The 144,179-nt window shown below is 45.6% G+C and overlaps 2 protein-coding genes across 2 annotated transcripts; one reads left to right on the top strand and one right to left on the bottom strand.

The window, feature by feature from the left end:
• Window positions 1-2,212: 2,212 nt before the first annotated feature.
• Window positions 2,213-62,816, bottom strand: LOC132807084 (zinc finger protein 345-like). The gene is made up of 5 exons (XM_060821386.1): window positions 62,573-62,816; window positions 59,582-59,761; window positions 55,041-56,436; window positions 8,626-8,697; window positions 2,213-6,530 (listed from the first exon to the last, which is right to left on the bottom strand). Exons 3-5 carry the CDS (start codon window positions 56,041-56,043, stop codon window positions 5,818-5,820), a joined length of 1,788 nt encoding a protein of 595 aa, XP_060677369.1. The 5' UTR covers window positions 56,044-56,436; window positions 59,582-59,761; window positions 62,573-62,816; the 3' UTR covers window positions 2,213-5,817.
• Window positions 62,817-68,361: 5,545 nt separating this feature from the next.
• LOC132807008 (zinc finger protein 239-like) lies at window positions 68,362-79,279 on the top strand. Its single transcript, XM_060821289.1, has 2 exons — window positions 68,362-68,452; window positions 74,588-79,279. Exon 2 carries the CDS (start codon window positions 74,965-74,967, stop codon window positions 75,940-75,942), a length of 978 nt encoding a protein of 325 aa, XP_060677272.1. The 5' UTR covers window positions 68,362-68,452; window positions 74,588-74,964; the 3' UTR covers window positions 75,943-79,279.
• Window positions 79,280-144,179: the final 64,900 nt, after the last annotated feature.

Genomic DNA, 144,179 nt, shown 5'->3' on the forward strand with positions numbered 1-144,179 from the left:
CCAGCATTTATACTGGTTTGAATCTGCCGCTTCCGGTTGTCAGTTGCTGTCCGTCGCAGTGGCCGGTATATAGGGTCTAGGTCAATGTGTCTGTTGATAGAATTCGTGGATGAGTGCCATGCTTCTAGGAATTCCCTGACTGTTCTCTGTTTGGCCTGCCCTATAATAGTGGTGTTGTCCCAATCGAATTCATGTTGTTTGTCATCTGAGTGTATGGCTACTAGGGACAGTTGGTCGTGTCGTTTCGTGGCTAGTTGATGTTCGTGGATGCAGGTTGTTAGCTGTCTTCCTGTTTGTCCTATATAGTGTTTTATGCAGTCCTTGCATGGGATTTTGTACACTACATTGGTTTTGCTCCTGCTGGGTATCGGGTCCTTTGTCCTGGTGAGTTGTTGTCTGAGGGTGGCTGTTGGTTTGTGTGCTGTTATGAGTCCTAGTGGTCGCAGCAGTCTGCCTGTCAGTTCAGAAATGCTCCTGATGTATGGGAGTGTGGCCAGTCCTTTGAGTTGTGGCATGTCCTCATTTCATTGTCTTTCCCTGCGGCATCTGTTGATGAAATTGCGCGGGTATCCGTTTTTGTTGAATACCTTGTATAGGTGTTCTTCTTCCTCTTTTTGTAGTTCAGGTGTGCTGCAGTGTGTTGTGGCCCTTTTGAATAATGTCCTGATGCACACCCCCATACATCAGGAGCATTTAAATAAGTTAATAGATACAAGCCTTGAGTAAATCCAGCCTCCAGCCGGACCCCCCGCTTCTTGGAGCTCGGACCTTCCTCCAGCTCCGGGGGGTTGTTGAGCTCCTGGGCTCCGGCCGCCGCCGAAGAAGCCGCGGGCGCCGGCTCTCTCTCCTCCACCGCCGACAGTTTTAATTTGTTTTCCCGTTCACCCGGTAACCGTCACCTCCCCCTTCCCGGGCCCCGGGAATTATACACAAATAAACAATAAACACCACCGGGGACTCTCTCCTTTTCCTCACAAGTTTTGTTTGAAAAGTTCCGGCTTTAATGTGAAATGTATTTTAAAGGTATTTTCTGAGGTAAACGATGCCTGTCTGCCCCCCGCCCTCCGTCAGAAACCGCAGCCTCGCGCCGCCATCTTTGTTTTTCTTCTTCATTCCGTCTCCTCCTTCAGTGACGCGCGTCATCCGCGCCCCCTCCAATCAGAGCGCACCTTACTCCGCCTGACCAATAGCGGCTGGCGTTCGCAGACACGCCCCGTGAATGCCTCTCTCCAATTCGTCCGCACCGACGGCAGGTTTTGTGATTGGTGGAGAGGTGTCTCCGCCCCTTTCCTCTGAGGGTCTGTCCCTTGGCGGTCCAAAAATTACCACATTGAGTCTCAGAGTTGGGTTGAGGCAATGTTACTGATAGTTTCTTTGTGCGCGGAGAGATGCACAGCATCAAAGGCGGCACAGTGGTTAGCACTGTTGCCTCAGAGCACCAGAGATCCGGGTTCTGTGTGGAGTTTGCACATTCTCCCCGTGTCTGCGTGGGTTACCTCCGGGTGCTCCGGTTTGCTCGCACAATCCAAAGCTGTGCAGGTCAGGTGAATTGGCCAGGATAAATTGCCCATAGTGTTAGGTGCAGGGGTAAATGAAGAATGGGTTGCACTTCGGCGTGCGCTTGTTGGGCCGAAGGGCTTGTTTCCACGCTGTCAGTAATCTAATCTAATCGTTATAATTGTACCAGCTTCCAACACTTCCTCTGGACACATCCTGTGCACACACTACCCTCTATGAGAAACTTACCACTTTAAGATCCCTTTTACACTTTCCCCCCCCTCACCCTAAAACTGCGCCTTCTAGTTCAAAACTCTCCCACCTTGAGGAAACTACCTTGCCTATTTACGCTATCGATGCCCCTCTGGATTTTATAAACCAAGAGGTTAGCCCTCAGCCACCAATGTTCTGGGGAAAATAGTTCCAGCGTATTCAGCGTCTCCCTCTAACCCTGCAACACTGGCAACATCATTGTAAATGTTTTTTAAACCCTTTCAAGTTTCACAATTTGTTGCAAACACGTTGAGTTTGCTCAGCTGATGGGGGAGAATTTTCTGCTTGAAGTATTGTCTGAAAGAGCCCTCCCCTGTGCTGTGACAGAGCCACAGTGACTCTCAAAATCCTGACAAACTCCATTATAAGTCAAATATTTATTTCGGAGAAGCATCTCAATCACATCTGTAAATGGAGAGTGTGTTCAATAATGCGTCATGAATAAATGTTCCATCCATCTTTTATTATGAAGTTTTACTCATACATCTCAAAACAGAGCATACGACCCAGTCACAAGTAGCCTATGGGAATATAAGACACCACTGGCAATTTACCAACCAGGACTGACTTTGCACAGAAAACAGACATTTTATCTGAATAGGGTGCCTTTCATTTTAAGATCAGGTAAACTTAAGAAGCATGGTGTTGGCTTAGAATTGAGAGATCCTTGACAAAGAAAGAGCCAAAATCTTCACTGTGCCACTATTATCAAATTGGAATGAAGGCTGGATAGGCTGGGATGTCTTTCCGCTAGAGCAGAGGAGCTTGAAAGGCGATGTTTATAAAACCATGAGGGGTGTAGATAGGGTTAATGGTAGTTGTCTCTTCCCGAGGATGGGAGATTTCAAGTCTAGGGGACACATTTTTACAGTGAGATTACAACATTAAAAAGACATTTGGATAAGTACATGAATAGGAAAGGTTTGGAGGGAAAAGGAGAGACTGAATAGGCTGGGGTTGTTTACCCTGGGGTGTCAGTTGCCTTATAGAAGTCTATAAAACCATGAGGGGTATGGATAGGGTAAACAGTCAACGACTTTAAGTGGGGGAAAAAAAAAGAAGAGTCCAGAACAAGAGGGAACAGGTTTTAAGTGAGAGGAGAAAGTCTTAAAAGGGACCTGAGGAGCAATCTTTTCATGCAGAGGGTGGTGTGTGTATGGAATGAGCTCCCAGCAAAAGCAGTGGAGGCTGGTACAAAGTCATGTAAAAGGCATCTTCATGTGTGTAAGTATAGAAAGAGTTTAGAGGGATATGAGCCAAGTGCTGGCAAATGGGATGAGATGAGGTTGGGCTATCTGGTCAGCATGGACAAGTTGGATTGAAGGGTCTGTTTCTGTACTGTGCATCTCTATGACTATTACTACTGGATCCAGACCTGGAGTAGGCAGATGGGACTAGTTTAGTGGGGCATCATGGACTGGTTGGACCGAAGGGTCTGTTTCCGGGCTGTATGACTCAATAGCATCAAATGAATGGGGATCAATCCCAAAGAGATGATAAAGGCTTCCACCTTAGGCTGGACCCCTTCCAGCTAACTAAGAGCAGTGGGGACTGTGAGGTTCAGTACATCAGTCAGCCAGCAAACTCTCTCTGGGAGACTAATCTCGAGAAAGGTAGCAGTATCCTGTTCCATTAGCTGGATTGTGCATCCAGTTTGGAGTAAGTCCTATATTTCTGACAACATAGATAGACAGGACAGTGAAGGCAGCTTTTGACACATTGGCCTTCATCAGTCAAGGCATTGATGATAACAATCAGGAAGTTACGTTGCAGTTTCAAGGACGTTGGTGAGGCCACACTTGGAGTATTGCGTTCAGTTTTGGTCACCTTGCTATAACAGGGATGGTATTAAACTGGAAAGAGTTCAGAAGAAATTTACAAGCATATTGCCAGGACTCAAGGGTCTGGAGTTATAGGGAGAGGTTTGACAAGTTAGGACTTTTCTTTAGAGCATAGGAGACTGAGGGGGGACCTTATAGAAGTATCCAAGATCACGAGAGGCATGGATAGTGTGTGTGCACTCCGTCTTTTCCTGGAGTTGGGGAATTGAGGACTAGAGGACATCAGTTTAAGGTTAGAGGGGAAAGAACATGAGGGGTAACTTTTTTTTAAAACACCGAGTGTCGTATTTGTATGGAATGAGCTGCCAGCGAAAAGTGGTTGAGGCAGGTACATTAACAACATTTAAAAGGCATTTGGACAAATACATGGAGAGGAAAGGTTTAGTAGGATACGGGCCAAGTGCAGGGAAATGGGGTTAGTGTTGATGGATATTTTGGTCAGCATGGATCGGTTTGGGTCAAAGAGCCTGTCTCTGTGTTGTAGGACTCTATGACCTCTTTGTCGCTCCGACAGTTTTGAGTTTCCAGGTGAGCATCTCACTAAATCATGCTGAAAAATATCCGTATGCTTTCCTTTATTGGTCAGAGTATTGAGTACAGGAGTTGGAAGGTCATGTTGCAGCTGTACAGGACATTGAGTTAGGCCACTGTTGGAATATTGCATGCAATTCTGGTCTCCTTCCTATCAGAAAGATGTTGTGAAACTTGAAAGGGTTCAGAAAAGATTTACAAGGATGTTGCCAGGGTTAGAGGATTTGCGCTACAGGGAGAGGCTGAACAGGCTGGGGCTGTTTTCCCTGGAGCGTCAGAGGCTGAGGGGAGACCTTAAGAGGTTTACAACATTATGAGGGGCATGGATTGGGTAAATAGACAAAGTCTTTTCCCTGGGATCAGGGAATCCAGAACCAGAGGGTATAGGTTTAGGGTGAGAGGGGAAAGATATAAAAGAGACCTAAGGGGTTACGTATTCATGCAGAGGGTGGTATGTGTATGGAATGAGCTGCCAGAAAATGTGGTGGAGGCTGGTACAATTGCAACATTTAAGAGGCATTTGGATGGATAAATGAATAGGCAGGGTTTGGAGGGATATGGGCCGGGTGCTGGCAGGTGGGACTAGATTGGGTTGGGATATCTGGTCGGCATGGACGGGTTGGACCGAAGGGTCTGTTTCCATGCTGTACACCTCTATGACTCTATAATTCTGACGCAGAGGTGTTGGTGTTGGATCGGGCTGGATCAAGGTCAGAAGTCACACGAAACCAGGTGAGAGTCCAACAGGTCTATTTGAACTCACGAGCTTTCAGAGTGCTGCTCCTTCCTCAGGTGAAGTGATGAAGGAACAATGCTCCTAAAGCTTGGGATTTCAACTAAACTTTGGACTGTAACCTGGTGGCATGTGACTTCTGACATCTTCAACTCTGGGTTTGTGTCGAACCTAATGGGATACTTTGTTTAACTCAGTATATTTAAACAGTATCACTTGGAGGGAAGCATTTGAAATCTTTCAGGACGTGAGCTCAACAAGATTGAACTTTTCAAGGTTACTTGGACTCAACGGTCCAACTCATCCATGCTGACCAGATATCCTAAATTAATCTATACTAATTTTCCAGCACTCAGCCCATATCCTCTAAACTCTTCCCATTCATGTCCCCACCCAGACGCCTTTTAAATATTGTAATTTTACCAACCTTCACCACTTCCTCTGGCAGCTCATGCACCACCCTGTGTGTGAAACTGTTGCTGCTTAGGCCCCTTTTAATTCTTTCCTCTCTCACCATAAACCTCTGCCCTCTAGCTCTGGACTCCCCCACCTCCAGGGAAAAGACATTTTCTATTTATCCTAACCATGACCCTCATGATTTGATAAACCTTTATAAAGGTCACCCCTCCACCTCCAATGCTCCCGGGAAAACAGCCCCAGGCTAATCAGCCTCTTCCTGCAGCTCAAATCCTCCAACCCCCAGCAACATCCTGGTAAATTATTTCTGATGGAGAAGTCAATGTTTTGGTAGATGAAGAAGGGTTAATACTCAAAATACTCATTACTCCATTTCCTGGTGCTGCCTGGCTTGCTGTGTTCTCCCAGCCTCCTGCTTGCTGAATTTGGATTCCAAAGTCCAAAAAAAGGGGGGGGGGCAGTCCAGCACAAAGAAAAAGCCCACCAACTCTACCACGGCGCCCACTGTCAGAGCGGGCAGGAGGTTCAGTCCTGGGGGTGGCCCACAGCAGCATCACCAGCAGAATCAGATTGTTGAGAACGCTGGTGCCCCCGCTGGTGCTTCCGCAAGTTGCAGGACACCGTGAACCTCCGCCCGCACTCAAGACAGGCGAACGGCCTCTCCCCAGTGTGGACACGCCGGTGTCCCAGCAGGGCAGAGGACTGGGTAAAGCCTTTCCCACACTCGGGGCAGCTGAAGGGCTTCTCACCTGTGTGAATCCGCCGGTGGGCCAGTAGGTCAGAGGAATAGCTGAAGGCCTTCTCACACTCAGGGCAGCTGAAGGGCCTTTCCCCTGTGTGGACCCGCCGGTGCTTTATGAGGGTGGAGGATTCGCTGAAGGCCTTCCCGCAATCGGGGCAGGGAAAGGGCCTCTCACCAGTGTGGATCCGCTGATGGGCCAGTAGGTGGGAGGAGCTAGTGAACCTCTTCCCACACTCAGGGCAGCTGAATGGCCTCTCCCCGGTGTGGACCCGCCAATGGACCAGCAGGTTGCAGAAGCGGGTGAAGCCGTTCCCGCATTCTGGGCAGCTGAAAGGCCTCTCCCCAGTGTGACTGCGTCGATGAGTCTCCAGGGCAGATGGGACACGGAAGCCTTTTCCGCAGTCGCCACACTTCCATGGTTTCTCCACGGGGCGGGATTCCTCAGGTTTCTCCATGGGCAAAGCTTCAGCCACACACAAACGTGTGTACAGCCCCCCTCACCACCGCAATTCCTCTTCCCAGGCCGTATAACTGTTTCAGACTCCACACTCAATGCGCTGCAACAGTAGGGTCTCTCATCCAGTCCCACAAATGCCGAAAATGTACTGAAACAAGAACAAAAAAGCTTTGCTCCTTCTCACAGAATCACAGTCGAAAATTGTTGCGATCCCAACGCACTGAGTGACTGTCAGACATTGATGTGAAAGTGAGGATGTAGACGCTGGAGAGTCAGATTCGAGAGTGCAGCACTGGAAAAGCTCAGCGGGTCACGCAGCATCCAAGGAGCAGGAGAGTCAACGTTTCAGGCATAAGCCCTTCATCTGCTTATTTTGAAACTTCCGCCTTCAGATCTTCAAATACTCTAAAAAAAGAGTTTACAAAAGTCATAACTGTCAATCTGGGATAGGGAGTTGGACCAGGGACGGGGTGGGGGGGTAGTTGAAATTAGACCTCAAGGTATTGACACCGACAACCAGAGAGAAACTGAATATACACACATGGCAAATGTTAGTGGCAAGCCAGAGTCAGCGTATACAGCACAGAAACAGCCCCTTCGGTCCAACTTGTCCATACCGACCAGATATCTAACCTAATCTAATCTCATTTGGTCAGCATTGGGCCCACATCCCTATCACCCTTCCTATTCACAGATCCATCCAGATGTCTTTTAAATGTCATAATTGGACCAGCATCCACCACTTCCTTTGCCATCTCTTTCCGTGCATGCACCACCTTCTGCATGAAAAAGTTGCCCCTTAAGTCCCTTTGTAACAATACCCTCTCCATCTAAACCCTTTACACAATGGCACTCCCAGTCTATGTTTAGAGTTAAAATCCCCTACCATAGCCACCCTATTATTCTTGCAGATAACTGAAATCTCTTTACAAATTTCTTCGTCTGTTCCTGCTGACTATTACATGGTCTATAATACAATCCCAATAAGGTGATCATCCCTTTCTTACCCCCTCAGTTCCACCCAAATCACCTTCCTGAATGTACTCCTAGGAATATCTTTCCAGAGTACAGCAGGAATACTATACCTTATCAAAAATGCAACTCCCCTTCCTCTCTTCCCTCACTTTCTATCCTTCCTATAGCATTTATATCCTGGAATGAAGAAGGGCTTGCTTCTGCCTGAAATGTCACTTCTCCCGCTCCTCGGATGCTGCCTGACCAACTGTGCAATGCAGCGTCACATTTTTCTGCTCTAATCTCCAGTATTTGCAGTTCTCACTTTCTCCATATGCCAATATAACACTTTAAATAGTGTGCCTTTCTGCTTTTTTTTTTCCACAGCAAAGAGTAGAATTCCTCATTGTGGTGCTGCATTTGGCACGTGTTTGCCGATTGAGGCACTGACCTGTACCAAATTTTCCAGAGTCTGTCCCCTCCCTGAATACACTACCTTTCCATGCAATTGCTGTAAATAAACAACTAAAGCCCAGAATGAAAAAGGGGTGAGAAAAGAGAGTGCTGTACTCACAGATGTTGGATAGAGGAAGGAATTTGCAGTCTGAGGTAAAGCTCATCTCCATTCAGAGAGAGAGGTGCAACAGTAACAAGTTCAGAACCTCATGGTCCAACTTCCGCATTTAGACAATAGCGGGGCTCTAATTGGCAGGAGGACCAGACTCCTTCCGGTCCTCCGGGATTCTCCATTGGTCCATCAAGAGGAAGTCGCGCGGCGCAGCCGCGGCTAGCGCTACGCATGCGCACTACTTGGCTAACACTAATGAACTTGCGCAGTGCTTGCTGACACCGAGGAGCATGCGTAGTAAAGCCTTTTGGAGATTTTACGCGGCCAAATCCCAGCTAATGGGACTTGATTGGGTTAGGATATCTGGTCAGTACGGATGAGTTGGACCGAAGGATCTGTTTCAGTGCTGTGCAACCCCATGTCTCTGTGGGACTAGGGCGTCACTGGTTAGACCAGCATTTATTGCCCGGAAGGAGCGGGGACTGTCAAGAGTCGAACTCACTGCTGCGGGTTTGGAGTCATAGAACATGACAGCAGCAGAGCGCGGCGGGAGTGAGGCGGGAGCGCAGAGGCTGTTGGGAAGGTGGGTGAACGTTCTATTTCAGTTCTTACCTCGAAGCCAGCGGGCTTCCGGCAGCAGAGCGCCAGCCGGAGCTGGGCGGAAGTGACGTCGGAGCGCAGAGGCTGTTGGGAAGGTTATTAAAGTGGGTGTGTTCCCTTATTCAACTGAAATATTGTCACTTCCGATTCTACCCTCTCCCTTTCAAACTGCAGCTTAAAGCTTATTTTGTTGTGGTCACTACCTCCTAATGGCTCATTTACTTTGGCCAAGATTCAATGGTGTGATACCCTAGCAGGGATAGCAACAATGGCAGGTATTTCTGGGTATAGTGCAGAAGATGCAGGATCAGGTCATTCCAAAAAGGAAGAAAGACCCTAAGGGGACGTCACGGTGGCACAGTTTGCAGTTAGCACTGCTGCCTCACAGCGCCAGAGACCCGGGTTCAACTCCCGCCTCAGGCGACTGTCTGTGCGGAGTTTGCACGTTCTCCCCGTGTCTGCGTGGGTTTCCTCCGGGTGCTCCGGTTTCCTCCCACGGTCCAAAGACCTGGGGGTCAGGTGAATTGGCCATGCTAAATTGCCCGTAGTGTTAGGTGAAGGGGTAAATGTAGGGGTATGGGTGGGTTGCGCTTCGGCGGGTCGGTGTGGACTTGTTGGGCCGAAGGGCCTGTTTCCACACTGTAAGTAATCTAATCTACTGTAAGTAATCTGTATGTAATCTAATCTAATCTACTGGGAGGCAGGGGTGGCTGTGGCTGACGAGGGAAGTTAAGGACCATATAAAGACAAAAGGGAAAAAGCATCACATAGCAAAGATGAGTGAGAAATCGGTGGATTGGGAAGCTTTTAAAGAACAAGAAGGAAATACACCAAGAAAAAATAAGGTACGAAGGTAAACTGGCCAAAAATATAAAGGAGGATAGTAAAAGCTTTTTTTTAGGTATGTGAAAAGAAAAAAAAGGTTAAGACTAAAATTGGGACCTTGAAGACAGAAACAGGTGAATTTATTACGGGGAACCAAGAAATGGCAGAAGAGTTGAGTTGATACTTTAGATCTGCCTTCACTGGGGAATTCACGATCAATCTCCCAGATGTAATAGTGGCTGAAGGACCTGAACTGAAGGGAATTTATATTAGGCAGGAAATGGTGTTGGAGAGACTGTTAGGTCTGAAGGCTGATAAGTCCCCATGACCTGATGGTCTGCATCCCAGGGTACTGAAGGAGGTGGCTCTAGAAATTGTGGATGCATTGGTGATCATTTTCCAATGTTCTATAGATTCAGGATCCGTTCCTGTGGATTGGAGGGTGGCTAATGTTGTCCCACTTTTTAAGAAAGGAGGAAGAGAGAAAACAGAATTATAGACCAGTTAGTCTGAACTCAGTGGTGGGACAAATGCTGGAGTCCATTATAAAGGACAAAATTACGACACATCTGGATAGTAGTAACAGGATAGGTCAGAGTCAGCATGCATTTATGAAGGGGAAATCATGCTTGACTAATCTTCTGGAATGTTTTGAGGATGTAACTCTGAAGATGGACAAGGAAGATCCCAGTGGATGTAGTATACCTGGACTTTCAGGTAAAGTCCCACATCGGAGGTTAGTGAGCAAAATTAGGGCACATGGTATTAAGGGCAAAATATTGACATGGATTGAAAATTGTTTGGCTGACAGGAAACAAAGAGTAGTGATAAACAGCTCCCTTTCCAAATGGCAAGTGGTGACAAGTGGTGTGCAGCAGGGATCGGTGCTGGGACCGCAGTTTTTTACAATGTACGTTAATGGTATAGATGAAGGTATTAAAAGTAATATTAGCAAATTTGCTGATGACACAAAGCTGGGTGGCAGCGTGAAATATGAGGAGGATGTTAGGAGAATACAGGGTGACCTGGACAGGCTCGGTGAGTGGGCGGATGTTTCTGCTGATGGGTGAGTCTGAACCAGAGGACACAGTTTAAAAATAGGCCACTTAGAACAGAGTTGAGGAGAAACCTCTTCATCCAGAGAGTGGTGGGTGTATGGAATGCTCTGCCCCAGAAGGCTGTGGAGGCCAAGTCTCTGGATACTTGCGAGAAAGAGTTGGATAGCGCTCTTAAGGATAGTGGAATCAAGGGTTATGGGGATAAGGCAGGAACAGCCATGATCATAATGAATGGTGGTGCTGGCTCGAAGAGCAGAATGGCCTACTCCTGCACCTATTGTCCATTACAGCGCAGTACAGGCCCTTCGGCGCTCGGTGTTGCGCCAACCTGTCATATCAATCTGAAGCCCAAATATGTGGGGCAGACCAGGCAAAGGATGACATTAATCTTCCCGATAAAAGACATTAGTGAATCGGATGGTCTTCCCCCTGAAAATGATTTCATAGTTAGATTCTAAGCTTCAGACCTCTGACCGGATGAAAATTCCACCATCTGCCACGGCGGGGATTTGAACCTGGTTTAAATCGTCCAGCCAATAATAGCATGAGACTGTCGCTACTTCAATCCCTCCGTGATGGCACATGAACTCACTGGTGCTTGCGCAGGTAGGAGGAGTCAATGAACCCTTTCCCACACTGAAAGCAGGTGAATAGCCTGTCCTTAGTTTGGACCTGCTGGTGGATCAGCAGATCAGCTAACTGAGCAAACCACCTCCCACACGCAGGGCTGTGAATGCACCCCCGCCCCGAGTGGATCCGCTGGAGTGTTCACAGGTTGCACATCAGACTGAAGCCTTTCCAGCACTCGGGGCAAGTGAACAGCCTCTCTCTGGTATGAACCCCCTGGTGTGTCAGTTGGGTGGAAGAATCGATGAATCTCTACCTGCACACAGAGCAGATGAACAGTCTCTTCCTGTTGTGAAAGCGTCTGTGGGTTTTAAGTGCCGAAAGCGAAGGGAATCTTTTCCTAGCGTCCCCACATTTCCATAGTTTTTTTTCATTTTTTGAGCTTTGGTTCTCCTGGTGTTGCTCTGGGTTTGCTGGCCAGCTGCAATTCAAACAGAACAGGTACACAGTCTCTAGTGGTGTGATTTTGATCCCCCAAGCTGAGTACTTCAGTAAAGTGCTTTTCAGTCAGTGCCTTGAATCTCCCTGACTTGGGTATCTATTTCACAATGTTCTTTCTGCCACACCAGTGTCCAAAATCTCTGGAGCACACAGAAACAAACATTTCTTCTTGATTTAAATGGCTGCTGATGTTCAAGTTCCAATAAGTCAAGTGGCTTTGTCAAAAGTTGATATTACACTTGGTTTCAGATTTCTTTCTGCATGTCTTCCTCTTGATATCCTGCAGAAAAATTAACAAAATAAGTACTGTTAAGTAACCATAGCATAGGCACCAAATTCCTGCAAACTGCCAGGTGCCTGCTGATCACATGTTATCCAGGGCACCAAAACCTGAAAACTGTCATGCAGCCGGCCAGCCTTAAGAATCACCTAAGTGAAGCTTTCCTCTGTACACAATGACCTGGAACCAGATGCTGTCAAAGATGCTGCAAATGGAGCTGAATCAAGGACATGAAAATGAAATATCAAGGCCGCTTGAGAAAAGAAAGCCATTTAAATTGCTGAATGACTTCCTTCTACCCTTGTTGTGGTTCTGCTCACCGAGCTGGAAGTTTTTGCTGCAAATGTTTCATTCCCTGGCTAGGGAACATCATCAGTGCTGTTGGAGCCTCGTGTGAAGCGCTGCTTTGATGTTTCTTCCGGTATTAAACATCAAAGCAGCGCTTCACACGAGGCTCCAACAGCACTGATGATGTTCCCTAGCCAGGGAATGAAACGTTGGCAGCAAAAACTTCCAGCTCGGCGAGCAGAACCACAACAACGGATACCCGAGCTACAAATCTTCAATCAGATTCCTTCTACCCTATTAATAAAAAAGATGACGAAGTATATAATGTTATTAGAAGGTGAAACATATTAGCCATGAAACTTTTACAACAGCAAATAATATTAGATTTGAAGCAACATATCAAGCAACATATATGTACTTTTTATATTAATGTGCTAATCCCTTAAATGCTGCTCAGTTCCATGAGAAACTACCCTTTTAATTGTGTATGTGAGGAAAGAAGCAATCCATTTCTCGGGTGCAAAATGTATTCAAATGAATGTGTCAAATTAAGGAAAAAAGTGAAAATACATTTGAGGGACAGAGAGCATCTGAGCACCTTTGCAGAGTCTAGTTTTTAAAATTGAGAATAGCTAAAATGATATATTCAGAAACATTATGAAAGATGTTCAACTTTATAGAAAAGCTGTAGACATCTTTCTGAAACTTGCACAGTTGAGGATAGGCTGTAAGTTGTGGATGGCCTATGTGAAATTGATTCTGACCATGCAGAAATAGAACCATAGAGTTGTAAAGTATGGAAACAAACCCATCGGTCCATGCTGACCAGGTATCCTAAATTAATCTTGGCCCATATACCCATCCAAATGCCTTTTAAATTTTGTAATTGTACCAGCCTTCACCACTTCTTCTGGCAGCTAATTCAATACATGCACCACCCTTTACATGAAAAATTTGCCCCTGAGGTCCTTTTTATATCTTTCCCCTCTCACCCAAAATGAATGCCCTCTAGTTCTGGACTCCCCCACCCCAGCAAAAAGACCTTGTGTATTTAACCTATCAATGCCTCTCATGATTTTATAAATCTCTAGTAAGGTTTTATAAACCCTCAGCATCCAATGCTACATGGAAAACAGCCCCAGCCTATTCAGCCTCTCCCTGCAGCTGAACCCCTCCAACCCTTGAAATATATTTATAAGTCGTTTTTGAACCCTTCCAAGTTTCACAACATCATTGCTACTCATGATTAATAGGCTGTGAACAATCTATTTTGTTCAGGGCATAAGAAGGGGCATTTGTTGAGGCGAATTAACGTTCATGCTTTTTTTTTCTGATCCTGAAATCCCTTTTAAATCTTTCCCCTCTCAACCGAAATCTAACTTGGGACTCCCCTATCCCCTGGGGAAAAGACATACAAAAGTTGAGTAGTCAGACAAAATGCAAACGCAATAAAATGTCGAGCTACAGGTTTTAAAAAAAAATGTGGCTTCAGCCTCCTATAGACATTCGGGTACAAAATCTTGTCAGCAACACCGGCATCTCCACAGACCACACTGCGCATACTCCTCGGTGTCAGTAAGTGTTTAGCGGGTGTCAACAAAAATTGCGCATGCTCATAGCTGTCCGCAATTACGGACTGCGACCTTCTTTTGATGGACCAATGGGGAGCTCTGGATGACCGGAAGGAGCCTGGTTCTTCTGTCAATCAGAGCCTTGCTATTGTCTGAATACGCGAGTTCGACGATGAGCTTCTGATGTTGTTCTTCTCTGAATAAAGATTGAGCTTCACCTCAGACTGCAACTTCTTTCCTCTGTCCAACGTCTTTGAGTACGGCACCTTCTTTTCTCACCTCCTTTTTAATTTTATTTTCATTCTGGGGTTCAATTTAGGTTTTGCAGCAATTTGAAAGGAAAGGGAGTGAATCCCGGCGAGGGGAGAGACTCTGGAAAAGTTGGTCCAAGATTGTGTCTCAATTAGCAAACACATGGCAAATGTAGTAGCACAATGTGCTGTTTAAAAAAAAGGCAGAAAGGAGACGCATTCCTTAAATGGTGATATTGGGATGTGAAGAAAGTGAGGACTGCACATGCTGGAGATCAGAGTCGAAAAGTGTAGAGCTGGAAAAGCACAGCAGGTTCAGGCAGCATCTGAGGAGCAGGAGATTCGACATTTCAGGCAGGAGCCCTTCATCAGGAATGATGAGTTGATGTACAAACAGGCCTCAGCGTCCTTCTATATCAGCAAGCAATGAGCAAGGCAAGTGATACATTAGCAAGAAGAATTGAGTTCAGAGGTGGAAATGTCTCCCTGCAGTTAGTGGGGGGGAGGGGGGGTCACTGAATATATTCAAGGCTGAGTTCATTTGAATTTTCGACAACAAGGAAGTGGATGGTTATGGGGGGAGGCAAGAAAATGGGTTTCAGACCAGTATAGAACAGTTAGACAATCAGACAGTGCAGAAACAGACCCATCAGTCCAACTAGTCCATGCTGACTATATTCTCAAACTAAACTAGTTGCGCTTGCCAGTGTTTGGCCCATTTCCCTCTGAACCATTCCTACTCATGTGCTGATCCAAATGCCTTTTAACTGGACATACATCCACCACTTGAATTTATTTATTGTCACATGTACTGAGGCACAGTGAAAAGTGTTGTCTTGCGATCAAAAAGGCAGATCACATAGTTAAGTAGCATAGATAGTAAATAATAGATAAACAGCAGCAAAAACAAAAACACAGGTTCAGGCGAATGCTGAGAGTTTGAGAGTCCATTCAGTGTTATAACAATAGTAGGGTAGGAACTGTTACAAAACTGGCTAGTGTTCAGGCTTCTGTACATTCTCCCCGATGGTAGAGGTTGTAGAAAAACATTGCTAGAATGGGATGGATATTTAAGAATGCTGGCGGCCTTCCCTTGACAGCAGGCCTGGTAGATGGATTTTATAGATGGGATGTTGGTCTTTGTGATTGTCCAGGCTGACTTCACCACTCTCTGTAACCGTCTCCAATCTTGAATGGTACAGTTGCCATACAGGTAGTGATACACCCAAGACAACTTGTTGTGGATGACCACTCCCAGGAGCTTGACACTCCTCACGTCCTCTGTGCTGTTAGTGTGTATGGGGGCATGAGTAACATCCTGCCAAAAGTCAATAATGAGTTTCTTGGTTTTGCTAGCATTGACATAGAGTTTGTTTTCAGTCCATCATTTTTCCAGGTCTTCCACCTCCCGTCTGTAGTCTGAGATTCGAACAACAATGGTGGTGCCAGTGAATATGTAAATGGCATTAGTCTGGTATTTGGTGACGCAGTCATGGGTATACAGTGAGTACAGTAGGGGGCTGAGTATGCACCCCTGGAGGGCTCCAGTGTTGTGTTAGTGAAGATCAAATGTTGTCCCCAGTCTTCACTGATTGTGGCCTGTGGGTCAGGAAACTGAGGATCCAGTTGCAGAAAATGGGGCTTAGTCCGTGATTCCAAATTTAGTGATCTTTCTCGAGGGGATAATAGTGTTGAAGCCTGAACTGTAGTCAATAAGTAGGATTCTTACATATCTGTTCTTGGTGTCAAGATGTTCTAGGGAGGAGGGAAGGGTAAATGATATGGCATCTGATGTGGATCCAATTTGCCAATAGTGGGGCAAGAGTAGTGGGGAGGCTGGAGTTGATTAATGCCATGACCAGCCTTTCAAAGCAATTCATGACTACCGAAGTTAGGGCAACTGGGCAGTAGTCATTGAGACGTGCTGCATGAGTCTTCTGAGGCACAGGGATGATGTTGGCCCTCTTGAAACTGGCAGGGACAATGGCCTGCTGCAGGGAGAGGTTGAAGATGCCCGAGAAGACCTCTGCCAGTTGATCTGCACATGCTTTGAGTGCACGGCCTGGTCCTACGTCTGATCCCATTGCTTTCCTTGGATTCACACGAAGAAAAACTGATCTGACCTCTGGACTTTCTCTGGACATTCATTCTATACACAAACCACTCCCTTAAAAAAAGGGTGCTTCTGATGTCATTTTAAAATCTTTCTCCTCTCACCTTAAAAATTTTCTCCCTAATCTTGAAACTCACATCTGCGGGAAAGGACATCTCTGTCCTTCGTGATTTTATAATCCTCTGTAAGGTCACCTCTCAATATCCTATGCTCCAGTGAAAAAAAAATTTCAGTTTATCCACCCAGATGTAGGTAGATTAATATCCAGTCATGATCTGTTGAATGTTGGTGCAGGCTCGAAAGATCAAATGGCCTACTTCTACTCTCAATTTTCTCACCGTGTCCAGGACAGCAAGAGACCATAAGACATAGGAGCAGAAATTAGGCCAATCAGCCCATTGGGTCTGCTCCACCATTCAATCATGGCTGATAAGTTTCTCAACCCCATTCTCCAGCTTTCTCCCCATGATACTCAAGAACCTATCTGTTTCCGTCTTAAATATACTCAGTGACTTGGCTACCGCAGCTTTCTGTGGCAGTGAATTTCATAGATTCGCCACTCTCTGGCTGAAGAAGTTTCTCCTTATCTCTGTTTGAAAAGATCTTCCGTTTACTCGAAGATTGTGCCCTCGAGTCCTCATCTCTCCTACCAATGGAAACATCTCCCCCAGCATGCACTCTGTCCAGGCCATTCAGCATTCTTATGTTTCAATTAAATCCCCCCTGTCTGTAGGCCTGTTAATCAGCATGAACCAGACTTTTCAGGATGAGGCAGAGAAGGGATCAGGTTCAGTAAAATGAGAATGAAAGGAGAGTGTGTGGAATGGAGATTTTCAGCTTTTAGGGAATAAGGGAGGAAAGACAGTTTGTAATAAATTATAACCGATTGGATGGGCTGATGGACCGAAGATTGGCAGATGGAGTTTAATTTAGACCAACGTGAGGTGTTGCATTTTAGAAAAGCAATCCAGGAGTTAACCAGTTAATGGGGAATGTTGCTAGTGAGGGTGAGAATAGGTGGCCAGAGCAGATGAATGCGTGGCTGAGGAACTGGTGCATGGGAGAAAGGATCCAAAAATGTGAATATTGGAATCTCTTCTGGGGTAGAAAAGACCTGCACAAGAAGGATGGATCACACCCGAATTGGAAAGGAAGGGGAATAATATATTGCTGGGAGATTTGTGAGAGCTGCTTGGGAGGATTTAAACTAGTCAGGTGGGGGTGGGTGGGGGGCAGGGGTTGCTGGGACCCAGAGAAATAGTGAGGAAAGAGACCAATCTGACTGGTCCAGTTGGGAAAAGGACTGAGTCAAACAATCAGAGCAGGAAGGAACAAAGCAGAGAACAAGGCAGGACTGGTAAATTAAACTGCATTTATTTCAATTGGAAGAGGCTGAACAGGGAAGGCAGATGATGGTTAGGAACTTGGGACTGAGATATCATGGCAGTTACAGAAACATGGCTCAAGGATGGACAGGGAGGAGAAAGTGAGGTCTGCAGATGCTGGAGATCAGAGCTGAAAATGTGTTGCTGGAAAAACGCAGCAGGTCAGACAGCATCCAAGGAGCAGGAAATTCGATGTTTCGGGCATAAGCCCTTCTTCCTGAAGAAGGGCTTATGCCCAAATTGTCGAATTTCCTGTTCCTTGGATGCTGTCTGACCTGCTGCGTTTTTCAAGGATGGACAGGACTAACAGCTTAATGTTCCAGAACACACATGCTATTGGAAGGATAGAAAGGGGGGCAGGAGAGGAGGGAGAGTGACTTTTTTGATAAGGGATATATTACTGTGCTTAGGTAGGATATTCCTAAGAATACATGCAGGAAGCTTCTTTGGGTGGAACTGAGAAATAAGAAAGGGATGATCACCTTATTGGGATTTTATTATAGACCCCTTAATAGTCAGAGGGAAATTAAGAAACAAATTTTGTAAGGAGATTTCAATTATCTGTAATAATAATACGGTGGTTATGGTCAGGGATTTTAACTTTCCAAACATAGACTGGGACTGCCATAGTGTTAAGGATTTAGATGAAGAGGAATTTAAGTGTGTACAAGAAAATTTTCTGATTCAGTATGTGGATGTACCTACTAGAGAAGGTGCAAAACTTGACCTACTCTTGGGAAATGAGGCAGGGCAGGTGACTGAGCTGTCAGTGGAGGAGCACTTTGGGGCCAGTGACCATAATTCTATGAGCTAAAAAAGTATATCCAAGATCTAAATTGGAGGATGGCCAACTTTGATGGTATTAGGCAAAATCTTTCAAAAGCTAACTGGGGGAAAAATGTTCACAGGTAAAGGATGGCTGGAAAATGGGAGAAACTGAGAGTCCAGAGACAGTATATTCCTGTTAGGGTGAAAGGGGAAAAACTAGGTAAAAACAAGGACTGCAGATGCTGGAAACCAGATTCTAGATTAGATTAAGGGCTTTTACCCGAAATGTCGATTTTCCTGCTCCTCGGATGCTGCCTGAACTGCTGTTATTTTCCAGCACCACTCTAATCTCGAACCTAGGGTGAAAGGGGAGGCGGGTAGGTGGAGTGAATACTGAATGACTCGAGGAATTGAGCTTTTGGTTCAGAAAAAGAAGGAAGCCTATGACAAGTATAGTCAGGAGAGATCGAGGGAATCCTGACAGTACAAAGGCAGTTGGAGAACACTTAACAATAAACTCAGGAGGGCAAAAAGGGAACATGAGATAGCTTCGAAAGTAGAGTTAAGGACAATCCAAAGGGTTTTTATAAATACATTAAGGAGAAAAGGGTAACTAGGCAGAGAATAGGGCGCCTCAAAGATCAGCAAGACAGCCTATGTGTGGAGCCGCAGGAGTTGGGGGGAGATAATAAACAAGTATTTTGCATCAGTGTTTACTGTAGAGAAGGTCATGGAAGAAATAGAATGTGGGGAAATAGATGATGATATCTTGACAAATGTAAAAATGTCCATACTACAAAGGAGGTGGTGCTGGATGTCTTGAAATGCATGCAAGTGGATAAATCCCCAGAACCTGACCATTTGTACCCTAGAACTCTGTGGGAAGCTAGAGAAGTGATTGTTGGGTCCCTTGCTGAGGTATTTGTACCATTGACAGTCACAAGTGAGGTGATGAAAGACTGGAGGTTGTCTAACGTGGTACCAGTATTTAAGAAAGATTGTAAGGAAAAGCCAGGGAACTATCAACCAGTGAGCCTGACATTGCCGGAGGGCAAGTTGTTGGAGGTAATCCTCAGGGACAGGATTTACATTGACAGGAAAGGCAAGGACTGATTAGGGATAGTCAGCATGGCTTTGTGTGTGAGAAATCATGTCTCACGAACTTGACTGTGTCCTTCCGGACATTTATTCTATCCATAATCCTCATGATTTTATAAACAGACAAGGTCTTTTCCCTGGGTTGTGGAGTCCAGAACTAGAGGGCATAGGTTTAGAGTGAGAGGGGAAAGATTTTAAAAGGGATCTCAGGGACAAGTGTTTCATGCAGAGGGTGGTGTGTGTATGGAATGAGTCAGAGGAAGTGATGGAGGATGGTACAATTACGGCATTTAAAAGGCATCTGGATGGGTATATGAATAGGAGGGGTTTAGAGTGATAGTGGCCAAGTCCTGGCAAATGGGACGAGATTAGGTTAGGGTAACTGGTCGGCATAGACGAGTTGGACTAAAGGGTCTGTTTCCATGCTGTACATCTCTACGACTTTACTTCAGGACTCTGAAATTGTTCATGAAAACCACTTCAGTAATCTGCCCAGTTTTGAGACTACAATATACAGGAGCAGAATGAGGCCATTTGGCCCACTGAGTCTGCTCCACCAGTCGATCATGGCCGATATGTTTCTCAACCCCATTCTGTTGCCTTCTCCTCGTAACCCTTGATCCCCTTACTTATCAAAGACCTATCTATCCCTGTCTTAAATGTCCTCAATGACCAGGCCTCCACAGCCCTCTGCAGCAATGAGATCCACAGATTCACCATCCTCTGGCTGAAGAAATTCCTCCTCATCTCAGTTCTGAAGGGCATTCCTTCACCCTGAGCCTGAGTCCACACCTCTCCTACTGGTGGAAACATCTTCTCCGCATCCACTCTATCCAGCCAGAGTCACACAGCACTGAAACAGATCCTTCAGTCCAACCAGTCCATGTCGACCATAATCCCAAACTAAACTACTCCCACCTATGTGTGCTGGGCCCAATATCCTCTAAACATTTTTTATTCATGTACTTATCCAAATTTGGTTTAAATGTTGTGACTGTAAGCGCATCTACTACTTCCTCTAGAAATTCATTCCACACATGAAGCACTCTCTGTGTAAAAATGTTGCCCTTTATTTTGTTTTTAAATCTTTCTGTTCTCACCTTAAAAATATATCCGCTAGTCTTAAAATCCCTCACTCCAGAGAAACGACTCCTGACATTCATCTTTTCTGTATCCATCAGGATTTTATAAATCTCTATGAAGAGTCATCTGAACCTGGAATGTTAGCTTGCTCTCTCTATGTGGACGCTGCCTGACCAGCTGTGACCTCCAGCATTTGTTGTTTTCAGGACAGATTCCAGCATCTGTCGCAATGTGCTCTTAAATGTTGGCTACCTCTTTCCAGATCCTTCAAGACTCGACCTTACTCAACAATCCACCGTGCGGTACAGTCAATAAAGTTCCACACTGCATCCCTTTCAGCACACATGAGCAGCACGGTGGCTCAGTGGTTAGCACTGCTGCCTCACAGCACCAGGGGCAAGGATTTGATTCCAGCTTCAGGTGACTCTGTCTGTGTGGAGTTTGCACATTGTTCATCCCGTGGCTGCGTGGGTTTCATCCAGGTGCTCCGGTTTCCTCCCACAGTCCAAAGCTGTGCAGGTTAGGGGGAATTGGCCATGCTAAATTGCCCCATAGTATTCAGGGATGTGTGAGTTAGGTATATTAGTCGAAGGTAAATGGAAAGTTATAGGAGTAGGGAAATGGGTGTGGGTGGGTTACTCTTCGGCGTGTTGGTATGTACTTGTTGGGCCAAATGGCCTCTTTCTGTACTTATAGGGATTCTACATGGCAACCCCGCGCTCCCCCCCCTCCCTCCCAGCGCTTTGCATTTCCTGTAGAGGAAGCGGGGACGGGACGAAAGCTCAGTGAGCGTGAAGCGAAAATTAAACGTAGTGCTTTGCTTGAGCTCAAGCTGAGTGACTTGGTGGTGGGACTGGGAAAGGAAGGTACGGTGTCTCAGTGGTTAGTGCTGCTGCCTCACGGCACCGGGACCCAGGTACAATTCCAGCCTCAGGGCCATTGTCTGTGTGGATATTGCACATTCTCCGACTGGTGTTTGCGGCGGGTTTCTTCCAGTGCACCTGTTTCTTCCCACTATCCAAAGATGTGCAGGTTTGGGTGAATTAGCCATGTTAAATTGTCCATAGTGTCCAGGATGTGTAGGTTAGATGCATTAATCAGGTGTAAATATAGAGCAATTGGAGTAGGGTAATGGTGCTTTCAATTGCATGGAATTACAGAAGAAAAGAATGTTCCGCATAAAGTAGAATTGCTTGTTCTGAATTTCTACCCTGACTGACAGTGATGACTTTCATAATCTTTTTTTCCAGTGCATTTGAAGATCTGTAGACTGAAGTTTCAAAATCAACAGATAAAGGGCTTATGCCCGAAATGGCAACTCTCCTGCTCCTTGAATGATGCCTGACCTGCTGTGTATTTCCAGCACCACACATTTTGACCTACTCCAGCGTCTGTAATCCTCATTTTCACGTCAATGACAGACAGTCAATCAATCCATTGGGACTGTAACAATTTTCGACTATGATTCTGTGAGAAGGAGCAAAACTCTTTGGTTTCTGTTTCAGTACGCTTTCAGCATCAGTGGAGCTGGATGAGAGATGCTACTGTGGCAGCGCATTGAGTGTGCAGCCTGTAACAATTATACAGCCTGGAAAGAGGAATTCACGGCAGGGAGGGGTTGTACATGTGTTTGTGTGCGGCTGAAGCTTTGGCCATGGAGAAACCAGAGGAATCTCACCCCATGGAGAAACCGTGGAAGTGTGGTGACTGCGGGAAAGGCTTCAGTGTCCCATCTGCCCTGGAAATTCATCAGCGCAGTCACACCAGGGAGAGGCCGTTCTCCTGCCCAGAGTGTGGGAAGGGATTTATCCGCTCTTCCCACCTGCTGGACCACCGCCGGGTCCACAGTGGGGAGAGACCATTCACCTGCCCTGAGTGCGGGAACAGCTTCACCCACTCCTCCCACTTGCTGGCACACCAGCGTGTCCACACCGGGGAGAGGCCCTTCCCCTGCTCTGATTGTGGGAGGGCCTTCAGCAAATCCTCCGACCCGCTGAAGCACTAGCAGGTCCACACGGGGGAGAGGCCATTCAGTTGCCCAGAGTGCGGGAAGGCCTTTAGCGATTCCTCCGCCCTGCTGAGGCACCAGTGGGTCCATACAGGCAAGAAGCCCTTCCCCTGCCCCGGATGCGGGAAGGACTTCAGCAGTTCCACCTCCCTGCTGACACACCAGCGGGTCCACACTGGGGAGAGGCCGTTTGCCTGCCCTGTGTGTGGGAAGGGCTTTGCGGTCTCCTCCAACCTCGTGGCCCACCAGCGGGTCCACACGGGGGAGAGGCCCTTCAGCTGTCCCGAGTGTGGGAAGGCTTTCAGCAATTCCTCCCACCTGCTGAGGCACCAGCGGGTCCACACGGGGGGAGAGGCCGTTCTCCTGCCCAGAGTGCGAGAAACGCTTTAACCACTCCTCCCACCTACTGACCCATCGACAGGTCCACGCAGGGGAGTGGCCGTTCTACTGCCCGGAGTGCAGGAAAGGCTTCAGTAATTCTTCTGCTCTGCTGACCCACCAGCGGATCCACACAGGGGAGAGGCCATTCCACTGCCCTGAGTGCGACAAGAGGTTCACATTTTCCAGCAACTTGCGAAGACACCAGCGGGGGCACCGGGGCTCCCAACAATTGGATCCCGCCAGTGACGCTACTGTGGACTAAACCTTCTGCCCCACTCTGATAATGGGTGCAGTGGGAAAGTTGGTGGGCTTTTTAAAAAGTTTTCTGGACTGCACATCGCCTCGCACCACCAAGTGCAACCCCACAGTAGCTTGGGGCAGCATGGTGGCTCAGTGGTTAGCCGAGCTGCCTCATAGAGCCATGGACCCGGGTTTGATTCTACTCTTGGGGTGGTTGTCTGTGTGGAGTTTGTATATTCTCCTGCTGTGTCTGCGTGGGTTTCTTCTGGGTGTTCCAGTTTGCTCCCACAATACAAAGGTGTACAAGTTAGGGTGAGTTAGCCTCGCTAAATTGTCCATAGTGGTCAGGGATGTGTAGGTATGGTGCATTAGTCATGGGTAAATATAGATTGGTCAAGAGTGTGGTGCTGGAAAAGCACAGCAGGTCAGGCAGTATTTGAGGCGCAGGAGAATCAACGTTTTGGGCATAAATCCTTCAGCAGGAATGATGCCTGAAACATTGACTCTCCTGCTCCTCGGAAGCTGCCTGATCTGCTGTGCTTTTCCAGCACCGCACTTTCGACTCTGATCTCCAGCATCTGCAGTCCTCACTTTCTCCAAGTAAATGTAAAGTAATAGGGTTAAGAGAATGGGTCTAGGTGGGTAACTCTACGGAGGGTTGGTGTTGCCTTGTTGGCCCAAAGGGCCTGTTTACATTCTGTAGGGATTCTGTGATTCCATAAACTTTGCTTCCAGTGGGCGATGCTACTCGGAGTCTGGGACTACACATTCCCACAGAAACAATCCACAGAAATCTAAGACCACAAGACCACTGGAGCAGACATTAGGCCATTCAGCCCATTGAGCCTGTTAGAAGCAAAACAAATTGCGGTTGCTGGAATCCAAAGTAGGCAGGCAGGAGGCTGGGAGAACGCAGCAAGCCAGGTAGCATTGGGAGGTGAAGTTAGCGTTTCAGGTATTAACCTTCCATCAGGACTGAAGAAGGGTTCTTCCTGAAACACTGACTTCTGTATCAGAAACAATTTACCAGGATGTTGCCGGGGGTTGGAAGGTTTGAGCTGCAGGGAGAGGCTATTTAGCTGGGTGAGAAGAGCAATGTTTTCATGCAGAGGGTAGTGCATGTATAGAATGAGCTGCCAGAGAAAGTGGAGGCTGGTACAATTCTACCATTTAGAAGGCATCTGGTTTCAGAAATGAACAGGAAGGGTTTAGAAGGATATGGGCCAGATACTGACAAATGGGACCAAATTAATTTAAGATGTCTTATCAGCATCGATGAGTTGGACCGAAGGGTCTGTTTCCGTGCTGTACATCTCTATGTCTACCTGTCCTGATGTAAGTTTTAAAATTGAGTCCAAGTAACTTTGAATAGTTCAGTCTTGTTGAACTCACCTCTTGAAAGGTTTCAAATGAATCCCTCCAAGTGATACTGTTTAAAAATGCCGAGTTGGACAAAATATCCCATTAAGTTCGACACAAACCCACAGCTGAAGACATCAGAAGTCACACAACACCAGCTTACCGACCAACAGGTTTATTTGAAATCAAAGGTTTTAGGAGCATTGCTCCTTCTTCAATGCTGCTTCTTCGTCACTTCACTGACAAAGGAGCAGTGCTCTGAAATCTCGTGAGTTCAAAGAAACCTGTTGGACTCTAACCTGGTGCCATTTGACTTCTGACCTTGTCCAGCCCAATCCAACACCAGCACTTCCACATTAGAGTGAACTAATGAGATCGGATTTTATTCAGTGTGATTAAGTGAGATGCTCATCTGAAAACTCAAAACTGTTGGAGCGACAAAGAGACACGAGTCAGAGTGCGACAGCACGGAGACAGGCCCATCGGCCCAAACTGGTCCATGCCGGGCAGCACGGTGGTTAGCACTGCTGCCTCACAGCACCAGAGACCTGGGTTCAATTCCCACGTCAGGCAACTATCCGTGTGGAGTTTGCACATTCTCTCCGTGTCCGCATGGGTTTCCTCTGGGTGCTCCGGTTTCCTCCCACAGTCCAAAAATGTGCAGGTTAGGTGGATTGGCCATGCCAAATTGCCCTGTGGTGTTAGGTGAAGGGGTAAGTGTAGGAGAATGGGTCTTGGTGGGTTGCTGTTCTGAGGGTCGGTGTGGACTTGTTGGGCCGAAGGGCCTGTTTCCACACTGTAAGTAATCTAATCTAATCTAATCTGTTCACTTGTAGCAACTGGAGTGAATCCAAAAAGGATTGAGATTGGGAAGGGGGAGGTGTGGATAACTTTTCTGTTTTTAATTTTAAAATGCACCTGATTTCCACAAATGAATGCCACAGGTACAAGTACAGTACATGCAATATTCCTCATTGCAGTATTAAGCCGGCTGCAATGATTTTGCATTCTCTTCTTCCTCCCCCTTTGTTCCAGGATTCGGCTTTCTTCCCCCATCCCCACCCCCTTACCCGAGGCGTTGATGCTTCCATTCTGACCCGCAACGTATCTGTTTGTTCCTCCATTTTTCCCAGTTGTCTTTTGTGGGTTTTGAAAGTTTTCCCAATACTCTGAATGTAGGAATTGGGAGGTAATGTTGTACAGGACATTGGTTAGGCCACTTTTGGAATATTGTGTGCAGTTCTGGGTTCCCTTCAATCTGAAAGGGTTCAGAAAAGATTTACAAGGATGTTTTCAGGGTTTGAGCTGCATCGGCTGTGGCTGCTTTCCCTAGCGTGCCGAGGCCGAGGGGTGGCCTTATAGACATTTATAAAGTCATAAGTGGCTTGGATAGAGTAAGTAGACAAGATATTTTCCCTAGGATAAGGTAGACCAGAATTAGAGGGTAATAGTTTAGGGTCAGGGGGAGATGATTAAAAAGGAACCTAAGGGGCAACATTTTCATGCATAGGGTGGTGTGTGCAAGGAATGAGTTGCCAGAGGGAGTGGTGGAGGCTGGTACAATTACGTTATTTAAAAAGCTGGGTATATGAATATGAAGGGTTAAGAGGGATATGGGTCGAGTGCTGCAAATGGGACTAGATTCGGTTAGAATATCTGGTCAGTATGGACGAATTAGACCAAGGGGTCTTTTTCTGTGCTGTGTATTTGTATGACTCTGGTTTGGCATTAACGTTTCCCACGTCTGTATGATGAGTTTCTCTCTGGTTGTGGGTGACAATGCCTTGAGGTTTCATTCCCATCACCAGATATACTCCCAGGCACGTTAACAATTTTGTGACTGGTTGTTTCGCAAGAAGCTGCATTGCAACTTCATCCTGGATTTACACACTTTTGCTTCCCAAAATCAGACCTGCTGACTCTCGGCAGTATCCCATTGTCATGAAAGATATTCTGGACGAAGGGACTGTGGCCATTCTAGCAAAGTTTGCCGATGATAAGAAGTTAGGTGGACAGACAGGTAGTTCTGAGGAGGTGGGGAGGCTACAGAAAGATTTAGACAGTTTAGACGAGTAGTCCAAGAAATGGCTGATGAAATTCAATGTGAGCAAATGCGAGGTCTTGCACTTTGGAAAAAAGAACACAGGCGTGGACTGTTCTCTAAACGGTGAGAAAATTCATAAAGCCAAAATATAAAGAGATCTCTGAGAGCTAGTACATGACTCTCTAAAGGTCGACTTGCAGGTTGAGTCCATGGCTAAGAAAGCGAATGTAATGTTGTCATTTATCTCAAGAGGGTTGGAATGTCAAAGCAGTGGCATGCTTCCAAGACTTTATAAAGCTCTGGTTGGGGCCCATTTAGAATACTGTGTCCAGATTTGGACCCCACACCTCAGGAAGGACATACTGGCACTAGAGCGTATCCAGTGGATGTTCACACGAATGGTAGGCCTAACATACAATGAACGGCTGAGGATCCTAGGATTGTATTTATTAAAAGGTTGAGGGGAGATCTAATGGAAACTTACAAGATAATGCATGGCTTGGAGAGGGTAGATGCTGGAAAGTTATTTCTGTTAGTCAGGGATACTATGACCTGTGGGCACAGCCTTAGAATTAGAGGGGCTCAATTTAAAATGGAAATGGGGAGACATTTCTTCAGCCAGAGAGTGGTGGGCCTGTGGAATTCATTGCCAGGGAGCGCAGTGCAGGCTGGGATATTAAATGTCTTCAAGGGAGAGATCGATAAATTCTTAACCTCACAAGGAATTAAGGGATATGGGGAGAGCACAGGGAAATGCCCTTTAGCCATGGTGAGTGGACTTGATTGGTTGAATGGCCTTAGTTCCACTCCTATCTCTTATGGTCTTAACTTTCAGGTGGAGTTATCCAAAATTCAAAGAGATGTCAGTCTTGACGTTTTTTACTTTTCTATCCCTGTAAGATCCTGAATCAGTACCTTCAGGAGAATTAGTTCGAGCGGAGTGAGAACAGAGAGAGAGAGTGTGTGGGATGGTGCTTTCAATCTTGTGGATTAACAAAAAAAATCAATGTCCCACAGAAAATAGAATTGCTTGTTCTGAATTTCTACTGACAGTGATGACGTTTGTAATCTCTTTAGAGTGTTTGAAGATCTGAAGACTGAAGTTTCAAAATCAACAGGTGAAGGGCTTATGATCGAAACATCAACTCTCCTGCTCCTTGGATGCTGCCTGACCTGCTGTGCTTTTCCAGTGCTGCACTTTTCGACTCTGACTCTGCAGTCCTCACTTTCACATCAATGTCTGACACCCAGTCCATCGGGACTGCAACGATTTTCAACTATGATTCTGTGAGAAGGAGCAAAGCTTTTTGGTTCTTGTTTCGGTATGTTTTCAGCGTCAGTGGGACTGGATGAGAGACCCTACTGTTGCAGCGCACTGTGTGTGAAGCCTGAAACAGTTATACGGCCTGGATAGACAAATTCACGGCGGGGAGGGGCTGTACACCTGTTTGTGTGCAGCTGAAGGTTCAGCCATGGAGAAACCCGAGGAATCCTGCCCCATGGCGAAACCATGGAAGTGTGGCGACTGTGGGAAAGGCTTCCGTGCCCCGTCTGACCTGGAGATTCATCGGTGCAGTCACAGTGGGGAGAGGCCGTTCTCCTGTCCTCTGAGTGCGGGAAGGGATTTACCTGCTGCTCCCACCTGCTGGCCCACCGGCGGGCCCACATGGGGGAGAGACTGTACACCTGCCCCAAGCGCAGGAAGGCCTTCAGTGATTCTTCTGACCTGCTGAGGCACCAGCAGATCCACACGGGCGAGACGCCGTTCACCCGCCCTGAGTGCGGGAAGAGCTTCGCCTGGGCCTCCCATGTGCTGGCCCACCGGCGAGTCCACACAAGGGACAGGCCCTTCAGCTATCGTGAGTGTAGAAAAGGCTTTAAGTAAAAAGTGAGGTCTGCAGATGCTGGAGATCAGAGCTGAAAATGTGTTGCTGGTTAAAGCGCAGCAGGTTAGGCAGCATCCAAGGAACGGGAAATTCGACATTTCGGGCAAAAGCCCTTCATCAGGAAGGCTTTACCCTCTTCTCCAACCTACTGAGGCAACAGCAGTTCCACACTGGAGAGAGGCCGTTCTCCTGCCCAGAGTACAGGAAGTGCTTTGCTCTCTCCACCCGCCTCCAGACGCACCGGCGGATCCACACGGTGAGAGACCTTTCTCCTGCGGTGTGGGGGGAAAGGCTTTACTCAGGCTGCTCCCTTATAGCCCATCAGCAGGTGCACACCGAAGAGAAGTCATTCGTCTGCCAAAAGTGCAGGAAGGGCTTTACCCGCTTCTCCAACCTGTTGGCCCACCAGTGGGTCCACACTGGGGAGAAGTGTTCGCCTGTCCTGAGTGTGGGCGGAGGTTCATGTTGGCCAGCAACTTGCGGAGGCACCAGCGGTCCAAACAATCAGATTCCATCAGTGACGCTGCAGTGGATCACTCCCAGGACTGAACCACCTGCCTGTTTTGGCAGTGGGTGTGGTGGGAGAGTTGGGTTTTTCTTTGTTGTTTTCTGCTGGACAGCACTCTCCCCACAACGCCCTCAACCCCACAGTGGCTCAGGGGTGACATGGTGGCTGGGTGATTAGCACTGCTATCTCTTGGCGACAGGGACCTGAGTTCAATTCCATCCTCAGGGCGATTGCATCTTCTCTCACTGTGGAGAAAGTGAGGACTGCAGATGCTGGAGATCAGAGCTGAAAATGTGTGACTGGAAAAGCGCAGCAGGTCAGGCAGCATCCAAGGAGCAGGAGCATCAACGTTTCGGGCATGAACCCTTCTTCAGGAATGGCTGAAGAAGGGCCCATGCCCGAAACGTCAATGCTCCTGCTCCTTGGATGCTGCCTGACCTGCTGCGCTTTTCCAGCCACACATTATCAGCTCTTCTCTCACTGTGGCTGCATGGGTGTCCTTCTGATACTCCAGACTTCTCCGACAATCCAAAGATGTATAGGTTGGGTGGATTGGCCAATCTAAATTGTCCCATGGTATTCAGAGACATGTAGGTATAGTGCATTAGTCAGGGATAAATGTAGAATAGTAGGTCAGGAAAACTGGTCTGGGTGGGTCGGTGTAGACTTGTTGGGCTGAAGGGCCTGTTTCCACATTTGAGTTTCTGTGATGCTTTGAACTTTGCTTCTAGTGGGCGCTGCTGCTCATTGAACCCGGGACTGCACATTCCCAATGAAATAATCTGCACAAACCTAAGACCGTAAGACCATTGGAGCAGAAGGTAGGCCACTCATTAGAAACAAAAAAAACCTCCAAATACAGGAATCCAAAGTAAGCCAAGCAGGAGGCTGGGAGAACACAGCAAACCAGGCAGCACCAGGTGGTGGAGAAGTCAGCGTATTAACACTTCTTCAGGACTGAAGAAGATTTACAAGAATGTTAGAATTAGAGTCCTTAAAGTGTGGAAATACGCTCGTCAGCCCAGTAAGTTTACGCTAACCCTCCGAACAGTATCCATCCAGACCCTATATTTACCCCTAACTAATATACTATGGGCAATTTAGCATGGCCAAACTGGAGCACCCAAAGGAAACCCACGCAAACATGGGGAGTATGTACAAACTCCACACATAGTTGTCCAAGGCTGGAATCGAACCTGGGTCCCTGGAGCTATCCACTGTGCTACCCTCACAGAGGGATGTTGCTAGAGTTTAGAGGGTTTGACCTCATGGAGAAGCTGAATAAGCTGGGGCAGTTTTCCCTGGACTATCTGAGGCTGAGGAGTGATTTTATAGAGGCTTATAAAATCGTGAGGGGCATGGTTAGGGTAAATAGACAAGGTCTTCTCCCTCTGATGGGGGAGTCCAGAATTTGAAGGCATAGGTTTAGGGTGAGGGGGGCAAGATTTAAAAGGAACCTAATGGTTCCTGTATTGTTTTCACACAGAGGGTGGTGTGTGTATGGAATGAATTGCCAGAGGAAGTGGTGGAGGTTGGTGCAATTACAACATTTAAAAGGCATCTGGATGTGGACATGAATAGGAAGGTTTTAGAGAGATATGGGCCACATGCTGGCAAATGGGACTAGATTAGTTTAGGATATCTGGCCAGCATGGATGAATTTGACCAAAGGGTCTGTTTCTGTGCTGTACATCTCTGACTAGTGATCCTGATGCAAGTTTTAAAATTCAGTCCAAGTAACTTCGAATAGTTCAATCTTGTTGCAATAACATCCTGAAAGGTTTCAAATGAATCCCTCCAAGCAATACTGTTTAAAAGCAGAGTTGGACAAGTTCAACGTGTACCCAGAATTGAAATTAGAAGTCACCTGACACTAGGTTACAGTCCAACAGGTGTATTTGAAATCCCAAGCTTGAGGAGCGTTGCTCCTTCGTCACTTCATCTGACGAAGAAGCAGCACTCCGAAAGCTGTTGGACCCTAACCTGCTGTCGTGTGACTTCTGATCTTGTCCCACCCCGATTCAACACCAGCACCTCCAACCAACACAAGACACCAGATATGGAGCAGCACAATAGTTAGCACTGCTGTCTCACAGTGTCAGAGACCTGGGTTCATTTCCTGCCTCAGCTACTGTCTGTGTGGAGTTTGCACATTCTCCCCATGTCTATGTGGGTTTCCTTCGGGTGCTCTGTTTTATCCCACAGTCCAAAAATGTGCAGGTTAGGTGAATTGGCCATGCCAAATTGCCCCATAGTGTTCGGTGAAGGGGTAAGTGTAGGGGAATGAGTTTCGGTGGGTTGCTCTTCTGAGGGTCGGTGTGGACTTTTGGGCCAAAGGGCCTGTTTCCACACTAAGTAATCGAATCTAATCTATTCACTTGTAGCAACTGGAGTGAATTCAAGAAGGATTGAGATTGGGAAGGGGGAGGTGTGGATAACCTTTGTTTTTAATTTTAAAATGCACCCGATTTTCACAAATGAATGTCACAGGTACACGTATAGTACATGCAATATTCCTCATTGCAGTATTAAGCCGGCTGCAATGATTTTGAAGGGGTAAATGTAGGGGATTGCGTCTGGGTGGGTTGTGCTTTGGAGGGTCGGTGTGGACTTGTTGGGCCGAAGGGCCTGTTTCCACACTGTAAGTAATCTAATCTAATCAGCGGATGAATGAGATTGGTTTTTATTTGGTGTGATTTAGTGAGACGCCCGAGGAGACAGGCCCTTGGCCCAAATTGGTCTTTACTGACCAAAATGTTCATCAACTCCAACCCTATTTCCCTGCACTTGGCCCGTTTTCTTCTAAACCTTTCCTATTTGCATATTTGTCCAAATGCTTTTTAAATGTTGTAATTGTACCCACGTCCACCATTTCCTCTGAAGGTTCATTCCACACGCCCCCTGTGTTGAAATACTCCATGCTAGGGAAGAGACAACTATCGTTAACCCTATCTATACCATTCATGGTTTTATAAATGTCACCTCTCAACCTCCTCTGCTCCAGCAGAAAAACATCCTAGGCTATCCAGCCTTAATTCCAATTTGCTAATAATGGTGCAGTGATGACTTTAACTGTGTGTGTGTGTCAAGGATCTCTCCTTTCTCAGCCAAGGCAGTGCCTCTTAAGTTCTCTTGATCTTAAAATGAATGCCCCCCCCCATGCATCTAAAATGTCTAGATTTTCCAGGCAAAGTCAGTTTTGGTTGGGAAATAGCCAGTGGCATCTTATTCCCGTAGACTGCTCCTGACAAGGCTTATAAGTTCTGATTTGAGATGTAGGAGTAAAACTGCACAATAAAAGATGAATGCAGCCTTTATTCCTGACTCATTATAAAAGACACTTTCTCCATTTACAGATCTGACTGAGAGGCTTCGCCGAATAAATCTGACTGATAACAGAGTTGTCGGGATTTTGAGAGTCACCATGGCTCTGTCATAGCATAGGGGAGGGCTCTTCCAGACAGAATGCTTCAAGCAGAAAATTCTCCCCCATCAGACGAGCAAAGTTGACGTGTTTGTAACAAGTTGTGAAATTTGAAAGGGCTCCCGAAAAGATTTACAAGGATGCTGCCAGGATTGGAGGGTTTGAGCTATTGGGAGGGGCTGTAATGGACTGAGGCTATTCTACCTGGACTGTCAGAGACTGAGGGGTGACCTTATAGAGGTTTATGAAGTCCATAAGGTAAATAGACAAGGACTTTTCCTAAGGTAGGGGAGTCTAGACCTAGAGGGCTTAGGTTTACACTGAGAGGGAGCAAAGTTTAAAAAGGACCTCTAAGTGGCAACTTTTTCACCCAGAGGGTGGTGCATGTATGGAATGAACTGCCAGAGGAAGGAGTGGAGGCTTTAAAACAAGACTCCCTTTTAATTTTTTTCCCCTCTCAGCATAAACCTCTGGTTTTGGATTCCTCCACCGGGGAAAAGATTTTGATTATATAATAGATCCGTGCCCCTTGCATAGTTATGTAAACCTCAATAGGGTCACCCCTCTGCCTCTGACACGCAAGTGAGAATACCTGCAATTCATTCAGCCTCTGCCGCAAGTTCAAACCCTCCAACCCTGGCAACATCCTTGTGAATCTTTTCTGAACCTTCCTGGAGACATAATTTGTAGGCATGCAGTGTTTATGGAACAGGCCAGACCGCCTCAAAACATTCTAAGGAAGTAGCCCAGACCCTAACTTCATTAGTTGTTTTAGGCAGAGGTATCCCAGCGACCATGCAACTTGACTTCCAGGAAAACAATTTATTTTCACATGGCCGAATGAAACACAAGCAAAAACAATTTAGAATAGCAGCCCTATGAAAACCCAATTTCTTGCAACATTCCCATAAACACACCCATTTGGCAAAAAAAAACGGTCAGTTCAAACACAGGTTCTTACAGGAGAGATATTAGAGAGAGAGAGAGTGAGAATCTGCTAGAAACATCTGTTGAATGAGGGAACCTTTCTTCCCCCAGCAGCTTCAGACAGACTGCTTGCTGAAACCCAAACTAAACCAGGGGACAATACGGGAGAACTGCACTATCATTGTACAAGTGTTTGACAGAAAATCTCAAATCCTTTTCCCTGATTGTTGCCTTAGCCAGTATCTGTTAACTATTAGCAAAGTCCCTAACTCAGACGAATTGGAACCTCTGTCATTTACAACATAATCTTCTTAAAGGAGCAGCATAACACCAGAAAGTACCTGAACGGAAACACTTGTACAATTAGCAAGCCAAGACAAGTTTTCGATTTAGTCAATCAATTTAAACCTTTGCCTACCAAAAACCTATTAAATTTAAATCTGATGGTTTTGACAATGGAGGACCAATCTGATTGTTAAAGAAAATGAGAGGTCCTCAAGGGTATAAAAGAAGGGAGCAGTTGGACAGAGCTAACTTCCCATTGTTAGAGTCCTCAACTTGAGAAAGAGAAATTGGCGCTCTCAGTCACCTGTGAAAAGAGAAAGCATAATTTTAAAAAAACAGAATGGCATTTCTGACAAAATATTCAACAGGTGGTACAGAATATTCCGGAAGACATGTAACCTGGCTGAATTCTATGGGACTAATTTCTATTTATTTCAGTGAGTGGGACTCATTTATTAGGGCATACTACAAGAATCTTGTTTTATTCCAGAATAGTCAGCGGTTGGAAGGGATTTATTCGATTTGATGATCATTCAATTCAGTTTTCCACAGTTACACAGCTGGATACAGACACGAAGGCAAAAAGAAGAGGAGGAAATGCAAAAATTATATGATAAATGGCAGAACTCTTAGAAGCACTGGCATACTGAGGGATCTGGACATACAGAACCCTGACAGTGGCAACGCAGGCAGTTTCGGTGGTCAAGCAGGCACACACTCAATGAAGGCAAGCGTGCTGTAAAAGTTGGCACATTATGGTATGGCTATTTTTTCCAGCCACATTCATGCCTCACAGTGCCAGGGACCTGAATTCGATTCCAGCCTCAAGGCAACTGTCTGTGTGGAGATTGCATATTCTTCCACGAAGTGTCTGGGTTTCCTTCGGGTGCTCTGGTTACCTCTCTCAGTCACAAAGATGTGCAAGTTAGGGTGGATTGGCCATGCTAAATTAACCCATTGTGTTCAGTAGTGTGTAAGTTATGTGCATTAGTCAGGGGTAAATGTAGAGTAATAGGGGTAGGGGAATGGGTCTGTGTGGGTTACTCTTCAGAGGGTTGATGTTGACTTGTTGGGCCGAATGGCCTGTTTTCACATTGTTGGAGTTCTACGATAGTCAGAGGCTGCAAGAGGTCACAGATTCAAGGCCAGAGGGGATGAGCCTAGGGGACACATGGAGGGGAAGGGTTTTCACACAGGGGGTGTTGGGTACCTGAAACGCACTGCCAATGGAAGTAGTACAAACAGGCACATTTGCACCATTTAAGGTGAATCTTGACAGAAACATGAACAGGAGGCTAACAGAGGGATAGAAACCACGCATGGGCAATAAATAGTGGGTCAAAGTCAGGATTAAGAATTGGCACAGGCTTGGTGCCTAAATTAAATAAGGGCCTGTGACTGTGCTGTATTGTATTGATGCAGCTTTCTCCCACTATCTAAAAGTACAGCGTTCCTATGAAACATTTCATAAGCCGAAATGGGATAAAGCGAAGAAGTAAGGACCATTAATTAATTTATATTAAGCATTTTCTCAAAAGCGAAAATCCTCTTTGGATTTTTTTTTTGGTTAGTGAAAATAAGTACGAATGCAGGTTTTTTTGTAAAAGGGAAGTTTAGATTATATTAGATTAGATTCCCTACAGTGTGGAAACAGGCCCTTTGGCCCAACCAGTCCACACCGACCCTCTGAAGAGTAACCCAACCAGACCCACTTCCCTCTGACTAATGCGCCTAGCACTATGGGCAATTTAGCATGGCCAATTCACCTGACTTGCACACCTTTTGACTGTGGGAGGAAACCAGAGCACCCGGAGGAAACCCACACAGACAGAATGTGCAAACTCTACAAAGACAGTCACTGGAGGCTGGAATCGAACCTGGGACCCTGGTGCCACGAGACAGCAGTACTAACCATGGAGGAAGTGTTGTAAAGCAAACTTTCAAAAAGCAGGAAATACCTGTATGCTAATGGGGGGCAATGAAGACGGGTGGGTGGAGCCTCAGGCGGAGCAAAAACACTGACAGAGCTGACCGGTCTAGCCCTGTGCTGGAAACTCAATGGGACAGAGACAAATGTGTCTATTTCAGATCTACCTGCAATGGTTGGACAAACATTATGCTCCATCCAGGATAAAAAAAATGTCCTTCATCTGCTTCTGCAGATCATTTCCAGAGATAACCTCCTCGTGGGAGCACGAGGTAGCACCAATACAATCATCGGTGTAGCGGAGGAAAAGGTGGGGGATGGTGCCAGTGTAGCTGCATAAGATGGACTGTTCCACATATCCGACGAAGAGGCAGGCATAGCTGAGGCCCATGGCTACTCCTTTGGTTTGGAGGAAGTGGGAGGATTGGAAGGAGAAGTTGTTAAGAGTGAGGACCAGTTCTCCAAGCCCTCCACTTCTTTTTCTCTCACCGACCCAACCAGTACCCTTCCACTGACACCCTCCTTTGACTGACTGAACTGGCCCTCACCCTTAACAACTTCTCCTTCCAATCCTCCCATTTCCTCCAAACCAAAGGAGTAGCCATGGGCCTCAGCTATGCCTGCCTCTTCATCGGATATGTGGAACAGTCCATGTTATGCAGCTACACTGGCACCACCCCCCACCTTTTCCTCCGCTACATTGATGATTGTATTGGCGCTGCCTCTTGCTCCCACGAGGAGGTTGAACAGTTCATCCACTTTACCAACACCTTCCACCCCGACCTCAAATTTACCTGGACCGTCTCAGACTCCTCCCTCCCCCTCCTAGACCTCTCCATTTCTATCTTGGGCGACCGACTCAACACAGACATTTACTACAAACTGACTGACTCCCACAGCTACCTAGACTACACCTCTTCCCACCCTGCCCCCTGATAAAATGCCATCCCATATTCCCAATTCCTTCACCTCCGCAGCATCTGCTCCCAGGAGGACCAATTCCAGTACCGATCAACCCAGATGGCCTCCTTCTTCAAAGACCACAATTTTCCCTCCGTGGTCGACAATGCTCTCCACCGCATTTCCTCCACTTCCCGCACCTCCGCCCTTAAACCCCGCCCCTCCAATCGCCACCAGGACAGAACCCCACTGGTCCTCACTTTCCACCCTACCAACCTCCGGATACATCGTATCATCCTCCATCATTTCCGCTGCCTCCAAACAGACCCCACCACCAGGGGTATATTTTCCTCTCTATCCCTATCAGAGTTTCAGAGAGACCACTCCCTCCGCGACTCCCTCGTCAGGTCCCCACCCCCCACCAACCCAACCTCGACTCCCAGCACCTTCCCCTGCAACTGCAAGAAGTGCAAAATTGTGTCCACACCTCCTTCCAAGGCCCCAATGGATCCTTCCATATCCATCGCAAATTCACCTGTACCTTCACACACCTCATTTACTGTATCCGTTGCACCCGATATGGTCTCCTCTACATTGGAGAGACAGGTCGCCTACTTGCGGAACGTTTCAGGTAACACCTCTGGGACACCCGCACCAACTAACCCAACTGCCTGTGGCTGAACACTTTAACTCCCCATCCCATTCCACCAAGGACATTCAGGTCCTTGGCCTCCTCCATCGCCAGACCCTGGCCACATGATGTCTGGAGGAAGAGCGCCTCATCTTCCGCCTAGGAACCCTCCAACCACACGGGATGAATGTAGATTTCTCCAGCTTCCTCATTTCCCCTCCCCCCACCTTATCTCAGTCCCAACCCCTGGATTCAGCACCGCCCTCTTGACTTGCAATCTTCTTCCCGACCTCACCGCCCCCACCCTCTCTCTGGCCTATCACCCTCACCCTCACCTCCTTCCACCTATCATATTCCCAGTGCCCCTCCCCCAAATTCCCTCCCCCCTACCTTTTATCTCAGCCCGCTTGGCACACTAGCCTCATTCCTGAAGAAGGGCTTATGCCCGAAACGTCAATTCTCCTGCTCCTCGGATACTGCCCGGCCTGCTGTGTTTTTCCAGCACCATACATTTCAACTCTGTACACTGTCTCCCCCCACCAGCAAATGAGCAGGGAGAAACTTACTTGGAGACAGGGTATGGGTTGAAATTGCTGAGTGAGGCAATACTTCCTATGGATTACGGCTGTACCAAGGATCCAATTACAAATGGAGCACTCGGTGCTGACCAATAGTAAAGAAAGTGAAGTGGTGGGTGGAAGGGGGCAGGAGTGTGTGCACTTTGACCTTGAGCTGTTTAAAAAGCAGCTACTTTTTCTAAAACCTTTTGCCGGGGGGATCTGAAGCTGTAAAAAAGTCGGGTCACAATAAAGGTTACCTGAACTTACTGCCGGGCTCAGACTCTCACTGAAAGCTTTGAGCTCCAAGAGGAATTTGTTTTAAAACTGCTCATTTCTTTCAGCCTCCTGCACTCAGTTTCTGATGTTGTGTATCAGATGGAGCAGTGAATGAGTAGCTGGTTTCATTAGAAATTGTAAGTTTTCAGGAGTGCAGATACTGCCTTGTTTAATCGGCAGTTTACTGGCAGCACAGGGAGGTGTGGGCTGTGTTCACTAGAAACGAGGTGGAGGTGGAGGTGCTGGTGTTGGGACTAGGTTGGACAAAGTTAAAAATCACACAACACCAGGTTATAGTCCAATAGGTTTATTTGGAAGCACTAGGTATCAGAACATTGTTCCTTCATTGGGTAGCTGTGGTGCAGGATCATGAGACAGATTTTATTGCAAAAGATCACAGTATTATGCAACTGCTATGATATATTGAACAACTGTCGATTGCTGTCAAGTCTTTCAGCTTTTAGAATGGGTTGCAGGTTTTAGTTCATTCATGTGTCCATCCCATAACTACGATTAAGTGACATTCTCAAGATGACTTCAGGTTTTTTAAAACAAGTGACATCTCAGCCCAGACAATGCATGAAAGGTGTGAGGTTAGAGTCTGTCAGTATTCCAATCTTAAATCAGACTGGTTCTGTTTCCAAAGTAGGAATTTATAAAATATTACATGGATTGGCTGACTACATATTGTGCATGTTTTGTGTAAAAGTGAACATACCTGCAAATGCAAATTCACCCCATCGTTATATGTATGCATGTATATGTGTGCGTGTGTGTGCGCGCGCATGCTTGGGAAAGGGAGTGTGATGGAGTATAAGCCTGGGAGAGCTTGAGTGTTGGGGATGTATGCGTGTGCATCTGAGAAACAGTGTGTGTAGGAGAGAGATATAGATAAAAGTGACGGGTTGCATTTTGCTAAAATAAGGAAGGGCAGGACTTGTACAGTTAATGGTAGGGCCCTGGGTTGTGTTGTAGAACAGAAGGATATGGGGGAGTTCAGGTACATAGTTCATTGAAAGTTGCAGCACTGGTTGGAAGGGTGGTTGAGAAGGCATTCAGCACACTTCCCTTAATTGTTCACACCATTGCATGAAGGAGTTGGGACATCATGTTGAGATTGTACAGGATGTTGGTGAGGCCACTTTCGGAGTACTGAGTACAGTTCTGGTGGCCCTGTAATAGAAATAATTCTATTAGAGGATTCAATAAAGATTTACCAGGACTTTGCCATGACTGGAGTGTTTGAGTTAGAAGGAGAGGCTGAGATTCTTTTCACTGGAGCACAGGAGGTTGAAGGATGACCTCATTGAGATTTATTAAATCACAAGGGGTGGAAGTAAGGTGAACATCAAAAATAGCAAGGAGCATGCGCGGTTATGTCGAGCCACAGGGGAAAAATTCGGACACTTCAAATCCGTCCGGAACAGCAGCTTCTCCACAAAGCGTACTGCGCGTGTCAGCAAAAGCGGCGCATGTTCTTCGTTGAATGCAGGAACGGCATGAATCATTCTTCAAATAGACCAATAAGATGCCAGGGAGGACCTCAAGGACCGTGGTCCTCCTGCCAATCAGAGACCCCGATTGTCCAAATACGGAAGGTGGAACATGAGTTTCTGAAGCTGCTGCTCCCCTCTCTCTAAATGAAGGTTGAGCTTCAGCCCAGACTGCAACTTCCTTCCTCTATCCACCATCTGTGAGTATGGTACTCTCTTTTCTCAACCCCTTTTCCATTTATGTTTCATTCTGGCGTTCAATTGTTGACTTGCAGCAACTGAAAAGAAAGAGTGAATGCAGGGAGGGGACAGAGTCAGGAAATGTTGGTCCAGGTCTGTTTCTCAATTGGTAAACACATGGTAAATGCAGTTATAGAAATGTACAGCATTTAAAGAGAGAGGAGCAGCAGCAGCATCTTCAGAAACTCATGGTCCACTTTCCGCATTCGGACAAATGGGAGGGTTCTGATTGGCAGGAGGACCAGGGTCCTTGAAGTCCTCCCTGGCTTCGGCCCAACCTGTCCATGCCGACCAGATATCCCAACCCAATCTAGTCCCACCCATATCCCTCTAAACCCTTTCTATTCATATATTCATCCAAATGCCTCTTAAATATTGAATTGTACCAGCCTCCACCACATCCTCCGGCAGCTCATTCCATACCTGTACCACCCTCTGTGTGAAAAAGTTGCCCCTTAGGTCTCTTATTTCTTTCCCCTCTCACCCTAAACCTATGCCCTCTAGTTCTGGACTCCCTGACCCTAAGAAAAATACTTTGTTTACCCTATCCATGCCCCTTATGATTTTGTAAACCACTATAAGGTCACCCCTCAGTCTCCGATGCTCCAGGGAAAACAGCTCCAGCCTGTTCAGCCTCTCAAATCCTCCAACCCTGGCAACATCCTTGGAAATCTTTTCTGAATCCTTTCAAGTTTCACAACATCTTTCCGATAAGAAGGAGACCAGAATTGCATGCAATTTTCCAACAGTGCCCTAACCAATGTCCTGTACAGCTGCAACATGACCTCCTGTACTCTACACTCTGACCAATAAAGGAAAGCATACCAAATCCCTTCTTCACTATCCTATCTACCTGCGACTCCACTTTCAAGGAGCTATGAACCTGCACTCCAAGGTCTCTTTGTTCAGCAACACTCCCTAGGACCTTACCATCAAGTGTATAAGTTCTGCTATGATTTGCTTTCCCAAAATACAGCATATTGCATTTATCTGAACTAAACTCAATCTGCCACTTCTCAGCCCATTGGCCCATCTGGTCAAGATCCTGTTGTAATCGAGGTAACCTCTTCGCTGTCCACTACACCTCCAATTTTGGTGTCATCTGCAAACTTACTAACCGTACCTCTTGTGCTCACATCCAAATCATTTATGTAAAGTACAAAAAGTAGAGGACCCAGCACCGATCCTTGTGGTACTCCACTGGTCACAGGCCTCCAGTCTGAAAAACAACCCTCCACCATCACCCTCTGTCTTCCACCCTTGAGCCGAGAGAGCAGGGTTTTGCACATTTCCAATTTTTCATATTGGAAATGAAACTGAAAAACTGTTTGTTGAGCTGGTGGATTCTTGGTTGGATGTAGAATGGTAGAAGTTGGGTGTGTAGTTGCACGGTGGTTCAGTGGTTAGCACTGTTGCTCACAGTGCCAGGGGCCCAGGGTCAATTCTAGCCTCAGGGTGAGTGTCTGTGTGGGCTTTGCACATCCCCACCTCCCATGGTGCTCTGATTTCCTCCCACAATCCAAAGATGTTCAGGTTGGGTGAATTTGCCATGCTCAATTGTCCATACTGTATTTGTGTTGGACAGGTGCATTAGGCTAGGGTAACTGTAGACAAATGGGTCCAGTTCGGTTACTCTTCAGAAGGCCCGCGTGGACTTGTTGGGTCGAGGGCTGTTTCCACACTGTAGGCATTCAGTCAACCTCCTGACTGTCAACCCTAGGGAAAAGACACCTTATCTATACTCCTCACGATTGTATAAACCACCCCTCAACTTCATCGGCTCCAGTGGAAAAACGTCCCAGCCTATCCAGCCTCTCCTCATAACCCAAACCCTCCATTTCTGGTTAAGTAGGGAAGAGGGAATTGTATTGAATCACATAAATGTACAGTCTGAAACAATTTGGCTGTGTGCTTGTTTGAGATAATGAGAGTCTCTGGTGTAAGTAATGACAAATCCAACTATTTTGGTCACAAAATTGAACAATCATTGTGTAACAAAGAGATGTACTCTGATAGGGAGGTAGTGATCATTTCTACAATAAGTGAATAGTTTGTAGATCAGGGAGAGGGGAGGGTAAGAAGTATCTGTGATAAATTAAACAAAGAACTGCGGGCGCTGTAAATCTAAAACAAAAACAGAAATCACTGGAGAAACTATAAGCATCTGTGGAGGGAAAGTAGAGCTAATGTTTTGAGTCCAACGACTCTTCTTTGGGATTCTGAAATTATTCATGAAAACCACTTTAGTAATCTGCCCACTTTTAAGACCATAATACACAGGAGCAGAATGAGGCCATTTGGCCCATTGAGTCTGCTCCACCAGTCAATCATGTCTGATATGTTTCTCAACCCCATTCTGCTGCCTTCTCCTCATAACCCTTACTAATCAAAACCTATCTATCCCTGTCTTAAATACCCTCAATGACTTGGCCTCCACAGCGCTCTGCAGCAACGAGATCCACAGGTTCACCACCCTCTATTTGAAGAAATTCCTCCTCATCTCAGTTCTGAAGGGCTTCCCTTCACCCTGAGCCTATGTCCTCTCGTCCTAGTCTCGCTTACTTGTGGAAAACTCTTCTACATTCACTGTATCTTAAAATTGCATAGAATAGAAACAGACCCTTCAGTCCAACCAATCTATGTCGACCATAATCCCAAACTAAACTAGTCCCACCTGCCAGCGCTTGGCCCGATATCATGTAAATGTTTCTGAAACACGTACTTATCCAAATTGTCTTTTCAATATTGTGACAGTACCCACATCCATCACTTCCTCTGCAAATTCATTCCAAACATGCACCATTCTTTGTGTTTAGTTTTTAAATCTTTCTGCTCTCACCTTAAAAATATGTCCCCTAGTCTTGAAATCCTTCAGCCCAGGAAAAAGACCCATGCCATTCATCTTATCTATACCCAGTCATGACTTTATGAATCTCTAAGATGAAGAGTCACCTTGACTCAACGTTAGCTTGCTCTCTCCGCATGGATGCGGCCTGACCCACTGTGATCTTCAGCTTTTGTTATTTTCAGGAGTGATTCCAGCACCTGCAGGAATGCGCTCCTAAATTTTGTACCCAGTCAGTTAGATCTCTCCAGACCCTGTGAGATTTAACCTTTCTCAATAATCCACCATGCCATACAAATCAATATAGTGTGCACTCTTTCAGCACACTGGTATGGTAAAGTGACTCACTGGTTCGCATTGCTGCCTCACATCACCAAGAGCTGAAAATGTGTTGCTGGAAAAGCGCAGCAGGTCAGGCAGCATCCAAAGAGCAGGAGAATCGACGTTTCGGGCATGAGCCCTTCTTCAGGAAGGCTCATGCCCGAAACGTCGATTCTCCTGCTCTTTGGATGCTGCCTGACCTACTGCGCTTGTCCAGCAACACATTTTCAGCTCTGATTTCCAGCATCTGCAGTCCTCACTTTCTCCTCACATCACCAGGAATCCAGGTTCGCTTCCAGCCTCAGGGTGACTGTTTGTGCGGAGTTTGGGTATTACCTTTCCGCATCCATGTGGGTTTCCTCCGGGTGTTCCGGTTTCTGCCCACAGTTCAAAGATATGTAGGTTAGCGTGAATTGGTCATGCTAAGTTTCCCCATAGCATGCAGGCTCAGTGCATTAGTCAGGGGTAAATGTAAAGTATAGGGGAATGGGTGTGGGTGGGTTATTCTTCAGAAGTTTGGTGTGGACCTTTTGGGTCAAATGGCCTGTTTCCACACTATAGGGATTCTATGGTATTCCCCAGTTCCAGAGTCTCAGAACTCTTTGCCTTTCCCATGGTCGGGGTTGGGGAGGAAAATCGAGTACTTTACTCAGGAGAAAGGTTTGAGGAGTGTGAAGCTAAAATTAAACATAGAACTTTGCTTGAACTCAAACTGAGTGACTTGGTGGGCAGTGGAAAAGGAAGGTACAGTGGCTCAGTGTTTAGCACTGCTGCCTCAGTGCCATGGGCCTCGGCGTGACTGCGTGGTGCTTGCACCATCTTCCTCCCATCCCGTGTCTGCATGTGTTTCCTCTGGGCGCTCCAATTTCCTCTCACAGATGTGCAGTTAGGGTGATGCTGCCAGGCTAAATTGCCCATACTGTCCAGGGATTTGCAGGTTGGAGTGGATTGGCCATGCTAAGTTGTCCCACAGTGCCCAGGCAAGTGTAGGTTTGGGTGCATTTGCTGTGCTAAATTACCCAGAGTGCCCAGGGATATGCAGATTAGGTGCATTAGTCAGGAGTAAATGTTGAGCAATAGGGATAGAGGAATGGATCTGGGTGGGTTAGAGAGAGAGAGAGAGAGATTTCAATCTTGTGGAATAACAAAAGAAAAGAATGTTCCACGGCAAGTAGAATTGCTTATTCTGAATTTGTATCCTGGATTGACATTGATGACTTTTGTGATCTCTTTACACAGAGTATTTGAAGATCTGAAGAATGAAGTTTCAAAATCAACAGATGAAGGGCTTATGCCCGAAATGTCGACTCTCCTGCTCCTTGTTGCTGCCTGACCTGCTGTGCTTTTCCAGCACTGCAATTTGACTCTGACGTGAAAGTGAGGACTGCAGACACTGGAGAGTCAATGTCTGACAGTCACTCAATCCATCAGGACCACAATAATTTTCAACTATGATTCTGAGAAGCAGCAAAGCTTTTAGATTCCTGTTTGTATGTTTTCAGGTCAGTGGAATTGGATGAGATGCCCTGTTGTTGCAGCACACTGAGTGTAGTCCTTCCATGCCCAGAGTGCGGGAAGGGTTTTACCCAGGCCTTGAACCAGCTTAGCGATACCTCTGACCTGCTGACCTACCGGTGGGTCCACGCAGGGGAAGAGTCCCTTCAGCTGCTCAGAGTGCAAGAAGACCTTCAGCAATTCCTCCAATCTACTAGCCCACTAGCAAGTCCACACGGGTGAGAGGCTGTTCCCTTTCCCAAGTACAGGAAGTCCTTTAGTCATTCCTCCGTCCTGCTGACCCACCAGTGGGTTTACACCAGTGAGAGGTCCTTCAGCTGCTCAGAGTGTGGGAAGGGCTTTACCCAGGCCTTGAACCTGCTGAGCCACTGGTAGATCCACACCCAGGAGAGGCCCTTCAGCTGCGCTGTGTGTGGCAAGGGCTTCGCGCACTCCTACTACCTGACCGAGCACCCGCAGGTTCACACAGGCATGAGACCGGTCTTCTCAGAGTATGGGAAGGCCTTCGTCGACTCATTCAAGCTGCTGAGGCCATTTGCCTGCCCCAAGTGCGGGCGGAGGTTCATGTCATCAATTTGCAGAGACGCCAGCATTTCCAACCAGATTCTGCCGGTGACACTGCTGTGGGAGAATCGGGGCCTTTTGTTTTCTCACCCCACACTCCTGAGGTTTCTCATGAAATACCCGTACAGACTTGGAAGGGAAAATGTTGGCAAGGGTAGAATATAGGGTGCTAACTGCAAAAAGCCAGGAAGACATTTGACAAAGTAAAACCTTGACAATGTAAGGACAAATAAGGAACTTTGACAACAATGAGGTGGTCACAAGTCCGTGTTCAAGAGAACGGTCGTGACTCTGTAGACATTGGATATTATAATCAAGCAAGTGTCTAGTTGCTGTAGTTGATCAAATACAACAAGGTAAGACAAATAAAATAACCAGAACCACTAATTGTAATGGGATGTGGGTAATCATAAAACAAGTTTATACTATTGATTGGGATATGTAGTGAAACTTGAAAGGGTTCAGAAAAGATTTGCAAGGATGGTGCCAGGGTTGGAGGATTTGAGCTACAGGCTGGGGCTGTTTTCCCTGGAGGGTTAACCTTAGAGGTTTACAAAATTGAGGGGAATGGATAGGATATAGAGGGCACAGGTTTAGGATGAGAGGGTAAAGATATAAAAGCGACCTAAGGGGCAACTTTTTCACGCAGAGGGTGGTACCTGTATGGAATGAGCAGCCAGAGTATATGGTGGAGACTGGTACAATTGCAACATTTAAGAGGCATTTGGATGGGTATATGAATAGGAAGGGTTTGGAGGGATATGGGCTGGGTGCTGGCAGGTGGGACTAGATTGGGTTGGGATATCTGGTTGGCAAGGACAGGTTGGACCGAAGGGTCTGTTTCCATGTGGTACATCTTTATGACTTTATGTAAACTGCTCTTAAAATAACACAATATATCAAGCTGATGTATTTGATTATTTGGGGATCTTGTTGCCGCCTTGTGGAAATGGCTCTGCAGCCCTTGAATAAAAGCAGTGTAAGAAAAGTGTCTATGGGTTATTTGGTCCGTTACAGGCTCCAGGCAGTTCTAGAAACCATACAGTATGCAAGCATGCCATTCAGCCCATTGAGTCGGCACTGACCATACTACCCAGCTACCCTGTAACCCTGCATTTCCCACCGCCGAACCATACATCTTTTGGACTGTGGGAGGAAGCCGGAACACCCAGATGAAACGCATGTAGATATGGGCAGAATGTACAACTCCACCCAAACAGTCACCCAAGGGTGGAATTGAACTGTGGTCACTGATGCTTTGAGGCAATGGTGCTAACCACTGTTCCATCTCATACTACTCTCTAAAGAGGTGAATTTCAAAGATTCGGGAACCCTTGAGAGAAAAACAAAACTCTATCTTAAATGAGAGGCCACCTATTTGTTAACTGTGTCCATTCATTTCTAGTCTCTGGCACAATGAGATTTATACATTCACATTAAGTGCTCACAGGATGTTATACATTTCCATCAGATCATCTGATTCTTCTAAGCTCTAACTGATAAGCCTGACAACCTCTTGACCCCAATTATAGGTTGAGTAAAACAGCTATAAACTGCTTTGAATATATTTACATACTCTCCTGAGTAAAGAGACCAAATCTGGTGGTCTTCCCTATACCACTGACAAACTGAGGAAAACACCCTGACTTTATATTCTACCCCCTTACCACAAATGACAATATTTCACTTAAGTTTGACAGGCTTCCTTCATTAAACTTGTTTCTCACATGTTCCCAACCCTGCAACCCTGTTCCCAAACCTGTCAACCATGCTTCACAGATATCTTGTGCCCTGTTTGTACTTAATTCCTTCACTGCTCAAAACATTATCGATCTGAGCTTTAAAAACATTTACTGAAGTAGCCTCAACTACCTCACTGGGCAGGGAATTCCACAGATTCACAACCCTATGGGTGAAGATGTTGCTGCGCAACTCAGTCCTAAATCGGGTCCCCCTAATTTTGATGCTCTGCCTTCTGGTCCTGGTTTCACCCGCCAGTGGAAACATCCTCTCTAGGTCTGTCTCATCTATTTCTTTCATCATTTTATATGTTTCTATAAGAGGGGTGGCACAGTGGTTAGCACTGCTGCCTCAAAAGCACCAGGGACCCGGGTTCAATTCCCACCTTGGGCAACTGCCTGTGTAGAGTTTGCACATTCTTCTCATGTCTGTGTGGATTTCCAAAGTCCAAAGAAGTGCAGGTTAGGTGAATTGGCCATACTAAATTGTCCATAGTGTTAGGTGCACTAGTTAGGAGAATGGGTCTGGGTGGATTGCTCTTCGGAGGGTCGCTGTGGACTTGTTGGGCCAAAGGGCCTATTTCCATACTGTAGGTAATCTAATCTAATCCTATCTCATTCTGCTCAATTCCAATGAACATAATCCCAGTCTACTCAGTCTCTCCTCACCTCCGGAATCAACTTAGTGAACCTCTTGTGCACCCACTCCAGTGCCAGTACATCCTTTCTCAAATGAGACTAAAACTGCGCATAGTACTCCAAGTGTGGCCTCACCAGTACCCTCTACAGCTGCAACATGATCTCCCTGCTTTTAAACTCATTCCCTTTAGCAATGAAGGACAAAATTCCATTTGCCTTAATTACCTGTCGCGCCTGCAGACTAACCTTCTGTGATTCATGCACATACACACCCAGGTCCCTCTGCACAGCAGCATGTTGCAATTATTTTTACCATTCAAGTAATAATCCTTTTTACTGTTATTCCAACAAAAATGGACGACTTCACATTAATAAACATTTTACTTCAACTGCCAGATTTTTGTGCACTCACTTAAACGATATTAGGAGGCTAAGGCAATTCAGCATATCTGTAAAGACTTACCAATGTTTATATGTTGGAAGCATTCTTTTTGGATGCATCGTGGCTTGGTACGGCAACTGCTGTGCCCAGGATCGTAAGAAACTACAGACCATTGCAACACAGCCCAGTCCATCACACAATCCAACCTTCCAACCATGTGTACTTCCTGCTGCCTCAGCAAGGCAGCCAACATCAAAGACACCCCCCACCCTGGTTTTAATCTTTCTTTTGGCATAAGATACAGAAGCTTAAATTTATTGACTAACAGAGTCAAGAACAGCTTCTTCCCTGCTGTTATTAGACCGCTGAATGGACCCTTCAAATTTCATATTTAATGTTGATGTCACTCTTTGTGCATCTTCTCTGCAGCTGTTACATTGTATTCTCGCTCTGTTCTGTAACTCTGATGCACTTTGTGTGGTATAATCTGCGTGTACTGCACACAAAACCTTTCACTGTACTTGGGTACATGTGATAATAATAAAGCAAAGAAAATAAAATTGAATGATCCACATTGCTTGTTATTTTCTTAAAATAGATCTCCCAATGATGAGTCAATTTCATAAATCTTTGTTGACTCTGCCTGATTGCAACAAGATTTTATAAATGTCACAATTTATCTTCCTTAATAACTGATTGCAGCATTTCTCCCTTTGACTGATGTTAAACCAAGCAGCCTCTCCACTCCTGCCTTTTGTATCCCTGCTTCCATGAAGAGAGGAATATCCTGCAGTCTGCTGTGGCTGTTTCAGGACCTAGGACATTTTGGAAGATTAAAAACGAAGTTCCGACACCTTCTTTGTTGAAGATGAGAGGATGAAGTCTCTTGTAGCTTTGTATGGATTGCAGAAAGACCATGCACATTTCAGGCAGTTGGATCACCTCACAATGAGGCATTCCACAACAAAGGCCATTCCCTCACCTCAGTAGTCACAGTGCAATATGTGGTCACTCAGCCACATGTTGTGTTCTAGTTATGTAATACATCAATAAGCACAGTGTCTCAGCCTGAGATTATGTAACAGTGTAAATAATGAGTGTTATTAATAAATGTCAAGCCATCTGCCTCCACAAGAACCCAGACCACATGGTATCAGGACGATTCTGCCTCTTTAACAAGGTTATATTGTCCATGGTTATTTTCAAGAGGGGTTTTAAAAGCAGTGGTGTCAAAATTGCTAACAGACACAGTTGCACAACGAAAGGGGAGCAGACAGTTCTCCCAGCTCAGTTTTGTTTTCCCAGTTTGGTTTACTTTTAGCAGGGTCAGAAAACTACTGGGGTCCAAGAGAAGCAGCTACAATGAAACACGCTTTAATAGATGTTTTCTTGCCTGACTCCACTCTCTGAAATCTCTCCTGCCTTTAAGAACCTGTGTTCAAATATCCCTTTTGCCAAGAAGTGTGTTCACAGGATGTTGCAGAATTGGAAAGCTTTATTAAGTTGCAATAATCAGTTTTCATACAAGTTACTCTCAATACTATTTTCTTCTGTTTGTGTTTCAGCTGGAGTGTGTAAATAAATTGTCTTGGCTGGAACGGAGTGGTTTGACCAGATGCATCATTCCGGGAATATCCACTTCACAAATGCTTAAAAAAAAAGTTAAAAAGTTAGGGTTTGGCCTACATTCTTCAAATGTTTTGAGAAGGTCAGGCCTGGTCCTTAACGGTTTGTGTTACAGGGACGCATTCAGACCATATCCTACTCTGTGGTGTTTGGGCCAAGAAACCACGTTACCGTTGGCAGCTACTGGGTACTATACACTGATGGTAGTGCTAGTGGGTAACAAGTTAGTGACAGCTGTTATGGACCAGACCCATGCCCACCCCCCTTCAAAAGGTTTTGAGAAAGCAGTCTAAACCCTATCTCTTTCTTTATTTAAAGGCAGATGTGAAGTGTCATCTTTCTGATGTGATGTGTTGTGAAGTTGGGTAGAGTACAGAGGAACCTCGCCTATCTGAATTTCAGATTATCCAAAGAAGATCTCAAGGTCCCGATAGAAACAGAGATGTTTTAAGATTGATTGCGTCTTTTGTTTATAATGATTAAAAACGCACTTGGCTTACTGAAATGCTGCCGAGAACAGTCCTGGACATCGATAGGAGCCCAGGCACAGTCTCCAAATGACTGACCGTCCACCCTCTCTCCCCACACTTCCCCTGGAGTTCTACACAGGGACATATCCTAAACCTCCCTTCTCCAGAAAATCTCTCCAACATTGTCCTGTACAGGTAAAAAGTTGCAATAAAACGTAGCGTGTATGCACACACGCACTATTTTAAGACTCATTCTCCCCCACCCCCAAAGGCAGGAGCAGTCTTACTGTTGCCGTCCAGTCCGACTGGCCCGGAGAGGGGGTGGGGGGTAGATGGGAGACTTAAGGGGGCTCACAGGAGCTGATGGGGACAGGGACACATGGGTGGGGGGGGGTGTGTGTGTGGCAGGGCAGCAGGGGTTTCAGCAATGTTGCAGGTCCCTAACAATGTGTGTCTGCTCAGAAACAAACCCTGAGACAGAGAGGGAGCAAGGCAGGCAGAGCGAGGAAGAAGGAAACTTCAGAAAACTCTGAGCCCCAGAGGACAGGCAGCGAATCAATTAACTGACTAATCAATTATCCGAACGAAATAGTGCTGACACATCTCATTCGAATAATCGAGGTTCCTCTGTAACTGTAGATTGGGAGGCAGGAAGGTCGAATTTGGTGATGTGTGTAAAATTGTAAAATGGGGAAAGCATTGCGTGGTCACTTTAAAAGATCATGTGTTTTTTCTGCACTTCACAATTTAAAACTGTTGTCTGTGAGCGGTAAGGTCGCAAGCAGACAGAGCGAGCACCTGAACAGAAACATTTCTTATGGAAAGGCTGTACAGTTAGTGTGTCAAACAGCAGTTTTTACTCAGACAACAGGCTTTTGAATTTAGCCAATCAATTTGAATCCTCAGACATGAAACACCTATTAAATTTAAATCTGATAGTTTTGGCAACACAGGAGCAATCCAATTGTAAGAAATATTGATAAGTCATCAAGGGTATAGGGGAAGGGTGCAGTTGGACAAAGAGCCCAGAGTTGTCATTCACCAGAGCTAACGGTCCTCAGCTCTTCAGAGAGAATCACTGGCTTTCACAAACACCTCTATGTCTTAGAGAAGGCACCATCTCAACAACAACAATGTCAACAACAGAGAAAGCATTCCTGAAGACATGTGACCTGGCTAAATTCTACATCGTTATTTTTTACAGAAGTGGCATTTGTATTTATTTGAACAGCATACAATGGGCTGAGGAGTGACTGATGTAGTTTACTTAAGTGCTGCATTTGGGAAAGGCAAATCAGGGCAGGATTTATACACTGACTGGTAAAATCCTGGGGAGTGTTGCTGAACAAAGAGACCTTGGGGGTGTAGGTTCATAGTTTCTTGAAAGTAGAGCCATAGGTAGATAGGATAGTGAAGGCGGCGTTTGGCATGCTTTCCTTTATTGGTCAGAGCATCAATAACGGAGATTGGAGGTCATGTTGCAGTTGTACAGGACATTGGTTAGACCACTTTTGAAATACTGTGCGCAATCTCCCTGCTATTGGACGAATGTTGTGAATCTTGAAACAGTTCAGAAAAGATTTACAAGGACATTACCAGGGTCAGAGGGTTTGAGCTGCAAGGAGATGAAGAGGCTGGGGCTGTTTTCCCTGGAAAATCAGAGGCTGAGGGGTGACCTTCTAGACAGACATGGATAGGGTAAATAGATTGGGTCTTTTCCGAAGATTGGGGGGTGAGTCCAGAACTAGAGGGCACAGATTTAGATTGGGGCAGGGGAAAGCAGTCAGACCCTTAATTGCTTTAAGGGTCTAAATTAAGGGATAGTGGATTAAGGAAAAATAAGAGGATTAATGAAGCTAAGAAAAGGTTTAGTAAAAGGAAAGGTAAATTTAAAGAATTGCAGATCCTATACAAAACAAAAAGACAATATTTGGCTAGAATCTTAATGGGGGCTCCTGTTAGGAGTAAATGCCCTCTGGATAAAGATGATCTAGAAGATCATTTTAAGAAAAGGTTAATGAATGTAAATGAGAAGAACAACCTAAGAGGGTTTGCTAAATATAGAAGGCAGGAAGAGGGGTCCCATTCCACTGCCCTAACCGGTCCCGTAGTGGCGGAGGACGTCGATCATGCCATTAAGGCGATGGATGCGAAAACCGCTGCGGGGCCGGATGGGGTGACGATGGGAGATATAATTAAAGTTTTTAATAAAGATAATTTGCTGCTGCCTAGGTTATATTCCATTTGAATTAAAAATGGTAGGATCCCAGACCAACTTAAAATCAGTAGGACGGTTCTTATCCCGAAAGTGAGCAAGGAGGAAGAATTAAAGGATATTAATAACTGGCGGCCAATCACAATCGGTCCGATATTGCTCAGGATTTTTATAAAAATTATGGCGAATAGGTTGAATAAAGTAATTAACTTAAACAAGTGACAAAAAGGGTTTATGACAGGTGTCTCAGGGTGTGAAGAAAATATTAAAATATTGGAAAATATTATTAATGGGGCGAAAAGGAATAGGAGGGACCTGGCTGTAGTCTTTATAGACTTAGCCAAGGCCTTTGATACTGTGGGACACAAACTAATTGTTGCAGCGTTAAGAAGACTCCAGCTTCCGGTGTTATTTATTCAGTTAATTAAGGATCTATATGAGAGGAACTTTACCCATATTGAAGGTTTTAATTGTAAAACCGAAAATATTCCAATTTTTTGTGGAGTAAAGCAGGGTGATGCTTTATCACCAATTTTGTTCAATATTATTATGGACCCTTTGATTTGTACCATTGAGGAAAGACAAAAGGGAATATTTTTAGGAGAGGAAGGGAATAGGTGTCATTATGCAACATTGGCGTTTGCAGATGACATCGCCCTGATTAGTCAGTCTTATGAAGGGATGGGGTTTAATTTAAAAATAGTTGAAAGATTTTGTAAAAATACGGGGCTGGAGGTTAATATTAAGAAGACTAAAGGATTTTATTTTACCTACAAGAATAAGACCGTTATATTTAATGATAGGTTAAATTGGGAATTTAAGGATGGGAGTATACAGTTTATAGAGCCAGGGACTACTGATAAATATTTAGGGGCTAAGAGTGACCCCTGGTTGGAGATCAGTAAGGCCGATTGGGAAAGCCAATTAGAGATATGGTTGGGGAACTCAAAGAGCTCTCCCCTAAAACCGGTTCAAAAGTTAGAACTTTTAAGAACGTATTTTATTCCTAGATTATTTTATTACCTGGTTCTATCGGAGGTTTCTTTGAATTACTTAAGTAGATTGGATAATATTATTAAGTGTGCGATTAAAAAGATTCTGCACCTTCCACAATCCATCACGGATGGTGTTTTATATGCCAAATTCCGTGATGGTGGCCTTGCCATAAGTCGGCTGTCAACGTTTATTCCGATATCGATAATGCGGAAGTATGGGACGCTACTGAAATCAGAAGATGAGGTGTTGCATGCGTCTTTTTGGTTCGATGGAAGTAGCGTGGCGGAGAGAATGTACAGACTGAGTAAGTTGAAAGTGATGGAAAATACTTGGGACCCAAACTGTATTCGAGGATTGGAGGAGATGGATACTATTATCGATAATAGTGAAGATGGCTTGGAGGAATATGCGAGTACGAACTACACAGATTGGAGGGTAATAGAGATGAGAAAATGGATGGCCCTTACCTGTCAAGGGGCAGGAATTCACTATTTTAAAAATGACTATTTCTAATAGTTGGCTGCAGAGAATACAATACATGAAATCGTCCAAAGTGATTAGTGCACTTTTGTTAAAGACTAATTTGTTTCCAACAAGGGCGTCATTATCTTATGGCAGGCCATTTAATGTTAAAAACTGCAGACGGTGTAATGAAGACTCAGAGACGGTAGCACATATCTCGGGATGGTGCCCCTATAGGAAGAACATGCGGATCAAGAGGCACAATAAAATTATAGATGAGTTAATTGGGTATGTGAAGAAGTTTGGATGGACAATTTTTGTTGAGCCACGGATCAAGGCTTGATCTGGGAAGCTCTGGATTCCAGATCTTATTTTGAAGAAGGATATGCAGATCGTGGTGGTTGATGTTACTGTAAGGTCGGACTTTCAGATTAACTCTCTCGAGGATGCTTGGGAGGAGAAGGTAAAGAAGTACAAACATCTGGTCAAAGAGATATTGGACCTCGTTGGAGGTGGAACCGTATCTTTTTATGGGTTTGTTATGGGAACCCGGGGAAAATGGTTCGAAAAGAACGCAGATTTGATGAAGAGCCTCGGGATTACAAGATTTAAATCGTTTGCACAAAACATTTCAAACCTGACTTTATCGTTGACTCTTGAGCTTTTAAGAATTTTTATGGACTCATAGGAACTCCTTGCGACATATTATGTTTTGTTTTTAGGAATTTTAAGTCTACGGTTTTAGTAGTTTTTGTGATATTTTATAGTTTTAAACGGGGGTTTTTTAAGTAGAATTTTTAGGTCTTATTAATAAAGTTGTTTGATTTTAGATCACTTAGATTAAAGGTGGTGGGTAAGTTAGGTATTAATTAATAAATTTCACGCTTCACACGACAAAGGATGAGCGGTTATCCTGTTGGAATGGTTAAGAACCTTAGCTCATCCTTGCCTTGCTGGAATTCTGCCGCACAATGTCATTTTAATTATTTTTTTGTTTTTACTGTCCCCCTTTTAGATCTTCTGGCTGTGGTTTCGCTGGATAGGGGTTTGTCATACGTCGACGAGCGACGTTAAAACTCGGAATGGACACTCCATCATGTATGATGAGTGCAATAAATAGCCAAATGCCTCGTCATCTAATTAGTGACGCGCATGAATGGGTGAATGAGATTCCCACTGTCCCTACCTACTATCTAGCGAAACCACAGCCAAGGGAACGGGCTTGGCAGAATTAGCGGGGAAAGAAGACCCTGTTGAGCTTGACTCTAGTCTGGCACTGTGAAGAGACATGAGAGGTGTAGAATAAGTGGGAGGCTTTGGCCGCCGGTAAAATACCACTACTCTTATCGTTTTTTCATTTACCCGGTGAGGCGGGGAGGTGAGCCCTGAGGGGCTCTCGCTTCTGGAAATTGCTTTTGGAAATAAATGATTAAGAAGAGTGAATTCCTTTGGTTTTTGTAATGATTTGGATAAGTACATGAATAGGAAAGGCTCAAAGGGATACAGGCTGAGAGCAGGCAGGTGGGACTAATTCAGTTTGGGGTTATGTTCAGCATAGTTGGACCGAAGGGTCTGTTTCCGTGCTGTTGGACTCTACAACCGTAAAGATCCTGGAAATTTATTTCCAGCTTTTTAGGAGACCAGTGTAAAGTTGACTCAATTTCAGGATTGAGTTCAGATCATACCAATAACTGCTGGGTGAACCAATTGACCATTTTGAAGGCAGATCATAATTTAAAAAGGTACACAATGTAACATATTCCCAAAACACTCATTAGTGAGGGTGACCCACAGCAGCATCACTGGTAGAATCCGATTGTTGAGAGCGCTGGTGCCCCCGCTGGTGCCTCTGCAAGTTACAGGACAACGTGAACCTCCGCCCACACTCAGTGCAGAGGAACGGCCTCTCTCCAGTGTGGACCCGCCGGTGCCTCCTCAGGTCCGACGAGTCAATAAAGGCCTTTCCACATTCTGAACAGGCAAACGGCCGTTCACCCGTGTGGACCCGCTGGTGGGTCAGTAGGTGGGAGGCCTGGGTAAAGCCCTTCCCACACTCAGGGCAGCTGAATGGCCTCTCCCCCGTGTGGATCCGCTGGTGCCTCAGTAGGACGGAGGAATTGCTGAAGGCCTTCCCACACTTCGGACAGCTGAAGGGCCTCTCCCCAGAGTGGAGTCCCCGGTGGGCCAGCAGGGTAGAAGAATCGCTGAAGGCCTTCCCACATTCAGAACAAGGGAAGGACCGCTTGCCAGTGTGGACCCGCTGGTGGGCCAGCAGGGCAGAGGAGCGGGTAAAGCCCTTCCCGCACTCAGGGCAGGAGAATGCCCTCTCTCCGGTGTGGACCCGCTGATGGGCCTGGAGGTGGGAGGAGTGGGTAAATCTCTTCCCGCACTCACAGCAGGAGAACGGCCTCTCCCCGGTATGGACCCGCCGGTGGGCCACAAGGTGGGAGGCCTGGGTAAAGCCCTTCCCGCACTCAGCGCAGGAGAATGGCCTCTCCCCGGTGTGACTGCGCTGGTGGGTCACAAGGTGGGAGGCCTGGGTAAAGCCCTTCCCACACACGGGGCAGGTGGACCGCCAGACCCTGGTATGGACCCGATGGTGGGACAGCAGGTGGGAGGCCTGAACAAACCCCTTCCCGCACTCAGGGCAGGAAAACGGTCTCTCCCCGGTGTGACTGCGCCGATGAGTCTCCAGGGCAGATGGGACACGGAAGCCTTTCCCGCAGTCACCACATTTCCACGGTTTCTCCACGGGGCGGGATTCCTCTGGTTTCTCCATGGCCGAATCTTCAGCCACACACAAATATGTATAGATCCTCTACCTGCCGTGAATTCCTCTTTCCAGGCCGTATAACTGTTTCAGGCTCCACACTCACTGTGCTGCAATAGTAGGGTCTCTCATCCAGTTCCACTAATGCTGAAAATATACTGAAACAGGAACCAAAGAGCTTTGCTCCTTCTCACAGAATCAGAGTCAAAACTGGACTCAGCGACGGTCAGTTATCGATGTGAAAGTGAGGATTGCGGAAGCTGGCGAGCCAGAGTCAAAATGTGGGGCGCTGGAAAGGCACAGCAGGTCAGGCAGCATCCGAGGAGCAAGAGAGTCACCGTTTCGGGTGTAAGCCTTTCATCTGTTGATTTTGGAACTTCAGTTGTCAGATCTTCAAATACTCTGAAAAGAGATTACAAATGTCATCACTGTCAGTCCAGGGGAGAAATTCAGAACAAGCAATTCTACTTTCTGCGGAACATTCTTTTCTTTTGTTATTCCACAAAATTGGAAGCACCATTCCAGTCTTTCTCCCCCTCTGTTCTCGCTCCGCTCTAACTAATTCTCCTGAAGGTACTGATTCAGGATCTTATGGGGCAGTAAAGAAAAACATCAAGACTGACATTTCTTTGAATTTTGGATCACTCTGCTGAAAAGTTAATATCTTTCACGACACTGGGATGCTGCTGAGAGTGAGCAGGTCTGATTTTGGGAAGCAAATGTATACAGTATTCCTTAGAAGCAACCAGTGACAAAATGGTTAACTTCCCAAGGAGGTTTGGAGTGGGGAGCGAAATGAGGCGAAGTATTGACACCAACACCAGAGACAAACTGAACATACAGACATGGCTAACATTATTGCCAAGCCAGATTCATAGAGGTACACAGTACAGAAACTGCCCCTTTGGTCTTATTTAATTCTTTGAAGAGGTAACAAGTAGGTTAGTCCAGGGAAACCCGGTGGATGTTATCCATCTAACCTTCCAAAAGGCCTTTGATAAGGTGCCTCACGGGAGACTGCTGAGTAAGGTGAGGGCCCATGGTGAAGCTACTGGCATGAATTAAGGACTGGCTGTCTGACAGAAGGCAGAGAGTTGGGATAAAAGGTTTTGTCGAATGGCAGATGGTGACAAGTGGTGTCCCGGAAGGTTCAGTGTTGGGGCCACAGCTGTTCACATTATATATTAATGATCTGGATGAAGAGACTGGGGGCATTCTGGCGAACTTTGCCAATGATACAAATGAGGTGGACAGGCAGGTCGTACCGACGAGGTGGGGAGGCTGCAGAAAGATTTAGTTTAGGAGAGTGGCCCAGGAAATGGCTGATGAAATTCAATGTGAGCAAATACGAAGTCTTGCACTTTGGGGAAAACAAAATACAGGCATAGACTATTTTCTAAACAGTGAGAAAATTCATAAAGCTAAAGTACAAAGGGATCTGGGAGCGCTAGTCCAGGATTCTCTCAAGGTTAACTTGCAGGTTGAGTCCATGATTAAGAAAGCGAATGTAATGTTGTCATTTATCTCAACGGGGTTGGAATTTAAAATCTGTGACGTGCTTCTGAGACTTTATAAAGCTCCAGTTAGGCCCCATTTCGAATACTGTGCCCACTTTTGGTCCCCACACCTCGGGAAGGACATACTGGCACTGGAGTGTGTCCAGCAGAGATTCACACAATGGATCCCTGGAACGGTAGGCCCAACATACGATGAATGGCTGAAGATCCTGAGATTGTATTCATTAGGGTTTAGAAGGTTGAGGATAGACCTAACAGAAACTTACAAGATAATGCATGGCTTAGAAAGGGTGGATGCTGGGACGTTGTTTCCATTAGGCGAGGAGACTAGGACACATGGGCACAATCTGAGAATTAGAGGGGGTCAACTTAGAACCGAAATGAGGAGACATTTCTTCAGCCATAGAGTGTGGACCTGTGGAATTCATTGCCAAGGAACACAGTGGAAGCCGGGACGTTAAATGTCTTCAAGACAGAGATTGATAAATTCTTGATCTTGCAAGGAATTAGGGTTAGGGGAGAGTGTGGGTAAGTGGAGTTGAAATGCCCATCAGCCATGATTAAATTGAGAGTGGACTCAACGGGCTGAATGGTCTTATTTCCGCTCCTATGTCTTATGTTCTTAACTTGTCCATGTTGACCAGATACTCTAAATTAATCTAGTCCCATATGCCAGCACTTGGCCCATTTCTCTCTGAACCCTTCCTATTCATATAACCATCCAGATGACTTTCACATATTGTAATTGTACCAGCCTCCACAATTTCCTCTGGCACTCATTCTTTATGGAGTAAGTGAGGACTGCAGATGCTGGAGATCAGAGCTGAAAATGTGTTGCTGGAAAAGCGCAGCAGGTCAGGCAGCATCCAAGGAACAGGAGATTCGACGTTTCGGGCATAAACCCTTCTTCAGGAATCCTGAAGAAGGGCTTATGCCCAAAACGTCGAATCTCCTGTTCCTTGGATGCTGCCTAACCTGTGCGCTCATTCTTTACGTTCACTACACTCTGAATTAAAATGTTGCCCTTAGGTTCCTTTTGCTCATCCACCTCACCCTAAAGCTATTACCCTTTAGTTCTGGACTCCCGCAAATCCAGGGGAAAGCCCTTGTCTATTTATCCCTTGTCTATCTATTTACGGTGGCACGGTGGCACAGTGGTTAGCACTGCTGCCTCACAGCGCCAGGGACCTGGGTTCAATTCCCGCCTCAGGCGACTGACTGTGTGGAGTTTGCACGTTCTCCCCGTGTCTGCGTGGGTTTCCTCCGGGTGCTCCGGTTTCCTCCCACAGTCCAAAGATGTGCGGGTCAGGTGAATTGGCCATGCTAAATTGCCCGTAGTGTTAGGTAAGGAGTATATGTAGGGGTATGGGTGGGGTTCGCTGCGGCGGGTCGGTGTGGACTTGTTGGGCCGAAGGGCCTGTTTCCACACTGTAAGTAATCTAATCTTATCCAACCCGTGCCTTTAGTGATTTTATAAATGGGTATAAATGCCTCCAGCACACTCGGGAAAACAGCCCTAACCAATTAAGCTCAAACCCTCCAATTCTGGCAACATCCTTGTAAATCTTTTCTGAACCCTTTCAAGTTTCACAACATCCTTCCGATAGAATTGTCCATCAAACAATAGAATTGCACACAATATTCCAAAGGTGGCCATGCCAATGTCCTGTACAGTCACAACATAACCTCCCATCTCCGATGGGAAAGTTGCCTTTTGTGAGTTTTGAAAATTAGGAAAGAATGGAGGGACAACCCGAACTTTTGAGTGTCAGCTTGGAAGCATCAATGTCTTGGGGCGGGGGTGGGAATGGGGGAAGGAAACTGAAACGCAGGAGCCGAGATGGAGGAACAACAGGATGCAAAACCATTACAGCTGGCTTGAAGCTGCAACGTGGATTATTGCATGTGCTGTATTTGTACTTGATGCAATTATCTGTGGGAGCCGGGTGCGTTTTAAAATAAAACCGAAAAATTATCCACCCCTCCCCAATCGCTATCATCCATCCCTCCTCACCAGATAAGACACATACCAGAGGTTGCGGAGTCTGATCCCTCCCTAGATTCACTCCAGTTGCTACAAGTGAACAGATTTTCCTTCTCCCTTCCAGGATGAGGAGTTGCCTGGAGGAGGGTGTTTCACTCTGAAACGGATCGGGCCACTTCCGCGTTGTGGCGTTACAATGAGGCGGTGCTAGGCCGAGAGCGGAAATCTGCAGCAGACGGAAGGAGTCAAGATTAGAGTAATGCTGGAAAAGCACAGCAGGTCAGGCGCATCCGAGGAAAGTCGACGTTTCGGGCAGGAGCCTCCCGCACCAATCTACCACACTGTCCCGTGGCCCAACATTTCAACTCCCCCTCCCACTCCCACTCTGCCGAAGACATGGAGGTCCTGGGCCTCCTTCACCACCGCTCCCTCACCACCAGACGCCTGGAGGAAGAACGCCTCACCTTCCGCCTCGGAACACTTCAACCCCAGGGCATCAATGTGGACTTCAACAGTTTCCTCATTTCCCCTTCCCCCACCTCATCCTAGTTTCAAACTTCCAGTTCAGCACTGTCCCCATGACTTGTCCAACCTGCCTAGCTCCTTTTCCACCTATCCACTCCACCCACTCCTCCCTGACCTATCACCTTCATCTCCTCCCCCACTCGCCCATTGTACTCTATGCTACTCTCTCCCCATCCCCAACTTCCTCTAGCTTATCTCTCCATGCTTCCAGCTCACTGCCTTTATTCGTGATGAAGGGCTTTTGCCCGAAACGTTGATTTCGCTGCTCGTTGGAGGCTGCCTGAACCGCTGTGCTCTTCCAGCATCACTGATCCAGAATCTGGTTTCCAGCATCTGCAGTCATTGTTTTTACCTCTTTCATCAGGAATAGGCTAGTATGGCCAATAAACACTAACCAGAACATCCTTGGGCATTATGAGTAATTTAGCAAGGCCGATCCACCCTAACCTGCACATCGCTGGACAGTATGAGTTACGTTCGGGACACCACCCACGCCCTCCACCTCCTCCAGGATTTTCGCTTCCCCGGTCCCCAACGCCTTATTTTCACGATGGACATCCAGTCCCTGTACACCTCCATCCCCCATCACGAAGGACTCAAAGCCCTCCGCTTCTTCCTTTCCCGCCGCACCAACCAGTACCCTTCCACCGACACCCTCCTTCGACTGACTGAACTGGTCCTCACCCTGAATAACTTCTCTTTTCAATCCTCCCACTTCCTCCAAACTAAAGGAGTTGCCATGGGCACCCGCATGGGCCCCAGCTATGCCTGTCTCTTCGTAGGATATGTGGAACAGTCCATCTTCCGCAACTACACTGGCACCACCCCCCGCCTTTTCCTTCGCTACATCGATGACTGTATCGGCGCTGCCTCATGCTCCCACGAGGAGGTTGAACAGTTCATCAACTTTACTAACACCTTCCATCCCGACCTCAAATTCACCTGGACTGTCTCAGACTCCTCCCTCCCCTTCCTAGACCTCTCCATTTCTATCTCAGGCGACCGACTCAACACAGACATCTACTATAAACCGACTGACTCCCACAGCTACCTGGACTACACCTCCTCCCACCCTGCCCCCTGTAAAAACTCCATCCCATATTCCCAATTCCTTCATCTCCGCCGCATCTGCTCCCAGGAGGACCAGTTCCGACACCGCACAGCCCAGATGGCCTCCTTCTTCAAGGACCGCAGATTTCCCCCAGACATGATCGACGATGCCCTCCACCGCATCTCCTCCACATCCCGCTCCTCCGCCCTTGAGCCCCGTTCCTCCAACCGCCACCAAGACAGAACCCCACTGGTTCTCACCTACCACCCCACCAACCTCCGTATACAACGTATCATCCGCCGTCATTTCCGCCACCTCCAGGGATATATTTCCCTCCCCTCCCCTATCAGCGTTCTGCAAAGACCACTCCCTTCGTGACTCCCTAGTCAGGTCCACACCCCCCACCAACCGAACCTCCACTCCCGGCACCTTCCCCTGCAACCGCAGGGGATGTAAAACTTGCGCCCACACCTCCACACTCACTTCCCTCCAAGGCCCCAAGGAATCCTTCCATATCCGCCACAAGTTCACCTGCACCTCCACACACATCATCTATTGCATCCGCTGCACCCGACGTGGCCTCCTTTATATTGGGGAGACTGGCCGCTTTCTTGCGGAACGCTTCAGAGAACACCTCAGGGACGCCCGGACCAACCAACCCAACCACCCCGTGGCTCAACACTTTAACTCTCCCTCCCACTCCACCGAGGACATGCAGGTCCTTGGACTCCTCCACTGGCAGAACATAACAACACGACAGCTGGAGGAGGAGCGCCTCATCTTCCGCCTGGGAACCCTCCAACCACAAGGAATGAACTCAGATTTCTCCAGTTTCCTCATTTCCCCTCCCCCCACCTTGTCTCAGTCGGTTCCCTCAACTCAGCACCGCCCTCCTAACCTGCAATCTCCTTCCTGACCTCTCGGCCCCCACCCCACTCCGGCCTATCACCCTCACCTTGACCTCCTTCCACCTATCACATCTCCATCGCCCCTCCCCCAAGTCCCTCCTCCCTACCTTTTATCTTAGCCTGCTTGGCACACTCTCCTCATTCCTGATGAAGGGCTTATGCCCGAAACGTCGAATTTCCTGTTCCTTGGATGCTGCCTAACCTGCTGTGCTTTAACCAGCAACACATTTTCAGCTCTGATCTCCAGCATCTGCAGACCTCATTTTTTACCCCAGTGTGAGTAATTAAGCTCAGCCAAGGCCGGGGCTGCCACGAGGGTGGAATTCTTTCCCAGATATAACAGTTGATGGTGCCCTCACCAAGATGGCCGCCCGCGATCCCCGCCCCAAGACTTACCTCACAAAGATGGCGGCCGGTTGCCCGGGCAACCCTTGAGGTCCTGCCTCAGTGAAGTAAACACTGGGCCTGTGGGGCTTTGATTCGCGGCCTGCGGCCTCCCCCTAGGAGTTTATAAACTCCCCAGCCTCCCTCCTCCCGCGGTTCCCAATCCTACCCTGTCTCACTGTCTCCTCTCCCCGGGGGCAGGAGCCAGGTCTTGGCGCTCGGACCTGGCGACCTCCCCGGGATGTTTCTGAAACCTGGTCCTGTTCTGAAGGAGGACCCCCGGACCGGTAATGTTTCCTCGGACTTCTCCCGACACGAGCTGCCGGACCTGCTCAGCTTTTCCAGCGGTTTATGTTGTTGTTCTTTCAGCCGCCGGCGCCATTTCTCTCCCACACCCAGAAACACAGCCTTTGTCTCACTGCAGCACCGACACTGCACATGCGCCAGCTCGCAAGGGGCGGGGTTCCGGTGTATGACGTCTTCACCGGAGGAGGGGGCGTGGTTGGTAGATGTCCATCAAACAATCGGAGACGAGGGGGGCGGGGCGATCGTTTTGCCGGCCCCCAGCCACATGAAGGTGTTGAGAAAAGGTTTTGACATAGTTTCTTGTAATTTTCAGCCTTTTCAGAAATGGTATTCCAGACTACTGGAAGGGTGAAACATTGGGAAACTTTCAAACATCATTAAAGGGATACTAAAAGAATTAATAAAAATAGATAAGATAAATTACAAAAGAAACCTTGCACTAAACATCAAAAAGAGCAGCATCAGCTTCTGTTGGTACGGTAAAGGGAACAGAGTCGCTCAGGTAAATATTGCTACCTTGGAAGATGAAAACGGTGAGTTAATGGGTCATTCAAACCCAAATACATCATCGACTTCCTACTGGGCACAAAGGATTAAACTTCCCTGCAACAACCGCTTTAAAAAAAGTTCCATTTTTGTAGTCGAAGCGAGAAAAACAGTTTTCCAAACTGTGGGCCAGTACTGGTGATGTTGAGAGACTGGGTTTTGAATGCATGGCTGCCCAGGTTGCTGGGGGGACCAGAGTGATGACTGGTGACTGAGGGGCTGTCCCTTTAGATGCTCATGGACTGCTCTCTGAAGCCGGATTTAAAAGAAGGTTTGAAAATCATGAGGAAAATCATACCCAGAAAAGACAGTGAAAAACTGTTCACCATGGTAAAAGCATTGAGAATAAGAATGCAGATTTCAAATACATTACAAGAAAGAAAATGTGATGTGAGAAAGAAATTTCATAAAGTGAGTTGATAGATCAGAAAGACTTTGTATGGAGCAGTGGTTGAAGCAGGTTCAATTAAGGGCATTGGACAATCATTTGATGACAAGTAATGTACAACTTTCCAAGGAAACGTCAGGAAAATGACACAAGGTCAGATAGCTCATTCAGAGAACTGGTGGACACAATGGGCTGAATAGCCTGCTTCTGTGCTTTAGTAATTCAGTGGTTCATAATTGCTTATCAGATCTCTGTCAGTTATGAATATCAGACTAACATCTGCCATTTTATAGTCAGTCAGGAAGGATCAGTCAGATCGATGTTTTATAATGATTCATGATTGGGGAACTGATTTAGTGATTTAGATGAGGGAACTAATTGGAATATGCCACAAATTGCAGATGACACGAAGCTGGGTGGAAGGGTGAGCTGTGAGGAGGATGCAATGTTATTTGGACAGGTTGAGTGAGTGGGTAAATGTATGGCAGATGCAGTTTAGTGTGGATAAATGTGAGGTTATCCACTTAGGTAGCAAAAATAGAAAAGCAGATTATTTGAATAACTGTAACCTGAGAGATGGGAATGTTCACCAAGAACTAATTCAAGATGGAGGATGGGAAAATTTGTGTCTGTACGAGCAGCTCCTTTTTTGGGGAATTTTCAGTGTTGGAGGCAATTTCCTTGAATTCCAGGAGCAGCAATTATTGTTTTATATAATGTTGTATTGTTTTGGAACTTTGGAGTAAATAAATCATGGCAACAGCACTTTGAAAAGGGAGAAAGACAGCCAAAGGAAGTGAACACATAGTCTGTAAGGGAGAGAGAGAGAAAGAAACCTACACTACCAACTGACACAGCAGTGAATCTGCATAGTTACTGCCTTTGCTGTTTGAAATCATGTATCTCTGGACATCTTGGAAAAATTAATAAACAGCAAGATTCACAGCTGATCTTGAGGAACATGTGTGGGAGAGCTCACAGCACAGGAACAGATAAGTGTATAGTTTTTTTTAATGTGTAACCTTGCTGTAAGTCTGCAGTAGTGAATAGAGTGGGTTCTTTCTTGATTATATGTTTTGAAATTTTAGAAGTTCACCAGCGAGTCCACAACAGGGAGTGGCCAATCACCTGTTCAGAGCACAGGAAGGGATTCATCAATTCTTCCAACCTGCAGACGCACCAGCGGGTCCACACCAGACACAACCTGCTCTCAGTGAGGGAAGGGCTTCACCCCCACCTCCCACAGCAGTGGCACCAGTGCACTCATGTGTCATCACAGGGGGATTGAAGGAACAAGGGCCGAGTACCACTATCGTTTGGACTATCAACCCAATTCTGGGGACTCCTGGGTTTGAATCCCGCCACAGCAGATGGTGGAATTGGAATTCAGTCAGAAATCTGGAGTTCACAATCTCACGATGAAATCATTTTCTGGGGAAAGAAAACAATCTGATTCACTCATGTTAGAGTCTGTCTGCAACCCAATCTTGAGTCAGACTGGTTCTGTTTCCAAAGTAGGGATTTATAACATGTCACATGGATTGACTGCCTGAAAATTGTGCACTTTTTGAGCAAAATAGAATGTATCTGCAAATAAAATTCTGCAATTAACATTTCACCCCATAGACTGATGTGTATGCGTACATGAGAATGTGTGTGTATGCACGTAAGAGCGTGTGTGTGTGAGCATATGAGCATGTTTGGTAAAGTGTGTGAGTAATGGAGTACAAGCCTGTGTAAGTGGGGTCACTTTGTAGTGTGACATGAACCCAAGGTCCATGTTGAGGCTATCGTTGGCTATTAGGCTCTGCTCGGCCACAAGAAATGATTAATCAGTTTATACAACACACATTGGAGAAGGTGGGGCTTGTCTTTCAACTTGCAGATGGTGGGAGGCTCTGGATTCTGTGATTCAGGACAAACACATCCTGGAGGAGCTTCGTTCAGAGAGATGGAGCTGGAAGCCACGTTGAGGGTAAAGCGTGAAAATTAACCAGACGCTCTATTCTGGGAGACGGTCATTCCCCTCTGGAGAGAGCCTTTTGTTTGCGTCAGTGGACAGGGCCAGGAAGGTGTAAGTGCAGGTCTGGCAAGTAAAGGGGATCTGGGAGAGGGTTGCGGGGGGGGAGTAAAAACAACATAGGGGAGGTGGTGGTGGTGGTAAGGGACAGAACAGTGACAGGATGGTCTCCATTTTCTACAGTTGGCAGCAGGAGCACAAATGGCATTGGTGTCTGTCTGGTGCCAGGATTCAGGAACCGATGTGTTCAGGGCTGGAGACGTGGGAAAGGGAGGTTGCAGCGGATGTAGTCCAACAATGTCAGGAGGAGAGAGCCTCTGCTGAGGGCACATGAGAAGCTAGAAACTACTAGGACAAAGCAGGACATCAAAGCTCTGCCACTGCCTCACAATGTCAGGGACCTGGATTCGGTCCCACTCTTGAGTGGCTGTCTGTGTGGACTTTGCCACGTTCTCACCCTCTGTCTGCGTGAGTTAACTCTGGGTGCTCCGGTTTCTTCTCACAGTCTAAATCCACAGTTCAGGGTGGATCGGCTGTGCTAAAGTGTCCACGCATATGTAACTGAGGGTTGATTAACCATGGGGAACTGCAGGAAAAATGGGTGGGTCTGGATGGGATACTGTTTGGAAGGTCAGTCTGAATTTTATGGGCCAAATGGCCTGTCGGGGTTATATGATTCTACTGCCTTAGCCGAGCATCTATTGAGAAACGATTGCCTCGGGTCTGCTGTGGATGGAGTGGGTTCCAGTTCATGAGACAGTGACACCAGTCCTGAGGAAGGTGGGATTTTCCTGTCAGTCCCCCAACCCTTTGCCCCCATCCCCCCCCCCCCCCCCCCCGGCCACTCTCTCTCCTCACACTCTGCACCCACCAATTCTCTGTGCTCAGCCATCCTCTCTCTCTTCCCCCCATTTCTCCCCCCCCCCGCTCCCCTGTCCATTCTCACTCCCTTCTACCATTCTCCCATTTTTTCTTGTGCCTCGAGTCCTCTTTGATTGCTGTATCAAGCCCTAATCAGGAAAGAGAGAGAATGGATGGTGATGACTCTGCTTGAGAGACAGGGGTGCAAAAGAAATGGCTGATCTTTAAAATTGAGAACAGCTAAAATGATTTTTTTACACAGTGTGGAAACAGGCCCTTTGGCCCAACAAGTAAACACTGACCCACTGAAGCGCAACCCATCCAGACCCATTCCCCTACATTTACCCCTTCACCCAACACTATGGACAATTTAACATAGCCAATTCACCTAACTATACATTTTTGGACTGTGGGAGCACCCGGAGGAAACCCACGCAGACACAGGGAGAATGTGCAAACTCCACAGAGTCAGTCACCTGAGGCAGGAATTGAACCCAGGTCTCTGTGCCACCATGCCACCTGATATATTCAGAAACATTGTTAATGTTTAAAAGCATATTTATTTATTTTTTTTAAAAAGCTGCAGTCTTGTTTTTGAAACTTGCACTGAAATAGACGCATAGATCCTTCAGTCTAATTCACCCATGCCCTCCAGATATCCTAATTTAATCGAGTGACCCATTTGACAGCAGTTCGCCCATATCTCTCTCACACCTTCCTATTTATACACCCATCCTGATGCCTTTCAAATGTTGCAAATGTGTTGCTGGTCAAAGCACAGCAGGTTAGGCAGCATCTCAGGAATAGAGAATTTGACGTTTCGAGCATGAGCCCTTCATCAGGAATAAGAGAGAGAGAGCCAAGCAGGCTGAGATAAAAGGTAGGGAGGAGGGACTAGGGGAGGGGCGATGGAGGTGGGATAGGTGGAAGGAGGTCAAGGTGAGGGTGATAGGCCGGAGTGGGGTGGGGGCGGAGAGGTCAGGAAGGAGATTGCAGGTTAGGAGGGCGGTGCTGAGTTGAGGGAACCGACTGAGACAAGGTGGGGGGAGGGGAAATGAGGAAGCTGGAGAAATCTGAATTCATACCTTGTGGTTGGAGGGTTCCCAGGCGGAAGATGAGGCGCTCCTCCTCCAGCCGTCGTGTAGTTGTGTTCTGCCGGTGGAGGAGTCCAAGGACCTGCATGTCTTCGGTGGAGTGGGAGGGAGAGTTAAAGTGTTGAGCCACGGGGTGATTGGGTTGGTTGGTTCGGGCGGCCCAGAGGTGTTCTCTGAAGCGTTCCGCAAGTAAGCGGCCTGTCTCACCAATATAGAGGAGGCCACATCGGGTGCAGCGGATGCAATAGATGATGTATTGTACCAGCCTCCACCACTTCCTTTGGGCAGCTCATTCCATACACACACCACACTCTACATGAAAGTTACCCCTTAGGTCCATTTTAAATCTTTCACCTCTTACCCTAAACCTATGCCGTCTAGTTTTGGACTTCCTCTACCCTGGGGAAAAGACATACAAAGCCGGACAAAATTCAAAAGGAATAAAATATCGAGCCACAAGGAAAAATAAAATTGTGGCTGCAGCTTTTTCTCTCCTATTGACATTTGGATGCTTAAAATCTGTCGGTAACACCAGCACCTCCACAGAGCATACTGCGCATGCTTCTCGGTGTCAGCTAGCACTGCGCATGTGCTGCGGTGTCAGCAAAAGCACTGAGCATGTTCGCCGCTGTCCACGGAGAGGGCGCATAACTTTCTTATGAAGGACCAATGGTGAGACCCGGAGGACCGGAAGGAGTCTGGTCCTCCTGCCAATCAGAACCGCCTGAATGCGGAAGTTGGGCCCTGAGTTTCTGAAGCTGCTGTTCTCCTCTCTCTGTCTTTGAATGAAGATTGAGCTTCACCCCGGACTGCAACTCTGACCAACTTCTATGGGTACGGCATTCTCTTTTCTGACCCACTTTTTAATTTCTTTTTCGTTCTGGCTGACTTGCACGAACTGAAAGGGAGTGAATCCAGGGAGGGGACAGACTCTGGAAAAGTTGGTCCGGGTCTGCGTCTCAATTGGCAAACGCAGAGCAAATGCAGTAACACAATGTAAAGCCTTTTGCTTTAAAAAAAGACAGAAAGGAGGTGCATAGTTTAAATGATAATATATTGGTATGTGGAGAAAGTGAGGACTGCAGATGCTGGAGGTCAGAGTCAAGTGCGGTGCTTGAAAAGCACAGCAGGTCAGGCAGCATCCAAGGAGCATGAGCCCTTCACCAGGAATGACGTGTGGATGTACAAAGGGACCTCAGCGACCCTCTACACCAGTCACTACCAGTTGTCAGACAGGTGTAGCAAGCAACCAGCAAGGCAAGTGGTATATTAGCAAGAGGAATCAAGTTCAAAGATGGGGATGACTTCCTGCAATTGGGGTTGCGGGCGGGGGAATCCTTGAATATATTCAAGGCTGCGGTCATCTGACTTTTGAGCAACAAAGAAGTAGATGGTTATAGGGGAAGGCAAGAAAATGGTTTTGAGACCATTACAGAATAGTTACAGAATCATACAGCACAGAAATGGACCCTTCAGTCCAATTAGTCCATGCTATGTTCGCATACTAATCTAATCCCATCTGCTGGTATTTGGCCCATATCCCTCTGTCACAAAGCTGGTCCTTTTTCTCAAGGATACCGTGTCCTTGGTTTTTTTCAGAGTGGTGGCAAAACAGCCCCGGCTCCAAAACGGCTGGTTTAGTACAGAGATGAAAAGGGTATTGGTCGGCTTTTTTGTTTATACGTCAACAGATAAGAATTTAGGCCCAAGCTTTTATGTTTTCGAAGTGACCTGCATAATGAAAGATGAGTGGTCTGTCGTGAAAGTTGAGGCCTTGTTTGAGTGAGTTCAGCAGTGGACTGTGTGGAGAAAGGCTGTTAAACTCTCTCTCCTTCTGTCCTTCTAACTTTGACCTGTCAGCTTCTGTTTCAGTTTTACTGTATGTTTAAGGAGTTTGTTTATTGGGACTGCTGTGTAACAGCATTTGGAACAGCATAATTAAGTCTAGATCGACTGAGTTCTGTGGGTATTCTATATTCTGTTCTTTGTGTTTCACTCTGTATTCTTATCTGTTTTAAATCCTGGTAGTCAACCTAGCTAACTTTGGGTAATTTTCACTGTGCACTTACTGAAACAAATAGCAAAGTTACGGTCTGTGCTGCCTGCTTAAGAATGTTTTGAGTGGTCTGGCCTAGTCCATATCACTTCCAAACCTTCCCCTTCATGTCCTTATCCAAATGTCTTTTAAACGTTGTAACTGTACCTGCATCCCTGCTTCCTCTGGAAATTCATTCCACGTACAAACCATTCTCTCTGGGAGAACAAAGGTGTCCCTCTGGTCTTTTTAAAATCTTTCTCCACTCACCTTCAAAATTTGCTCCCTAAACTTGAAACCCCCACTCTAAGGAAAGGATACCCATCATTCACCTCATCTATACCCCTCATGATTTTATAAAGTTTGATAAGATCACCTCTCAACCTCCTATATTCCAGTGAAAAAAATCCCAGCCTATCCACCAAGCTGTAGGTACATTCATATCCAGTTCAATGTTGGTGCAGATCTGTTCAATGTAGTGCAGGCTTGAAAGGTCAAATGGCCTACTCCTGCTCCCAGTTCTCTCTCACTATTTCCAGGACAGCAAGCGACCGTAAGACCTAGGAGCAAAAATTAGGTCATTCAGCCAATCACGTCTGCTTCACCATTCAATCATGGCTGACAAGTTTCTCAATCCCATTCTCTTGCTTTCTCCCTGCAACCCTCAATCTCCTTGATACACAAGAAGCTATTTATCTCTGTCTTGAATATACTCAGTGACCTGCCCAACACAGTCTCTGTGGCAATGAATTCCATAGATTTCGCACTCTCTGTCTACAAAGGTTTCTCCTTTATCTGTATTCCAAAAGGTCTTCCCTTTACTGTAAGGCTGTGCTCTTGGGGCCTAGTCTCTCCTACCAATGGAAACATCTTCCCAACATCCACCCTGTCCAGGCCAATCAGTATTCTGTATGTTTCAATGAGATCCCCCAAGCGTGGGCTGTAAATCAGCATAAACCAGACCCTTCAGGATACAGCACGGACTAGGTTCAGCAAATTGAGAATGGAGGGAGAATGTGTGAAATGGAGATTTTCAGCGTTTAGGAAATAAGAGAGGAAAGAAAGTTCAATCTAAATTAGAATTGAACGGATGGGCTGATGGGCCGAGGAGTGGCAGATGGAATTTCATTTAGATAAATGTGAGGTGTTACATTTTGGAAAGGCACATCGGGGCAGGATTTACACACTTAATGGTAAGGCCCTAGGGAGTGTTCCTGAAGCAAGAGACCATGGAGTGCAGATTTTTAGTTCTGTGAAAGTGGAGTCATAGGTAGACACGGTAGTGAAGAAGGCGTTTGGTGGCGCTTGCCTTTATTGATCAGAGCATTGAGTTGGGAGTCATGTTATGGCTGTACAGGACATTAGTTAGGCCACTTTTGGAATACTGCATTCAGTTCTGGTCTCCTACGATAGGAAAGATGTTGTGAAACTTTAAGAGTTTGGAAATGATTTACAAGGCTGTTGCCAGATTTGGAGGGTTTGAGTTATAGGGAGAGGCTGAAAAGACTGGGGCTGTTTTCCCTCGAGTGTAGGAGGCTGAGAGATGACGTTATAGAAGTTTATAAGAGGCATGGATAGGATAAACAGCCAAGATCTTTTCCCCGGGGTAGGGGAGTCCAAAAACGAGGGAGAGAGAAAAAGAAACCTACACTGCTACCTGACACAGCAGTGAATCTGCACAGTTACTGGACATCGAAGTGCATCTAGGAAAAGTTAATGCACAAAAAAATTTACAGCTGACTGTGGAGGAACCTGTATGGGGAAGCACACAAAACAGGAACAGATAAGTGTATAGTCTTTAATGTGTAACCTTGCTGTAATTCTACAGTCGCGAATGGAGTGGATTCTTCTTTGATTATATATTTTACTGACATCTGTCTCTTGATTTAAATTTAAAAAATATAAACCACAAGGACTGTGCTAGTCTGGAGCACTTTTTTAGAGCAAAAAGACGGTGCTATTTTTTGGTCTATAGATTGTGAAGGAGGCCTTTAGGAGAGTGATATGCTCTTCCTGTCAGATGTGGGAGATTAGGGAGAATATCCATGTTACTGGTAATTATCTATGCAGTATGTGTGTTTGGTTGAAAATCTGATTGGATTGCATGGATAGGTTGCAGCGACAGTTTGAGGTAATGAGGAATCTACAAGACCTGGGGGTATGATGGTTTGGCAGTTATAGGAAGGGAGAAAAGCTGCAGCTACAGCCAGGGAGATGGGTTAGGAGGGGTAGGCACGTAGTGCAGGAGTCTTCTGTGGCTGTCCCCATTTCAAACAAGTGTGCTGTTTTGGAAAATGTAGGGGGTGATGGTCTCTCAGAGAACGTAGCACGAACAGCCAAGTTTCTGGTCTCGAGACATGCTCTCATGCAATGAGGGGTACGTCGGGTTCCAAGTGATCGATTGTGATAAGGGACTCTCTAGTCAGAGGTAAAAACTGACGCTTCTGTGGTTAGCAGCAAAAAATCAGAGTGGTGTGTCGCCTCCCTGGTGCCAGGATCAAGCATGCCTCAGAGAGGGTGCAGAATGTTTTCAAAAGGGAGAGGGACCAGTTGGAGGTCATTGTACACATCAGAACCAATGACATAGGCAGGGAAAAGGATGCAATTCTGAAGGGAAAGTGTAGAAAGTCAGGCATGAATTTAAAAAAAGAGGTCGTTGAGTCAAGGAAAATCTGGATTACTGCCAGTTCTACGAGCTAGTGAGGGTTGGATTAGAGAGAATAGAGCAAATGAATGTATGGTTGAGGCGGTGGTGCATGGGAAAAGGGTTCACATTTTTGGATCATTGGAATCTCTTCTGGGGTAGATGTGACCTGTACAAGAAGGATAGATTGCACCTGAATATTGGAAGAGGACTAATATACTGGCAGGGAAATTTGCAAGAGCTGCTCAGGAGGATTTTAAACTAGCAAGGTGGGTGTGTGGGGAGATACCCAGGGAAATAGTGAGGAAAGAGATCAATCTGAGACTGGTACAGTTGGGAAAGGGAGCGAGTCAAACAGTCAGGTCAGGAAGGGACAAAGCAGAGAGCAAGGTAGGACTGACAAATTAAACTGCATTTACTTCATTGCAAGAGGCTGAACAGGGAAGGCAGATGAACTTGGGGCATGATTAGGAAGATGGGATGTGATATCATAGCAATCACAGAAACGTGGCTCAGGGATGGGCAGGACTGGCAGCTTAATGTTCCAGGATACAAATGCTACAGGAAGGATAGAAAGGGAGGCAAGCGATGAGGGGGAGTGGTGTTTTTGATAAGGGATAGTATTCCTAGAACATAGAAAAATACAGCGCAGTACAGGCCCTTCGGCCCTCAATGTTGCGCCGACCAAAGCCTACCTAACCTACACTAGCCCAATAACCTCCATATGCTTATCCAATGCCCGCTTAAATGACCATAAAGAGGGAGAGTCCACACTGCTACTGGCAGGGCATTCCATGAACTCACGACTCGCTGAGTAAAGAATTTACCCCTAACATCTGTCCTATACCTACCACCCCTTAATTTAAAGCTGTGTCCCCTGCTGGACTTAAGGAGGATATTCCTTGGAATACATCCAGGAAGGTTATTTGGTTGGAACTGAGAAATAAGGAAGGGATAATCACCTTATTGGGATTGTGTTGTAGACACCCTTCACGGTCAGTGGGAAATTGAGAAACAAATTTGTAAGGAGATTTCAGTTACCTGTAAGAGTAATAGGATGGTTATTGTCAGGGATTTTAACTTTTCAAACATATACTGGGATTGCCAATTAGATGAGAGCAACTTGTGTTGGGACGGACCCGTAGGGTCTCGTCTCCACGTGTTCTTTTGGAAGGAGAGATCAGACCGGCTATAGTTTGGAGCAAAAACACCGTTTATTACAGAATCAAGACTGGCAAACTATACAACGAATTCAAAGGCATGCAATTCGTTGGAGAAGGCGTTCTGTCTCCCTCTACGGACCTGGAGCAGTTATACTTCGCGCTTCCTCGAGTTCCCGGTCAGGTTCCCCTCGCTCGGTTCTCTCATTGGTCGGTTCACCTGTCTGTGAAGGGATTAGTGTCTCTATTGGCTGCCCCGAGACACCTGTCCAGTTCCTGCTGTGCTGAACAATGGGTAGACATCCTGGGTTCAGCAGTTTCCGATCTTGTAAATTAAAAGTTTATTGTTTGGAAGGGTTTCCTCATTGCTATGCGCCTGGCTGTCTGGGTGTTCACAATAGTTCTCCATAGTTGAATATACAGGTATTATCATTTAACACAGGACCCGATTGAGTTTGACGTCAGCGGAGGCATTAGCAAGTACTTTATCAATCAAGTGTAGTATCGGTGCGATTTACACTATCCGATAGTTACCGGTTTCCTTTATTAACAATGAGAGTGTAACAGGATGATCTGAAACTGACGGACATGTTCTAATCCCCCAGGAATGTGGCCCCAGGCAGATAGTCCTGCAGTGGCTGGGTTTACTTTACATGGCTGTGTTTTAGCTGGTATCTGACAGTGTCTGCTTTAATAATGGTGCTCCCCTCCCTAGCCCCAATGTAGGTACCCCGATAGCAGATTATCCCCAACACTTGTTAGAAACGGACCTAAGGGGCAAGTTTTTCATGCAGAAGGTGATGTGTGTCCAAAGCTGCCAGAGGAAGTGGTGGGTGCTGGTACAATTATGACATTTTAAAAGGTGTCTGGATGGGTATATGAATAGGAGGGGTTTAGAGGGTTATTGGCCAAATGCTGGCAAATGGAGTCAGATTAATTTTGGATTTCTGGTTGACGTGGATGAGTTGGACCAAAGGATCTGTTTCTGTGCTGTGTCTCTCTCTGACTCTGGCTTGCCACTAACGTTTACCACGTCTCTTTCTGGTGTCGGTGTCAATACCTTGTTGTCTCATTCCGACCCCACCTCCCCCCGGATTGACAGTGATGACTTTTGTAATCTCTTTTTACAGACTATCTGAGACAGAAGTTTCAAAATCAACAACTTATGCTCGACTCTTCTGCTCCTCGGATGCTGCCTGACCTGCTGTGTTTTTCCAGCACTTTTCGACTCTGATCTCCAGCGTCTGCAGTCCTCATTTTCACATCAATTTCTGACAGTCACTCAATCCATCGGGACTGCAACGATTTTTGACTATGATTCTGTGAGAAGGAGCAATGCTTTTTGGTTCCTGTTTGAATAAGTTTTCAGCATCAGCGGGACTGGATGAGAGACCCTACTGTTGCAGTGCACTGAGTGTGGATCCTGAAACAGTTATACGGCCTGGAAAGAGGAATTCACACCGGGGAGGGGCTGTACACACGTTTGTGTGCGGCTGAAGCTTCAGCCATGGAGAAACCCGAGGAATCCTGCCCCATGGAGAAACCATGGAAGTGTGGTGACTGCGGGAAATGCTTCAGTTTCCCGTCTGCCCTGGAGACTCATCGGCGCAGTCACACCGGGGAGAGACCATTCCCCTGCCCAGAGTGCGGGAAGGGCTTTACCAGCAACTCCAACCTACTGGCCCACCAGTGGATCCACACCAGGGAGAGGCCATTCTCCTGCCCAGAGTGCAGGAAGGGTTTTACCCGCTCCTCCAACCTGATGGCCCACCTGCGGATCCACATGGTGGAGAGTCCATTTTCCTGCCTCGCATGTGATGAGAGCTTTCCCCAGGCCTCTACCCTCATGGCCCACCAGCGGGTCCACACTAGGGTGAGATCCTTCCCCTGCCCTGAGTGCGGGAAGGCCTTCAGCAAATCCTCCAACTTGCTGACCCACCGGCGGGTCCACACTGGGGAGAGGCCGTTCTCCTGTCCTGAGTGTGGGAAGGCCTTCAGCAATTCCCCCACCCTGCTGAGGCACCAGCGGATCCACACTGGGGAGAGGCCGTTCTCCTGCCCTGACTGTGGGAAGCGCTTTAACCGCTCCGCCCACCTGCTGACCCACCGGCGGGTCCACACGGGGGAGCGGCCCTTCAATTGCCCCGAGTGTGGGAAGGCCTTCGGTAATTCCTCTGCCCTGCTGATGCACCAGCGGATCCACACCGGGGAGAGGCCGTTCCCCTGCCCTGAGTGTGGGAAGGACTTTAAACGCTCCTCTGACCTGCTGGACCACCAGCGCGTCCACACTGGAGAGAGGCCATTCAGCTGCCCTGAGTGTGGGAAGGGCTTTACCCAGGCCTCCAACCTGCTGAGGCACCAGCGGGTCCACACAAGGGAGAGGCCATTTGCCTGCCCCAAGTGCGGGCAGAGGTTCACATCGTCCAGTAACTTACAGAGACACCAGAGGAGACACCAGCAGATTCCGTCGGCGACGCTGCTGTGAGTCACCCCCCAGGACTGAAACTCCTGCCCTTTCTGACAGTGGGTGCAAGTGGGACCGTCAGCGAGCTCTCTTTATTTTCTGCACCCACACACCCCTCCCATCTCCCCCCAACCCCAGGTTGGCTCACGGGCAGCACAGTAGCTCAGTGATTAGTGCCACTGCCTCACATCGCCAGGGACCAGGGTTCAATTCCACCCCGGGCTGACTGTCTTTGTGGAGTTTGCACATTCTCCCCCAGTGTCTGCAAGGGTTTCTTCTGGATGCTCCCACAATCCAAAGATATACAAGTGAATTAGCCAAGCTAAATTGTCCCAGAGTGTTCAGGGATGTGTTGGTGCAGTGTATTGTTTAGGGGGTAATGTAGATTAATGGGGTAGGGGAATGGGTCTGGGTGGGTTCCTCTTCAGAGGGTCGGTGTGGACTTGTTGGGTTGAAGGGCCTGTTTCCCTGTAGGATTCTGTGAGCTTTGCTTGCAGTGCTGCTCACTGAGCCCGGGACTGCACATTCCCACTAAATTGATCTGCACAAACCTCAGATGGCATCCAAACCAATGTACCAAACTAAAGGGGTAGCCATGAGCACCCGCATGGGACCCAGCTATTCCCGCCTCTTTGTCGGGTACATGGAACAGTCCATTTTCCTCAGCTACACTGGCACCACCCCCTACCTGTTCCTTCTGTACATCGATGACCATATCGGTGCCACTTCATGCTCTCACGAGTTTGAACAGTTCGTCATCTTTATCAACACCCTTCACCCTGACCAGCATTCCAGAGAGGCCATTCCCTGTGCGACTCCCTCGTCAGGTCCACACCCCCTCACCAGCCCACACCTCACTCCTAGCACCTTCCCCGCCACCGCAGGAAGTGTAAAACCTGCGCCCAAAACCACTTCTCTCACCTCCGTCCAAGGCCCCAAAGGATCCTTTCACATCTGACAGAAATTTACCTGTACCACCACCAGTGTCATCTACTGTATCCATTGCATCCAATGTGGTCTTCTCTACATCGGGGAGACAGGACGCCAACTAGTGGATCATTTCAGATAACCTCTCAGGGACACCCACACCCACCAACCCCACCGCCCTGTGGCTGAACACTTCAACTCCCCCCTCCCATTCCGTCAAGGTCATGCAGGTCCTGGGCCGCCTCCATCGCCAAACCCTTACCACCTGATATCTGGAGGAAGGACACCTCATTTTCAGCTTTGGGACCCTGCAACCACATGGGATCAACAGTTTCCTCATGCATTCCCCCCCCCCCACCCCCCCCCCCCCCCCCACCCACACACACACACACACACACACACACACACACACACTTATCTGAGTCCCAAACCTCCACTCGGCACCGCCCTCCTGACCTGTCCATCACCTTTCCTATCTATCTGCCCCATCCTCCTCTCTGACCAATCACCTTCATCTGCCTATCACATTCTCAGCTACCTTCTCCCCCAGCCCCCCCCCCCCCAAAACCCTACCCCACTTCCATTTATCTCTCAGCCCTCCGGGCCCACAAGCCTCATTGCTGATGAAGGGTTTATGCCCTAAACGTCAATTCTCCTGCTTCTTGGATGCTGCCAGACCTGCTGTGCTGTTCCAGCACCACACTCTGGACTCTGCCCACCTATGTTGTCAGAGATATAGGACCTGCTCCAAACTGATCCACAGCCCAGTTGATAGGACAGGAAACTGCTTCCTTTCTCAAGACAAGTCTCCCGGAGAGAACTTGCTGACTGACTGACGTACTGAATTTCACAGTGCTCCACTGCTCTCGGTTATCTGGAAGGGGTCCACACACATGCCTAAGGTGGTGCTTGAGACCATTAATATCTCTTTTGGGAATTGATCCCCATTTATTCGAGGCTGTGTAGTCATACAGCCTGGAAACAGACTGTTCAGTCCAACCAGTCCATGATCCCCAACTAAACTAGTCCTGCCTGCTCCTGGCCCTTATTCGATAGTCATAGTCATAGAGATGCACAGGACGGAAACAAACCATTTAATCCAACTCATCCATGCTGACCAGATATCCTAATCTAATCGTACCGAAGTATGCAGAATTAAGAGTTCTCTTTGGCAAGAGACCTTAACAAGCTGTAGTAATGGACTCAACGTATGGGATCAGGAAAAAAGCATTTTCATCTCATATTTTAGAGACATGGTAACTAGATTTAGCCTGGATCATAACACAGGTAATGGAATATGGAATGGAAGGGGTGGGGGGAATGCTAGCTAAAATACAGTGAAATGGGGGGGATTTCATTCAATCCTAATTTAGAGGTATGTATGAAAATATAGAGACTGCAGTACTTAACATGACAGTAAAATGTCCCTTTCATATAGGAGCATGTGCAAGAAATCAGACAGAGATACATAAAATCCCTACAGTGCAGAAAGAGGCCATTTGTCCCATTGAGTCTGCACTGACACCAAAGAGCATCCCACCCAGGATCATCCCATTCTCCTGCATTTACCATGACTCATCCACCTAACCTGCACATCTTTGGACTGTGGAAGGAAACCCATACAGACAGGGAGAACATGCAAACTCCACACAGACACTCAACCTGAGGCTGGAATTAAACCTGGGTGCCTAGTGCTGTGAGGTAGCAATACCAAGCACCCTGCCACCCTAATATGATATAAAATTTGAACAAATGCACTAAGCTGCAAATTTGTCCATGTGAAGAACTTACTGCAAATGATTTGAAGCAAGAATTGTGTTTTGGGAGAGATCCAGAACATATTTCGTTAATGATTGAAAATCTTTGACCTTTGGAATGGTCTGCGAGAGAGTGTGTTGGAGTCAGATTCAATTATGGCATTCAAAAGAGAGTTGGATTATTAAACTGAAAAAGAAAGTAATCACAGTGTTCGGTGAAGAGTAGTACTGGGTACTGTAGTGATTATAATTAGGTCAGTCAGGTGAGTTCCCTTATTGGGGGTGTTCACCTGCTCTTCTTTACATTTCACTTCAATAACCTTTAGATTCCCAATATCTGTAGGGCGCTTTCTCTGTTGCAGTGTCTACTCGAGTGACTCCGTGTCAAATTTTGTTTATGAGTTGTTCCTCTGATATCTCAAGAAAGGGGCTATGATATTAACAGTGGTATCTAAATAGTTGTGGGTCACAATGTACCCAAATGAGAAAGAATAAACTGACTGTCCTTAAATATTCATTTTTAAATCGTGGAAATAAAATTAATGTCTGGAAAATACACAACTTGTCATGTATTAAGAAGATCAGAAATAGGAATGGGAATATGTAATTGACTGTTGAGATGCTCTGTCTTTCACCATCCATGGCTGATTATTTATCTGAATTCTCTTTCATGCACGTTTTGTTTTCCATGTCTTCACCTGATGAAGAGGCTACGCTGCAAGTGCATGCGATTTCAAATAAACGTGTTGGAGTATAATTGTGTGCCTTATGACTGAAAAAAAAACTGTGGATATTATTACACAAACTGGAGCAGTGGGATTTGAACCTGAGTCTCAGGGCTCTATGGGAGACTACAGCTGCAACCACACAAAAAAACCTCTGTAGTAAATAGGTCCTCTTCTGTTGAATGAGAGGAAACATCTTCCTCCTCAGCATGAGACATGACCACTGTACCCTCCGAGCCCATTACAGTCAATGCAGTCTCCTGTTGAATGAATGAGGGGGAACTCCTGAACGTGGGACGTCACTCCTGTACCCCTCGAGACAGGGGCGGGGACAGTGAAGGGCCTGCGAACCTCTCCACCAATCCCAAAGCCTGCGGTCGGTGCGGACTAATTGGAGAGCGACATTCCGGGTCGTGGCTTCCTTTTTGACCGCAAAGCCTGACTCCATTGGTCGGGTGGAGTAAGGTGCGCTCTGATTGGAGGGGGCGCCGATGACGCACATCACAGAAGGAGGAGACGGAACAAAGAAGATAAACAAAGATGGCGGCGCGAGGCTGCGGTTTCTGACGGAGGGAGGGGGGCAGACAGGCATCGTTTACCTCAGAAAATACCTTTAAAATACATTTCAAATTAAAGTCGGAACTTTTCAAGCAAAAGTTGTGAAGAAAAGGAGGCAGTCCCCGGTGGTGTTTATTGTTTATTTGTGTATAATTCCCGGGGCCCGGGAAGGGGGAGGTGACGGTTACCGGGTGAACGGGAAAACAAATTAAAACTGTCGGCGGTGGAGGAGAGAGAGCCGGCGCCCGCGGCTTCTTCGGCGGCGGCCGGAGCCCAGGAGCTCAACAACCCCCGGAGCTGGAGGAAGGTCCGAGCTCCAAGAAGCGGGGGGTCCGGCTGGAGGCTGGATTTACTCAAGGCTTGTATCTATTAACTTATTTAAATGGTACCTACTGTATGGGGGTGTGGTTTACATTAAAACCGGAGGATCATGTCAGAGTGTTTGTTTATATTGAGCAGTTGTAGTTGGTAAAATACACTCCCTGGAGGAACACCTTCTATGATGCTGCATTTCTTACCTTCTGTCCTTCCCCCATTTGTTATCTCTCATCTTGATTTTACATTTTCGGTCAAATTTACTTTCACATTAATCAGCCTTGGTATTCACTGTGTATTATTAATTAATCTGTTGGATTATTGTAAAACAGAATTAATGGTGTAATTTCATTTCTGATGTCTGAGTTTGACATTGAATGTGCAGGTGTGAATACCAGTAAGTTGTGAAAATAAATCAAGAGCTTGTCCTTTTTTAACAAAAAAAGGAGTTTAATGATATTGATGGCAATGGCCTCCTTTTGAGGAGGATGATTCGAGTCTGACCAACAAACCATTTCGTGCAGTCACCCAGTTTAAAGTAATTCTGGCAAGCTAAGATTTATACAACCCAAAATATGGTTGATTATCTTGTGTATTCTTACCTTTAAGCAGTAACAGAAGGCATTGCGTGGCAGTTTGAGACTGAAACGTGGCTGGAAAGAATGTAGATTGATGAGGAAAATCACATGGCAGCGTCTGGGGCCACAATCTATCAGTCTGGCTTGATTTCATGAGTGATGGTTCTTCAAAAGCACCTTCCACCAAGAACAGACAAGTGTGAACACAGGATTCCGACTGCAAGATATATCGCATTGCTTCTTTGTTATTGAACAAAATGCTGGAACTCACTTCTGAACATTGTTGCAGACCACATCATATTTGTGAAGCAGTTTAAGAGGTAGCTCAGCACCACCTTTTCAAGGTCAGTTTGGGAAGAGTTGTCGGTACAGCCAATGATATTCACATCTCATGAAATAGTAAGCAAAGAGCCCAGGGTGTTGGAGGCTTTATGTTAGCATGGATAGAGGATTGGCTAACTACCACAGTTGTGGTAAGGGGCATGTTCAGGATGGCAACTTGTAACTAGTGGTGTGCCACAGGGATCAGCGCTGGAGCCAACATTATTTACAATATGTATATGAATTACTTGGCTAAGTAAAGTGAATGTACTATTGCCAAGTTTGTAGAAGAAACAGTTGATGTGAAAGCAGGTGATGAGGATGACATTGGATATCTGGAGAGGGATGTAGTCAGGTTAAGCAAGCTTGACAGATGGGAAAATGAGGTTATGCAGTTTGTCAGGAGGTGAAGAACTGAATATTAAATGGAGAAAGCTTTAGAATAGAGGGATTTGGAATCGCATCCACGAATCTCTTCATCCTATTTCAGTGAGTAATAGGGAGGCAAATGGGAGGTTGGCCTTTTCAATAGAGTATAAATGTAGGGAGGTTATAGTCAACCTATGTAAGGCACAACTGAAAACTGTGAACAGTTTAGGGCCCATTGGAAGCAGTCCAGAGAAGGTTGACCATGATGATATCAGGGATGGAAAGAATGTCTTATGAGGAGAACTGAATAAGTTGGGCCTGTGCTCATTAGAAGTTAGAAGAATTAGAGGTAACTTTGTCACGTACAAGATTCTGAGGAGACTTGACAGGCTAAACATGGAAAAATGGGTGAGTCTAGGACCAGAGGAAGTAACCTCCAAATAAGAGATAGAAATTTCTCCTGAGGGCAGTAAGTCTATGGAACTTGATACTACAGAGGGCTGTTGAGCCTGGGTTATTATGTGCATTCAAAGCTGAGACTTTTTTTTAAATCAGTCAGCGAATTGAGGATTATGGGACAATGGCAGGAAAGTGGAGTAAATGTTTACCAGAATAATCGTGATCTGGATAAATGGCAAAGTCAACTCAATGGGCTGAATTGAATAGAAAATAGTAATGAGGAAAAGGATGCAACTGGCAATTACAGACCAGTCAGTGTTGGGAAAGCCTAGAGATTGTAGGGAGTTGGTGGCATTTGGGCATTATTACTGGATTTAACATTTGGAGTTTCAAATTGATGCTGCTATGGCCCCGAAGCAATTTGAAATCAATTAATGTATCTGGAATATAAAGCTTATCGCTGCTTTGGTGATTTTATCAATTGTCATAAGTACCTATCTTATTCACTCCTAACCTTTTTTAAGGAAGGAAATCTTCAGTCCTTTCCCAGTTTGGGCAATGTGTCACTCTTGATCCAAAGTCTCTTAATTGCCCTCTGAAATGGCACTCGTTTTTTTTTTTGGGAGACCAAGTGTCATGTTCCATGAATGAATAAAGGAAAATATTCAGGACAAGATTGTCAATGTCACTGTCAGTGAAGGGAAGATTGTGATCTAGTGATACTGGTTGAGTAGCCCAGAGGTCTCAGTCTTCTGAGAACAAAACATTCAAATCGCATCATGGATGCTAGTGGGCTTTGTTTTCAACGAAAAAAGATCTGGAAGTGAGAGTTTGTCTCTGTACTGGCAACCAGGAAACCATTATTGACTAAAACACTGAATTGCAAATATTGGAGATCAGCAACAAAAGACAAAATTGCTGGGGAAACGCAGCAGGTCTGGCAGCATCTGTAGAGAGAAAACAGTTAATGTTTTGAATCCAGCCAAGTTTTGAAGGGCCACCAGACTCAAAACAGTAACACTGTCACCGCTTCACAGATGCTGCCAGAACTGTTGCTTTTCTCCAACCATTATTGATCATTGTGAAAGTGTTCTTTTAGGGAGGGAAATCTACCATTCTCAACCCTACACGTGTGTGCACGCTCACGTTGTGTGATTCCAGACCTACTATGTGGTTGACTCTCAACTGCCTTCTAGCATGGAGCCAATTGCTCGGTCCAAAGGCCATGAGGGATGGTGAGCAAATGTTGGACGTGCTGGCAACAATCCCATCCCTCAAAATATTTTCTTATATATTATAAAGCAGAGGTTAATGAAGGACAGCCAAAACAAACTGCTATGGGAAAGTCATCCCCAACTAACCTGATTTGCTTGTAGTTATAAATATTGTTTTAAAATCCTCTTCAGAGAGGACATTGATTACACCACTGTTGCAATACTGCATGCAATTAATTCTGTGCACTCTGCTACAGGAAGGATGTTGTGAAACTTGAAAGGGTTCAGAAAACATTTACAAGGATGCTGCCAGGGTTGGAGGGTTTGAGCTACAGAGAGACTGAATAGACTGGGGCTGTTTTCCCTGGAGCTTCGGAGGCTAAGGGATAACTTTATAGACATTTATAAAATCATGAGGGGCATGGGTAGGGTAAATAGGTAAGGTCTTTTCCCTTGGGTGGGGGAGTCCAAAATTAGAGGGCATAGATTTAAGGTTAATGGCAAATGGAGTTTAATATAGATAAGCGCAGCAGGTCAGGCAGCATCCAAGGAGCAGGAGATTCGACGTTTTGGGCATAAGCCCTTCTTCAGGCTTATGCCCGAAACGTCGAATCTCTTGCTCCTTGGATGCTGCCTGACCTGCTGCGCTTTTCCAGCAACACATTTTCAGCTCTGATCTCCAGCCTCTGCAGACCTCACTTTCTCCTTTAATACAGATAAGTGTGAGGTCTTACATTTTGTATAGTCAAATCAAGGTAGGAATTTCATGGTGAATGGTAGAACCTTAAGGAGTGTAGTGGAACAGAGGGATCTTGGAGTACAGGCTCACAGTGCTCTGAAAGTGGAGTCACAAGTGGAAGTTTTTTGGCACACTGGCCTTCATCAGTCATAGCGTTCAGTATAAGATACCGAATTAGAGTCGAGATAAGCACCAAATAATAACATCTGCCGACAAGCACCAAATCTGTTTCAAATGCAGTAATTCAAACCAAGAGATGTAGGGGTGCAGGTTCATAGCTACTAGAAAGTGGAGTCATGGGTAGACAGGACAGTGAAGAAGGCTTCCAGCATGCTTGCTTTCATCAATCAGGGTATTGAATACAGGAGTTGGGATGAATTGTTGCAGCTGTCATAGATTCCACACAACACAAGGCATGACCCTGCCCCTCCCCTGACTGACCGTTCCTTTGCATATCAGGGGGAAGACACCCCTTTAACTGTGATGATCAGGAAACATGCCATCCTTCAGAAAAAGGGCTGTGTTCCCAAATATTTGGACAGAGGAAGGAAGTTGCAGTCTGAGTGAAGATCAATCTTCATTCAGAGAGAGAGGAAGAGCAGCAGCTGCTTCAGAAGTTCATGGTCCAACTTCTGAAAAGACCTTATCTGGTTTGCAGTATTTTCAAGAACAAAGTGTTGTGGAAAAAGGGAAAGCTGACAACTTAGAGACACATCTTGCAGTAACTAAAACACTCAATTCACGAGACCAGTGGATGCAGGATTCCTTTCATATCACTATATAGCAGATGTCCTACAACTTTGACCGTCTCACTGTTTTTGACATTGTGCTGTTATAGATTTTGAAAGCTATTCATATGAGAGTTGGTATTGCCTTGGGCAAAAGATGATTGAAAAGAGTGAGAATAAAGTTTTAGTAACCAGATTAGTTAACTTAATTTACTTAAGTTGTCATTTATAGTTTTAAATGCCATACGTTTGAAGAAACCTTTAATAAGCTTGGTTCTTAAAAAAATTTGTTTTTTGTTTGGAAAGAGTACGTGTTTTGAACCAGCAATATTTTTCATATTGCAGACTCTGCAACAGGTATTTCAACTTTCTGGATCATGCTTAACTTTTCTATGTCCTGAGACTTGTTGTTGGACCATACCGAAATCGAAATGTGATTGGTAGACTGGCTTTTCAAGTTGGTGAACAAATGAGAATTCTGTAGGCGCCACTAATGTAAAACACTGTGACTACCACATTAAAGGCTAAGAATATAAATCTGGTTTCATTAGACTGAATGTAAACAACTTTTTAAAAACCTATTTCCAATTTCAATTGCGGGTTGAGCAAACTTTCAGTGAAGGATAGAACTAATCCTTCTAATCATGTTACACCAGGGTGAAAGGCCAATCCATGCCAAGTGTAAATGCTTTGTGCTGAGTATAAAATAATATTAGGTAAGAGTTTGATACAAGTCCGCATGCCAAGTAGTCCTGTGCTTCCTGTTCAGAGAGCTGTCCAGCTCTGAAAAATGGTTTTTAAGTTATGAATATATAGTGAATTGAGCTAGACAAGTGACTTAAAGCAAAAGTATCTGAGTATTATTAAATTAAAAATTTTCATATTACTGACCGATAACTCTGGCCTATCTTAAACTCTGCATTAATCCAGCATAGTTGACTTTTCATTATTTGATCTAATAAAAATGGTATGCAGACTAGAAGATGGTTTGGGAGATTTGCACCTCTTTTAGAAATGTTCCTGGGAACTGATAAATGAAGTTTGGAATGCAGTTGCAGCTCAATTGGATGGACAACTTGTTTGAGATGTAGAAATATGCCAGCAGTATAGGTTCAGTTCCCACACCAGCTGAAATTACTATGAAGAACTCTTCCTCTCAACCTCTCCCTTCTTTGAAGTGTGGCGACCCTCTGGTTCAACCACCTACATATCTCTCTTTCTCTCTCTCTCTCTCTCTCTTTCTTTCTCTCTCGCTCTCTCTCTCTCGCTCGCTCTCTCTCTCTCTCTCTCTCTCTAGGACTATGGCAGCTTTATCTTTTATATTTGCCACTTATTGTCACAAAAATCTATTTAAAATATTACTGTGCTACCAGCAAGTACTTCAAGTGCGATTTGGATTGACTGTGTGATAATTGAAATGAATATAGGAGTTTGATTTGAATTTTTTAATGTGATAGCAATATTTCTGTAAAACAGGTAGCATCACTTTTTGAGCCTCTTAAATGTTAAATGGGAGACAAACAAATCTGCTCACTTAAATATAGCACTGTACTTGAATTGTTGGCAGGAATAAGCTCCTGATATGTAGCATTCATTATGGAATTTATTTTTTTTTTATAAACTTCTTTTGCTGAGGTTTGCCGGATTTTTTGTTTTACAGATAAGTAAAATGATCCACAATTAAAACCCAGCAGAAGTATGAGTGTCACTGAGGAGATTGGCTTTTATAATCTGAGTTACATTGTACTCCATGTAAAATAAAACCAAATGTGCAGCTTGCATTTTCAAACTAAAAGTGCAATTTCGTAACTGTATAGAATTCTAATCAGAATGCATTTACTTTAGTTCCTCAATGGTTGTTAATCTCTTTTTTTTTGTAACTGATTTTGTATCTGAGGTTCACAATCTTGAACTGTCAGTACAACAGTATTTTATAACATTTCTTATTTATAATAGTTTAGTGCAGAATTCTATGTGAACATTTGTGTTCAAATGGTTTGGTTACTTTTTGTATAAGAGGAAAAGATACGGTTTAAGATCTCTTTTACCTGATCTACATCTGTGGCACATTTCAGACTCTGGGATTGTCATGTATCATATGTCGAGACTGAGTATTCATGTACCGCTGTAGTGGGGAATAACTAGGATTTTGTGGAGTTTTTCATGGACTTTTAACGTCATTTGAACACAGAAGTAACCCATTAGAATGTTTTTTTTAAAAACTGGGCAAGCCAACTGCCCAATCAACTGGTTAATTTACAGTTTAATAAATTTACAATTTTACCTAATGTAATTTATAGTGTATTCAAAAGACCGCAAAATCAACAAGTCTTCCAATTTGCTATAGTGGAAAAAATTCCAAAGAAAACAGCTAGGACATTAATATAAAGCTTTTAATATTAAACTCTTTTTTGTTTTTTTTTTGCACCTGTACATTCTGCTCCCACAATATTAGTTCCTTTTGTTGCACGGGCGGCATGGTGGCACAGTGGTTAGCACTGCTGCCTCACAGTGCCAGAGACCTGGGTTCAGATCCCACCTTGGGCAACTGTCTGTGTGTCTGCATGGGTTTCCTCCCACAGTCTAAAGATGTGCAGGTTAGGTGAATTGGCCGTGCTAAATTGCCCATAGTGTTAGGGGAATGGGTCTGGGTGGGTTGCTCTTCGCAGGGTCAGTGTGGACTTGTTGGGCCGAAGGGCATGTTTCCACACTGTAAGTAATCTAATCTAATCTACCCAGTTGTTTCTGGGCTTGCAACATATTGTATATCTTAAGTAAGAGCGTCAATACTGCACTATAGAGGTCCATGCAGCAACGTGAGTCCATGTGAACTCTTCGTGAAGGTATGCAGTCTGCCTCATCACCCTGCTGGTTTACAGTTACATATAGATCTACACAAAGATCTTTGAGATTAAGAGAGCAAAGAATGTTCCACAGTGACTAGAATTGCGTTCAGATTTTCTATCATGGACTGACTGTGATGACCTTTTCACAGGAATATTACAAGAGAAGAATTTGGCAACAGGAATCTCAGGCCAAACATCACGTCAAAGTCTGACAGTCACTTGATTCACGAGGACGTGAATACTGATGGCCTTGAAAACAAAGGGGAGAAGGTCTGTCTGCTTTGTTGGGATTTAAACATCAGTGTGACTGGAAACTCGGGTGGGGGGGGGGGGAAGAAAAAGCCTCTGACTATCTAACAGACTATCTGGCCCAACAAGTCTACACCAAATCTCCAAAGAATAATCCACACAGACCCAGTCCCCTACCCCTATTACTCGACATTTACCCCTGACTAATGTACCTAACTTATACATCCCTGAACACTGGGGCAGTTTAAGCATGGACAATCCAACTTAACCCTGGGCACTGGGTAATTTAGCATAGCCACTCCACCCTAACCTACACATTTGGATTGTGAGAGGAAACCGGAGGAAACCCATGTCGACTCGGAGAATGTGCAAACTTCACACAGACAGTCACCTGAGACTGACATCGAACCAATTTCCCTGGCACTGTGAGGCATCAATGCTAATGATTGAGCCACCAATGTCCAACCAATCATCATTTTGTCGAGATCACCCCTCAGTGTACATCTTTACAGTGAAAATAATCCAGGTTTATCCCATTTCTTCTCGTAACAAGACCTCAAGACCAGGCAATGTCCTAGTGGACCTTCTCTGTACCCTCTCCCCAGAGCATCCATGTCCTTCCGGTAGTGTGGCGACCAGAACTGCACGCAATATTCCGAATATGACTGGAATAAATAACTGTAATATAACAACCCGACTCTTATACTCAAGGAAGGCAAGCATGCTGTGTGCCTTTTTGACCACCATACCTGCCCGTGTTGCCACTTTTGGGGATCTATATGCCCAGATCCCTATGTATGCCAGTGCTTCTGTACGTTCTGAAATTTATCATACAATTCTTGCATTTACTATGTATCTGTATCCAGCTTCACCTTAATTGTATTCCCCTCTTTATCTCTTTCCCCATCCTCACCACTCCACACATCAGCATATCATAAGACGAGAGGAGCAGAAATTATGTCATTCAGCCCATTGAGTCTGCTCCGCCATTGAATCATGGCTGATAAGTTTCTCAACCCCATTCTCACCGTAACCTTTGATCCTCTTGATACTCAAGAACCTAGTTATCCCCAACTTAAATGTATTCCATGATCTGGCCTCCACAGCCTTCTCAGGCAGTGAATTCCATAGATACACCACTCTCTGGCTGAAGAAGTTTCTCCTTTTCTCCGTTCTAAAAGGTCTTCCCTTTACTTGAAAGCTGACCCCTCAGGTGCTAGTTTCTCCTACCAATGGAAACATCTTCCCAACATCCACTCTGTCTAAGCTGTTCAGTATTCTGTAGGTTTCAATTAGTTCCCTTGTCATCTTCTAAACTCCATTGAGTGTAGACCCAGAGTCCTCAGATGTTCTTCATATGTTAAGCTTTTCAATCCTGGCACCTTTCTCATCAAACTCCTCTGAACATGTTCCAGGGCCAGTACATCTGTCCTGAGATGTGGGGGCCAAAACTGCGTACAGTACTCCAATTGTGGCCTGACCGGAACCTTTATAGACCCTCAGAAGTACATCCCTGCTTTTATATTCAAGTCCTGTCAAAATAAATGCCATTGTTGCATTTGCCTTCCTCACTACTGACTCAACCTGTAAATTTACCTTGAGAGAATCCTGGAGTAGAAGTTCCAAGTCTCATTGAACTTCGGATTTCTGAATTTTGTCCCCATAATCCTTCTGTTCCAGGGTAGCAGCAGAGACTTCCAGACACACCGATTGTATCCAGGGATCTCAAGAACTGACCATATCTCAGAAGGAATTGTTATTCTTGGAGGAGGCAGGGAGGAGCGTGGTGTGGACCTGTAAACTCCAGAACTTCCCCAACTTCATGAGTCAACAGTAACTCTTTCTGGACCAAGAAATGAAAGGGCCAACGAGAAACTGACACCACAGGAGCAGAAGTTTAGGCCATTCAGCCCATTGAGTCTGCTCCACCATTCAATCATTCTTTAGTATTAAGGGGCTTAAAGATTACAGGGAGAATGGGGTTGAGAAACATATCAGCCATGACTGAATGGCAGGGTAGATTCAATACGATAAATGGCCTACTTAACCAACTCTGGGAAGGAGGAGGCAACACAATAAGTTGTTTCCTAGCACAGGCAAGATAATGTTGTTTAATAATGGTGTGACAAAAGGACAATTAATTCTGCCTGTGGAAGGAAAGCCCTGACATAAAGGGGTTAATTGCAGGGCTGGCTGTTTCAAACAGAAGGATAAGAAGGTAAGCTACAAACCTGAGGTCTCCAGCAATGGGAGGTGATGTTAGAGTCTTAAAAAAAGTCACACCACAGATTGAAATTGAGGAAACGCCACCAGAAATCAACTCCAGAACAATGCAGCAGCAATACTTAGAAAAACAATACTGCATTGAACCCCATGACACTTCCAGAGACTGGCCCTGTCGGTGGAAAATCAGTTATGTTCTGCCATCAATTGGGTGATAGCCAAGTTTGGGGGGGTGAGGCTGAACAAACTTTTTTGGTTGCTACGTGCAATAAAGTGTAAATCATTATTTCAGCAGTTGATTCTTTGTGGTTTCTGAGTCTGGAGCCAAATTAAGGCAATTCACCCACAACCAGAGCGAGAGGCTGGTAGACTCCATTGCATTCAGGATAATGTTGTCAATACTGTTTTAAAGCAAAGGCTGAACCCCACCCCCCAATCATCTCAAACTGAAACGCCCAAAGAGTGGCACGTTGAGTCAGTGTGATAAGTGGTGTAACCTGCTGTAGTGTTCAAAGTAAACCCCTGACACTTTAAATAAGTTGCTGATTGTTGATTTTAATCAACTCTCACGGTAAACAAATGAACGAAACTACTAACAAACTGAATAAATCCTGCCTAACTACTGAGTATTCTGGAATAAATCAAGATTCTTCTGGTATGTTGTTCCAATCAATACATGCCCCACTCATATAACACAAAATAGAATTTAATATCTCAGATTACAGCCAGGTTAAGTGTCTTCCGGAATACTCTGTGCTATCTTCTGTCAGGGATGTCTCCTCCGATTCCTCTCAGGAATGCTGATTTAAATTGGTGAAATTGAAAACCTGTTTTCTTGTCCTGCTAACTGTGCAGCCTTTGGATCCAAATGTTTCAGTTCAGGTGCTGTCTGTTCTGATGCTGCTCCTTTAAGAAGATTATGTTGTTCTTGGTTTATTTTCAGGAGGGGTTGTAAAAGGCAGAGCTTCCCATTCGTCTAGGATTAAGGATTTTGCTAATGGCTAACATACTGGCTAAGGCAACAATCAGGGAAAAGGGTTTGACATCTTCTTTCATTGCAGAAGGGTTTTAGAAAAGGCAGTTGTCCCAATTTTTTTTCCCCCTAGTTTTGGTTTGGGTTTTCGCAAGCAGTCTGTCTGAAGCTGCTGCAGGAAGAGAAGTTTCCTGATTCAACAGATGATTCTGGCTGACTCTGTCTCTAACATTTCTCCTGTAAGAAAATGTGTTTGAACTGTGTTTTTTTCGCCAAAGGGGTGTGTTTATGAGAATGTTGCACGAAATCAGAACAGCTCCTTTCTTAAGTTGCGGGGAGATTGTGACAGTTGGATTTTCAAACAGCTGCTATTCTAAATTCTGTTTTCTTTTGCTTGTGTTTTGTTTAGCGGTGTGTAAACTTTTGTTTTACTGTAAGCCAAGTGGTTTCACCAGCTGCATCACGACCTAAAACACTTCAGGGTTGAAGAGTGTGGTGCTGGAAAAACACAGCTGGTCAGAAAGTGGGGGAATTGATGGTTCGAGCATAAACTCTTCATCTGGAATGTTTATGGTGTGGCTACCTCAGAATATTTTGAGGGGGTCCGGCTTGGTCCATAACACTGTACGCCTGCAAATTGTATCTCCAGGAAGGATGTTGTAAAACTGGAAAAGGTTGAGGAAAGATTTACATGGATTTGAGGAAGAGGCTGAAAATCATGAGAGTCGAGTGTGTGGTGTTGGAAAAGCACAGCAGGTCAGGCAGCACTCAAGGAGTAGGAGAATCGATGTTTCAGGCGTAAGGATGTCCAGATGAACATCTCACTAAATCACGCTGAATAAAATCTGATCTCATTCGTCAACTCTGATGCGAAGTTGCTGGTGTTGGATTGGGATGGACAAGTTCAGAAGTCACATGACACCAAGTGAGAATCCCAACAGATTGATTTGAACTCATAGCTTTCTGAGCACTGTTCCTTCATCAGGTGAAGTGATGAAGGAGCAATGCTGCTAAGGCTTGGGATTTTAAATAAACCTGTTGCACTGTAACCTGGTTTGGTGTGACTTTGACGACTTCAACTGTGCATTCATATTGAACTTTATCAAACTTGGCATATTTAAATCATATCACTTGGAGGGATTAATTTGAAACCTTTCAGGAGGTGAACTCAACAAGATTGAATAATTAAAAGTTACTTGGACTCTATTCTAAACTTACATCAAGACCAGTAGTCATAGAGATGTACAGAATGGAAATAGATCTTTCGGTCCAATTCATCCATGCTGACCAGATATTCTAAATTAATCTAGTCCCATTTGCAGCACTTGGCCCAAATCCCTCTAAACCCTTTCTATTCATGTCCCCAACCAAATGCTGTAGTTCTACCAACCGCCTCCACTTCCTCTGGCAGCTTATTCCATACACGCAACACACTCTGTGTGAAAAGTTTGTCCTTTAAGTCCCTTTTAAATCTTTTCCCCCCTCACCCTAAACCTATGCCCTCTAGTTCTAACAACATCCTGATAAATATTTTGGGTAGAACCCTTCTTCAGTCCTAAGGGTTAATACCTGAAATGCTGATTTCTCCACCTCCTGATGCTGCCTGCCTTGTGCCTGGCCTCTTACTTGATTTTAGATTCCAGTATCTACAGTTTGTCTCTAAAAAATGATGGAGCAGATTCGATGGGTCAAAATGGCTTATCTTCTGCTCCAATGGTCTTCCGGTCTTAGGTTCGTGCAGATCATTTCAGTGGGAACGTCAGCCCTGGGTTCAATGAGCAGCCGCGCCCATTGGAAACAAAGATCAAAGAATCATAGAATCCCTACAGTGTGGAAACAGGCCCTTCGGCCGAACAAGTTCAGACCAACCCTCTGAAGAGTAACTCACCCGTTCTTCTCCCCTATTACTCTACACTTACCCCTGACTAATGCACCACACCTACGCATCCCTGAACGCAATGGAACAATTTAACTTGGCCAATTCACCCCAACCTGTACAATTTTGGACTTGGGAAGAAACTGCAGCACCTGGAGGAAACCCACACAGACACGGGGAAGAACATGCAAACTCCACACAGTCACCCTGGGGATGGAATCAAATCCAGGTCCCTACTGCTGTGAGACAACAGTGCTAACCACTGAGCCACAATGCCCCACCTCCACCCCCATGCATATTGGGGTTGGGTTGCAGTCCAGCAGAAAACAAAAAGGCCCACCAACTCTCCCACTACCCCCAGTGTCAGAAAGGGTTCAGTCCTGGGAGTGATCCACAACAGCATCACCAGCAGAATTTGACTGTTGGGAGCCCTGGTGCCTCCGCTGGTGCTTGTTCAAGCTGCAGGACATCGTGAACCTCTGTGCACACTCAGGGTAGGCAAATGGCCTCTTCCCAGTGTGGACTCACTGGTGGGTCAACAGGGTGGAGGAGACAGCAAAGTCCTTCCTGCACTCTAGGTAGGCCAACAGCCTCTCCCCAGTGTGGGCCCACCGGTGTGTCAGCAGGTAGGAGGCATGGGTAAAGCCCTTCCCACACTCAGGGCAGCTGAAAGGCCTCTTCCCAGTGTGGACCCGCCAGTGCTTCAGCAGGTTGGAGGAGCGGGTAAAGCCCTTCCCGCACACAGGGCAGGTGAACGGCCTCTCGCTGGTGTGGATCAGCCGGTGGGCCTTCCCGCACTTGGGGTAGAGGAAGGGTTTCTCACTGGTGTGGACTTGACGTTGGATCAAGAGGTGGGAGGAACGAGTGAACACCTTCCTACACTCTGAACAGCTGAAGGGCCTCTTCCCCTGTGTGGACCCACTGGTGCCTCAGCAGGGCAGAGGAATTACTGAAGGTCTTCCCACTTTCAGGACAGGAGAATGGCTTCTCCCTGATGTGACTACGCTGATGAGTCACCAGGGCAGACGGGACACTGCCTTTCCTGCAGTTGCCACACTTCCATGGTTTCTCCATGGCCGAAGCTTCAGCCGCACACAAACGTGTGTACCTCCCCTCCCTGCCTTCAATTCCTCTTTCCAGGCCGTATAACTATTTCACTGCAATAGTAGGGTCTCTCATCCGGTCCCACTGATGCTGAACACACACTGAAACAGGAACCTATTGGATCATAGTTGAAAATCGTTGCAGTCCCGGTGGATTCAGTGACTGACAAATGTGGAGAGTCAGAGACGAAAACTGTAGGCCAGGCAGCATCTGAGGAGCAGGAGAGTCAATGTTTTGGGTATAAGCCCTTCACCTGTTGATTTTAAAACTTTCAGCTTGAGAACATCAAATATTCTGTACAAAGAGATTACAAAAGTTATCACTGTCAGTGCAAGGTAAAAATTCAGAACAAGCAATTCTACTTTCTGTGGAACATTCTTTTCTTTTGTTAATCCACAAAATTGAAAGCACCATCCCTCTCTCCCTCTCTCTCTCTCTCTCTCTGTCTCTCTCTCTCTCTCTCTCTCTCTCTCTCTCCCCTCCTCTATTCTCACTCCATTCTAACTAATTCTCTTGAAGGTGCTGATTCAGGATCTGACAGGGACAGAAAAGCAAAACAGTTAAGACTGACATCTCTTTGAATTTTGGATAACTCCACCTGAAAATTAATATCTTCCACAACATTGGGATACTGCTGAGAGTGAGCAGGTCTGATTTTAGGAAGCAAAAGTGTGTAAATTCAGGATGAACCTGCAAGGCAGGTTTTTGACCAACAACCAGTGGGGGGTGGGGGGGGGTTGCAATAAGACATCAAGGCAATGACACCGACACCACAGAGAAACTGAACAAACTGACGTAGCAAACATTAATGGCATAAGGGAAAAACAGCATAGAAACAAGCCCTTTGGTCCAACTGTTCCATGCTGACAAAACATCTTCACCAAATCTACTCTCATTTGCCAGTATTTGGCCCAGATCCCTCTAAAACTTTCCTATTCATATAACCATCCAGCTGCCTTTTAAATGTGTCATAATTATATCAGCATCCACCACTTCCTCTGGCAGCTCTTCCCTTAAACGCATCATCATCTGCATGAATTGCCCCTTAGGTTCCTTTTAAATCTCCCTCCACCCCAACCTCACCCTAAACCTACTATCCTCTAGTTCTGTTCTCCCAGAGAAAAGGCCTTGTCTATTTATCCTATCCATACCTTTCTTGATTTTATAAATGATGGAAGCATCAACAGCTCTGGGGAGGAGGGGAATGGAAGCGGAATGTGCCGGAGCCAACATGAAAGAACAGATGATGTAAAGCCTTGCAGCTGCAATTTTAAGTGAGACCAATTGTATTTCAAAGTGGAATTTACAAAATATCACATGTATTGACTGCCTATGGATTGTGCATTTTTCAGCAAAATTGAATGTATCGGCAATATAATTCTGCAAATACAAATACACCCCATAGACTTATATCTGTGTACATGTGCATGAGAGAGAGAAAAGTCTACTTCCGTGCTGTATATCTGTCTATTTGATAACAGATGCTTTATTTCTGTTGATGTAAATATTGTTATAAGTCATATAAGCTGCGTACTAATAGTTAGATTAGATTACTTACAGTGTGGAAACAGGCCCTTCGGCCCAACAAGTCCACACCGACCCGCTGAAGCGCAACCCACCCATACCCCTACATATACCCCTTACCTAACACTACGGGCAATTTAGCATGGCCAGTTCACCTGACCCACACATCTTTGGACTGTGGGAGGAAACCGGAGCACCCGGAGTAAACCCGGACAGACATGGGGAGAACGTGCAAACTCCACACGGGAATTGAACCCAGGTCCCTGGCGCTGTGAGGCAGCAGTGCTAACCACTGTGCCACTGTAAGGGAGAGAGAGAATTCCTCAAATAGAGCACAATAAGAACCCTGGGAGACCCATATTTCTGGTTTACCTCCTAATGAACAAACATTAAGCACAAGCACCTATTTATTTCTAATTTTGGTTCATTTTTCTTGTTTTGTTCCCTGCAATGATGACCCTCTCTGTCTGGATAATTGACATCTAGGAGATTATGGGTTGGGCCTTAACTGACTGATCATTTTATTGTTCGAAAAGGTGCAAAATGGGATCAAATCATCAGCAGGAAACCAGTAGATCTGAGAACAGACGACATCTAACTGTCAGGACCTGAAATCCGAGCTGACACCAGACTACTCTGTGATCAGTGCTTTAATTAGCAGTGCCAATCCTCTACCTTTAAAGATCTTCCCATTCGATTCGAATACTACATGCCCATCTCGATATTCAGGATGCAATCCTTGTCATCCTGAAGCCGTACTCTGTAAGAAGTCTCAGATCATAATTATTGTCTTCAACCTGTGCAGCGGATTCATTCACTTTTGTTACGATGCAGCACACATTTAGATACTGATCTTTTAGTTATATTTTTTGTGATCTTTAGAATCTAGCTTTGATTGCTGTTACATTTATTCTCCTTGTCCCTTTCTATTGTTCTCTGACGTTCAGTTTCCACATCACCACATTGTTCACTTTGATTTGGATTGGCCATGCTAAATTGCCCATTGTGTCCAAGAACGTGCAGGTTAGGTCGGTTAGTCATGGGAAGTGCAGGGGTTATAGTTTCACAGAAATAGAATCACTAAGCTATGCTTCTCCTACCTGCATTATCTCAATTACCTTTAATTCCCCTGCCCTGCAAAAACCCACCCAACTGTGTCTTGAATATACTTAATGATGCTGACTCTACTGCTTCCTTGGGCAGAGGATTCCATAGATTCACTACTGTTCGGGGAAAGCAGTTCCTCCTCATCTCTGTCCTAAATCTCCTCCCCTTAATCTTGAGGCCTAGTCTCAGCCACCAGCAGAAACAACATGATAGGGTGGATAGGGGTGGGTCTGTGTGACGTGTTCTTCAGAGTAGTCAGTGTGGACTTAATGGGCTGAATGGCCTGCTTGCACACTGTAGGGATTCTATGATTTACCGTACTTGTGCTTGCCCCGGATCACTGCAGCTAGAAACTGCCACCTTCTGCAGATTGAAAGACAAGTCCCACCCCGTCCTCTAGAATGTGTTATCTAACTGCTTAATCATTTCTAGTGAATACAGCCCACACCACCTGCTGCTGCCAGTAACCTTTACAATCCTGACGAAACAATGCAATACCTACAGTGCTGAAAATGGTAAGGCCTCTAACGACATCAGTTACTGATTTACCACTCCTTCTGATGCACGGCATTGGAAGTACAATGTTGAACGCTCAAAAAAATGAGAAGTTTAAACAAAAACCCATCAAACACTTCATTAGGCTCCCTACTCAGCACACATAACCTACCACCGTTAACTTTAAAGCACTTCAACCCCACAATGCAATGAATTCCCACTTTCCATCAAAATCACAGATGTACTCACTCACCCAGTTGCTGTCTCACAAATGAAAGATTTCATTGCAACCTCTACTCTCAGTAAGGGCAAAACATCTTTGAAAGCTGCTCTGAAAGTCCAGTCCTCACAATGATACTTCTGCTTTCGCTGAAGACGATTAGAGTCATACAACATGGAAACAGACCCTTCGGTCCAACTCGTCTATGCCAACCAGATATTCTAAATTAATCTAGTCCCATTTGCCAGCACTTGGCTCAGATCCTTCTAAACCCTTCCCATTCATGAAACCATCTAGATGCCTTTAAAATGATGTAATTGCACCAGCCTCTACTATTTCCTCTGGCAGCTCATTCCATGCACGCACCATTCTCTGTGTTGAAATGTTACCCTTCAGTTCCCTTTTTAAATCTTTCTGCTCTCACCATAAACCTATGCTCTCTCATTTTGGACTCCACTACGCTGGGGGAAAAGATCTTGGCTATTTACCCTACCATGCAACGTTTTTTATGTCACCCCTCAGCCTCTCCCTATAGCTCAAATCCTCCAACTCTGGCAAAACCCTTGTAAATCTTTTGCAAACACTTTCATGTTTCACAACCTCTTCACTATAGCAGGGAGACCAGAACTGAATGCAGTATTCCAAAAGTGGTCTAACTAATGTCCTGTATAGCCACAATATAACTTCCCAACTCCAATACTCAGTGCTCTGACCAATAAAGGAGAGCATACCAAATGCCTTCTTCACTATCCTGTCTACCTGCAACTCCACTTACCAGGTCACTCTAGGGTCTCTTTGTTCAGCAACACCACCGAGGACCTTACCATTAAGTGTAAACGTCCCATTCTGATTTGCCTTTCCAAAATGTAATACCACATATTGATCTAAATTATGCTCAATCTGCCACTACCTGGTTCATCAGCCCGTCCAATCAATTCTAATTTATATTGAACTTTCTTTCCTCTGTCATTCCCTAAAAGCGGAAAATCTCCACCTCACACATTCTCCCTCACTTTGCTGAACCTGATCCCTGTTGAACCACATCCTGAAGGGTCTGGTTCATGCTGATTAACAGGCCCACACTCAGGAGGGATCAAATTGAAACATACAGAATACTGAATGGCTTGGACAGAAAGGATGTTAAGATGATGTTTCTATTGAATGGGTAGACTCGAACTTGAAGGCTTAGCCTTAGATTAAAGGGAAGACCTTCTGGAATGGAAATAGGGAGAAACGTCTTCAGCCAGAGAGTGGTGAATCTGTGGAATTCACTGCCACAGGTGGCTGTGGAGGCGATTGTACATCCACACATCAATCCTGACGAAGGGCTCATGCCTGAAACGTCACTCACCTGCTCCTCAGATGCTGCCTAACCTGCTGTGTTTATCCAGCGCCACACTTTTTGACTGATCTCCAGCACCTGCAGTCCTCACTTTCTCCATATCCCAATATATTCCCATTTAAATCATGCTCCTCCTTTCTGCCTTTATTTTACACAGCAAAGACCATAACTCCACATTGTGGTACTGCATTTGCCATGTGTTTGCCAACTGAGACACAGTCCTGGACCAACTTTTCCAGAGTCTGTCCTCTCCCTGGATTCACTCCGTTTCCCTTCCGTTCCTGTAAGTCAACAATGGAACCCCAGAATGAAAAAAGAGGGTAAGAAAAGAGAGCGCCGTACTCATTGATGTAGGACAGAGGAAAGAAGTTTCAGTCTAGGGTGAAACTCAGTCTTCGTTCAGAGAAAGGAACAGGAACAGCAACAGTTTCATAAACTAATGATCAATTTTCCGCAGTTCAGACAATGGGTGGGGAGTCTGATTGTCAGGAAGATCAAGCTCCTTCCGATCCAACAAAAGGAAGTTGAGCACCATTTCCTCGAACACCAAGGTACATGCGCAGATTTTTGCTGACACCAGCGAACATGCGCAATATACTCTGTGGTTGATGGTGTTGATGACAGATTTGGGGTCCAAATGACCTCAGGAGAAAAAAGGCTGGAGCGACATTTTTTTTTTCTTTTGCATTTTGTCTGGATACTCAACTTTTGTTGATCTTTTTCCCAATGTAGTGGACTCCCATATTGGAGGACATAGGTTTAGGGTGAGAGGGGAAAGATTTACAAGGGTCCTAACGATTTAGAAAAATATGTGAAAGTTAATTCCCCTCAAAAATTGCGTTCTTTTACGGCCTGAACAAAATAGATTGTTCACAGCCTATTAATCATTGAGTAGGAAGGATGTTGTGAAACTTGAAATGATTTGTAAGGATGTTGCTTGGGTTGGAAGGTTTGAGCTTTAAGAAGAGGCTAAATAGGCTGCGGCTATTTCCTCTGGAGCATCGGAGGGTTAGGGGACCTGATAGAGGTATAGAAAATCATGAAGGCATGCATAAGTTAAATAGGCAAGGTCGTTTCTCTGGGGTGGGGAAATCCAGAACTACAAAGTAAGTTCTGGATTGAGGATGAGAAGGGAAAGGTTTAAAAGGGACCTAAAGGGCATTTTTTTTCGTGCAGGGGGTGGTGCACGGATTGAATGAACTCCCAGAGGAAGCGATGCAGGCTGGTACAATTGCAAACCCATGCTGGAGGATATTTAAAATGCACCTGGATGGGTATAAGAAAAGGAAGGTTTAGAGGGATGTGGACAAAGTGCTGGCAAATCGGACATGATTAATTTAGGATATCTGGTTGGTATGGACCGAAGAGTTTGTTTCCGTGCTCTACAACTCTATGACTCTATTTCTACATAGTCGGAAACAATTTCACAAGGTAAGGAATAGGCCATTCACCCCGAACAGCTTGTCTTCAACTGTAGCCTAACTACACATATTTCAATGCAAGTATGAGAAAATATCTGCAGCTTTTTTTCATAAAATTGAACATGCTTTCCGATTTTAATGATGTGTCTGAATATATCATTTTAACTTTTCTCAATTTTAAAAATCAGCTATTTCTTGTGCACCTGCATCTCCCAGACAGAATCATCACCATTAATTCTCTCTCTCTTCTAAGAAGGGCTTGTTACAGTGATCAAAGAGGGCTCAAGGCATGAGAAAATTTGTGGTGGGGTGGGAAATAGAAACAGAATTGACAGGGGGACAGAATGTTGGGGCCATCGAGAGACCACTCAATAGACACTTTCAGTTGCTGTAATTTTTTGGGCGGCGCAGTGGCACAGCAGTTTTAGCACTGCTGCCTCACAGCGGCAGAGACCCGGGTTCAATTCCAGCCTCAGGTGACTCTCTGTGTGGAGTTTGCACATTCTCCCCGTGTCTACATGGGTTTTCTCCGGGTACTCCGGTTTCCTCGCACAATCCAAAGATGTGCAGGTTATGTGTATTGGCCAGGCTAAATTACCCATAGTGTTAGGCGAAGGAGTAAATGTGGTTGAATAGGTCTGGGTGGATTGCACTTCGGTGGGTTGGTATGGACTTGTTGGGCCGAAGGGCCTGTTTCCACACTGTAAGTAATCTAATCTAATTGTGTCTTATGATCCTGCTCCACAGCTGCCCAATGAAGGTGCAGTGCTCCAAAGCTAGTGTTTCCATATAAACCTGTTGGACTGTAACCTGGCGTTGTGTGATTTTTAACCTTTTTTACTAAGTAAAAAATATGCTGGAAACCAGATTTTAGATCAGAATGGTGCTGGAAATGCACAGCAGTTCAGACAGCATCCAAGCAGCAGGAAAATTGACGTTTCGGGCAAAAGCCCTTCATCAGGAATACAGGCAGAGTGCCTGAAGGGTGGAGAGATAAATGGGAGGAGGGTGGGGGCGGCCTATCTTCCTTTCTACCTATCCACCCCACCCTCCTCTCTGACCCATCACCTTCATCCCCACCCCCATTCACCTACTGTACTCTATGTTACCCCCACCCCCACCCTCCTCACATTTATCTCTCCACCCTTCAGGAACTCTGCCTATATTCTGATGAAGGACTTTTGCCCGAAACATCGATTAACCTTTGTTAGTAGTCAACAAAGCCCACACTTCCCATTGCTGCCAGTAAACTTTCAATGCTGATGTAATGATGCAGTACCTGTACTCCTGAAAAATTTACAATTTCTGATGATACTAGTTATTCATTCACTGCTCCATCTGATGCATGACATTGGAAACTTAGTGTTGGAGGCTGAAAGAAATGAGCAACTTTAAAACCCGATGAATCTCAGATTTCAATTAATGTCTGAGCCATGGGGTAAGTTCAGGTAACCTTTATTGCGACACAACTTTGTTACAGCTCCAGATCTCCCCAGCAACAAGGCATATAAAAAGTAGTTTTTTTTTAAAACAGCTCAAGTTCAAAGCACACACATCTCCCCCAGCCCCATTTGCTTTCTTATTGGTCAGCTGAGTTGTCTCTTTGTAATTACATTCCTGAAGAAGGGCTCATGCCCAAAATGTCGATTCTCCTGCTCTTTGGATGCTGCCTGACCTGCTGCGCTTTTCCAGCAACACATTTTCAGCTCTGATCTCCAGCATCTGCAGTCCTCACTTTCTCCTCTTAGTAATTACATCCTTGGTACAGCCTGAACCTGTAGGAAGTATCACTCAGCAATTTCAACCCGTACATTGTATCCAGGTAAGTTTCTCCCCATTCATTTGCTGGTGGGGTGTGTGTGTGTGTGTGTGTGTGTTGGGGGTTGGGGTTGCAGTCAAGAGTCAACCACACTGCTGTAGGTCTGGAGTCAACTGTAAGCCAGACCAGGTAAAGGATGCAGCTCGCACAACTGAGCGAATTCTTTCCTAATAAGGACATGAGTAAATCAGATGTGATTTTCTTCCCCCCACAAAAGTGGTCTCATTAGATTCTGAACTCCAGATTTCTGACCAAATTCCAATTCCAAGGTCTGCTATAGTGTGATTCGAACCCGGGAGTTCCCAGAATTGGGTTGATAGTCCAGTCAATAATGGCACTTGGCCATTGCTCCTTCAATCCTGGGAGCCTGTGATGTAGTTCCAGGACACAGGAGGATGAGAGTAGGGAGTACATGGACAGGATTTCATAGTCACAGGATGTGCTGGTAGACAACAAACTGGTTTGAAGTGTGCCTACTTCAACGCCAAGAGTATCCAGAATAAGGTAGGTGAGTTTGCAGCACGGATAAGTACCTGAGACTTTGATGTTGTGACCATTTCGAGACATGGATAGGGCAGAGTCACGAATGGATGTTGCAGGTTCCAGTGTTTACGTCTTCCATTAAGATCAGAGAAGGCAGTAAAAGACGGGGAGACGTGGCTGTCAGTCAAGGACAGTATAACGGTGGCTGAAAGAACTTTTGACGAAGACGTTTTGATGAGAGAGGTGTATGGGCAGAGGTTAAAAACAGGAGAGGAGAGGTCACACTGCTTGGAATTTTTTTAAATAGGCCTCTGCAAAGTTCCATGGATGTGGAGGAGAAGATTGGCAAAACGATTCTGGGCAAGAGTGAAAAGAACAGGGTGGTCATTATGGGAGACTTTAACTTCCCCAACATTGACTGGAAATGCTATAACTCTAGTACGTCAGATGGATCAGTTTTTGTCCAATAAGTGCAGGAGGGTTTCTTGACACAGGGCCGACAAGAGGGAAGGCCACACTGGATCTGGTGCTTGGTAATGAACCAGGCCAGGTGTTTGATTTAGTGGTAGGCAAGCACTTGAGAGAGTGACCATAATTCAGTTACATTTAGTTTAGTGATGGAAAGGGAGAGGTACATGCTACAGAGCAAGAGTTACAGATGGGGGAAGGGCAGTTATAATGCCACTTGGCAAGACTTAGGGGGCATGGAATGGAATAGCAAAATGCATGGGACGGGGACAATCGAAATGTGGAGCTGGTTTAAGGAACAGATATTGTGTGTCTTTGATAGCTATGTCCCTATGGAGTGGTGGACAGTGTGGAAGAATGTCGCAGGTTGCAGGAGGACTTGGATAAACTGCAGAATTGGACAGAGAGGTGGTAAATGGAGTTCAATGCTTCTGAAACAGGAAGGCAGAATACCAGATCAATGAAAAAATTCTTGGAAGTGTGGATGTGCAGAGGGATCTGTGTCCACATTCGTAGATTCCTGAAAGTTACCACCCAGGTTGATAGTGCTGTTAAGAAGGCATTCAGTGCGTGAGGTTTTATTGATAGAGCGATTGAGTTTCAGAGCCATGATGTCATGCTGCAACTATACAAAATGCTAGTGCGGCCTTACTTGGAATATTGTGTATTGTTCTGGTCATTCCATTACAGGAAGGACGTGGAAGCATTGGAAAAGGTGCAGAGGACATTCACCAGGATTTTGTCTGGTCTGGAGCGGGGTCTTATGAGAAAAGGCACTTGGATCTGTTCTCATTGGAGAGTAGGTCGCTAAGAGGGGATTTAATAGAGACATACAACATGATCAGAGGATTAGATAGGACAGTGAGAGTCTTTTTCCTAGGATGATGACGTTGGCTTGTAGGAGGAGGTGTATCTGTAAATTGAGGGGTGATAGATTTAAGACAGATGTCAGAGGAAGATTCTTTACGCAGAGTGAGAAGAGCGTGGAATGCCCTGTCTGCCAATGTAGTTTACTTAGCCACATTAGGGACATTTTAACATTCCTTGGTTAAGCTCATGGATGATGATAGGTGGGCTGAGATTAGTTCATAGGTCAGCGCAACAGCAAGGACCGAAGGGCCTTTTCTGCCCTGCATTGTTCTATGTTCTATATTCGACTCCCCTCTGCGATGGCACATGAACTCGCTAGTGCCTCTGCTGGTGGGAAGAGCGGGTGAATCCCTTTCCACACTGAGAGCAGGTGAACGGCCTCTCCCCTGTGTGGACTCACTGGTGGGTCAACAGGGTGGAAGAATTGATGAATCCCTTCCCAAACTGTGAGCAGGTGAACAGCCTCTCCCCTGTGTGGACCCGCTGGTGGGTCAGGAGTGCAGCTGACTGAGAGAACCCCTTCCCACACACGGAGCAGGTGAACAGCTTCTCTCCCGTGTGGAGGCGCTGGTGCATCTGCAGGTTTCCCATCTGACTGAATCCCTGCCCACACACTGAGCAGGTGAATGGCTTCTCCCCAGTGTGGACCCACTGGTGGTACAGGAGAGTAGATGACTGAGTGAATCCCTTCCCGCACACATGGCAGGTGAACAGCCTCTCCCCAATGTGTACCTGCTGATGGATCAACAGTCGAGATGACTGACAAAACCCCTTCCGCACACAGGGCACACGAATGGCTTCTCTCCCGTGTGGACCCGCTGGTGCGTCTGCAGGTTGCCCATCCACCTGAATCTCTTCCCGCACACGAGGTAGGTGAATGGCCTGTTCCCGGTGTGTCTCACGAGGTGGGATGCTTCAATGAATCTCTGCCCACACTGAGAGCAGGTGAACGGCCTCTCGCCGGTGTGAATGCGTCTGTGGTTTTCCAGTGCTGATGGGGAAGGGAATCCTTTCCCACAGTCTTCACATTTCCATGGTTTCCCCATGGGGAGAGCTTTCCTCTGGGTTTGAAATTATAATCAGAACGGGGACACAGTCTCTCCCCACTGTGAGGCGTGAGATTTTGATTCCCCAAGCTGAGTAAATGGTTTCAAGCACTTTTCACAGTCAACGCACTGAATCTCCTTGACTCAGGTGTCTCAGTATTCTTCCGGCCACATCAGTGTCCAAAACTTCTCAAGCAAAGGAAACATTTCTTCTTGATTCGAATGGCTGCTGATATTTAAGCACCAATGAATCAAGTGGCTTTGTCATGTGACGTCCTGCAAAAAAAACCATAAAATAAGTGATCACGGTTAGTACGGTTAAATGAACATAACATAGGTGGCAATTCCTGTAGTTTGCCAGATGCCTGCTGATCACATAGCATCCAGCACACAGAAACCTGAAAACCCTCATGCAGCCAGCTAGCCTAAAGACTGTATGGAGGAAAACTTAATTTAGGTGACAATGATCTGGAACAAACTGCCTATGAAGTCGGTGGAAATGGAGCTGGATCAAAGACATGATAATGAAATATCAAGGCTGCTTGAGAAAAGAAAGCTATTAAAGTAACTGAATAACTTCCTGCTATCCTAATAAAAAGATAAATACTGGACGTAACTCCATTACTAAGTTAGAAGGGGAAGAATAATTTTATATCAATGTGCCAATCCCTTAAATGCTGCTCAGTTCCATGAGAAACTATCCTTTTAATTGTGAACTTAGAGTCATAGAGTCACGGAAACAGACTTTTTGGTCCAACTTGTCCATGCTGACCAGATATTCCAACCCAATCTGGTCCCACCTGCCAGCACCCGGCCCAAAATGCCTTTTAAATGTTGCAATTGTACTAGACTCCACCACTTCCTCTGGCAGCTCATTCCATACATGTTCTATCCTCTGCGTACACAAGGTACCCCTTAGGTCTCTTTTATATCTTTCCCCTCTCACCTTAAATCTATGCCCTCTAGTTCTGGACTCCCCCACCCTAGGGAAAAGACTTTGTCCATTTACACTATCCATGCCCCTCATGATTTTATAAACTTCTATAGGATCACCCCTTAGCCTCCAATGCTCCAGGGAAAACAGCCCCAGCCTATTCAACCTCTCCCTATAACTCAAGTCCTCCAACCCTGACAATATGTTTGTAAATCTTTTCTACCCCTTTCAAGTTCCACACATCTTTCCAATTGGTAGACCAGAATTGCATGCAGCATTCCAACAGTGGCTTAACCAATGTCCTGTACAGCCGCAACATGACCTTGCAACTCCTGTACTCAATACTCTGACCAATAAAGGAAAGCATACCAAACGCCTTCTTCACAATCCGATCTATCTGCGACCTGAGTAAAACAAAATTTTCACCTCATTGTGTTCCTAAGTGGTCTGCCAAGTGTTGTCATCTGGAATAATGATGGGGGCAATCTCAGTCAAGAAAGCACAACAATGCTTCTTTCCCGCAGAAGGCTTATGAAATTCAACTTGTCCATAAGGACCCTCACCAACGTTTACAGAAATAGCATAGAAAGTGTCCTGCCTGGGTATGTAATGGCCAGGTACGGCTACTGCTCTGCCCAGAACTGTAAGAAACTACAGAAGGTTTTATGCACAGCCCCAACTATCACGAAAGCCAAACTACCACCCACAGTCTCCATCTACACTTCTTATTGCCACGGGAAGGCTGCCAACATTATCAAACTGCCCTGCCATCCCGGTAATACTCTCATACAATCTCTTTGGTCAGGCAGAAGATACAGAATCTTGAATACACACACACACACACACACACCAATAGGTTCAGAAAGAGCATCTTCCCTGCCAGTGTTAGACTGATGAATGAACTCTCCATGTACATATGGAATGATCTGCCAGAGGAAGTGGTGTCGGCTAGTACAATTACAACATTTAACAGGCATCTGGATGGGTGTATGAATTTAAAACGCTTTGGAGGGATAGTATTGGCAAATGGGACTTGATTTATACAGAATAACTGGTCAGCACGAGCGAGTTACACTGAGAGGTTTGTTTCCGTGTTGGACATCTCTGTATGACTCTCTGTCCAATGCCCACTTAACTTATGGCACGGTGGCACAGTGGTTAGCACTGCTGCCTCACAGCACCTGAGACCCGGGTTCAATTCCCGACTCAGGTGACTGACTGTGTGGAGTTTGCACGTTCTCCCCGTGTCTGCGTGGGTTTCCTCCGGGTGCTCCGGTTTCCTCCCACAGTCCAAAGATGTGCGGGTCAGGTGAATTGGCCATGCTAAATTGCCCGTAGTGTTAGGTAAGGGGTAAATGTAGGGGTATGGGTGGGTTTCGCTTCGGCGGGTCGGTGTGGACTTGTTGGGCCGAAGGGCCTGTTTCCACACTGTAAATCTAATCTAATCTAAACGTCCTCTTCAATAACAGGGTCCCAGGTTCGATTCCAGCCTCAAGGTACTGTCTGTGTGGAGTTTGCACATTCTCCCAGTATCTGCGTGGGTTTCCTCCCACAGTCCAAAGATGTGCATGTTAGGTGATTGCCCATAGTGTTAGCTGCATTAGTTAAAGGGAAATGGGTCTGGATGGGTTACTCTTCGGAGGGTCGGTGTGGACTGGTTGGGCCAAAGGGTCTGTTTCCAAGCTGTAAGTAATCTAATCCAATTGGAAGTACTGTATATGACATAGCTACAAAGTAATATTACAACAAATAATTATAATCGAGTGTTAGAGAGCCACGAATAGCACACTGAATGTTTAACCATTTAATAACGCTCGACAGATTCTCACGTTCCAGTCCCGATAAATTAGATCAGAAAGCCTTGAGAGAGAGAATCTGAAACCACTTCCCTTGCATGCACACTGTCCGCCTGCAGTTGCCACAAGTGTACAGTGCCTCTCCCTTTTCGCCACCCTCCCAGGGTGAGAAATGGGAATAGAGAGATATTGCTTTGCTCCCAAATGTTGCCCAGAGGAGTTCATCTCAGTCTGAAACTGACAGGGCTACTTCCGCTTTGTGATGTCAAACACTAGGGGCGGGAATTTCTATCGGAGCCGGTCGGTGACGATCCTATTTTCCAAACAGCTTGTCTCCTGTTGGGCAACCGCGATGGCATCACAGAAGGCCATTATGAGCCATTTGGAACCGCAGGAGGACCGGAAGGAATCTTGTCCTCCCGCCAACCAGAGCTTCATTATTGTCTGAATGCAGAATTTGGACCATGACCTTCTGAAGCTGCTGCTGTTCCTCTCTCTCTGAATGAAAAGTGAGCTTCACCCCAGACTGCAACTTCCTTTCTCTGTCCAACATCTGTGAATACGGCACTCTTTTTTTCTCATCTCTTTTTCCATCTATTTTCTCATTCAGTGCTTATACTGCTCAGTTTCATGAATTGAAAGCAAATCAATCCACGGAGGTGGCAGAGTCTGGGAAGTTTGACTTGGTCTCTCTGTTGAGGACATTGATCGGCTTTGCTTCCTTAACTTGGTAGATTCATTTGTTTGATTAATGCTCTCAACTAAAGGGGCTGCCTTCCCCAGGAAATGGTTAGCATTTAACAGGATGGCATATTCTCACTACCTCCTTGGCTGTGTACTTGTAGAATCATAGTTATACAGCACGGAAACAGACCTTTCAATCCAAACAGTCTATGCTGAACACGATCCTAAACTAACTTGTCCCTGCCTGCCTGCTCCTGGCCCATTTCCCCCCAATCCTTTCTTAATCACTTTCCCATCCAAACGTCTTTTAAATGTTGGAATTATACCGGTATCTACCTTTTCCTCAGGAAGTTCATTTCGTATGTGAACCACCCTCTTTGCAAAACAGAATTGCTCAATATATTTTGTTAAGACTCCTCTCACCTTCGAAATGAGTCTTGAAATGCCCCATTCCAGGGAAACAACAGCTACCATCAACTGTATCTATATCTCTAGATTAGAGTGGTGCTGGAGAAGCACAGCAGTTCAAGCAGCGTCCGAGGAGCAGGCAAATCGACGTTTCGGGCAAAAGCCCTTCATCAGGAATATAGGCAGAGTGCCTGCAGGGTGGAGAGATAAATGAGAGGAGGGTGGGGTTGGGGAGAAAGTAGCATAGAGTACAATAGGTGAATGGGGATGGGGATGGAGGTGATAGTATTTTATAAACTTCTATCAAATACCTTCTCAATGTTCTATGCTCCAGTGAAAAAGGTCCCAGCCTTTCCTTATGGCATATTGGGTCTCCAGTCTCTGGGTTTAGAAGAATTCTATACCAATAGAATTTAAATAGGTTTAAACCAATAGAATTCTGAGGGGACCTTGTCAGGACAGATTTGGACAAAATACTTCCTTGTCAGAGAATCCAGAACTCGCTGACACAGATTACAAATGCTCTCCCATTTCAGGCAGGAATGAAGAATTTATTCTCTCTTTGTTGTTTGTGGATTGGTCTCCCACAGAGAGTAATGGAGACTAGATGATGGAATGTATTCCAGGCTAAATTGAAGAGAACTTTGAGTGGCAAGGGTATGAAAGGTTATGGAGAACAGGCAGGAACAGGAGTGAAGGCCAAAGCAGCACAGACATGATCTTTTGGAACTGCAGAACAAGCCCCAGGAATTGAATGACCCAATCTCCTACAACCTGTGTGCATGATTTAGAGATGCCGATGTTGGACTGGGGTGTACAAAGTTAAGAATCACACAACACCAGGTCATAGTCCAACAGGTTTAATTGGAAGCACTAGCTTTCCGAGCACCGCTCCTTCATCAGGTGGTTGTGGAGTATACTCATCAACTGCCAGTTCTGGTGTGCCACAGCAAGGAACCGGAATGATCTTCTCAGGAGACAAGACACCTGCTGCAACTGACAGGGTACCCTTCATTGTCCAGTACGTCCCAGGAGTCATGCTCTTCTCAGCTTGCAACACATTATCAATGAGGATGAAAACCTCGCCAAGACCTTCCCCACACCTTCACTTCTCGCCCTTAAACAACCACCAAACCTCAAACAGATGATTGTTCGTAGCAAACTGCTCAGCTTTCAGGACAACTCCATACAACCCTGTCATGGTAGATGCTGCAAGACGTCTCAGAGAGTGGACATGGATTACCACCATTACAGGTGGGGACACCTCCCACATGCGACTCAGCCAATGTTGTCTATCTCATACACTGCAGGCAAGGATGCCCTGAGGCATGGTATATTGGTGAAACCGAGCAGAGGCTACTGCAATGGATGAATGGGCACCGCATAACAATCAACAGACAGGAGTGTTCCCTCCCAGTAGAACACTTCAGCAGTCCCGGGCATTCAACCTCAGATCTTCGGATGACAATTCTCCAAGGCGGACTTTGGGTCAGGCAGCAATGAAAAGTGGCCGAGCAGAGGCTGAATGCCAAGTTCAGTACCCATAGGCATGGCTTCAACCGGGACCTTGGGTTCATGTCACACTACAGGTGACCCCATTACACTATATACACACACAGACACTCCTACACACACAAACACTCCCACTTTCTCACATCACCCTCTCACAGGCTAATACCCCTTTACACTCACACTCATGCACACACACTCTCACAGGCACTCACAACCACACTCTCCTCCCTCCACACACACACACACACACACACACACATATACTCATATACGTTTATGGGGTGAATTTGTACTTGCAGAGTTACATCATCATCAGCCTTTGAATCTCACAGGATATTAAAATTTTCTCTTCTCTTCTGTATGCTTTGAAAGGTTTCAAACATCAGTAGAATCTGAAGCACGCAGACCTCAATGAGAGTGTCCCAGTGAACTGACTGTGGGAAGAGCTATAACTGGTTACACAGCCTGAAATAGCAACACCCCATTCACAGCAGCGAGAGACAGAACACGTTACGTGTGAGAGTGGTCTTTCAACGGATTGTCAAAGCTGGAGAGAGGCGGGATTCCCACGTGATGGAGAAATCGTGGAAATGTGGGAACTGCGGGAAAGAATTCAAATTCCGGTTCTTGCTTGAAAGCCATCATCGCTGTCACACTGGGGAGAGACCATTCACCTGCTCCGTGTGCAGGAAGGCGTTCGCCCATTCATCCGCCCTGATGACCCATACCAGGGAGAGGCCGTTCACCTGCTCCGTGTGCGTTCAGTCCTCCAACCTGCAGAATCACCAGCGGGTCCACACAGGGGAGAGATCGTTCACCTCCTCCGTCTGCAGGAAGGGTTTTGTTGATTGGTCTTCCCTGCGGGGACACCAGCCTATCCATACCAGGAAGAGACGGTTCACTTGCTGTCTGTGGGAAGGCGTTCATTCAGCCATCCCATCAGTTCAGACACCAATCCATCACACCGAAGAAAGATTCTTTGTGGGTGTGACTTGTATTAATATTCAAGAAGGCATACATTCCCTGGTGAGTTGAGCACCTATTAAGATACACTTACTGCTTTGGAACGTGCATTGGAGTCGGGAGGTGTTATACATGTCCTGTTTGACTCAGTGAAGAAATGTACCTGTGTAAAGATTAGCTCCGTCCCCACAAGGCTGTCAGGACGATAACATGGTGTGAGATATTGTATTATAGGTCTCTTTACCATCCCATTCACAAACACATAGTATTTACTCATTCATAAATCTTTTCTAAATTGATCACAAGAGCCATATATCTAATAATACCGCATTCCCATTTCATTCATTCATAACTCCTTCTGAAAACACAGCTTCATTCATTCATTCATAAAACCGCAGTTTTGTAGTATATTTTACTATTACAAGATAGACTAAATTAAAACACCCCTTTCACAACTTCAACCCGAATCACCTCTTGCTACAAGCAGTGTCTAGGCTTATTTCTACATCAAAAGCTACCTCTGAATAACTGTCAACATAATAACGTATTCAGAACAATATTATACCTGCCATCTCGTCTCCATGAAAGATGATAATATTAATCAGCCCACAAGGTCTCTCGGGACCTGAAGAGATACAGAACATCAAACAGTTTCCCAATGACTCGTAGCCACTGTCCCCTTTAAGAAATGTGCTATCGGGACAGCGCTTCCGTGAAATTGCATGGATAAAACTCACGGCAGCAAATACTAAACAAGTCTCACAACCAGCGACGGAAAGCAGTTTAATATCCTTTATTCTTTTATTCAGTACAGGTACAATGTCAAACTTATTTATAGCACACAGGCCTAGTGTGCTTACGAACATTTGCTAACTTAAAAAGAAAAGGACTGACACCTCTTAGTTATGCAAGCAGGCCACACAGACAATCTCAATCCCATCGGTCCTTATTTGAAGGCAGATGAAGAGTGATATTCTGACACTGAATTGGAAATACACGTTGGAATTAAACACCTCTCGTATTTCACTCAATGTATAAATCTAAACTCGATTAAAAGTTGACTCCTGATGTTAATTTCGCCAACACGTGAATTCCATGTGTAAGAAGGCATTTAGGAAACTTGATTTCATTGCTTTAATGCAACTTTATCTACCACAATGCGATCCAGAAACCGCTCTATCTGCCGTGGGCAGTGCCCAGGATCAGGAAGGTGCTGCTGTGCATGTGAGATCGGAGTGGTGCCCCGCCCCTCAAGATTCTCATTGACGGGGAGACCAACCTTTGGGAAACCCTGGAGGAGCGGAAGGTGACTGGTCCCCTTGTCAATCAGAGCCTCCCTCCTGTCTGCATGCAGCAGGTGGACTATGAGCTTCTAAAGCTGCTGCAGTTGCTCCTCTCTCTCTTAATTAAAATGTACTTTCATCCCAGACTGTTGTTCCTTTGTCCAACATCTATGAGTACATCACTCTCTTTTCTCACCTTCCCCTCCTTTTCCATATTCCTGATGAAGGGCTCCTGCCTGAAACGTCGATTTTCCTGGTCCTCGGATGCTGCCTGACCTGCTGTGCTTTTCCAGCACCACCCCAATCTTGACTCTAATCTCCAGCATCTGCACTCCTCACTTTCACCTCTGGAAAAAGGTCGATCTAGATCTGTGTCTATTAAAGAAATTGACAGGCTTTGATTCCTCCACTTGACATATTTATTTGTCTGGCAAAAAGGTTGGCCTCATGATCCGCCATTGAGACAGATGCAAGAATATTGAATCTGCATTAGAAACACGGCGCTGTTCGAGGTTCAGATTCCTTCTAAGGGTCTTTTGTGAGAGCTTGTTGATTTGATTTGATTTATTGCCTCATGTAGTACATTCAATTGGTGGAGTTGTGGACAGTGTGGATGGCTGTTGCAGGTTGCAACGAGACATTGACAAGATGTACAACTGGGCTGATAAGCGGCAGATGGAGTTCAACCTGGAAATGTGTGAAGCCATCCACTTTGGAAGGTCAAATTTGAATGCAGAATACAGTGTTAAAGACAGGATTCTTGACAGTGTGTAGGAACAGAGACATCTAGGGGTCCATGTCCACAGATCCCTCAAAGTTGCCACCCAAGTTGATAGGGTTGTTCAGACGCATATAGTGTGTTCGCTTTCATTAGCAAGGAGCTTGAGTGAAGAGCCGCAAGGGTGTGCTGCAGCTCTGTGGAATCCTGGTTAGACCACAGTTGGAAAATTGTGTTCAGTTCTGGTTGCCTCATTATAGGAAAGATTTGGAAGCTCAGACAGGATGCAGAGGAGATTTATCCAGATGCTGCCTGGACTGGCATGTCTTATGAAGAAAGGTTGAGGGAGCTCGGGCTTTTCTCATTGGAGCGACGAAGGATGAGAAGTGACTTGATAGAGGTGTACAAGATGTTGAGAGGCACAGATAGAGTGGATAGTTTTGGCAGAAATGTCTATTATGAGGGGGCATAATTTTAAGGTAATTGAAGGAAGGTTTTGAGGAGATGTCGGAGTAGGTTCTTTACTCAGAAAGTGGTGAATTCATGGAATACATTGCCAGCGGTGATAGTTCAGTCAGATACATTAAGACCATAAGATATAGGAGTGGAAGTAAGGCCATTCGGCCCATCGAGTCCACTCCGCCATTCAATCATGGCTGATGGGCATTTCAACTCCACTTACCAGCGTTCTCCCCGTAGCCCTTAATTCCTCGAGACAACAAGAATCTATCAATCTCTGCCTTGAAGACATTTAGCGTCCCGGCCTCCACTGCACTCCGTGGCAATGAATTCCATAGGCCCACCACCCTCTGGTTGAAGAAATGTCTCCGCATTTCTGTTCTGAATTGACCCCTCTAATTCTAAGGCTGTGTCCATGGGTCCTACTCTCCTCGCCTAACGGAAACAATTTCCTAGCGTCCACCCTTTCCAAGCCATGTATTATCTTGTACGTCTCTATTAAGTCTCCCCTTAATCTTCTAAACTCCAATGAATACAATCCCAGGATCCTCAGCTGTTCCTCATATGTTAGACCTACCATTCCAGGGATCATCCGTGTGAATCTCCGCTGGACACGTTCCAGTGCCACTATGTCCTTCCCGAGGTGTGGGGACCAAAACTGGACACAGTACTCCAAATGGGGCCTAACCAGAGCTTTATAAAGTCTCAGTAGCACAACGGTGCTTTTATATTCCAACCCTCTTGAGATAAGAGACAACATTGCATTCGCTTTCTTAATCACGGACTCAACCTGCATGTTTACCTTTAGAGAATCCTCAACTAGCACTCCCAGATCCCTTTGTACTTTGGCTTTCCTAATTTTCTCACCGTTTAGAAAGTAGTCTATGCTTTTATTCTTTTTGCCAAAGTGCAAGACCTCGCACTTGCTCACATTAAATTCCATCAGCCATTTCCTGGACCACTCTCCCAAACTGTCTAGATCCTTCTGTAGCCTCCCCACTTCCTCAGTACTACCTGCCTGTCCACCTAACTTCATATCATCTGCAAACTTCGCTAGAATGCCCCCAGTCCCCTCATCCAAATCATTAATATATAATGCGAAAAGCTGTGGCCCCAACACTGAACCCTGCGGGACACCGCTCGTCACCGGCTGCCATTCTGAAAAAGAACCTTTTATCCCAACTCTCTGCCTTCTGCTCGACAGCCAATCCTCAATCCATCCCAGCAGCTCACCTTGAACACCATGGGCCCTCACCTTGCTCAGCAGCCTGCTGTGTGGCACCTTATCAAAGGCCTTTTGAAAGTCTAGATAGACCACATCCACTGGGTTTCCCTGGTCTAACCTACTTGTCACCTCTTCAAAGAATTCCAACAGGTTTGTCGGGCATGACCTTCCCTTACTAAATCCATGTTGACTTGTTCTAATCAGACTCTGCTCTTCCACGAATTTAGAAACCTCATCCTTAATGATGGATTCTAGAATTTTACCAACAACCGAGGATAAGCTAATTGGCCTATAATTTTCCATCTTTTGTCTTGATCCTTTCTTGGACAAGGGGATTACAACAGCGATCTTCCAATCATCCAGGACCTTTCCTGACTCCAGTGACTCTTGAAAGATCTCAACCAATGCCTCTGCTATTTCCTCAGCCACCTCTCTCAGAACTCTAGCATGTATCCCATCGGGGCCAGGAGATTTATCAATTTTAAGACATTAGGGACATTTAAGCGACTCTTGGATAGGTACATGACTAGGTAAAGTGAAGGCTATGGAGATTAGTTTGATCTAAGAGTAGGATAAAAGGCCGGCACAACGTCGTGTGCCAAAGGGTCTGTATTGTGTTGTGCAATGTTCTATGTACGCAAGTTAGACAATGGTTTTGTTTTGTGAGCAGTACAATCAGTACAAGGACATGCAGGTCATAGACACAGCGAGGCATACAGGGTTATGGTTGCACAGGAGGTACACAAAGGCAAGGTCAACATTAGATTTGAAATTGGAGAGGTCCATTCAGCAGTCTAACAATGGCCAGGAAGAAGCTATTCTTGAACCTGTTGGTGCATGTGTTCAAGCTTCTGTATCTTCTGCCAGATGGAAGATGTTGTAGGAGATCATTCCTGGGGTGGAAGCGGACGTTGATGATGTTGGCAGCCTTTCCACGGCAATGAGAAATGTAGATGGATTCCATGGATGGGAGGTTGGCTTCTGTGATGGACTGTGCTGTGCACACAACCTTCTGTAGTTACATGAGCGGAGCAGTTGCCGTAGCAGGCCATGATGCACCCAGATACAATGCTTTCTGTGGTGCATCTGTAAATGTTAGTGAGGGTCCTTATGACACATCGAATTTTCCTAAGCCTCTTGAGGAAGAAAAGGCGTTGTTGTGCCTTCTTGACCGTTGCGTGGGTAGGTTTAGATATCTAGCCACTCCTTTCTCATTCTTACTAACTCCTTTACTTGATGCAGTCACACAGTCCGTTTCATATCTTGTGCTAATCTTTTTGAATGATTTCTTCAGAAGGATAAAATATTATGAGGGGCAAAGATAGTGGATGTACATAGTATTAAATCTTTAAATGTGATTACATTTTAATGAACAAAGCAGCTTATTTATGGTAAAATGTGTACACTTAACAGGCATTATGAAGGGTGAGAGTGCAGAGTATTTATTGCATGGTAAAACTGGACTGAGTTTGCACGACTTTGACAAGAGAAGGTTATGTCTGACAAATCTATTAGGATTCTTTGAGCAGGTAATGAGTAAGTTAGACAAAGGAAGGCCAGTGGACATGACCAGTTTGGATTTCCAGAAGGCCTCTGACAAGCTGCCACGCAGGAGGCTACTAAACAAAATGACTCCCTGGTGTTAGGGGCAAGGTACTAGCACAGATAGAGGATTGGCTGACTGGCAGAAGACAGAGAGTTGGGAAAAAGGAGTCTTTTTCAGGATGGGCAAGGGGAGTTCCAGAAGGTGTCCGTGCTGGAACTTCAACTATTCATGTTAGAGACAAACAATCTGGACAAAGGGAACTGAGGGCATTGTTGTTAACACAGATAACACAACAGTAGGTGGAGGGACAGGGAGCAGTGAGGAGGCAGGGAAGCTGAAAGAAGGACATGGACAGACAAGGAGAATGGTCAGAGAAGGGGCAGATGGAATACAATGTGGCAAAGTGTGAGGTTATCCACTTTGGTGGGAAGATTAGAAGCAGAAATTAGTTTCAAAATGGGGAAGGCTTTAGAAGTGTGAAACACAAAGGGACTTGGAAGACACAGATCAGGATTTTCTTAAAGTTAACCTGCAGACTCACTGAACAGTTGGGAAGGCAAATGCAATGTTAACATTCAAATAGACATATAGGTATACAGCATGGAAATAGACTTTCCAATCCAACACATCCATGCTGACAAGATATTCTATGTAAATCTAGTTCCATTTGCCAGAATTTGGCCCATATCCCTCCAAAACATTTACATACCCATCAATGCCTTTTAAACTTAATTGTACTGGCCACTTCCTCTGGCAGCTCATTCCATACAACAACATCCTCTGTGTGAAAACATTGACCCTTAAGTCCCTTTTAATTCTTTCCCCTCTCACCCTAAACTAATGGACTCTGGTTTTGTACTCCCCTAACCTGGGGAAAAGACCTTGCCTATTTACCCTATCTGTGCCACTCATGATTTTATAAATATCCATAAGGTCACCCCTCAGCCTCTGACACCGTAGCGGAAACAGCCCCATCCTATTCAGCCTCTCCTTATACCACAAACCCTTATCAATCTGTCCTGCACCCTTTCAGGTTTCACAACATCCTTCCTACCCAATAACAGAGAGACCAGAATCAAATGCAATATTCCAAAAGTAGCCTCACAGTTGCAACATGATCTCCCAACTCCTATACCCAATGCATTCAATGGGCCAAATGACTTCTTTCTGCACTGCAGGAATTTTATGATTTTGACTGATGTAACATGTAGACATATGTTGCTTCATATGGTGTATATCTGATATTCACTGTTGTAAAAGCTGCATGGCTATGATTTTCCACCTTCAAATATAGTAATGGAATTACATGTTGTATTTCTTGTAAGTGATTTTATTTAATAGGTCAGCAGGAAGTCATTCAGCAACTTTAGTATCTTTCTTTTCTCAAGCAGCCTTGACATTTCATTATCACGTCCTTGATTCAGCTCCATTTCCAGCACCTTTGTAGGCAGCTTATTCCAGGTCATTGTCACCGAAATGAAGTTTTCCTCCACACACACTTCAGGCTATCTGGCCGCATGAGGGTTTTCAGGTTTCTGTGTCCTGGATAATGTCTGATCAGCAGGCATCTGACAATCACAGGAATTGCCACCTATGTTATATTTATTTGATTGTACTGACAGTGATCATTTATTTTGTGATTTTTTTTTCCCAGAAAGACACTTGGAAAGAAATCTGAAACCAAAAGATACATCAATTTCTGACAGAGCCACTTGATTCATTGGGACTTGAATATCAGCAACTGTTCAAATCAAGAAGAAATGTCTCAGGAAGAATACTGAGACACTCGAGTGAGGGAGATTCAGTGCGCTGACTGTGAAAAGTGCTTCACACTGTTTACTCAGCTTGGGGGATCAAAATCTCAACCCTCATGGTGGGGAGAGATTGTGTACATGTTCTGTTTCTAATTTTAAACCCAGAGTGAAACAAGGAAAGCTTTCCCCACCACGGGGAAACTGTGGAAATGTCGGTACTAAGGGAAAAAGGTGGCTTCCCTCTCAGTGCTGGAAACGTACAGACGCGTTCACATGTGGGCGAGGGGAGAGGCTGTTCATCCGCTCCATATTCGGACAAGGATTCAGTGAGATGTGCCACCTGCAGACGCACCAGCGGGTCCATGTGGAAGAAAAGCTGTTCAAGTGCTCCGTGTGCAGGAAAGGATTCGCTCAGTCATCTACACTGCTGTTCTACCAGTAGGTCCACACCGGGGAGAGACCGTTCACTTCCTCACCGTGCAGGAAGGGCTTCACCTGCTCCTCCTACCTACAGATGCAACAGCGAGGTCACGTGCCATCGCAGGGGGATTGAAGGAGTGACAGCCGAGTGCTATTATCAACTGGATTATCAACCCAGTTCTGGGGACCCCTGGGTTCGAATCTCACTGCAGCAGATGGCAGAATTGGAACTCAGTCTGAAATCTGGAGTTCAGAATCTCATAATCAAACTATTTCTGGGGAAAAAAACAGCCCTACCTGATTCACTCATGTTTTAGGGAAGGAAATTGCCGTTGTGGGAAAAGATTTATTCAGTCGTCCCAGCTGCAACTTTTACCCGGTCTGGCCTACAGGTGACTCCTGATCCACAGCAGTTGGTTGAATCTACACTGCTCCCCTCCCACCCCTGCAAATGAATGGGGAGACTCTTACTTGGAGACAGGGTATGGGTTGAAATTGCTGAGTGAGGCAATACTTCCTCTGGGTTAAGGCTGTACCAAGGTTCTAATTACAAAAAGACAACTCAGCTGACCGATAGTAAAGGGAGTGGGGTGCAGGGGAGTGTGTGTGCTTTGAGTTTGAGCTTTTCTTTTGTGCGCCTTTTTGCTGGGGAGATCTGAAGCTGTAATGAAGTTGGATCGCTATACAAGTTACCTGACCCTACCTTCGGACTCAGAAATTGAAGGCTATGAGATCCAACAGGTTTTTGTTTTAAAGCTGCTCATTTCTTTCAGCCTCCAGCACGAGGTTTCCAATGTCATAAATCAGAAGGAACAGTCAATGTGTAGCCTGTATTATTAGAAATTGTAAGTTTTTCAGGACTGAAAGTTTTTCATTTCATCGGCATTGTAAAGTTTACTGATAGCAGCTGGAGGTGTGGGCTGTATTCATTGGAAACAATGTTAAAAATCTCACAGCACCAGGTTATAACAATAGGGGTCATCTCAGCTCAGATAATGCATTGAAGATGTGAAGTTAAAGTCTGTCTGTGTTCCAATGTTAGGTCAGACTGATTGTATTTCTAAAGTGGGAGCTACAGATCTTACTTGGATTTATGTAGTTTTTGTGCAATTCAGAATAAAATGGACTACTGCAAGGAAGTGTCCAAGCAACTGACCAGGAACACGACAGGCAACTACCAGCCAATCTGACCAAAGACCACACCCGTGAACTAACAACACCGATCAAGACTTTTGATCCAATGCTTCAGAGTTCCCAAGCGCCCTCATCCGACATATTCTCACAAAGGCGACTGCCACTGCCTTCCGAAGATATACACAGTCAACACACCAGGACGTCCCATTGTATCAGCCATGGGACCATATGTGAGAATCTCTCTGGCTATGTTGAAGGCATCTTGAAACCCATTGTACATGGAACCCCAAGCTTCTGTCGCGACACTACAGATTCCTTCCAGAAACACAGCACCCTCTGACCAGTCAAATCAGGAACATTTTTTGTCACAATGGATGCGTCAGCACTCTGCACCAGTATTCCCCATGAAGTGTGATGGTTGGATCAGCCATGATCTTAATAAATGGTGAAGCAGGCTCAACAGGCCAAATGGCCTACTTCTGCTATTACAATGAAACTATAACCCTGCATTTCCCATTGGCTAACCCACCTGACCTGTACATCCCTGGGCACTATGGGCAGTTTAGCATGGCCAAGCGAAATGAAGGCAGGTGAGCAATGCAGTGATGTGGAAAATGGACATCGGAGAACAATAGAAAGGAACAAGGAGAATAAACATACAAGCAATCAAAACTGCATTCAAAAGATTACAAACAATAAAACTAAAAGCTCAGTATCTGAATGTGTGCTTGTTATGAAGGGGTAGAGCAGAAATGCCTGATGCAGCACAAAGTGTTCTAAACAAGATAATAATGTAACATTTGGTCAACACAAATAGAGCAACTAGGTTGCCGATAAGACAAATTCAAATTTGGCCAATCAGTTTAAATTTTGCCCCAAGATACCAAAATCCAATCAAGTTTGAATTCAGTGTTTTGATAGTAACACCAATAAAATGATCCAATGTGTTGGGTTATAAAACCCAGCATTTTTGAGAGTTTTAATATTCTTTGTTGGACTTAAAGAATAAAGTTGTTAATTTTTACTTTAAATATTTACCTCGGGGATAGTTCTTTGCCTCTCAAACTTTCACATATTACTGCATGGGGGGAATCATTTCTGTGTTGCTGGTTTAATTTAGCAGAAGGGTTTACCCCGTGTCGTAATAGCGCTGCATTGTAACAAAAGTGAATGAATTGATTGCACACATTGAAGAGAATAATTATGATCTGAGACTCCTTACAGAGTCATGGCTTCAGGATGACAAGGATTGGATCCTGAATATTGAGGGGAGATGTGGCATTCAAGTCGAATGGGAAGCTAGGTAAAGGTAGGGGGTTGACACTGCTAATCAAAGCACTGACCACTGGGCAGTCTGGTGTCAGCTCGGATTTCAGGCCCTGGTTTCTTTGTCCTCTATTGATCTCCCTGTTCCCCCACAGTTGTTGTCTGTTCTTAGCTCTCTTTCATTTCTGCTGAAGCTTTGACGCCCCTGTACACCTTCTGGAACAATAAAACATTCCTTCAATCAAAGCCCAACCCACAATCTCTCAGCCTGTCAACCATCCAGACACAGTGTATCATCAAACCAGAAAATAAAACCACAAAGGCGAAAAATTAGGATTAAATTGGTGCTCGTGTCTGTTCACTGGCAAGTAGACTAGAAATAGGGGTCTCCCAGGATTCTTATAGTGTCCTAATTGAAGAATTCTTTCTCCCTTACATCTAACTATTAGTACCCAGCTGTGATTTATAACAATATTTACATCAACACAAATAAAGCATCTGTTATCAAATAGACAGAGAGAAACAGTATGGACCTAGACTTCTCTCTCTCTCTCTCACACACGCACACGCATGCATCTATGGAGTGAATTTGTATTCGCAGATACATTCAATTTTTGCTCAAAAAATGCACAATACATGGAATATTTTATAAATTCCACTTTGGAAATAGAACCAGTCTGACTCAAAAACTGGGAAACAGACAGGCCTCACACCTTTAATGCATTGTCTAAGCTGAGTTGTTGCCTTTTCTTATAAAACCTGAAGTTATCTTGAGAAGGTGACTTATAAGAAGTTCTGGGATTTACATATTAATGATGTCGGCAACTCATTCTAAAAGATGAAAGACTTTACAATCCAGATTTCTTCAATGTATCATTTCAGTGGCATTACTCTGTAATGTTTTGCTGTAGACTGTGTCTTATGATCTTATACTCCACAACCACCTGATGAAGGAGCAGCGCTCTGAAGGCTAGTGCTTGCAAATACACCTATTGGAATGGTGTCATGTGTGTTTTTTTATCTTTGCCCCGGTTAGGGTGGATTGGTCCTGCTAAATTACCCATAGTGTTCAGGGTTTTGCAGGTGTGGGAGAATTGTTAGAATCGATTATATTCCACCCTCTGGTGACTGTATGTGTTAACTTTGGTATGTTTTCCCCCTTCTGTCAGCGCAGCTTACCTCTGGGTGCTCCAGTTTCCTCCCACAGTCCAAAGATCTGCAGTTTAGGATGGATCGGCTGTGCTAAAGTGTCCAGGGATATGCAGGTTAGAGTGGGTTAACCATGGGGAACTGCAGGGCTGTAGGATAAGTGGATGAGTCTGGGTGGGATGCTGTGTGGAAGGTCGGTGTGAATTTAATAGGCAGGATGTCCTGCAGGGATTATATAATTCTTCTGCTTTACTCACATGTAGTTCATGGGACACTGACACCAGTCCTAGGGAAGGTGGGAATTGTGCTGTTTCTCCCCCTATCCACTGCCCCCATCCATTCTCTCTCGCTCCGCAACTCTCTGACCCCCATTTTCTCTCTCTCTCTCCCCCTCATTCTCTTTCTCCACCCTTTGTCCCTGAGTCTTTCCTTTCCACCCCCACCACCCTCTTTTCCCCCCAGTATCTCAGTGGCCCCCACACTCTGTCACCCTGTCCATTCTGTCTCTCTTCTAACCACCACTAAACTTTCTCATGTCTCGAGCTCTCTTTGATCACTGTATCAAGCTCTTCTCAGAAGAGAGAGAGAATGGTTGGTGATGACTCTGCCTGGGAGACGGGGGTGCACGAGAAATGGTTGATCTTTCAAATTGAGAGTACCTAAAATAATACATTCAAAAACAGCATTAAAGTTTGAACGCATGTTCCATTTTATATTAAAACAAAACTGCAGCCATCTTTTTCAAACTTGCTTTTAAATATGCGCAGTTAGGCCACAGTTGAGGACAGGCTGTTCAGGGTGAATGAGGCTTTTGCCCAAAACATCAATTTTCCTGCTCCACGGATGCTGCCTAACTTGCTGTGCTTTTCCAGCACCATACTCTTGACTCTAATCTCCAGCATCTGCAATACTCAGTTTTGCCTGTTAGGGGTGAATGGCCAATTCCTAGTCTTGAAATCTTGGTTCTGTTAAGAAGGCGTAGAGGTGTACTCTATCTTCAAGAGAGTTGAAAAGCTAGCAGAACCACCTGACACAGCACCAAGCATTCTGAACAAGGTAACAATTTAACACTTGGTCGAACAGCTAGGTAGCTGGGTTGCCTGGAGACAAAAACAAATTCAATTTTGGCCAATTGATTTAAATTTTGTCCCAAAAAACTGAATTCCAATCAAGTTTGAATTTAGTATTTTGACAATAGTGGTTAGCACTGCTGCCTCACAGCACCAGGGCCGATTCCAGCCTTAGGTGACTGTCTGTGTGGAGTTTGCACATTCTCCCCGTGTCTGCGTGCGTGTCCTCCGGGTGCTTCGGTTTCCTCCCACAGTCCAAAGATGTGCAGGTCAGGTGAATTGGCCATGCTAAATTGTCCATAGTGTTAGGTGCATTAGTCAGAGGGAAATGGGTCTGGGTGAGTTACTCTTCAGAGGGTCGGCGTGGACTGGTTGGGCTTAAGGGCCTGTTTCCACAATGTAGGGAATCTAATCTAATCTAATATTAACACCAATGAAATGATTCAATGCTTTCAGATACAAAATCTAAAAAAAATTGAACAGTTGCAGGAGAACTGCCAAAAGACCAGCAAATGTAGGCTGCTAGTGAGAACTCTGAGAGGTATCTGTCCAGAGAAGGAGTTTGCACAGAAAAAAAACATCGACACCGACCTGGAGAGCAAATCTACAGAGGAAGATACAAAGAGAAGGTTAACAGCTGGCTGGTTTTGAAGTTTGAATCTTTGGGTAAATCTTAATCAGGGGTTTTTATTGGACTGATATCGTACAGGGGGAGGTTAGAGAAAGTAGTTGTAAGTAGTTAATTAATTATTTTTCCATTAGACTTTAATAAATAAAGTTGTTAATTTTTACTTTAAATAGTTAAACCTTTGGGAATAGTTCCTTGGCTCTTGAATGTTCACAGATTACCGCACGGGATAAATCTTCTCTGTGTTGCTGCTTTAAATTAGATGTTGGGGGTGGGGGGGGTGGGGAGGGGTTGCACCCCGTGTTGTACCAATTTGGGGGCTTTTGTCCGAGATTTGAACTGGTTTAGACAGATTTGAATAGATTTGGGGGTACGAAAAATCCCAGCAAATTTAAACTCTTGCAAGTTGGTGTCCTAGATCATTAAATAAAACTTTAAATAGTGTCTTTTGGAAACAGTCCCATACCTCTTGAATTTTCACATTACCACATGGGGTAAATCTTTTCTGGTTTGAAATTAGTTGGGGGTGCAGCCCATGTCGTAACAGTTCTGACTATGTAGAGTCACTAGAGTCATAGAGTAGTGGAGCATGGAAACAAAGTGTTTGTTCCGTGCAGATTGGATATCCTAAATTAATCTAGGCCCATTTGCCAGCTCGTAGCCCATATCCCTCCAAACCCTTCCTATTCATATACCCATCCAGATGCCTTTTGAATATTGTAATTGTGCCAGCCTCCACCACTTCCTCTGGGAGCTCATTCAATCCATGCACCACCCGCTGCCTGAAATAGTTGCCCTTTAGGTCCCTTTTAATCCTTTCCCCTGCTTTTTCTGAACAGACTCAGTGGTTAGCATAAGTAAGGTCGACACGGTCCTGTCCCCTTTAGTCCAAGAACTCCCCACCTACGTTCGGGACACCACCCACGCCCTCCACCTCCTCCAGGATTTTCGCTTCCCCGGTCCCCAACGCCTTATTTTCACTATGGACATCCAGTCCCTGTACACCTCCATCCCCCTTCACGAAGGACTCAAAGCCCTCCGCTTCTTCCTTTCCCGCCGCACCAACCAGTACCCTTCCACTGACACCCTCCTTCGACTGACTGAACTGGTCCTCACCCTGAATAACTTCTCTTTTCAATCCTCCCACTTCCTCCAAACTAAAGGAGTTGCCATGGGCACCCGCATGGGCCCCAGCTATGCCTGCCTCTTCGTAGGATATGTGGAACAGTCCATCTTCCGCAACTACACTGGCACCACCACCCACCTTTTCCTCCGCTACATCAATGACTGTATCGGCGCTGCCTCGTGCTCCCACGAGGAGGTTGAACAGTTCATCAACTTTACTAACACCTTCCATCCCGACCTCAAATTCACCTGGACTGTCTCAGACTCCTCCCTCCCTTTCCTAGACCTTTCCATCTCTATCTCGGGTGACCGACTCAACACAGACATCTACTATAAACCGACTGACTCCCACAGCTACCTGGACTACACCTCCTCCCACCCTGCCCCCTGTAAAAAGTCCATCCCACATTCCCAATTCCTTCGTCTCCGCCGCATCTGCTCCCAGGAGGACCAGTTCCAACACTGCACAGCCCAGATGGCCTCCTTCTTCAAGGACCGCAGATTCCCCCCAGACGTGATCGACGATGCCCTCCACCGCATCTCCTCCACTTCCCGCTCCTCTGCCCTTGAGCCCCGCTCCTCCAACCGCCACATAGACAGAACCCCACTGGTTCTCACCTACCACCCCACCAACCTCCGCATACAACGTATCATCCGCCGTCATTTCCGCCACCTCCAAACGGACCCCACCACCAGGGATATATTTCCCTCCCCTCCCCTATCAGCCTTCCGCAAGGACCACTCCCTTCGTGACTCCCTCGTCAGGTCCACACCCCCCACCAACCCAACCTCCACTCCCGGCACCTTCCCCTGCAACCGCAGGAAATGTAAAACTTGCGGCCACACCTCCACACTCACTTCCCTCCAAGGCCCCAAGGGATCCTTCCATATCCGCCACAAATTCACCTGTACCTCCACACACATCATCTATTGCATCCGCTGCACCCGATGTGGCCTCCTCTATATTGGGGAGACAGGCCGCTTACTTGCGGAACGCTTCAGAGAACACCTCTGGGACGCCCGGACCAACCGACCCAACCACCCCGTGGCTCAACACTTTAACTCTCCCTCCCACTCCACCGAGGACATGCAGGTCCTTGGACTCCTCCACCGGCAGAACATAACAACACGACGGCTGGAGGAGGAGCGCCTCATCTTCCGCCTGGGAACCCTCCAACCACAAGGAATGAACTCAGATTTCTCCAGTTTCCTCATTTCCCCTCCCCCCACCTTGTCTCAGTCGGTTCCCTCAACTCAGCACCGCCCTCCTAACCTGCAATCCTCTTCCTGACCTCTCCGCCCCCACCCCACTCCGGCCTATCACCCTCACCTTGACCTCCTTCCACCTATCACATCTCCATCGCCCCTCCCCCAAGTCCCTCCTCCCTACCTTTTATCTTAGCCTGCTTGGCACACTCTCCTCATTCCTGATGAAGGGCTTATGCTCGAAACGTCGAATTTCCTGTTCCTTGGATGCTGCCTGACCTGCTGTGCTTTAACCAGCAACACATTTTCATCAGTGGTTAGCATTGCTGCCTCATAGCACTAGGGACCCGGGTTGGATCCCAGTCTCGGGCAACTGTCTGAGTGAAGTTTGCACCTTCTCCCCGTGTCTGCGTGGGATTCCTTTGGGAGCTCCGGTTTCTTCCCACAATCCAAAGATGTGCAGGTTAGGAGAGGGCATTTCCTGAGGGGAATTAACTTGCACACTTTTTTTTCTACTCCTTAGGTCCCTTTTAAATCTTTCCCCTCTCACCTTCAACCTATGCCCTCCAGTTTGGGAGTCCCCTACCCTGGGGAAAAGATGGATAGTCAAATAAAATGCAAAATGAATAAAATGAGGAGCCGCAGGATAAATAAAAAATGTCGCTCCAGCCTTTTTTTCTCCGATTGTCATTTGGGCACAAAATCTGTCAGGAACACCAGCTCTCTGTGGAAATTGGGCGTGATCTTCTTTAATTAAAAGCAAATTACTGCGGATACTGGAGTCTGAAATCAAAAGAGAAAATGCTGGAAAATCTCAGCAGGTCTGGCAGCATCTGTAAGGAGAGAAAAGAGCTGACGTTTCAAGTCTAACTGACCCTTTGTCAAAGCTAAAAAAAAGGGAGAAATGGGGAGGTATTTATACCAGGCTGATTTTCCTGCTCCTCGGATGCTGCCTGAACTGCTGTGCTTTTCCAGCACCACTCTACTCCAGAATCTGGTTTCTAGCATCTGGAGTCAATGTTTTTATTTGACAGAAGGTGAGTCATGGCTCCAGAAGCAAAGGTGATAAAGAGGTGATAATGAGAGTGCATAGAGATTATAGGGAGATTAGGAGCTGTGAATGACCAAGGCTGAAGCCAATGCTATGTGACAAAATATGTGGGGGGATGGGTGAAGCAGAGGCAAAATGGAAAACAGGGGAGATGGGTACCAAAGGGGGAAGAGGAGAGGAAAAAGGTGGTGAGAGAGTGGGGAGTGAGAGAAAGAGAGACAATCAAGAAATAAGAGGTACAGAACAGTGAATAAAATATTTAAAAATAAATGAAATAAAATTACAGAGCAGAATGAAAACAGAGGGGTCGAGATGGGATAATCATCTGAAGTTGTTGAAAGCAGTGTTGAGAGCGGCAGGCTGTAATATGTCTAGTGGGACTCCCCTTCTCTCAGTCTAGTATAAATACCTCCCTGTTACTCCCTTTTTTAAAGCTTTGACAAAGGGTCACTTAGACTTGAAACGTGATCATCTTTTGTTGGAGGAGCGGAAGGAGCATGGTCCTCCTACCAATCAGAGAGCCCCCCCTATTGTCTAAATGGTTGACCATGAGCTGATGAAGCTGTTTCCGCTGCTGTTGTGGCTTCTGTCTCTCTCTGAATGAAGATTGAGCTTTACCCTAGACTGAAACTTGCTTCCTCTTTGAAATTAGATTAGATTACTTACAGTGTGGAAACAGGCCCTTCGGCCCAACAAGTCCACACCGACCCGCCGAAGCGCAACCCACCCATACCCCTACATTTACCCCTTACCTAACACTACGGGCAATTTAGCATGGCCAATTCACCTGACCCGCACATCTTTGTGACTGTGGGAGGAAACCGGAGCACCCGGAGGAAACCCACGCAGACACGGGGAGAACGTGCAAACTCCACACAGTCAGTCGGGAATTGAACCCGGGTCTACAGGCGCTGTGAGGCAGCAGTGCTAACCACTGTGCCACCGTGCCGCCCACCAATCTGTTGAGCATATATGAGTAAGGCACTCTCCTTTCTCACCCGCTTTTCCACTTGGTTTTCATTCTGGGGTTCAGTTGTTGATTTGCAGCAACTGAAAGAAAACGGAGTTAATTCTTGGAGGGAACAGACTCTGGAAATGTTGGTCCAGGTCTGTATCTCAATTTGCAAACTCATGAAAAATGCAGTACCACGATGTGAAGTTATAGCATTTTGCTGTGGGGAGAAAAAAGCAGAAAAGAGATGCATTGTTTAAATGGTGATTTATTGGGATTTGGAGAAAGTGAGGACTGCAAATGCTGGAGATCAGAGTCAAAAATTGTGATGCTCGAAAAGCACAGCAGATGAAGCAGCATCCGAGGAGCAGGAGAGTCAGTGTTACAGGTTCGAGCCCTTCATCAGGAATGTGTATAAAGGGGCCTCAGTGTCCTTCCATACCAGTCAATGCCAGTTGTCAGATAGGTGCAGCAAGCAATGAGCAAGGCAAGTGGTATATTAGCAAGAGGAATTGAGTTCAGAAGTGGGGATGTCTTCCTGAAGTTAGGGGGTCATTGAATATATTCAAGGCTGAGTTCATCTGAGTTTTGAACAACAAAGAAGTGGATGTTTATGGGGGAAGGCATGAAAATAATTTTCAGACCATTGCAGAACAGTTACCGAGTCAAACAGCACAGAAACATTCCCTTCAGTCCAACTACTCCATGCTATGTTCTCAAACTAATCTAATCCCACCTGCCAGTGTTTGGCCTATATCCCTCTGTCACAAAGCTGGTCCTTCTTCTAAAAGCTGGTCCTTCTTCTCAAGGATACTGTGTCATTGTCTTTTTTTTCAGAGGGATGGTAAAAAGACCTGGGCTCCGAAGCAACTGCTTTAGTACAGAGATGAAAAAGGGTATTGGGTTATATGTGAAAATTGTGTGGTCCTGATGGATTTTTGGTTATATGTGAACAGATGAGACTTGAGGCCACAGCTTTTATGTTTTAGAAGTGACCTGTACAATGAAAGGGGAATGGGCAGTCCTGAAAGCTGAAGTCTCGTTTGGGTGAGTTAAGCAGTGGACTGTGTGGAGAAAGGCTGCTAAACACTGTCTCCTTCTGCCCTTCTAACTTCAACTGTAAGCCTCTGTTTCAGTTTAAGGGGTTTGTTAAAGAGTTTCTCCACAGCTTGTACTGTACTTGCTTAGTAAAGTTTGGTTGTTCACAGAAGTTGGCGTGTTGCAGTTGCATCAAGTGTGCAAGAATCTCAAGCAAAAGAATTTAACAAAGGCACCTAAGGGACTTCGATGCAGAAAGTGATGTGTATCAGGAAAGAGCTGCCAGGGAAGTGGTGAGTGCTGATACAATTATGACATTTAAAAGACATCTGGATGGGTATATGAGTAGGAAGGGTTTAGAGGATATGGGCCAAATGCTGGCAAATCGGCCGAGATTAGGTTTGGTTATCTAGTTGGCACGGACGAATTAGATCGAAGGGTCTGTTTCTGTGCTACATATCTCTATCGCTCTAGCTTGCCACTAACATTTGCCACATCTATATGTTCAGTTTCTCTCTGGTGTCAGTGTCAATCCCTTGATGTCTCATTCTAAACCAGAATGGCAGTGATGACTTTTGTAATCTCTTCTTACAGACTATCTGAAGACGGAAGTTTCAAAATCAACAGCTGAAGGGCTTATGTCCAAAATGTTGACTCTCCTGCTCCTCGGATGCTGCTTGCCGTGCTGCGTTTTTCCAACAATGCAATTTTTGACTCTGACTCTCCAGCGTCTCCAGTCCTCACTTTCACATCAATGTCTGACAGTCACTCAATCCATCAGGACCGCAACAATTTTCAACTATGATTCTGTGAGAAGGAGCAAAGCTTTCTTTTTGGTTCCTGTTTGAGTACAGTTTCAGCATCAGTGGGATTGGATGAGAGACCCCACTGTTGTAGCGCGCTGAGTGTGGAGCCTGAAACAGCTCTACGGCTTGGAAAGAAGAATTCACGGCGAGGAGGGGTTGTACATTCGTTTGTGTGCTGCTGAAGCTTTGGCCATGGAGACACCCAAGGAATCCTGCCCCATTGAGAAGCCGTGGAAGTGTGATGACTGTGGGAAGGGCTTGTGTTTCCCATCTGTCCTGGAGGCTCATCAGTGCAATCACACTGGGGAGAGGCAGTTGTCCTCCCCTGAGCAGGCGAAGGGCTTTACTTGCTCCTGTGTCCTGCTGGCCCACCAGCATATACACACGGGTGAGAGGACGTTTTACTGCTCCATGTGCGGGAAAGGGTTCACCCAGGTGGACAACCTCCAGACTCACTAGCGAATCCACACAGGGGAGAGACTCTTCGTTGCCACGAGTGCGGTAAGGCCTTCAGCAATTCTTCCGATCTGCTGAAGCACTGGCGAGTCCACACTGGGGAGAGGCCATTCAGCTGCCCAGAGTGCAGGAAGTCCTTCAGTCCTTCCGAGTGCGAGAAGGGGTTCACCCATTCCTCCAAACTGCTGGCCCACCAATGGGTCCACACTGGGCAGAAGGCCGTTTGCCTGCCCCGACTGTGGGTGGAGGTTCACATTGTCCTGCAACTTGCGGAGGCACATCAGTGCACCCAACAATCAGATTCCATCAGTGACAATGCAGTGGGTCACCCTCAGGACTGAACCTCCTGTCCACTCTGTGCGTGCAGTGGGAGAGTCAATGGGATTTTTTTGTTTTGTGCTCAATTCACAACAGCAACCCCCACCCCCCCCCCCCACCCCTCAACCCACCCTACAGTGGCTCAGGGGGTGGCACGGTGACTCAGTTGTTAGCATCACTGCCTCACATTGCCGACTTGGGTTCAATTCTACCTTGGGGTGACAGTCTGTGTGTAGCTTGCACAACGCCTCCCCCCCCCCCCCCATGTCTGAGTGTTCCGGTTTCCTCCCACAGTCTGAAGATGTGCAGGTTAGGATGGATTGACCCATCTAAATTGTTCCATAGTGTTCAGGGATGTGTAGGTGTGGTGCATTAGTTGGGGTAAATGTAGAGGAATAGGGATTGGGGAATGGGTCTGGCTGGGTTACTCTGCGGAGGGCCGGTATGGACAGTATGTTTCCATACTGTAGGGAATCTAATCTAATCTTTAAAAAAATTCCTCCAAGCAATACTGTTTAAATATGCCGAGTTGGACAAAGTTTGAGACAAACCCAGAGTTGAAGAAGTCAGAAGTCACACAATACCAGGTTACAGTGCAACAGGTTTATTTGAAATCCCAAGCTTTAGGAGCATTGCTCCTTCATCACTTTATCTGGGTGCCGTGTGACTTCTGACCTTGTCCACCCCGATTCAACACCAGCACCTCTGCATTGACGAATGAGATTGGATTTTATTCAGCCTGATTTAATAAATCTGGAAACTCAAAACTGTCGGAGTGACAAAGAGACGTGAGTCATAGAGCACGGAGACAGGCCCTTCAGCCCAACATGGTCCATGCCGACCAAAATGTCCATCAACAGTAACCCCATTTCTCTGCACTTGGCCTATTTCCTTCCATACCTTTTCTATCCACGTATTTGTCCAAATGCCTTTTCAATGTTGTTAATGTACCCGCCTCAACCACTTCCACTGGCAACTCGTTCTATATGTGTACCACCATCTGTGTGTAAAAAAAAAAGTGGCCCCTCATGTTCCCTTTAATTCTTTCTCCTCTAACCTTAAACTGAAGCCATCAATTCCCCAACCCCAGAAAGACCGAGTGCATTCATCCTCTCCATGTCTCTCTTCACTTCTATAAGGGTCTTTTATGCTCTAAATAAAAACATCTTAGCTTGTCCAACATCTTCCTTTTACTTAGACCCTTGAGTTCTGGCAACATCCTTGTAAATGTCCCTGCACTCTTTCAAGTTTAATTAGATTACTTACAGTGTGGAAACAGGCCCTTCGGCCCAACAAGTCCACACTGACCCGCCAAAGCGCAACCCACCCAGACCCATTCCCCTACATTTACCCCTTCACCTAACACTACGGGCAGTTTAGCATCTCCAATTCACCTAACCTGCACATTTTTGGATTGTGAGAGGAAACCAGAGTGTACAGAGGAAACCAACGCAGACACGGGGAGAACGTGCAAACTCCACACAGAGTCGCCTGAGGCAGGAATTGAACCCAGGTCTCTGGTGCTGTGAGGCAGCAGTGCTAACCACTGTGCTATTGTGCCACCCATTTTTGTTTAGCAAGGTGATCAAAACTGATCACAATACTCCAAATGCGGCCTCACCAATGTCCTGATTAATTGCAGCATAACTTGCCAACTTCCATACTCAGTGCCCTGACTGATGAAGGCCAGTGTGCCTAAAGCCTTCTTCACTATCCTGTCTACCCATGTTGTCAGAAATATAGGACCTACTCCAAACGGGATAATCTGGCTGATGGGACAGGAAACCATTTCCTTTCTTGAGACAGGTCTCCCAGAGAGAACTTGCTGACTGACTGTCTGATCTACTGAACCTCTCAGTGCCCCACTGCCCTCAGTTATCTGGAGAGAGTCCATACACATGCCTAAGGTGGTGCTCAAAAACTTTATTATCTCTTTGGGATTGATCCCCATTCATCCACTGCTATGGAGTCACGCAGCCCGGAAATAGATGCTTCAGACCAACCAGTCCATGATCCCCAACTAAAGTGTGCCACCCATCTGCTCCTGGCCTGCATCCAGTTTGTTAATAGTTTTGTTCATTTGCTCACTGTGAGAGTTGGATAAATAAATTGCTGATTGTTGGTTTTAAAGTGTTGGGGATTTATTTTCACCATGAGCAGGTTACACTACTTTTCACGCTAATTTTACAGATTATAGGGTGATGTGCTCCTCTGGGTGTTTTGGTTTGAGATCTGGGGTGGTGGTGTCAGTCTTCGCTTTATAACAGCATTGATGTGATGTCTTGCTGAATACAATGGAGTCAATATTAATCCCAGCCTCTCACTGTGGATGTGGGTGAATTGCCTTAATTTGGCTCCTGACTCAAACTGCAGAAAGAATCAACTGCTAAAACAATGACTTACACTTCATTGTATGTAATAACCAAGTTCGACCTCACCTCCAACTTGGCTATCATTCAATTGATGGTAGAATTTAACTGAGTTTCCACTGACAATATCTGTCTCTGAAAGTGTCCAAGGATTCACTGCAGTGTCGTTCTTCCAAGTTCTGCTACTGCATCGTTCTGGAGTTAAATTCTGCTGGAGATTCCTCACTTTGAAATTTTGGTATGACATTTCTTTAGATTCTAACACCACCTCCCCACACTGCTGGAGACCTCGGGCCTGTAACATACCTTCTTATCCTTGAGGTTTAGTTGTCTGAAACAGGCTGCCCTGCAATTAACCCCTTTACATCAGGACCTTCCTTCCACAGACAGACTTCATTGTCCTTTTGTCATGTTATTAAACACATCGCATCTGAACCAGGAAACAGCTCGTTGTTTTGCATCTTTATCCCCAGCGATGGTTAACCAGCAGAAATTAGGCCATTCAGTCCATTGCGTCTGCTCCACTATTCAAGATACGTTTCTCATCCCCATTCTTTGTCTAACCCTTGATACTTAAGAATGATTGAATGGTGGAGCAGACTCAATGGGCTGAATGGCCTAATTTCTGATTGAGGGCTTATGACGTTGCAGTTTCTTGGTGGCCCTTTTGTTTCTTTGGTGCAGAAAGAGTTATTGCTGACTCAGGCAGTTTAGAAAGTTCTGTAGTTTACAGGACCACACCACATTCCTCTCTGTCTCCTCCTGAGATACTGGCAATTCCCAAGATCCCTTGGTATCCCTGAAAACAATTGATGTGTCTGGAAATCTCTACTGCTACTCTGGAACAGAAGGATTATGGGGAGAACATTCAGAAATCTGATGTGCAAAGAGACTATGGAATTCTACTCCAGGATTCTGTCAAGGTAAACTTGCCGTTTGAGTTAGTAGTTAGGAAGGCATTTATTTTGACTAGGGGTGGCACTGTGGTTAGCACTGCTGCCTCACAGCGCCAGAGACCCAGGTTCAATTCCCGACTCAGGTGACTGACTGTGTGGAGTTTGCACATTCTCCCCGTGTCAGCGTGGGTTTCCTCCGGGTGCTCCGCTTTCCTCCCACAGTCCAAAGATGTGCGGGTCAGGTGAATTGGCTGTGCTAAATTGCCCGTATCTGTCAAGGTAAACTTGACAGAATCCTGTCAAGGGGTAAATGTAGGGGTATGGATGGGTTTCGCTTCAGTGGGTCGGTGTGGACTTGTTGGGCTGAAGTGCTTGTTTCCACACTGTAAGTCTAATCTAATCTAATCAACATAAAAGCACTTCTGAGGCTTCTGATGTACTTCTGAGGCTCTGTAAGGCTCCAGTTAGGCCACATTTGGAGTACTGTTATGGGAGAATGGGGATGAGAAACATATCAGTCATGATCGAATGGTGAAGCAGACACAATGGGTTGAATGACCTAATGTCTGCTCCTATGATCTTATGATATGCTGATGTGAAGTGGGGGGGGGGGGGGAAGAGATGAAGAGGGAAAGACAATTAAGGTGAACACAAAGGAAATACAAGAATTGCATGATAAATGGCAGAACACATAGGAGCACTGGCATACAGAGGGATCTGGGCAAATAGATGCCCAGAAGAGGTAATGCAGGCAGGTATGGTGGTCAAGATGGCATACAGCACGCTTCCTAGAGTGCAAGAGTTGGTGAGTTATGTTACAGCTAGTTATTCTGGCCACATTCGGAATATTGTGTGCAGTTCTGGTCACCATGCTACTGGAAGGATGTGGGTGCTCTGGGAGAGGGTAAAGACAAGGTTCACCAGGACATTACCTGGTCTCGTGGACAGGTTGGATAAAACTGGATTGTTTTCTCTGGAAAGACAGAGGCTGAGGGGAGACCTCGACAAAATGATCAGACACACAGATTTGCTGGACAAGGGGCAGGGTAGCTCAGTGGTTCGCACTGATGCCTCACAGTCCCAGAGACCCAGGTTCGATTTCAGTCTCAGGCAACTGTGTGTGTGGAGTTTGCACATTCTCCCTGCACCCCACCTCTTGTGTCTACATGGGTTTCCTCCCGGTGCTCCGGTTTCTTCTCACAATCCAAAAATGTATAGGTTAGGGTGGATTAGCAATGCTAAATTACCCATAGTGTCCAGGGACAGGCAGGTTAAGTTGGATTGTCTGTGTGTTGATTTGTTGGGCTGAATCACCTGTTTCCACACTGGAGGGATTCTATGATAGAGGTTTTTTTTCCCTCCAGGGTGGAAAGATCAACTACAAGAGGGCACAGGTTCAAGGCAAGAGGGGGACTGTCTGGGGGAGAAGTGGGTGTGAGGGAGGATTCACACAGAAGGGTGGTGGGTTCCCGGAATGCACTGTCAGTGGAAGCAGGCACCTTAACAATGTCTAAGGTGTATCTTGATAGACACGTGAAGGGGAGGTGAACAGAGGAACAGAAACTACACATGGGCAATAAATAGTAGGTCTAAGTAAGGATTAAGAATTAGCACAGGCTCAGGGGGTGAGTGTGCCTAAACCAAGTGAGAAGGGCCTATGACTGTGCTGTATTGTATTGATACAGGTTTCCCCTACTATCTGAAAGATGAGCATTCCTTTGAAATCTTTCATAAGCCGAAATGGAGTAAAGCGAAAAAGCAATTACGATGAATTAATTTATATTATGCCTTTCTTTGTAAAAGCGAAAATCCTCTTCGGGATTCTTTCGGTTTGTGAAAACAGGCATTAATGTAGGGTCTTTTGTAAAAGTCAAGTAGTGTAAAATTAACTTTTGAAAAGTGGGGGATACCTTTATGCTGATGGAGGGGAGATGGGAGGCAATGAAGAGGGGTGGATGGAGGCTCAGGTGGAGAATAAACTCTGACAGAGACCAGTTGAACTGCCCGACCTGGCCCTGTGCTGGAGACTCAATGGGACAGAGACAAATGTATCTATTTCAGGTATATCTCTTGTAATATTCTTGTGAAAAGAGATTGCAAAGGTCATCGCTGTCAGTTCACAATAGAAAATCCGAACACCCAATTCTAGTTTCTGTGGAACATTCTTTCCTCTCTTAATACCCAAGATCTTTGAGCTGATCCATATGTAAATGTTTACCAGCTGGGTAATGTGGTGGATTGCATACTCCATGAAGAGTTTACATGGACTCAAGTTGCTGAATGGACATCTATCATGCAGTATTGGCGTTCTTATTGAAGATATAAAATATGCTGCAGTACAATATTACGAGCCCAGAAACAACTGCAAACCAGGCTTTTAGAGCCATAAACATTCCATCAAATATGTGCCATATATCCCAGACTTCTCTGTCTTATATCAATGCACGGTTGTCTTAGATTCCCAGAAGACTCAAATTTAAGTTTCAAGTTTGAATTTTTGTAAAAGAAGCTGTTTTTTTGGACTCCTTCCATGCCATACTGACTCTATTACTGGAAATACATCCATATTACACCAGGATTCATGGATCAATGACTTGAGGCTTATCTTTACCCTCTTAAAATTTTCTGTTGCACAAATGTTTTGACAAATGCCAACGCTTTTCACCAGTCATAGAGTCAGAGATGTAAAGCACAGAAACAGATCCTTCAATCTAACTTGTCCATGCCGACTGGATATCCAAAATTAATCTAGTCCCATTTGCCAGCACTTGGTCCATATCCCTCTAAACCCTTCCTCTTCATATACCCGTCCAGATGCCTCCACCACTTCCTCTGGCAGCTCATTCCATACATGCACAACTCTCTGCATGAAAAGGTTGACTGCAAGGTCCCTTTTGAATTTTCCCCCTCATCCTAAACCTATGCCCTCTAGTTCTGCATTCCCCCAACCTTAGGGAAAAGACCTTGTCTATTCACCCCATCCACGCCCCTCAAGTATTTATAAACTTCTTAAAAAGAAAACACTCAGCCTGCGACGCTTCAGAGAAAACAGCCCCATCCTATTCAGCGTCTCCCTGTGGTTCAAACCCTCCTACCCTGACAACATCCTTGTGAATCTTTTCTGAATCCTTTCAAGCTTCACAACATCCTTTGTACAGGAGGGAGACTAGAATTGCACACAATATTCCAGGAGTGGCCTACTGAAACTGACCTTTGCAGAGTCTGCTCCATGCTTGGATTCACACTGTCTGCCTCCAGTTGCTATAAGAGAACAGTGCTCCCCTCTTCTTTCGCTCTCCCAGGAAGTGGAATGGAAAGGAGGAAGCATTTCTTTGCTCCCAGATTTTGCCCAAAAGAGAAAGTTTACCTCGGAACCTCACAGGATAACTTTTGCATTGTGATGCCCACAATGGGGAGTGCCATACCTTAGGTAGTCAATTAGATTTGCGGTGGTCGTCAGTGACATTCCTGCATTTCCAGGCTGGCTGTCTCCCATCATGTACGTCACCTAGTCCAGGTGGTGCAGTGTCTGGGGATTGACCAATGGGGAGCCCTGAAGGACTACAATGTGTCGAGTCCACTTGCCAATCAGAGCCCCCCTATTGTCTGAATGCGCAAGTTGGACCATGAGCTTCTGAAGCTACTGCTGCTCCTCTCTCTCTCTGGATGAAGATTGAGCTTCACCCAAGGCTACAACTTCCTTTCTCTGTCCAAACATCTGTGAGTACAGCACATTTTTGTTGAAGTAAGGCATCTTTCCTGAACATCACAATTAAAGGGGTGTCTTCCCCCTGATATTCAAAGGGACGGTCAGTCAGAGAAGGGCAGGGTCACACCTTGTGTTGTGTGGCATTTGTGACAGATGCAACAAGACGTCCCAACTCCTATGCTCACCAACTCCTATGCTGAATACTCGCACTGATGAAAGGAAGCAGGCTGAAAGTTTTCTTCACCACCTGTCAACCTGTGACTCCACTTTCTTGGGGCTATGAACGTGCATTCCTAGATCTCTTGGTTCGGAATACTGCACATGAAACAGATTCAGTGCTTGTCGGAAGAACATTATTATTTGGTGCTTGTCTCTACTCTAATTCACTATCTCATTTAGATACATAATTTATGGCTCTCTAATCAATATACATTTGTTATTCTTTCCTGCCTTCAATATAGCAGTGAATCTATGTCATACTCCAAGTGCAGCCTCACCAACATCCTGTATAACTACAATATAAATTCCCAACTTCTATACTCAACGCTCTAACCGATGAAGGCCAGTGTGCCGAACGACCTTTACCTATGATTCCACTTTCAGTGAACCTACTCCAAGATCCCTCTGTTCCACTACAGGTCCAACCATTCACCATGAAATCCCTACCTCGATTTGACTATCCAAACTGTGAGACCTCACAGTTATCTACATTAAACTCCATTTGCTATGAACATTAAACCTATGCACTCTAATTTTTGACACCTCCCCCCCGCCCACCCCAGGGAAAAGACCTTTCCTATTTACCTATCCATGCCCCTCATGATTTTATGAGCATCTATAAAGTGACCCCACAATCTCTAAAGTTCCAGGGAAAATAGCTCCAGTCTGTTCAACCTTTTCAAACTCTCCAACCCTGGCAGTGTCCTTGTAAATCTTTTCTGAACCCTTTTAAATTTCACAACATCCTTCGCCGAGCAGACAGCCAGAATTGCTTGCAGTATTCCTACAGTGGTGTAACGTCTGAAGAGGAATAAAAAAAATTACGATCATCGTGTTATCACAAGGAAATCAAATCAGTTGGGCATGACCTTCCCATAACAATTTGTCTTGGCTGTCCTTCATTAACTTATGCTTTTCTTTTAAAAGAAATTGTGGAAAGTGATTGTCGAGAGCACATCCAACATTTTCTCACCATCCCTCATGCCCCCTGGACCAAGTAATTGACTCCATGCTCTAAGGCAACTGAGAATCACACGGTCTCTGTGCACGCATAGGGTTGATGAATGGTAGATTTCTCTCCATAAAGGAATACTTTCACAGCAACCAATCAATAATGGTTGGAAAACCACAACAGCTCTGGTAGCGTCTACGAAGAGATTAGTGTTAATGTTTTGTGTCCAAGGGCCCTTTAAAAATGGCTGGGTTCAGAACATTAACTGTTTTCTCTCCACAGATGCTGCCAGACCTGCTGCGATGCCCCAGCAATTTTGCCTTTTGTTTCTGATCTCCAACATCTGCAATTCATTGTTTTAGTGAATAATGATTTCCTGGTTGCCAGGACTGAAACAAACTCTCACTTTCAGATCATTTTATTAGTTGAACATAAATTCCTCAAGCAGCCATGATGGGATTTGAAGTTTTGTTCTCAGAAGACCTAGATCTCTGGGTTACTCAACCATTATCACTAGATCACAATCTTCACTTCAGTGACAATTTTCTCCTGAATATTTTCCTTTATTCAGTCATGGGATGTGGCACTTTATCTCCCAGAAAAACCAAGTGCCATTTCAGAGGGCAGTTAAGAGCCAATCACATTACTGTGGATCAAGAGTGACATAATCGCTTAACTGGGTAAGGACTAAAGGTTTCCTTCCCTAACAAGATAGGTCCTCAGAACAATTGCTAAGATCACCAAAGCAGCGATAACCTTTATATTCCAGATATATTAATTGATTTTAAATTGCATCAGGGACATAGCAGCATCAATTTGAAACTCCAGATGTTAAATCCAGTAACAATGCCAAAATGCCATCAACTCCAAACAACCTCTAATTTTCCAACACTGACTGGCCTGTAGTTGCCAGTTGTATCCTTTTCCCCTTTATTATTTACTATTCAAATCAGCTCATTGAATCAACTCTGCCGTTTATTCAGAGCATGTTTGCTCTGGTAAACATCAACTCCACTTTCCTGCCATTTCCCAATAATCCTCAATTCCCTCACTGGTTAAAAAAAAAATCTGTTCGCCTTGAATGCACTTAATGACCCAGGTTCAACATCACTCTGAAGTAACATGTTCCACAGATTTACTGCCCTCAGTAAAAATTCCTTTCTGTCTTCAACATGCAATCCCTCATTTGCAGGTTATTCCCTCTGGTGCTAGACTCACCCACAAAGGTAAACTTTTCCACATCAAGCCCATCAAGTCTCCTCAGAATCTTTTTGTGAAAATAAGGTTTTTTTTTAAGATACCCTACAGGGTGGAAACAGGCCCTTCGGCCCAACCAGTAGTTACCTCTAAATCTTCTAACTTCTAATAAGCACAGCCCCAACCTATTCACTTCTCTTCATATGATATTCTTTCCATCCCTGGTATCATCCTGGCCAACCTTCTCTGGACTGCTTCCAATGCCACTATATTTTTCCTGAGGTAAAGGGCCCTAAACTGTTGCTAGTGTTCAGATGTGCCCTGACTGGTGCCTGACATAGGTTTACTATAACCTCCCAACTTTTATTCTCTATTTAAAGGCCAACCTCCCATTTACCTTCTCTATCACTCACTGAACTTGGATGAAGAGATGCATGGATGTGAGCTTCCAAATCCCTCTATTCAACAGTTTTCTCCATTTAACATTCAGCACTTTTCCTCCTGTCAAAGTGTAGAATCTCATTTCCCCACACCCTATTCCATCTGCCAAGGTTTTGCTCATTTGCTTAATCTGTCTATATCCCTCAGCAGATAGTTCATATCATCCTCACCATCTGCCTTGCCATCAACCATCTCTTCTGCAAACTTGGCAATAGGACAATCACTTTACTTATCCAAGGTAATCATATACATTTTGTAAATAATTCTGGCCCCAGCACTGATCCCTGTGGCACACTACTAATTACAACTTGCCATCCTGAACATGCCCCTTATCCCAATTGAATAATTGGCTAGCCAATCCTCTAAGCATGCGATTAGACTGCGTCTTTGTTTATTGTTTCAGGAGATGTGAATATCATTGGCTGTGCCAACACTCTTCCCGAACTGTCCTCGAAAAAGTGGTAGTGAGCTGCCTCTTAAATTGCTTCACAAATATGATGTGGTCTACAATAATGTTCAGGAGCGAATTCCAGGATTTTGATCAATAATAAAGAAGCAATGTGTATATTTCTCAGTCATAATACTATGTTCACACTTATCTGTTCTTGGTGGTTGAGGTGATGGCTTGGAAGGTGCTTTTGAAGAGCCACCACTTAATCAAGCCAGACTGATAGATTCTGCCTTTTGACAGCCAAGTATTTAGTCTCAAACTGCCATGCAATGCCTCCTGTTATAGCTTCAGTCAACTAATAATGTGACGATCCTTGGGATGATTTTCTACACCTGAGTGCAATATAAACACACATCATTGTTTCCAGTATTGGTGGAACAGAAGACAGCAAATTGGTGGATAATTACAGTTAGTGCAAACACAGCTAGTGATCGATAAAGATTAATCTTGCTCACTTCAATGGCCAAATTTCATTTTGAAAACCAAGTACACTCAGACAACATGTCAAACTGGCTCATAGGAGGAGATATGGGGCATTGAGGAGGAGTGAAATGATTGCTTTTGATCATCTCCACCATTGTCAGAAAAACAGGTCGAAAGGGTTCTTAAAAGGTGGGCAAAGAAGTGGTGTGGCATAACACTTCAGACACCGCAAAGTGGGAGATCACTTTCTACTGGAAGAAAAACACATTTCTTATTTCTAAAAAAATTGGGAAACAAGAGGGGGCGCATAAATCTGAATTGGGATCTATTTCTTATTTGTTGAGGATGTTGCTTCATCACAGTCTTGGTTTAGAGCATAAGTTCTTCATCAGGAATGAGGGGTGGTCCAAGGGGGCTGAGAGATAATGGGGAAGGGGCTGGGGCTGGGAGGGAAGGGAAGCTGTGAATGAAATAGGTAGACGGAGGTGGGAATTGATTGTAATAGGTCAGAGAGGAGAGTGGAGTGAATAGATGGGAAGCAAGATGGACATGTAGGACGGTTCAAGAGGCTGGTGCCGAGTTGGAAGGTTGGATCTGGGACAAGGTGTGTGGTGTGGCAGTGGGTGGTGTGGCGGTGGGGGGAGGTGAGGGGAAATAAAGAAACTGGCAAAATCTACCACTGATCCCATGTAGATAGTGGGCCCCAAGGCAGAAGACAAGGTGTTCTTCCTACAAGTGTCAGGTAGCTAGAGCTGGGGGGCAGCCTAGGACTTACATGTCCTTGACAGATTGGGAGGGGGAGTTAAAGTGTTCAGCCACAGGGCGGTGGGGTCATTTAGTTTTGGTGTCCCAGAGCTGTTCCTGAAATGTTCTGCAAGTTGGCGTCCAGTCTCCCCAATGTGGCAGAGACCACATTGAGAGCAATGGACATATAAATAAATCTTATAAACAAATGGTATAAATCTTAGCCTGCCAGAGTTATTGTCTTTAATTAAGTTAAAGAAAATTTTAAATTAAAATTGGCTGACTGCATGAAACGGTTTGTTGGTCAGACTCAAATCATCCTCAAATGAGACAATGCCATTAATATCAGTGAATTGTTTTTTTCTCTTAGAAGCACAAGTTCTTGATTTATTTTCACAACTTACTGGTATTCACACCTGCACGTAGTAAAAAATGAGGTCTGCAGATGCTGGAGATCACACCTGCACATTAATGTCAAACTGACATCAGAAATGAAATCACACCATTAATTTTGACTTACAATAATCCAACAAACAAATTCTATTAACCCAGAAGAGTAGCAAATCACTCTTCTTTCAACAGCCCTGGCGGGCTACTCCGTGTACTAATTTTATACACAAGTTTTTTTTACAAAGGCGGTATTGTCGCAAGCATGCTTTCTTCATGATTTTTTTAACAAAAGCATTCCATGTTCTGAACTAGACAGGTAACAGTGAAGGGCAATAATTCAGAAGAGAAGTACTTGATACCGAGTTTCGTTTTGAGGTCAGAATCGAACACTTACTCACTTCACAAAGGAACAGTCGTGAATGTTATCACTCAATATCCTGTTTATACAAATTCACTGATGTTAAGGCAAATGTTAATTGCCTTACCCTCCCTGCCGGTCTATTTTCTAGGGTGGAGAAAATGTGTTCTATAATTCAACATTACATTTTAGTCTAAATGCTTAAGGACAAGTTTAAAGGCTACATACGTTCTCATGACCCCTTTCAAAGTTTCACAAGTTCTTTCTTATATCAGGGGGAGCAAAACTTAACGTAGTATTCCAAAAATGCCCTAAACAACATACAGCCACAATATGACCTCACAACTCCTTTATTAAATGCTCTGACCAATAAAGGAAATCATACCAAACGCCTTCTTCACTATCTACCTGCGACTCCAAGATCTCTTTGTTCAGCAACACTCCCCTTAACTGTCAGTCCTGCCTGGATTTCTCAACCAAAATGCAAAATCTCATTTCTCTAAATTAAACTCTGTCTGAGACTCCTCAGCCTATTGCCCATCCCAAAAATTCTAATTTATAGTGAACTCTCTTTGCTCTTATTCCCTAGAAGCTGAAAATCTCTATACCACACACTCCCCCTCCGTTTTCACTTTGCTGAACCAAATCCCTCCTGTACCTCATCCAGAAGGGTCAAAATACTGACCAGCTGGAACAGAATGGACATTGGGAAGATGTTTCCAATGGTAGGAGAGACAAGGAGCTGAGGGCACATCCTTAGAGTAAAGGGAAGACCTTTTAGAATGGAGAGGAGGAGAAACGTCTTCAGCCAGACAGTGGTGAATCTATGGAATTCATTGCCATAGACAGCTATGGAGGGCAGGTCACTGAGGATATTTAAGACTGAGGTAGATAGGTTCTTGAGTATCAAGGAAATCAAGGGTTACAGTGAGAAAGCGAAAGAATGGGATGGAGAAACTTATCAGCCACGATTGTGTGGTATGAACAGACCTGATGGGCTGAACGGCCTAATTTCTGCACTTATGTCTAATGGTCTTTTGCTGTGCTGGGCACAGGGTGTCAGAATTGGGAGCAGGAGTAGACCATTTGGTCTTTCGAGCCTGCACCAGCATTGAACACATCATAACTGGTATTAATCTACCTACATCTTGTAAATAGACTGTGACTTTTCTCACTGGAGCACAGGAGGTTGAGAGGTAACCCTATAGAGGTTGTATAAAATCATGAGAGGGATAGATGAGATGAATCGTAGGTGTCATTGCCCTCGGGTGGGGGGTTTAAGATTAGGCAGCAAATTTTGAAGGTGAGGGGAGAAAGATTTTAAAAAGACTTGAGGGGCAGCATTTTTTTTTAAAAAAGAGAGTGGTTTGTGTGTGGAATGAATATCCAGACATTTTCTCACCATCCCCCCCCATAAACATCCACTTCTTTGTTGTTCAAAAATCACCTGAACTCAGCCTTGAATATATTCAATGACTCCTTAACTGCAGGAAGAAATCCCCACTTCTGAAC

Source organism: Hemiscyllium ocellatum, assembly GCF_020745735.1.
Source record: "Hemiscyllium ocellatum isolate sHemOce1 chromosome 27 unlocalized genomic scaffold, sHemOce1.pat.X.cur. SUPER_27_unloc_1, whole genome shotgun sequence".
Classification (NCBI taxonomy): domain Eukaryota; kingdom Metazoa; phylum Chordata; class Chondrichthyes; order Orectolobiformes; family Hemiscylliidae; genus Hemiscyllium; species Hemiscyllium ocellatum.

Coding starts and splice junctions, on each gene's coding strand:
- LOC132807084 (XM_060821386.1), bottom strand. CDS start 56,043: ATGGAGAAACCAGAGGAATCCCGCCCCGTGGAGAAACCGTGGAAATGT. Junction 8,698..55,040: donor TGCTGTGGGTCACCCTCACT/AATGAGTGTTTT, acceptor CCTTCCCAACAG/CCTCTGCGCTCCGACGTCAC. Junction 6,531..8,625: donor GGAAGCCCGCTGGCTTCGAG/GTAAGAACTGAA, acceptor TGCGGTGGTGAG/GGGGGCTGTACACACGTTTG.
- LOC132807008 (XM_060821289.1), top strand. CDS start 74,965: ATGGAGAAACCCGAGGAATCCTGCCCCATGGAGAAACCATGGAAGTGT.